A 141814-nucleotide genomic window follows, 5' to 3' on the forward strand; every position below is an offset into this window, starting at 1 on the left:
ACGTACCAGAGTGTACTCACTCAAAGTTTCACCTGTTTCCCAGTCTCCAACTGTGAGAGGTGACAGTGCTTTCAATTTACCTAAACCTTTAAGTGATCCTTAGCACTAATTAGTGATTTCAATTAAGAGTACAGATTCCAATACTGCCACAGTGAAACACATTTTAGTTGTTATTTAGAAGTGGAGACTTACTGTCTGCTTGTGCCTTCTCTGCACTCGAAATGTAGCTATCTTTTCTACCGTTTCAAAAGGTTTCCCTAAAAGAGGTTCTTTTAAAAAATGAACTAAGTTAGGTAGCTTAAAAAGCAGTATTATTAATCTAGAAAATTATATCTATAAACTAGACCGACTGTAAAACTATATACAACTTCCAGAAGAAATCCCGCATGTAAGACTAAATCCCAAATACTGGAATAATTGTGTTGAATGCAGCTATTCAGTTCCTTCCATCTTGGTGCTCAAGTTCCCAGCCTCATAGCTGTTATTCCTGACTACAACTAACCGAAAAGGGAAAAAAGGAAAAGTAAAATTCCTGACCAATAACGTTCATTAAATCTGAAGATACCCCTAAAGCTTGATAAATTATGGTCGTGGATAAATAGCTAAGCAGTCAGTAGCTTTTGCAAGAGCTGCAGGAGACGATGTGCAATCACGATCTCTAAAGCTAAAACACATTAAAAGGTTTTCCAGTTCATGGGCTTTTATTCTAATCTCACTTCACACCGTCATCATCGGGAGAAAAAAAAAAAAAAAGAACTACCAGCTCAACTATCCAGTGTTTAAATGATAGATAGAGAAAATAAAGTGGAGTCACAGATGTTTCTGTAACACACCTCTGCCTCACGACAGTAGCAAAGCTAGTCCCTAATTATTTCCCATTAAGCAGATTCTTTATACTTAGATATCCTAGTAATTGACTGATAATGACAGTAAAATCCTCAGTGTTCAGTGCAACTCAGACTTGTGCTGTGGACAGGTGTACAGCATAACCATTCGCTATAAGGAAACGGTACCAAAAGGAGCAGCTGAGGAAACAGTGTTCGCTGTGACAAACATCCAGAGTCATTTACCTTCTCCTCCTTTTAAAGTCGTCATTTGCTACAGCGTTTTTAATTTGGTGAGGGCAGAAAGGGTCAACCACACCCTTTCTCGAGGACAAAGTTTTATTGTTGAAAGCGTTCACTCAGCTCTCCGATAGGTTTCCACTTTCCCCGTATTGCAGTATTCCCCAAAGAACAGTCTTAGCGCAGATAATCAACAATTCCAGCTCTCTTGACTCCAGGGGAGGTGTGACAATTTACACCTAACTCAAGACATGCCTCCCTGTGTTTCCGTGTTGAGACTGAGATAAGATAGCTGCTCTGACACACAGCATCACTAACTGCTCAGAAGAGAGCACCAACAACACAGTAAAGCAGTTTCATCTGCTTTTAAGTGGGAGTTTAAACCTTTTGGACGGGTTAAATCTCACGTGTAGATGGCAAGAATGAAATTCGTGTTGGAGAATTAAGTAACACACGAAATGGATTTGAGATGTTCTTAGAATGCCAGAAGTATCGTAAAACGGCAGTTTCCCCATTTTCTGCACTCTTCCCTAAGCAGTGCCTAATGTGCACTTGGGGACCATTTGTTAGGTTCACCATTCTTCTTGCTTTCTTCAACTCCCCACAAATTAATACAAATCTTGCCTTTAAGGTAAGGACTGCACTGGACATGCCATCTCATGGAGTGACCAATCCTCCTTTGAGCAAACAGGTTTGAAGAAGACGGGAGCAGATGAAACATAAATCCAGTTTGTCTTCAGTGCAAAGCCACTGATTTTCACCACCTGTTTTAATTAAGGCTTCACCAAAAACAAATATATAGTACCATCTTTAATAGCTGAAAATTAGCACACTCCTTTCAGAACAAATGGTCCGGGAGTGACTTTTGGGTCTCTGCCGTCAATTGTCTTCCTGAACAAAGTAGTATCTCACTGGTGGCCCTGGCAAGTCTTCCTCTCCATCAGTCTCTGGAGGAAATGACACTGTCAAATCCACATACTTCTTATCAGCTGATGGTTTCACAAGCTTTTGCATCCTACAGGGAAATGAAGAACAATTGGTTAACGTACCGAAAAGATGACTGGCAGTGGGAATTCAGGGCCAGCCTAGGATGAATTTCACTGCCAGCAATGAAGCCCAACATACTAGAAACCAGATTAAAATGGAGAATAATTTTGACACACAAGCTGTTCCTCCACCTGAGGTACAGCAAATGGTATTCCAATTTCTTGATAAACTTAGCCTGTTAGGGAACTATTACATTGTTCACTAACAAGTGCTCAGTACAAAAGAAAAGACAAAATGGCCAGTTTCGGATGGGATTCCTCACCAATGTCATTTCTTTTTTGGTGTACTACTGAGGCACAAGGCAAAGTTAGCTTTCCGTGCAGGATTTTGGTCAATGAGGAGTAAGTTCTTGGTATAGCATAATGGCTGGTTTTAATACATTATTAGGCAGAACCACTCCAGTGCAGACACTAGATACAGAGTTCTGTTGGAAAGTAATTCTACTGAAGTTAAGGCTTGTTTAAGTCCTTGAATTTTGAAGGCAAATAGCAACGATGGGGGGAAAAAAACCAGCCAGGACCTGGGACTTCTTCCTTCACGACCACAATGTGCGTTTAAACTAGGTAAGTGTGTCATGTCTTGGTGCAACTTTCCCCTCTTTGCTCTCTACAGTCTTAAAAGCTCCAGCTATTGCTTGGAAGTTGCATAATAAAACACTGAAGTAGAAGGTCAATCCACCTCACTTTCATTACATATCTTTGTATGTCTCAAAATTATTTTCTTGCCAACTCGGAGCACTAGTTCCTGAGGCCAGCTCAAATGCTGGGAGGCTGGGGGAATACAGTCACTCATCTCTGTTCCTCACAGGTCACTTAGAGAAGGATTTCCCTTCAGGCTATAATTTAGCACACAGCTCAAAAAGGTGTTTTCCCCAAAGTACTTGTTCCCTTAGCAGAACCCAAAGCATTAGGTTCTTCTCAGCAGAGATACTGAGGTTATATCCGTTTGCATGAGGAAGGCCCAAGCTACAGAGCAAGGCTTCTAACTATGTCTCTAAAACTTGCTTTTAAGGAGTATGCTACCAGTCAGTGCTGTAATTCTGAAATGAAGACAGTCTTGTAATGCTTGTCATATTACAGCGAGAGAAAGATTTAAAATACCTTAAGGAAAAAAAAAAAAAAAAAAAACAAACACACAAGCAAGACCAGAGTTTGGTGTGCAAATATCTGATAAAGCTTTTGGGACTGTTTGTAACAGAACCCCAAGTTGCTGTAACTACATGAAATGCTTGAACTAAATCTCAGGGTAATAAGAAATCCCGATATTCACAAGAAGGCAGCTTCATGCCTTGCCTTTGACTTCGTTACACCCCCCACTCGTTCAGAATGATTTATACAGCTGTAGGAGAAGGAATATAAACAACTTATTTTGAGATAGGCTGGAAGTTCACATCTTGGTGTGCCTCTCTAAAGGCAGTACCAACTTAGAGGCTCTTCTCTCCCTGGAAGTTTGAAGTAGCTTGCCCATAACAAACTACTATGCCTGACGTTACCTACTAACAGACACCTTTGAAACAGTACTGATCAATCTGTGGTATATGCTAGAGCCTCTGCTTGCTCTAGCAAAGCCCGTGAGCGCTGACCAGCACATACTTCGCAGCAGCTGCGAGGAACAGATTTTGAGCTAAAGAAGTTCAATCAACATCTAAGGTAGAACTAAACCTGGGTGAGATCTGCCCGTTACTTTGCAAAAGCCTATCAGTCAAAACCCAATGCCCTGTGCTCCTCACGCCCTCCCAAACTTCCAGTCTGATATAACTCCATTTCCTCTCAGCTGAGCAGCACTGCAAGACCTTGTGAACGTCTTCATTTTTAAAAGCACTCAAGTGAGCTAGAATCTCAAGGAATTATTAGGAACTGAACAGATTTCCAGAAATCTCAATCTGCAACCAATACAGTAACTCCTTCCCAAATAAGCGTTCTCATTCTTTCAGAGATAAGTATCACCATAAGTTTTAAGCCAGTTTAAAAAGGTCCAATTAGCCTTATTCTCCTTGAACCAAGGTACATTCTTTCCCCAAAAATACTTACTGTCAGACTTCTTTGGGTTTCTCATTCTGGCATCCATCAGTTAGAGCAGCATTTTGCAAGTCTCCTGTCCTCACCAAAGAATTTAATTCACTTTGTCTTTTTTTTATTTATTTATTTTTTTCCAAAAGAAGAAATTACCTTTTTCTTTCCCAAATACTTATGACTAGCGACCACTTTGAGAGAAAACATTGCTGTCAGATACATGTCCTTATGATATAACACTGAACATAATTTGTACATGCACTCACATCCCTCAATACATTTTCCAGTTATACTTACGTCAGCTTTAATCTTTTAATATGACCTGGCATCACAGGAACATACAGCATTTTGACTCCCTGTACAACCATAGTTGGTTCAATTCCATATTTCTCCTGGAATTCACGAATTAAAATTTATTAAAGGACTAGGACAACTGCACAAACCAGCATACACTACTACTGTTAATACTAGAATTAATTATTCAAAACCGTAGGATCCCAACCAAAAAGCTTGCTAATTCATAGATGTTGACAGAAGTTCTATTAAGATACCTTTGAGTCAATCAAATTAGATTTGTCTGAAAGTAGACTTGGACGCATTTACTTAGCAGACATTGCTGTTGACGTTAATTCTTTCTAGAACTACTCTGGTTTGAACAATAACTTGATAAAAGAAGAAAAAACAAAACAAAACAACCCCCCAAACCAAGAAAAACCTTTCCTCTTGCTTGTATTAGCCCAGTACAGTACTTACTCTGACAGCATTTATGAAGTCCAACAGAGTAAAATCCTCTTTCCCATAAATTGTCCACCTGTCCCAGATTGTAAATGATATCCCATTTCTGTTTCAAAAAAAAAGAAAAAAAGAGAGAAGTTGTTTTTTATTTTAGCACGTGAACTCAGGCATTTCCTTTAAACATGTATTGAAGAACTGCTATGTCTTCTAGTGACTGCTATTTTACCTTGAGCAAAAATCTCTTCCCTCTCTGTTGTGAGGGTGTGCTCCCCCTTCCCAGGCACCAACCCGGCCTTTAACTCCCGTAACTCTGCCCAAGCGATAACCACCCGTGGTGGTCACAATGGGTGCATGTAGTTGTGATGGCTGCACCCGGCTCAACGTGGTTTCGGTGAGACATAGAACAACACAACAGCCAAGGGCTAACTTGAGCAATACTGGTACTGCGGTCAACACGCAGATATGACTATAGGTCAATCATCTTAGCCCCATAAATAGCGGGCAGCCCAAGAGCCCTTCGAGCTCTCCTGCACGGCAGTGGGCTGCATGCCAGCATCTCCCCTTGAGGACGGATGCCGCTCAAGGTTACGTATACTTCTTGAGATTGAGAGATTCCTTGCCACAACAGATCCTCGGTTAAGTGACTAATAGCATGCTTAACTTTGAAATCTTAGCTAAGTGATATAAGAATTGATTGCACATACAGAATCCTTTAGACATAAACCGTTGACCAAGTCTGGGACTAGGGATCCAGCTGCCCCTAGACTCCTCTCTGAGAAGGAGTTTAGAAAGCAAGGGGGTCCTTTCTGAACCTCATGACTCAACAGGAGGGTCTCCCTGACAGCTCGCTCTGACCATTTCCTCTGTGCAGTAAATAACCAAGTGTGCCTTGCCATCTCAAATCTTGTTAACTGTCGCATTTACCATCAAACTTTGTTAAATTTCTCATTTTATATCAATAAATGTATTGCTGCTTCTCTCTATGAATGAGGTGCATCGCTTCCATCCGTGACTTCTGCTGCCATTTCTCCAGCCCTTTGCCCTGGCTAAGCACAAGACACAGAAAGAACTCTGGGTAAACGTGGTACCTGGCAATGAACACACCGAGTTTTCAGACCTACTGGAAACCAGCTCTTGTACTGACTAAGATGCAGAGGTGTGTTCAGTCTGTGCAGACAGGATGTTTATTAATAACCATCCCACACATCTAACTCATCTAGATTTTTTTAAGCCTCACTAGCAACAGCTTCCACTGAAAATAAAACTAAGCCCTTAAAACCACTATTTTTAAAATTAGGACAGAAGAGTATGTGTTGCATTTTCCAAACAGGAAGTTCTTGAGCAATGCATTATGGGACACCTTTGGCGGTACCAAGAATATCACTTACACCTTTAGTAGTACGTGGTAAATGGATAACAGAGTTTGATAGCAAGCACTAAGTGATTCATGACCTTCCAAGTTTAAAGAACAACAAAAAAAAATGCTGAATAACTATAATATTTAATTGGAGTATGACCATGAAACTGTGGTTCCAACATTGTTCTGCTATATGAGCACTTAAGGCCTTAATCTGTTTATCTGGATTTAATAACTGTATAAACTTCACATTCCTTGTAACGGCTCACCAAGTTCTAAGCATCAATTACCAGGTTTCCAAACACCGCCCTTCCGCTGTCGTCCTTCCTACCTGATTTCCGTTCTTCTTACTTCAGCAGTTTCTGTAAAGACCATTATGGGAATGGCTAAGTTCAGAAAACAGTTCTTGTATGCATCAGCTGGGTAGCCACCCACAACTTTGATGAGTTCCAGTGCAACCTGCAGTAAATAAGAACCCCATACTTCCATGAAACCAAACAAAGGTCTTGGATACTGTGCTATCAACACTAGTTTAGTTAAGTAGCCAGCAATTAGAGAGTAAGTTGTTCATGAGATCAGCCTTTGTCCAATCGGCAGAGAAATCACATCTGGAAATGCAACCCCATACGCCACAGAAAAATTCTGTTGCTGCTAATGGAAATATTTAAAACATTCAAAAGCATTCCTAATGTAGGACTCTTCCAAAATTGTTTAATTCAAGTCACCTCCACAAAGCATGCAGTTCTGCTGAGATGCATGGATGTGAACCACTACAGAACAGATCCTTTCCACTCTTGGCAGTGGCACTCTGATAGAAGTTAGTACTAATGGCAGAAAAGAAACCAAAATGCTCATCTCCAGCTCCTCTTTCTGGTCAGCAAATCAAAAGTAAAAGCACCAAGAGCTTTCCACATCTAGAACCAAAAGCGACCTTTTATTTTGGTACATGAGAACAAAAAAAAAAAAAAGATTATTAAGTTTGAAATAAACTCATTTCTTTAACAAGGCTCTGTCAGGGTAGTGTTAATCAGCATCCAGCCAACAGTGCTTTTAGGCAATGAACAGCAAGAGAAAGAAATACGCATTTTAAATAGCATACTCACCAGCCCTGATACTGCAGCAGTAGCTGTTGCAATTGCAGGAATAATCTTTCCAGCAATGCGCTTTGTTTTGAACCGATCTGCTGGTTCGATGTTGTACATCTTGGCTCGCAAGTTTGATGCTGCTGTTATGAAGTCTATATGCCCATTACTGTCGTCATCTTTTTCAAAGGAGATGGGTTTCATTTGCAAGTCATCTGCTCATGAAAAAGGAAAAAAAAAAAATAAAAAAGAGCAAAAATTATTATTAGAAAACTGAAGATGTCCTAAACATCAGTTATATGGAACTAGAATCCTAACAAATTAGAAATTTCACATTGTGGAGCCTGGTGCCTTACATACAACTTGCTTTCCCATGCTAGAAGCAGAAATGACCCTATCAATACCAGAGTAACGAAAAAAATATCAATAGAGCTCCATAATTTTATTTTCCTTGCAACACCAGGAATAGATTTTGGACAGTCCTCTGGATGTTTCTTAAACACCCCACCTCGCTCTAGCTCCATCCTGTGAGAATTCCCTCTATTAGCTTTGTTCATCTGCAATCATTGCACTATGGACTCAGTAGCATGGGAGACAGAGCTTAGAGCTGACACTCCATGGGATGGGTTACAGCCAAGCTAATCTTTCTCCCCTGCATTCACAGGCTAAAAATGCATGCGTGTGGTAGTTGCCCAATGACCTCTTCATGCGGCCAGCCACAAAAATGAGATTTGAACATCCTAATTTTAACACAACTAGAAGATGCTGGAAAAGACTCTAACAGCCTTCACAATTTAGGATCATTTCAGATTGATTCCCCTAAGTAGTAATTCTCAACCTTCTCATACCAGAATCACTTTCAGTCCATCTGGGATCAAGCCAGCACCCTTTCCCTCCTTAAGAGTTCAATCCCCTGCTGTCTGCTTGCTGTCGTCAGGGTTGTACTTACATGCAAGTATAACAGAGAACCCTAAAACTTGCAAGAATCTCAGAAATACAGAAGCACAGAGTAATGTCAATAAGGACAGCTATCTGCATGGCACTTCAGAAAGCTTTAGATAGCTGGTATCAGCTTCTTGTAGAATTACAAAACTGCTTTATTCAAAGACCTGAATGTCATACTACTGGCAGTGGTCCCTTCCAACCAAGAAGATTCTGTGTTACTAAGCTATGAAGCTAGTTTGCACTACTCACTTTCCAGAGCTTCATTGGACAGTATAGACTTCTCCAGCTGGAAAATAGCATTTCTTTCATCCTCACTGCTGACTGGAATATGATCTGGTTTTCTTGCAGTTTCATCAGTCTGTACAACCTGTAAGTGTGTGCAGTGCTTGAGTAATAAAACACATGAACTTTGTACAGCACAAGTGTGAAGCGTACTAGATTTCCTGCCTTCCCTGCAGTCTTTCCTCCCCAGTTGAAGACAGACACAGGCTTAATGGAGCAAGTCCAGCCAAGGGCCACAAAGATCATCAAAGGACTGGAGCATCTCTCGTAAGAGGAGAAGCTGAGAGAGCTGGGACAGTTCAGCCTGGAGAAAAGAAGGCTCAGTGGAATCTTATCAATGTGTATAAATATCTGACGCGGGGAAAGTACAGAAAGCAGAGCCAGACTTTTTTCACTGGTGCCCAGTGACAGAACAAGGGGGTATGGGCACAAATCGAAGTGCATAAAACTCCGTAACAAACATAAGAAAATACTTTAAAGAAAAAACGAACAAAAAACCGCAACCGTAAATGTGAGGACGGTTGAACGCTGGCAGAGGTAGAAGACAGAGGCCGTGGAGTCTCCATCCTCAGAGATACTCAAAACCCCATAGGACACCGTCCTTGATGATCTGCTATAGCTGCCCTTGCTTGAGCAAGGGGATTGGACTAGGCGGTCTCCAGAGGTTCCTTCCAACCTCAACTGTTCTGTGATTCTGAGTCAGAATATCAGTTTTGTCTCAAGGCAAGCATTCATGAGGAAAGTGTTAACACTGGGCAAGAAAATACGAAAAGACCCTGGAACGTTTGCTAATTTTTAAATGATGCCAAATGCTAGCCACTGCACAATAACACTTAAGCTGTTTTGAAGTTAACACTTCAAAAATAAATGTAAAAGTAATGACACTTCCTTTGTATTACCTAGAAAGAAGTAACAAATTGACACTAGTCTTGGATTCCTTTAAAATTGCTTATCAGTAAAATTTTACTACTTTTAATAAAATAGCATAGACTCATATAAACTTTAAAAAAGCTTGCAGACGTACAATCACACTCACGCATGGAAAACGATGCTAACACAAATCATTTGCAAAAGGCAAAAACCCCCACATCTTGCATTTAGCATCTGGTACGTTGATACCTTAGCTATATCAAGTTAAAGCAGTCCTGTATACCACACTTTTGTTTCCCCAAAACATATTTTAACTTGCGTTTATTTTTCATCAGCATCAATGCAAGAAGCAGTTGGGGATGTGGGACAGCGTTTGTGGATTCTTTTTTTTTTTTTTCTTTAAATATTGCACTTACTTTGTTTGAAGGTCTGAACTCTGGTACCTTCACAGCTGAAATAATCTTCAAAATAGTTTCCTCTGACAAATCCTGTTATGGTTTTGAAGAAAACCATAATTTAAGTTCACATCAACTCAAAAACACCCCCACAAAAAGACTGGATATCCAGTAGCATTTCAAAGAATACCAAAACCAAAAAAAACCCCACAAATACTCAATGATGTTTCAGTGAAACGTCATCACTGTGTTTCACTGAAACACAGTGTTTCACATCACTGTGTTTCACTGAAACATCATCAAGTGATGTTTCAGTTGCTCCATTGAACCAGAGCGGTGCGAAGTGCCTTGCACTTGATAACTGAACAGAACTGAAGCGTAAACACAACTTACAGGAAGATCCAGTTACAAAAGGAAAAGGGTAACAAGAAAAACAAAGGATAAGCAACACAGAAGCTGTTGAGTAGTAAAAAACAGAACTCACAAACCATAGCTAAGACACTTAATTTAAAAAGTGCCTTAAAAAGATCTTTCAGTTCAGTTATTATATTGCACAGGAAATAGGTCCATCAAAATAAGAATTCCTGAGTTCAGAGCTTCCTGAAAATACCCAATACACTACCCGTTTCTTCTCTGGGTTAGGCATTTAACTAAAGAAGACTAAATGTAAGCAGTTGCTGAACAGTCAGTGCTGAAGGATAGAATACTTTAAGAATCACTTTAATCAATTCTTGGAAAGAACTGGTAACTGGACATCGGACCAAAACTGAACACGTACATCCAAGTTATGTGATGGGAGCACTGTTAGAGTATGGATTACCTTTTCTGTGAAAGGAACACAGTACACTGTTGCGAAGAGTTTTGCTGCGCTCACAATGAAACCATAGTGCCTGAAGAAGAGAGGAAGATAATTTTTTTTTGGTTGGTTGGTTTCTTACTTCAGTTACCCGAAGTTTTGCAATCATATTCAAAGAGGTCTAAAAAACACACACACAGAAACAATTTCCACCCTTCAGTGCACACAGTACAAAACAGATGACAGATCTCGAGAGACTCAGAAGTCCTCCCCAATACTAAGCAAACTTCGATAAGTGAAGAGTTATTTAATGAAAACCGTATTTCTTTTATCTTTGCAGTCAAGAAAATAGCTCTGAACGCTAACATGACATCAATATGCTAATAAAAATCTTCACCTCAGAAATACTTTGATATTTGCCATCATCTCAGTTTTCACCCAAACTAAAAACGGCGATCCAGACAGTTTCTCAAAGCATGTGTAGATATGCAGCAGATAAATCCTTTCAATCCTTCAGCCACATCAATTTTTTAAATTATCTGTAATACCCAAGCCATCTAGGTCAGACCCAAATCATGAAGAAGAAGAAAAGGGGTCCTTCCACTAGGTCATTTTAGGTAGTCAATTTAATTTGGCACATCCTGCATTTCATGATGTGGGCTGGTGAGGGCAGTGGGGTACGACAGCAACAACTCAGTAATTCGGTAGTCACACAATAAATGAAATGGCTTGTTCTAAACCATTTCACCTTAGATGTTGTCAGAACTTCCCACAGCACCCTCCAATCCCATGTCAGTGAAAGTTAAGTTACCTGCAGTGAAAGTATGAGACAGCTCACTGAATCTGGCACAACGTATGACTGTGCACTAGAATTTATCAAATACTGGTCCAACTTCTAGTGCTATGAAGCCATTGCCTTGCACTTATTGGATGCTATAAAACACATCAGTGGCAGTACCATACTTACAAAGGATCATTAAATTCAAACTTCACTGGGAAAGGTGGCCTCTTTGGTGACTGCCAAAACAAACCTGGTAAGAAGAGAGACTTAAGATGAAATCCTAAGGAATCAGGAACAGCAATGTGTGACGTAGGCCATGAACTCACAACAGGCACAAAGGGGCATTTGTACTTACTTCCATCTTTTAATCGTGTATCAAGAGGAAATGAATGAAGGAGTTGAAGAGCCTAGAGGAAAAGCCAGAGTAGCTTTAGTAATTTGTCATATACGTATTGGTATGACCACACTAAGTCAAGCTTGCTTTCTTTCTAGTAATGATGTGAAATCTTGATAGAGCTTTTATGACACACCAATACGTAGTTGAAGTAATTTAAAGAGTTAAGAAAATCTAAGACGCCTGTGTTGAAGTGGAGAGCTTAAAGACACAAGCACTACTAGAGAGAGTGACTTGCCCATTCATTCACAGGACAAAGTTGACAATTTCACCTCATCTGTCCAAAGTCTAAGCAAGACAATTAATCTAACAAGCAAAGCGTTTCCCCTACCCTGTTGTCACTTTAGAATGCTTTCGTGTTGATTCACAATTGGGAATGCAATGCTTTCTCAATGTGACAACAACCACCAGGGCTCCCATATGCACAGATATGATAAGTTTATTAATACACAACATCACGGTCACACCTTTCCTACAAAATTACACACCCAACCCCTTAAGCAACACTGTGGACCAGATTCTTAGAATGACCGGCTCTTATTTCAGCCAACCTTTCTGTGACATCTTTTAGAAAATCCGGGATATGAAGATGAGTTCAGTAACAAAAGTTTAGTGAGGGAAACAAAAAGCCACTGTCCTTTAGTAAAAGCCACCTGATAACCCTGCTGCACTCTGGAAAAACACAATACCTAGTCAGTTAGAAAAAGTAAACCTGCACAGAGACTACTGAACAGAGCCACCAGGATTCAGTTAATAAACCAGACTTAAAAGCACTACAGTAGAAAGAGGAAGGGATGCAGCATTTTTAAGTTTCAAGTACGGTTTGTAACTTACTAAGAGATGAAAGTGAGACTTAGTCACCTAGTTATTAGGGCTACCAAGTTTTCTAAAATCCTCATCAGTCTGCTGTCACCTCATTTCCAGGTCTTACCTACCTTATGGCTAAAGTACTTCTCAAATTTTACTCTTGCTAGCTCCACACACTGAGTCCAACTTCGGGGTCTTCTACTGAGTGTTTTAATAACGTGAAAACAGCCTTCTAAGCTTTCCCCTGATTTTATTCTCTAGACAGAGAAGAAAATATGAAAATGTTAAAACAGACAGGATTCCTCCCCATCCAGTCAAACAGTAAATATGTTTTTAGTAAGTTATAGGCAAAATGAAACTGAGGGTCATTTTGTGAAGTATTACCCTTTATATGATCTTCTCCACTGGGTTTCTCCCCAGGTGCTGTGGTCTACTTGATTTATTTCCACTCAGTCCTACGGACCATAGGCCATTAGACTCACAAGAACAGATATTAAGCGATTGGGTCTAATTTATTATATAGTTGAATTCACTTTAAACTAAGTCTTCCCTTCATTTTTGCCAGCTGGTTGCACATCAGTGTGACATCTTCTATATACTTGCTAGCAGTGCCTCAGTATTTCTGATATTCTACATTAGGTACAGAGTACACATGAGCTAGAGAAGCAGCCCACACGTGAGGCTTTGGATCTTAATTATGAGACACACCAGAAATACCGTACCCATGAAAGATCAACTAATGACTTGGCCAAATAAGTTTTTCAGATTCTGAATAAAGTCAGAAAATAACCTAAATCTCATCAAACTTAAACAGAAACAAAGTCCATAAAGCATTAGTTTAAACCCTGTATTTTAGCCTGGCAACATTCCCCTACCTGTAAAACTTCTTCTGCAGATGGATACGTTTGCCAGAATTTGTTAAACAATGAGGGCTTGTGAGAAAACGAACTTTCGAACTAGAAAATAGAAAGAACAAATATGGCATTTTGCAAGAAGTGCATCAGATCCCCCACCTTTCCAAATACACATTCAGTTATGCTGAACACCAGTAAGCTTTTTCCCTTACCTTATCTCTTGCCCACTGTATTGTATGCTCAATGGCAGCTGGGAAAGACTTTAAGGTGCAAAAAGGTATTTCTTCTTCTGGTGGATCCCGCTGTAATTAAGGAGAGTTGCATGCACATGCAGGCTCATTAAAGTTTATTGCTAATAATAATACCAAGAATTTACAGACTACGTAAGTTTTAAAATCTACTGTTATAAAATACAAGATGGCTTATTTACGCTTAGAACAAAATTTGTTTTATGAACACTAACATATAACTTCCTGTTTATGAAGAATAGTCTAAACTCAACACTGGAAAGCAAAACTGAATTCTAAAACACAGACAACAGAAGAAATTGCCAGCCAGCTTTCCCAAGACGTGCAGTTCACATTCACACACACTCTCAACATGAAACACGCCTTTTCATTCAAGGCCAGAATGACTTTTTTCTTTGTGGACTCCAGCAAGACTGTTAGGACGCCCAAAATCGTGCCTCTGTATCCACACGGGATCACTTCTTGGTGTTCTCAACCAGTGATTTTCTACCTTTTAAAGGCAGTTTCACAAGAACTTAAACAGAGGGATAGCGCAAGGGTCTGAAGGTTCATTTCCCTCTTCCCCATTCAAACAGTGCTGCTACACATGCTTGTAGAAACTGGTAATCTAATTCCTACTACAGAGGCTTGCATTTCTACCTGCCTGTGGAGATGATATCCACCAAGAACAGAATGAGCAGGCAGGAAGCAGTTCTAAGAAGGAAACCCACAAGTACAAAAGCAGTTTGCAACGCCACAGTGGGACTAGATTATTATTCAGAAGGGAATTTTCAAGGGGAGAAAAAAAAAAAAAAAAAAGTCAGTCCCGTGGAAATGCTTCAGAATTAGGACTTTTTCCAAAGCTTGTGTTTCATAATTCATACAGTAGTTGCTTTCAACTGTTGGCATAGGTGTAATCATCATCTAGATAGCAGACATGGTATCTCCAGTCTGCTCAAGTTTTATAGCCTGTGAACTATTCTTCGGAAGCCAAGGAAGCAATTATTTCCTAATAGTACTGTTCTTCAGCAACTCAAATAGGCCACTTGTCTTAGACAGACACATAACCAATTAAAGAATCAGAGGGCATTATGGGACTAGCTACAGAAGGTAAGTGATGGTCTTAAAACACTTACATGACTATTATAGGACTCCGTCAGATGTGGCACAATAACTTCCGTGTGTCCTTTTGTTCCCATAGTTCCAGAGTCTATAAGAGGACGCAGGTTTGCTACACAACGACTGACATGGAAAGACAGAGACTATCAGAATACAGCGTGATCACAACACTCTTGCCTTGCAGACATTACTGGAGTATAACCAGCATTGACTCCTCGCACTTTCAGAAGAGTGGAAAGCTTACAGAAAGCTCGGGAAAAGAAGAGATTAAAGAAGAAGAGCTATTTCAAGTTCGATCAGGACACAATAAACCAGAGCCCACCTGGATTAGGAGCATTAATAATTATTTTTAAATGGAAATCTCTCTACTTATAATTTAAATACTTATTATGCATAAATAATTCAGCCTTAAGACTGCCACAGTATTGTCCTCCTCATCAGACCTTGACAGCTATTAATTTCCAAGCACTCACTCCAAGGCTCTCTGCCATGTGAACAGTACCAGCCACACAACAGCAGAGCTGGTTTCCACCCCCTTCCTCCCCCGAGTCAGCATCCCTATAAAGGAGCAAGATAAATCTGAGCAGTTTGCTATCAGATCTTATAAACAGTTACAGATCAGGAAGATAAGAATAGAAAAGCAGAGTTTGCATAAGAACGTAAAAAGCAGCCCTCACTTCCTTTCCACAACCTACCTATCAATATATCTCCTTGCCTCAACATTGTCCAAAGCGGTCACGATCACATCTTGCTTGGTATAGAATTCATCGCTGTAAGTGTTCTCAGTGGCTGGACAAACTTTATTAATATAGGAGTCAATCTTTAAACAAGGATTGATGTTCAGAGTTGCTTCTGCTGCAGTATAGCTTTTAGGTTTCTGAAAGTATAAATACATATATATATGTCTCTCAACAATATTCAGATAAAGAACATCGAGTGGGACACAGAAGTATCAACTTCATTTGCTCATCAGACAACAATTCACTGACAGAAATGTTAGTATGCAAAATATACAATAAAGGGAATTCTTTAATAATATACCTCCCTCACTAGTAAATATCTTTCTTTAGTTTTATTTAGGGTGTCGGAGACCACAAGGTGGAAGTGCTTAAATGGTACAGCAGAAGCGTATTGAGTAGCTGAAACTGCTGCCACGTGCTGCCTCTCATGCTCTCAAAATGCCATAAGAAAGGAGCAGTTCATGGCTGTCAGAGGATAAACCCATTCGTTATTGTGACTATGTCTATGCAGCACAGACAGCAAACACCTGTGAATAATCACATTACTGCAAGGCATTCCACACGAGGCCAGTTTCAGAAGCTAAACTGAAATAGAGTTCTTAACCTCCCTGTACTTCTAGCCATACTACATTCTATTATCTAGCTCTAGCTTCTATTATCTAGCTCAAAACAGTGTGGCTTCCGAAAGTTTGCAGAGTTCACCTTCCATTTACCTAACCAGTCAAAATGTAATCCATTCCCAGATTTGCTAGACAAACAGGAAGCAGAAAATTCAGCTGCTGGGTTTTGGGCAAGGGAGTCCCCATCGCTGTCAAGATCTGAGCCACTTTTTTATTTTGTTCTGTGTTTGCAGTTACAGGGGTATTCTCTCTAAAGAATTCACGATTTCTGTATGACACATTTACTGAATGTACATGTGTTTTTTGCAAAGCTATTTACCAGCTTAACGAAGACTGAATTAAATCAGAAGACAGCAACTTTGGTCAAGTTCTATCAGCAGTAGCTCTTCTACTGAGAACACTTCTGCCAGTGTCGTCTATTTTTTGTTGTTTTGTTCTCCCCAAATTTTGATGATATAGTAAAGCATTTCTGGCATATTAACCCATGGCAGCTTCTCATGCAACAGAGCATTCCTCATCTGATTCACAGAATCATAGAATGGTTTGGGGTTGGAAGGGACCTTAAAGATCATTGAGTTCCAACCCCCCTGCCATGGGCAGGGACACCTCCACTAGAGCAGGTTGCTCAAAGCCCCATCCAGCCTGGTCTCAAACACCTCCAGGGATGGGGCATCCACAACTTCCCTGGGCAACCTGTTCCAGTGTCTCACCACCCTCACAGCAAAGAATTTCTTCCTAATACCTAATCTCAGTCTACCCTCTTTCAGTCTAAAACCATTACCCCTCGTCCTATCACTCCACTCCCTAATAGTCCTTCACCATCTCTCCTGTAGGCCCCCTTTAGGTACTGGAAGGCTGCTAAAAGGTCTCCCCAGAGCCTTCTCTCTTCCAGGCTGAACAGCCCCAACTCTCTCAGCCTGTCTCTGTAGCAGAGATGCTCCAGCCCTCGGATCATCTTTGTGGCCCTCCTCTGGACCTGTTCCAACAGGTCCATGTCCTTCCTGTGCTGAGGACTCCAAAGCTGGACACAGTACTCCAGGTGGGATCTCACAAGGGCAAAGCAGAGGGGCGGAATCACCTCCCTCACCCTGCCGTCCACACTTCTTTTGATGCAGCCCAGGATGCGGTTGGCTTTCTGAGCTGTGAGCGCACATTGCCGGCTCATGTTGAGCTTCTCATCCACCAACACTCCCAAGTCCTTCTCCTCAGGGCTGCTCTCCAGCCATTCTCTGCCCAACCTGTATTTGTGCTTGGGATTGCCATGACCCAGGTGCAGGACCTTGCATTTGGCCTGGTTGAACTTCATGAGGATTGCACAGGCCCATCTCTCAAGCCTGTCCAGGTCCCACTGGATGGCATCCCTTCCCTCCAGCGTGTTGACCGCGCCACAAAGCTTGGCGTCATTGGCAAACTTATTGAGGGTGCGCTCAATCCCACTGACCATGTCTCCAACAAAGATGTTAAACAGCACTGGTCCCAGTACTGGCCCCTGAGGAATGTCACTCGTCACTGGTTTCCACTTGGACATCAAGCTGTTGACCGCAACCCTTTGAGTGCAGCCATCTAGCCAGTTCCTTATCCACCAAGTGGTCCATCCATCAAGTCTGTGTCTCTCCAATTTAGAGACCAGGATGTCATGCAGGACAAGTGTCAAACGCTTTACCTAAGTCCAGGCAGATGATGTCTGTTGCTCTCCCCTTATCTACCAACCCTGAAGCACCATCATAGAAGGCCACCAGGTGTTTCAGGCATGACTTGCCCTTGGTGAAGCCATGTTGGCTGTCACAAATCACCTCCTTATTTTCCATGTGCCTTAGCAGAGATTGCAGGAGGATCTGCTCCATGATCTTGCTGGGCACAGAGCTGAGAATGACTGGCCTGTAGTTCCCCAGGTCCTCCTTTTTTCCTTTTTGAAAATGTGGGTTATGTTTTCCCTTTTCCAGTCAGCAGGAACTTCACCGGACTGCCACGATTTGATGACTTGACTGCCATGATTCTCAAGTTCGAGAGATTTTATTAGTCAAAGACACCAGTACAAATGAAGATCAGACTTTACAAACTATGATCAGCCAATTTTACTCAACTGACACTAGTGATAAGTGGGATGCCAACATAGTTCTAGGTATTGTTTTAAAAGATACTGGATTTCATTACAGCCTTTAAGTCTTTTCTGGACAGAAGTACATACACTCACAAGTTCAGCTCTTGGTGGGGATACAGGACAGGGAAACAGAACAATAGTCCAGAAAGTTTATTGAACAAGAAAGCCTACCTGTATGTGATGAGGTCGGAAAAGAAACTGCCTGTTCAGGTTGGATTTCTCTATCAGGTCTGGATCTGTAATTGTAACCTAAGTCAGAAGGGGCAAAAGCAACAGCTGAAGTTACAATTTAAGCATAGCACTGAGCAATAATCTTGATGAAATCTCTACAGAAACTTGTCAAAACAAAGCACTCCTGTTGCCATCCGCTGTGGCTAACAGCTCTGCCTACACTGACTGATAAATTTTGTTTTAAAATCAAAATACAGCAAGGCTGCTCCAAGTGTGTTCTAATTGCACACTATGTCCACTCTATGCTGAGGCCATTATATCCTCTGTGCAGAGATCAACCTGAAATAAGGCTTAGACTATTAACATTTTTAAGTAGTCTAATTATTGAATTATTCCTTGTCACATTACTTTTTAATAAGCAAAGTGAGATTAACAGGTCACTTACCAATCCTTTGTCTTGCCCAGTACCGACACCAAGAAGTGCAAAGTTTTTTAGCATTTCACAGCCTATAGCGCCACAGCCAACCTAAACAAATGACATTCTTAGAGTCAGAAACGTAAGTGAAAAATATGAAGACAAGTATAATAGACAAGTCCTGTTACAACTTTGGGCCATTTATTCTGCAGTGGCACACGTCAGAGCTGCTCTCATTATTTTGAAGACAGTGTATGTCAGTTGTATTGACAAAGCACGTGCGAAAAGCGGAACAGTGTCAGTCATACTCACCAAAAAAACATTCAAATCATGCAGCTTCTGGCACAGAGAATCTCCAATACAAGCCCTCAAGGCATCATACCTATCTCCCCTATGCAAGCACAGAAGACAAAAACCAGAAGACTAATAAGTTGTCATTTATCACAGTAGCATCATTGATGCCAAACTGCACTTTGACATGAACTAAGAAAACCAGACCGAGTCCCCTATAACTCCTAGTCCTCCCATGCTCAAATACGACACATTCTCAACCCCAAACCTGTCCCTCCAGCAAACGGTGCTGAACTAACTTTCAAAGACATCTTCTGTGCCTGCTTGAGACTCAGATGTGACCACTAGACTGTAGTCCACAGACTGTAGTTATATTTACCGTGGGAGAAATTCTTCAGAGCCCGTCTTTTCTAGAGGCATCACAATGTCTAACATATCTATATATAGCTGTAAAAAAAAAAAACAAACAAGAAAAAACCACATTAAAAATCTGTGAAAAACATTCATGTTGTTTTAGTTTAAAAAGCCAAGTAAATATTTTCTATATACAACGGAGTCTAGAAATTTAGAAGCACTACGTTTTTACTGTCAGTGGAAGACTACACAGCACTCGGTTCCCTATAGTTTACTTTGCAGTTTTAGTGGACAGGAAAAAGAACCTGGGCACTGAGGGTGAAAAAAAGGTCACTGAAACATGAGCCACAAGCTTTTGACTTCTGACAGGCACGCTACCCCTCCAAATTAGACTGTGAAGTTTTTAAATCTAACATTATTCTGACACTTACCCTGAGAGTCTGAAAGCACTGCTCTTATGTACAGTAGCTTAACCTGGCATCTGGACTACCTGACATCTTTGCAGCCATGCACTGACAGGCCAAAGCTCCCCTTGCTTGTGGGAAAAAAGAATGGGATGTCTGAACCCCAAACATGAAAATTTTAACTAAAAGTGGCTGCACTTTTATTGTGCACATAAAAAAAAAAATTACATTTTTTCCCTAAATTCAGTCTCAATCGTTTTTTTTTTTTTCCCCTTACAGAAGTTGTTCAGCCTATTTTGATCATTCAGCAGTTACACACAACCATACATGCATAACATCACTGCCAATATAAAGATCCAAACCCAAAGACAGCCTTACCCACTGCTGCAACGGTGAAAATTTTCCTGTTACTGCTTTCAAGACTTCCTGGCTAGCAACACCACCCACTGCTGCAGCCAGAGGAGCTAGAAATCCCTGAGCAGTCCTAGACAACCATTTCACTATATCTCCGTTCACCTGAGGCTGAAAAATAAGACATAACAACAGATTTATCCATTCAATCGAGCAAGTCAGTGCTTGACAGTATCATAGATTATTTTCTTCAGAAAAGACAGACAAATTATTTCACTCCGACTAGCAAAAAGCTTTCCAGCCAAGAGAGATCCCCTGTATACCCTGTACTTGTAATATGCATTTATCTAAAAACTGGATTCACACAGCCACAGGATTCAGCCTTCACGCCAGGTGAACGTTTGGTTGAACCCAGGCTGAAACACCATTCTGTTTCTTCGCTTCAGAAAGCCAACAGATCCATCTAAAGATGGACACAAAGACCAGAACAAGGACCAACAACTAAAGCATGGCCTTTAGGCAAATAAATAAGCGCATCAAAAATGACTCATAATGACGATGATTCCTTACTCACTTTGTTTTCCAGTGTTTCACTTATAGATATGGCTATTTTCAGCATTTCCTCAGCATCTTGAAGGCATCTAGACACCGGGGTAGAAACAGCAACGATCACTTAAACATTCCAGAGCCCTTCTAGAAATACATTTAACGGAGGAGAAAAAGGACTGGATACAGTAGGAAGAGTTTAGAAATTTATATTGGCTTTAACAGCGAAGATAAAAGATGCCCTTCTAAACGTTAGGGTTAGCTCAAAAACAGAAGTCTCAGTAGAGGAGCCCATGTGCAAGTCCAGTCTTAAGATTTATACTTTGTAAGTAGTTTTGTCTCATTTAACTCAAAATTATGCACATCAAGAACTACAGCTGAAACACAATATGGAAAATGAAAAACAAATCCTTCAGACTTTTTTTTTTTTTTTTTAAAAATCCATAAGCCACAGGATAATTCAGGAATCACCACTCAAATAACTTCTCCGTATTAAGCCCACAATGTGAAAAAACTGGAACAGAGAAAGACTTCCTCCAGAAGCATTTTCTGTCTACCTTGGCCCAGAAAACGTCATTGTTATTTGGGAAAGCCCTGTTACAAACCCAGACACGCATTAGGCAACATTTTTCAGCTAGATTTCAACTTTTCATTTCTATGTCATCTATTAAGTACCAGACAGACAAGGTACCCTGCTGCTCATCAAACCAGTAACTACAATAAAAGGAGAGATCTGTCCGATTCAAGGCTTAGTAAAAACAAGACTTCTGCCTTACCCAATGTTTGGTCCGCGACCAAAGTTCTCCTGGAAGTGGTTCAAGGCAAGCATGGCAACATGGATCTGCAAAGGTGCCTGTTAAAAAGACAACAATAGCTGTTGATCAGTTACAAACTTGAGAAAATGGAAGGAAACAAAAGTACCTATTTGAACTCCTATGATAACATTTCACTTCCTTGTCTCTTAACCATACCGCTCAAAAAAAAGTTTTTAAATAGCATTAAAAAGTGAATTTGAAATACCTTACGCTAATGTTTTTACAAACTGGGATTAGAAAGTATAACTCAGTGGTAATGCAATACCCTTCACACACATTCAGCACCCACTTAACTAAGTTCAACTAAAGAGTCCCCAGAAGATTTCAGTGCTGAAATTGGAAAATGCAGTAATCTTCTTTTAACTAGACATCAGACTGCACTGCATTTTGCCAAATATCAATACCAAAGCCCAGTATTAAGGGTCAAACAGGGAAGTCAGACCTTACATGATCAAACAAACAAAAAAAATCATCAGATCAACATTTTTAGTTTAAAATTTTAATAAGCCTGAGACCTACATGTCTTGCACGTCCATAACAGTTCACTAAAATTTTGTCACAGGCAAACACTGTTAACTTCCTCTCAGATTTTAGAAATACCTCTGAATCCTTTTTCAAAGAAAAAAAAAATTATTCTTACATTGTTAACTCCAGTTTCCCACCAATCTATGATCACCTTCTTCTGATTATCCCAAGCTTTGACGCCAGTGTGATTTTTATCAACCAAACATCAATAAATATAGAGGAAAAGCCATTGTGTCACTTGCAAAATTTACAATCCCATGAATTAAACACTTACGAAAAACGGGGATTTTAAACAGCGGGGGGGCTGAGCTATGCATTTACAATCTACTTGGGGCAAATCATGGATAACAAGCCTCTATGGTGATCTAAACCATAATGTGTTTTCTGCGTAACCGCACAAACTGATACCTCAACTCTTATTTCACACTTTAAACTTCACTCTTACAGAGTAGAGTTAGGAAATTACATTGTTCTACATGTAAAGCTGCAGATTCCATGTAGTTTTAACATTAAAGCGCTCACACCCAAATCCCAGCATGTTAATTACCTGAGGCTTGCTAAAATCCGCAACAAGGCATAATGGATTTGTTATCTGCTTCTCCAACCGTTCCTGGAAAAATAGAATTCATGGTAACAACAGACCCACTTGAGGATACGACAGTCACTGCTACCTGACAAGACAATACTCTTCCTGGAGAGACTAAGAACCAAATATCCTTTCTTACTAGTATTGCTATTACTCTCTCCATTATTAATGCCACAAAAGATGCATAAAATGATCATCTACTGTAAGTTTTGTCAATCAAAAATGGTCAGAGAGATGTTTCACATCCTAGTGGCAAGACCCATCTCTTAAACTGCTCTGAGGTCGGCTACCAGAGATTCTATAGGCAACTGGCTGTTTGCTTGTGGAACTTAGGAAACTACTACTCAGGAAACTACTGCTTCACAGACACAAGATATTGAGCTGTGCATTCTCATACCAGAAGGTGCTGGTCCTTTATCCCAGCTTTTTCGAAGAATGTTTGAGGGCAGTCAGTATTTACTTTCAGCAGGCACAGGAAGGCACACAGCACCACGTAGCTTGCACCTCTTATCCAACTGTCTCTTCTTCTCAGAAGGCCGCCAAGAAACCACAGATTTGTAGACCTTCACGGAGTTCCCAGCAGTACAGGGACAGGCTGCCCATATATTTTTTTTTTCCTCTACGCTGGCAGGTAACTTTGAAATATTTCCTATTCTCTACGGCTTAGTAAATCAATATTACTATTCTTACCCGATAGAATTAGTGTAAACCCAAACTCGCGGGTAACCAAATCATGCATCTGCTGAACTCCGCTTCCAGCGCTCAGACTGTTAACACTCAAGAACCCAGTAACATCAAGCACGCACTTACAAAGTAAAACGTCTTGGGTGTCTTCACCTGGACAGCAATGCCTCCATGTAAGTAAGGCTCCATATCTGATGTGTTTCCAATGCTGAAGGAATAAGGCGACACCACTGGAAAGTGAAAAGAATAAAAAGGGACTGATAATTAAAAGTATCATCGGATACTGTAATTCTGAATACAACACGGTGGGGTTTTGCCAATGCTTTCTACGCTGTAATTTCGTAGTGTGCAACCTTGCTTTGAAAGCATAAACACAGCTGATCCTCCTAACAGGATTGTCCCTCTCTGCCAGCTTCTGGGTTAAAGTATTAGTTTCACGTGATCTGTTATGAAATAAGCTTTTTAAAGTGGCAGCAGATTTAACAATAATTCTGATGACCGCAGCTCTGTAACAAAAATTAAATTGCTTTTTTATTTACACTGTGCACAGCAGCGTCCAGTATATTGCTCAGAGTAGGATTTTAGCCCCGTGACTAGAACAACGGGCAATTAGAAAGGGCAGCTGGAGCATTTAAGTCACATCTTTCCTCTCATACCACCTGGAGAATCGTTCAGATAAAGCAAGAAGACACAAAAATTGTTAATTCACGGAAAACTGAAACCAAAAGCTGGGCTGCGATTAAGAGGAAGGAACCGAACAGCACCAGCAGTAGCAAAACACAAGGGTACAGAGAGAACAGACTGACTCAACCACATGTTTCAAGGGTACTGGCTTTCCCACAGATCACAAAACAGTTTGAAACAACCAACCAACCCCCACCTACCCGCTCTCTCTTCTGCTCCAGACAAACAGGCATTCAGATCTGGGAATTGGACAATTCCCCAGCATCCAAAAGGAACCAAGTATGCCTTGAGACACTCATGATGCAGAAAAGCACGGTAAACTTTAAATCATGAGAATCGCTTCAAAAGCATGCTCAGAAAGAGAGCGATATCAATGCATCCTTGTACATTTAAATTGTCACCCAAAAAACTACACGGCAAACAAAGTGGTGTTAATTTAGTCCAAAACCATGACAGAAGCACAGGCATTACTGGGCCCTCCAAAAAACAAAACAGGTTTGTCACCAAACTAATTATGGTAACCTCAGAGCCTGCCAACTCGTTTCCACTAGCTGAAGAGTTTCCACTGCTCCTTACACAGCAAGATGAGTTTGGAAAGACTTTACTAAATGGAAATGGAGTCAAGACAACCCTAGGAAGACCTTTGCACCAGAAAGCAATTTTTTTGTGCAAGCTCACTGGAGGTTTGCATAACCAAGCAGTCCTCTGGCTACAGTAACTACCACTACAGTGAGCTACAACAGGCCAAAAAATAACTACCTTGCAAATTAGTCAGCAACAGTTTACCTGTTATTTGGTGTGTGGATCCATTTAAGCATGACATCCCATTAACTTCCCGAAAGGTTAAGAACTGTCCTGACTCAAGCCTGTGGGGATGATTTTCAAGGCATGTGACAATACCAGGATTTGACTGAAAGTGAAAACGGAAAAGTTAGCAAGGAGGAAAGCGTCTTGTCTAAAGGAGTCATGCTTCATCACAGACACATAGCTTTTTGCCTATTGAAACTGCAGCCTCTAATAGTCTTAGCACCTCAGTTCTGCCATAACAAGAGGGTTACCTACGATAACTTTTTCAGTTCTATTGTTTTCAGTTTAAGTGTTTTCATAACACAGACCTCCTTTTTACCTCTTACAGTTCTTAGCACGTTAGCAAACTGCATGTTAGTTCTTAGCAAATTCATTTTTCTGTTCTGAAGTAGTAGCAAACTTACCCCCTTTTTCCAAACCTAAAATAGACTATACGTACAAAGAAATTTTCACAGACATTAAGAAATAAGATCTTGTGAGTGGTCCTTACTACTCCATGCTTCCTTTCCATTTACTCTCCTTAAAAAGGACACCCCAAACTCATTCTTGAAACTTAGGAAGCTTACAAAGCTGGACATCCTTAAATACAGAAAAGCCCCAGCCTCAAGCGGATCACAAGCAAATGCAGGAATCTTCAATACCTCATCCTGTTACAGGATGCCATGCCAACCTCCCATGCACACAGAGACACCTCTGCAGTCGGAAGACACCTCATCAAAACCTTGTGGTGTGGCTCAGGCTGTAACATCGTGGATTTGCAAGCAAGCCTCGCCTATAAAGTCTCCTGCTACCCGTTCCTGAGCTCTCAATATTAGAAAGATTTCAGTTAAGTAGCATAAAACTTAATTACTACAGCAGACTACATTATTCTCTGTGACATGGAGAATAGCAAACAAGTTGACCAGAGAAAGTTGTGCCCTGATTTAGGGACAGAATGCCACCTCAACCCTGTCCACAGGAAAAGAACAGCCGCTTGATGGTGGTTTTGGTATTGAGTTGTAATTCTGGTCAGCTTTACACTTCAGAGACTGGCAGCAAGGTTCAACTGAACTCGAGTATCAGATTATGAATATAACATAGGATATATATACACATACACAAATATATGTTCATTCCTTGACTTGGCAGGCAATCAGCACAAGCTATGTAACATAACTGTGTATTCTTTACGTAATTAATGAGAACAATCAAGTCACCCAATTCCCTTTTAAAGATATCAAAGAACAGGATACACAAATCATATAATGAGATTTAATTCAGATCAAACCCAACTTGCTATACAACCCTTTCCAGTTCGGTTCTTATTACATCTAAATTGGAGATATGACAAAAGACTTGCAGTGAGTGAGGTTATAGTCTGCGCTTCCAGAGTTGAGAGAAGGGGCTAAAGTCATTTCCACTTATAAAACAATAATAAAAGATCAAATGGACATCTGGACATTTTGCACAGGAAGTATTAGCAGTAATATGCTCTTCTCGTCACCTCTGCTTTGGTAGGTTGAAAAAAAAACATTTAAATTTCTCTTTGAAACAGGCTGTCAATCCCCTTGATCATTCCAGCAGGCCTCCTCTGTACGTGATGCAGTTTCTCATAAAAAAGGGCTATTTTCATGCATATTCCAAGGCTTTCTGAGAAGACTAAACCTATTTTCACACCAAGGCTATGTCCCGTTCTCTCTACATCTCCTCATTTCTTTCTCTCTCTCTCAAAAAAAAGACTCAATATTGTGATGTTGCATTTTAAGTACTGATCAGGAGGCACGACTATGCTCTACCATGTTAGCGTGTTATCACTGACACAAGAACAAAATAACTTTGTTTGCCTCTGCTATACTGCCAATTTTCAACTGCTTAAGAGGCTGCTGAATTGAAACACTCTGCTTGGTCACATAGCCAATCATTATAAAAAAAAAAAAAAAGTTAAAGCAGTACAATGACTTCTATCCCTTACTTGCGTTATATTTGAAATGAAGATCTCCTTTGGCTCCTCTCCCGTTGTATCCAGCACTTCAAATTCATCACCAAAGTCACAAAACAAACGTGAACATATTCCATATACATCTGCACTGATGAACTACAAGAGAAAGCCGAAAATCAGGAGTATCCCTAAAACAGCACAAGCCAAAAGAACGACCTCTCACATTCAACCTTGTCCAAACCTTGCAGGTTTGACTTCTACAGTGGAAACCTTTCATGTGCACCCAGGCCACTGGCTATAGAGCACAGAATTAATGACAGACTTTGAACCTGCATGAGCACTTCAGAATCCCGACACAAAAAACAGGAAATCACACCAATACGTAGTGAAATAGCAAAATACTACCATTTCTACTATTGTTACATTCAGTCTCAGCGTGTTCTTTCAGAACAATTATGGGTTAACAGTGAAAACTATTTCTTTAACAGAACATCGGTTTTTTTTTTAGGGACAAAGCTATGGCTATCTAGGCTGATATCGAGATAAAGCAAACCCCCAAATACAGAGTAGCAGCGTTGTACTCCAAAAATGCATACTGACCCATCAACATGCTATCTGCATAGAACTATATACCTCACAACCAGCTTTCTCCATTTCCAGATGGAACATGCTGGAGGTTCAGAACGCTCATTATACAGATTATTCATATGTTTCATTTTTTATATTACCTTAATAGGTGGCTGCTGAGCGTGACAGAAGTCATTAATCTTCTTCTGCAATGACAGGCTTACTTCAGTCAATATGACACACTGTGAACAAGAACAGAAATAAATCTAAGACACCAAAAGCAATTAACATCTTCAGGCTATGGAAAAAGTAGTGCTAACAGCAAGTTACTCAGGTGTCCTGATTCCTTTCCCACACACAATAGAGAAAGTTGAGTCTCGACTCGGTTTTCTCATTACACATTAGCACAGACAGGTTACTGCTCCATAAGTTCTGGAAACAAGATGAGCAAGAGCAGGAACAGCAAATTCCCACCTTTTTTTTTTTTTTAACTGCAGCTGTGAAACTCCAAACCTAATTAGAATACTTACAAAAACAGTTATGGATAATCTCAGAGAAAATGTAGGCCTTGAATTTTAAGATTACAGTTAGCAAAACAAACACAAATGATACTCTTTAGTGCCCACCAAGAAGTCTGCACAAGCTTCACATACTGTTGCTCATCAAATTGCAGACATACAATTTCTACAAACATTCTTTTGAAGTTTAGGATACTATTGGGTTACAAAGCATATGCACTGCATCCCATTCAGCTATACAGAGCTTATTACAGCTGGGACTGGGACATTCAGAAACTTGGTGAGCTTGGGTATAACCAACAGCCACACCGTAAAAGTTCCGTACTCAGACTGAGCCATGCACACAGGGAGGAGACAGCTGACTGAAAATTGAAAACATCCTCATTCCGCCACAAGGAGCTTATGTTTCATTAGATACATACATAAATGATCTTTCTAATTATATAGCCTGAGTTTCTACTGCCTGGAATACAGCACACAAAATACATATAGAATATCTGTGCCATGCAGCTGCAAAAAAAGTCATAGTTTCACCTTTGAACAAAAAAAAATAATTGTATAGCAATCTCACTTAGCTATTTATTGTCATAGTAAAGTGTCATAAGAAAGTGCCAGGAACACAAAAGCACTGTTTCACCCTTGAAAAAAAACCAAGCACAACCATTTCATCCAAATGTCCACATACAAGGCCTACTTCTTTCTTTACATTATCTCAAAATGTACTTTAAAATTTGTTTTATTTACTTACATAAAAAAATCCAAATCGTTTGCTCTGAGCAAAATACCACATACACCTGCTTTAAGAGTGACATACCTGGTACTGCTTTAGAAAAGACAGATCTGTGGTTTCATCTAGTGGCACAGTTGAGGCTGCTACATGGACATATGGATTGAGTTCTGCAATACGATGAAGCGTGGCCTCAGCCCTGAAAGAACAGCAACTTTCAAGTTTTATATGCATCTACAAAACTGTATTTTCGATACAGAATTTCATACCACACACGCCCTACAAGAATCCCTCAGCAAGTCTCTTGGCAACAGTCACCAACTTATTTATTCACACTTAGATTCCTAGCAGGTCTGGGGAAAACGGCTCTATCTAATATACAACAGGACTCACTGACGGTCTGGTGTCACGGTTGTCTTCTAGTCTCGCATGAGTAGCTTAGAAAGCCCAAGGAAGAAATGCACCCTGGCCCCCACTATTACATTTACTTTACAAGCTCCCAACTGCAAGAAGTGAGATGTTTGACTCAGACAGAATGCCCTAGACTTCCCCCAATACCTACTTGGGCACTGTACTCAAAGTAACTCCAGAGACAGGGTTTAAGAAGTATTTGATTTGTATTAGCAGCTCTTGGACAATGAAGTGTTATTTTTGCCACTGATGAAACTGTTAATCCTAGTCAAGTTCAGTCCTCCCTCACTCCAAAGACTTCACCAACCTGTTCCTTTGACTGGTAATATCATCTTCATGGATGAAGAAGTTGATCCCCAAATCCCATTTTGTGCACTGCTTGGTGTCATGAACCGTAAGTGCCTGAGAAAGTTTGGCAAAAGGCAAAGAAGAAGTGAACACGGTTATAGCACCCCAAAGGATGGATTAAGCCCCACATAAAATGCTGTAGGACAAACAGTGCAGAAGATATAGTTGTCCCATGTATAAGAACAAGCTCCTCCAACCTCTTTTCCAAGAAAACTCTTACTGTTTGAGAGACAGAAACGCATCTGCAATATGCACTTCATTAAGCATTTTCCTCTAACCTTGCAGTGATGAGAGCTTTTAAATATCAAGGATTATTTTTGCCACACTGCAATTAATGGCCAACTGTGATCTGTAAATTAATGGACTCCCAAACTTATAAACAAGTTTGATTTTTTTAATTGGAAGAATAAGTTTATAAAGGCTTCTCTAATAAAATCAATCCCAGCAACACAAAAGTAGTTGTTGGATTAAAACACCCAACCATTCTAATATCTACACAAAAGGATTCTGATGGATGACACAATAGGATAACACATTTTGAATAGTTTGGCTTTTGAGTTTATACCACTCCTTTTAGGAGAGGACACTTTGTAAAAAAGGATTCAATGTCTGATCAGCAGCTGGCTAAAATATTACATGAGGTATTTCAGAGTTCAGTAGACCTTAATGTGAGACTCTGACCATACCTCTCAAACAACCAGATTATTAAAAGTTTTTACCACCAGGTCCTCAAACGTTTTGCAATCCTTCTACTGAAAGACAGTTTCAGAAACTTAAGATTAGCTAGCTGATAGTGTTGTCCCTTTTTCTTCTGCCCCCCCCAAGAATACCCAACAACAGAACTGTTTTACATACCTTTACCCCAGCCAGAATTATATTTTTGGCTGAAAAAAAACAAACAGAAAGAGAGAGGGACTATTGCAGATTTCTTCCAAATCTGTAATTGACTAGTTATGTAGGTGGACAATAACTGTCATTGATAAGAACTTCAGGGTTAGCTTAAGAGTTCGTTCTCTTTTACGTTTGGCTCAAGCATTCTACAGCACCGCTGAAAGCAGAATAACATGAGCAAGGTTAAAAAGGCTCTCTACATTTGTCATTTGTCAGCTGTTCATCCCACAAGCGTGGCCACAGAGACACTAACGACAAGCTGCAAAATCTCGTGACTCTGTTCTGGCATCTGGTGTAGAGTACCGTTAAGGCCAACTGAACGGGCAATACATCAGGTAAGAACCAGTCAGGACAAGTCTTGCTCATAAAGAGTAAGGAAACTTGTTAAAAAAAATCTCTTGCACCAAGGCAGTTATGCATTTTTCACCAAATTGCATCTGTTCTCCTACCTCCCACCCCCCCATTTCCTACATGGGGATAGTTCAGGCTATAGCTGTTCCTATATTACGTTCATTGATACTGATGCCTAAAGGAATAACTTGGATTATCCACCCTCAACCTTCAGCCAAGACACAAGATTTTGGGTAAAGCGATCTGGCCTGTGAAAGCACATTTTAAAGTAAAATTTGAAATGTTGTTCTATTAAAAAGCTTACTAGAGAAAAGTCCAGGATCACTCCTACATCTGCTATATAACTCATACGCATCAGGCGTATACAAATTCACTCAGATACTTTGGACATGCTCATTACATCTAAAATCAGCTTTCCAGGAATCCTGGGAAAGTATGTTAGCATACACTTGTGTCTGCTTAAATAAACGTTACCCAACTTACCAATCTCCACACCGAGGCCACCTATACCGCTCAGGAATACATGGGATTGAGCCATCTTCTGCATTGCCGTGTCTCCAAGAACATACCTCTGGCGACTACAGCAAAGACAAACGCAGATCAAAACAAGATACAAATAAAGAGTGTATGAAAGCAAGTCAAGAATTACCAGTCATTTCCCAAAAAGTTCAAATGTTTTCAGCTATTCCACCATCCCAATCAGTTTCTAATCTGCAATACCAAGTTCTACAGACGAGTCTGTGTCACTACTGACACGTGCACAGTTCCATTTAACAGCTCTACAAGCAACTGAGGACGTAACATTCATGAACTGTACAGTACTTTAGGAAATAAATGTGTACCAAATGTAGCATCTGCACTCACAATCCAAATAGTGAAATACACTTAGTGTGAAATACACTTTTCAGTGCCAGGTTTTAGAGAAGAGAATTAACTTTTAATTTTAAAATCCCTGTAAAACCTATTCAGGATTTTTTGAAATTAACTACTGAAGACACAAGCCTTGTCTTTCACATTACTGCATGTAAATGTTAAGCATTGATGAAAAGTTAAGAGTAACACTTAAAAATCGGATATTCTTACCTATACAAAGCATCATCAATTTCCATAGAGTCTGCTGCCATGATGCAATGTGATTTGTTTACACTAGAAGGGTTACAAAAAGAAATAATCTGATTACATTGGGTGCAATTTCACAGTTGGCCGCCCCACTCAATTCTTCAATAGAATAACCGAAAACCAGAAAAAACGGTTACACAGGAATCACTTTGAACATTAAGAAGCTGATGAAACACCACAGCATCTAGGTAATTAAAATGCACAGGAGCCAGAAGACAAGAAGACAAGAACCCCCAAACTTCAATAAATTATTTCAAAATACAGACAGACATATTAATTTCCCCACTGAGGAGACGCAAGACTTGCTTCTTGTATTTGCCACTAAAGCACAATTCCATTTTATATTAACAGCTCCAAACTATTTAACTTGTATCTTCCTGATTAGCGCTTATTTAAAAAAAAAAAAAAGATAGAAGATCCCAGAATGACCAGGAGTAATTATTTACGCTGCATTATTTCTACGTTAATTGAAAACCCTTAGGAAACAAGTTACTGTTTTAGCTAGCTGAAGAAATTAATACCCAAAGATCTGAATTAATACAATATTTAACTAAGATATCAAGTTAAACAGTTCCATAGGATTTTAAGAAAAAGCATAGTTTGTATTACTAAGGCCTTCAGTCATCAGCAAAGACTTTCCTCCTTGTTAAGTTACCCTAGTGATAACTAAGCACTAGGATTTTGGAGCAAACTGTCACTGGTTGACTTGTTTCTTAGTTATGCAGGCTGGGAATTGGTGCTTCCTAGACCTGGCAGGTGACTGCTGCCAAATACAGGACAAGGAAAACAAGTTTGATCCAGAAGATCCGTTTCCATCACTACTAGGAAGGTACACACCTTATTTCAACTCCCTACAAGCTCCCTTGGAAACTAAACGTGACTGACGATCCTTTCTCCTGTGAGATTGAAAAGGCCCAGACACACTCATCTCTGAGAGCACAGATATACCCTAAAACAGCTTCCAAGGCAATCCTGCCCAAAGGTTAAGTCCTATTTACTGTTCAAATGGTTTCGGCAAAAAATTTTAACATTTCTGATGTGCGGCTTCTGCAGCCTGTCACAACTTGAAGACTACAACATTCTGACCTTAAATTTGTCCCTTTGATTTTTCAGGCTGACTTACAAAGCGTGCAAAAAAGGTAGTGCAAAAAGGGACGGAATTACATTGAAAACAAGCCACAAATCTCACCAGTTAATGTCTTCCACAGTGTGGATACTAAGTGCTACGTGTAAGCTAGCACACAAGACAGTCAACATGAGTCAACCTCCATCACAATCTACACCACTAGTCCCTTCAGCGAAGCTCCCTTACACAAGGGCTAAAGACAAGCAACGCCAATGTTACCAGACCATCCTATGACCCAGATCTCAAGACAGAGCAACACATCTCATCTCAGAGTCACAGGCTTCAGTCCCTGATTAGGTAAAAGCCTTAATTTCAGCCACTGCCTGGGCCACAAGACTCAAAGTTCCCCTCAAAGCAAGCCAGCGCCATCTCAAAACAGCCCAAAGCAACCATCCCCAAGCCGCTCTGCTCCTCCACAGTCTCCCTCCACAAACAGCACAGGCCCTCTGGGACTGCCCAGCATAAACAGATTGTGGTACTAAGGATAAACCTACCCCTGGATAAAACACCCAACTTCCTCTGCTGTGGCTGTCGACAGCCATCTCAGTCAGCGTGCCTTCCCAAACAGCGTTTTGTAAACCTACAAAAACCTAAACCTACTCCACCTGTCTCACGTAGACCCGTTTGACACTAGCTCTTCCAATATATTTATCAATTCCCAGTTCTCCTCCCACATTCTCCGTTAAGAGTGCTGAGCTGCTGCCAGCGTACTCGTCAGGTACAGCAGAACACCTCCTTCCAAAAGAGGATTTAGTGATACTACTGTCAAGTGGCTCTCGTACAAAGCTTTGTTGATGTATTCGTGTATCCAAGTTATATCTCTCATTTTAGTTCAAATAGTATTGGACCTGTCTCAAAGAAAGGCACGTAATATGGGGAGAGCCATTCTAACATAATGTCCCAGTTCTTACCAGATGCTTGATGTTTATATGCTCACCTGTTTCCTTTTAAAAGGCAACGCTATCAATTTTAATGCCGGGCTTCTATTTAACTCTGTAAGTAAGGTCCTTCATTTCTTAAAGCCTCAGCTGCTTGCGGGACATAACCCAGGGACAAACTGAGCAGTTACGTGTTACCAAGAAGGACTAAGATGCTCTGAAGAGCAGCGAAGGCACAGGAGCTGTAGCCAGGGGGGCTGGTTTCACAGTGTTTCTTACCTCCAAGTCAGCACCGGCTGAAACAGTATTAATTACTTGCTGTTCAGCAGGCTGGGATGGCGGGGAGGCCTGGATTCATCCCACCTCCCCAGGGTTTCCAGAGGCGGGTCCCAGCCGACGCAGGCTCCCTGTTCAAGAGAGAGAGGACGGTCAGCCCCACTGCTGACCATTAGCCCCGCCGGGATAATGGGGGAAACGCGACCCCTCGGATCTACTGCGGGGAACCGAGACAGAAACAGACCCGACCCAGGTCCCGGCAGAGCCAGACCGGCTGCAACCCCCGACCTCGACCCACCAGCTCCCGGAGCACTCCTGAGGCGCTGGGAACCGCCACCCGGCGGGCTGGCCTACCCGGGACTCGCCGCCTCCCCGCCTCCCGCCTCAGGGTCCCCCCTCCTCGGCCCCGCCGCCGCCCGCCCTCACCACGGCGGCGGCCTGGCGTTGCGATGAAGGCCCGAACGCTGCCGGCGGCGACGGGGGAAGAGGCAGGAAGGGGGTGGAAAACGGCAGCGCCGGTGCCGGGGCGCTTCCCCGCCTGCGCCGACATGAGGGGCTGGGCTAAGGCAGCCCGCCCCGGCCCGCCTCCTCCCGCCCTGAGGCACAGGCGGGCCCGGTCGGGCGCTCGTAGGCCGGCGCGACATGGCGGCGGGTGCGTTTTCCTTTGCCAGTGCCCGACGGGGGACGTATAAGCCATTTAAAAAACCCAACCAAACCCCCGTTAGGTTCAAGCGCTGGCCAGTTCAGACGACCAAGAGCGCTTCTGAGCCCTGCTGCTGAGGTGACTGTCTCCACGTCTTGCAGGGGAGCGCCGGCAGGATGTTGCCTGCTTCAAAAACTGGCAAAATGTCATTAAAAGGGGCTAGGGAGCGAAGTTGCGAACTGCTAGAGAGGATCCAGGGCCATTGAGGAGCACGGATTTGGGAAAAAGTGGTGAAAACCATACCACATACCATCGCCCTATATAGGCCTGAGGAAACATATCGCTCACACCCCCCCTCCCCTTTTTTTTGGGGGGTGGCATTTAACCAGGAGAAAGCAAGCTGCAGCAATCATAGAATCGTCTAGGTTGGAAGGGACCTTTAAGATCATCTAGTCCAAAACCACACCCAAAAGAAAACCAAAATGAAAGACACACACACACACACCCAACTATATCTCTCCACCACCAACTCAACATCACCTCCTAGAAATATTTTCTCCCCTGTTTCCCAAGCTCTGATGAAGATGCCAGCGCTGCCCGCCTCCCCATCAGGCAATTTAATCTCCCTTCGACTTAAAACTCTGCCTTCCTTTTTGTTATTCCTAATGGTCGGGGTAGGTGAGACGAGTTTAAATCTTTCTCGATACCATTAGCACATCTTGGATAGCATGGGAGGGATTCGTGCTACTGCACAAGCAATGACTGAAAAATGTCATTGTATACGGTGTGTACAGTCACCTTATATTTTAAAATATTTGTAACTTCCAAAAAAAAAAAACCCACCCAAACTATCTGCATCCTACAGTACACACACACACAAAGCAAGCCTTTTCCCTATCTTGCTTGGGTTTTGGGGAACTTCTAGGAGCAAGAAGGCCCAAGTTTTGTCCTCTGTGAGCATCCAATACGTTATTTTAGCATCTCTCTCCCTGAGCAACCTTACGTGGCTTCCTCGAGATTTTACACCTCAGCCCAACAGCGCACGCAGCTTTTGTACTGAATTAGTAACGAAGACTAAGAGAAGCCGGGCAACACTGCGCTAGTTCAAACACAGGCTGTGCTTCGGCAGGATCAGGGTGAAAGTGCTTGATGGCTGCACAGCTTGTTTGTGACAGGCAGAAATAATCAAAAGACAGGCGGAGCAGATTTCAAAGAACCGCTAGAGGCCACTAGAAGTCTGAAATGCCGGACTGAAAAATGGGGAGAAAGGGAGAAAGCGGTTCAGTTCTTCTGGATGATGAATGCGATTCTTACCGGTAAAGGAATTGATATGTAAGGCTGGTGTTTGCTTTTTATCTTTTTCACATAATACATAAAAATCAGAAAACACAAGCATAAAATGACTTCCGTTATTTCAGTGAAGGAATTTCAGAGAGCAGTGCAGGTAACTGGTGACTAGAATTAACAGGAGTCCCAGGTATAAACGGTGGGAAAAAAGTGAAGTAAAGTTTAAAGACAGCAAAAAATATCCACTTCAGTTTTGCCACTTTGCTAACTTTCAGTTCTGGCAGTGATTTTTACCTTTAATTTTGTTGTTTCTTTCCTTAAAAAGGAACCTCTTTCAATTTTTTTTTCCCTTCGGTTAAACTAACAGTTCTCATTTTTAAGAACTTGCCAATCAAATGTGTTGTGAAAAATAAAATAATAAAAAAAAGTCTGCTACATACCATCTTTCTGTCCCAGTTACTGCCTTTTTTAAGATACCAGTCACTTCAATATGCAGTCATCTCACATGAAACATATTTTGCATAGTAACAGTGGATACTGAAAAGCCTTTTGCCTAAACAGAGAAACAGCAACAGCCAGTTAATTCTCACCTGACAGTTCAGCAGTAATTAAGCAAAGACTAACCATCAGCGGAACCGTGAAGGAGTGAAAGTGGAACTTAGAATGGGCATTCTAAGATAAATTGGCAAATAAAAATGGACAGATTCTCTTTACCCCAGAAGCCAAAGAAACTGTTTCCCAAATGCATCAATTAGTGGGTGAACTCAGGAGCCCTCTAGGTTTGATGGTACCAAATAAAAAAACATGGGTTTTTCTCTCCAAGACTGCAAAATTTGAAACATCTGGACTTTTCTTTTTCCCCATAGCATCCTCTTTTAAAAATACATACGAGCCTAAAATCTTAGTGAAGTTGGTTAAATAAACTAATTTAATTTAAAAGAAATCTGAACTCCGTATTTGTACCATGGTAAAGTCAGCTACAGCTTTTGAGCTTGGCAAAAGGTACAGAGCAAGGCTGTCAGTTTACTGACTTGCCTTGAGCGGTACATGGCTGTGGTCAGGAGAACACCACCACCACCACCACCTCTGGACTTCGAGGCTATTCATGCCCGAAATCCCTGTGACTTCAGTTTATGTGCACTGCTGTAGGGTCATCCTGCATGCAGGTATGGCAGACATTTTTAGAGCCAGTATTTTCAAAAGGAGCTGAAGCTGATACAGCTGCAAATCTCCTTTCCATCTGCTGGGAAAATCCCAGCTGCTTGCACTTTTTTTTCCCCCCAATCTGTTAATTTTCTGATTTCCAAGCATGATTTCATATTCTTAATGGGGACTCCAAAGTGAGGATTTAGGGGAGGGAATGCATTTGGTTCCCCAATTTATTTAGTTAATAAGCAAATTAGCAGACAAAACTCTATGCACTTTTCTCCCTAAAAATGTGTTATTTGAAAGTTCTAAGGCCAACACAATTCAGTTTAGCATTCAGGCTGGTGGAGAAATGACCGTACATCCACATCAGCATCCTTCAGTGGGTTTCCAAGCTTCCTGCCATCAGCTCTGGCTTGCCATCAGCTCTTGCAGAAGTGAGGTGCTGCCTGGCAAGGCTTTGTCTCCTCTCTTTGGCACAACGAGCGGTGTAGGAGTGCTTTGCTGGCATGCTTAAAAGGACTCCAGCTTCCCAATGGGGTGGGCCAAAGGATCTTGTCATTTAAGGCTGCTCTAGCAAGTGACACCTTCCTAGAAACCGTGTTAACAATGTTCTTAAAATCCTGATCCAGATAAACAAGGGCAGCAATTACCTAAACTGATTCCATGCTGACGTGTGCATGAATGCATTTCCAAAAGCAAGAGCCGGCTTTTCTGTGCGTGTGCATCTCTTAACGCAGGCTGCAAGTTGCCCAATAAATATTCATTGGGTTCAATAATAACTTTTGGCTCTCAGCTCTTCTAATTTGTTAACAGGAACAGCAGATACGGAATTGGAGTTTCTACAAGCTTTACTTACATAAGGAATCCCGGTGACGGATTGATGTCATTCACACAGACCTCCTCACACGATTAGGCCTTGTGCAATCAGCCTCTCATTTCTTTCCTACTTGTGCTCCAGGCTGAAAATTAGCATTGGGCAAGCCTCAAACAACCCAATTTGTATAACCAGAAGTTTGGAACATGTTTCTTGATGCTTTAAATCTGCCTGGGAAATCCCAGGAGAATTGGTACATCAGCTACTTAGGCCTCCCTACAGCCAATTTCCCAGAACGCCACACTAGAAGGATAAGTTTTTCCAAGGCCAGAAGCCAGGTGGTGGATTCTTGGATGAAGCTTCGGATTAATTCTCAAATTTGCATAGCGCTAGCTTAACCTAACTTCACCTCTGAGTATTTTGGAAGAGCAGATGTCCCGCCTTGTCTTTGCTGAAACATCTCTAAAGCTCCAGCCGCTCTTAAAAGACAAACAATCCCAGGATGGGGAATGAACAGGCAGAGCTGCAGTTTTAGAATAGTCTTACATGAAAACAAGGAGGCTTGTATGTGATTCAAAATAGACTAATTTTTAGCTTGGTTATTATTAAGCAAAAAAAGACAAAAAAAGGAGCAACTGTTTTAAAATGCATTTAATGTTATGAAACGTATTACCTTTATATCGTTTATAATCCTTGCTAAATCTTAACGTCAACAATAATAAAAGGTTTTTAAAAATCCTTTCTTTAACCATACAATATTCTCTTTGCTTTATCCTAGGGCAGAAAACAAACAGAGTCTTCATAAATAAAACACTGACATGGAGTATAGGACAAACCCAGGCCAGACAGTTTGCTAAAAAATTTGTGAAAAGTGCAGCTGGCTGGCTCAGGACTCCCTGAGTAAGGTAGACGTTCTCCCACACACCTCTTGGCTGTTTGGCCTCTCACGAGAAAATCTGAAATAAAGGCTGCCTTTCTCATTTTAAAGGTATTATATATACATATCACTTGCAGTGTGAGGTAGGAACCAGTTTATAGGGGTTGTATCAAATCTGGGCCTCACCCCCTTGTTGTTGTCGCCCCTCCGTTTTCTAGGCAAAAAGATAGATTTAAGTGCAAAACAAAGCCTTAGCTATCTATGAAATTGAAAATTTCAATTGCAATTCGTCAGTTGATTATAAGGAAGGACACTTGTTGTGATTTTCACCTTCAAAGCAATAAGAGGCACAAAAACCTAGATGTAATTTTTTCCAAAGGATGCCTTCGAAAAAAGGGGACCTGAACACTAGAAGAAAACAGTGTTTCCAGGTGATGTAATACAAAACCATGAAGTTTCCATTTTGTAACTGAACCTGACCCAGAGTAAAATCTTAGTTGAAAAATAGCAGCAACTCAAAAGTGCATAAATTACAAACTTCATCAATAAATTAAGGAAACGGATTTGCTGCATCTAACTATTCTCCTAACTGTCCCAAGATCCTTTCATTTTATAATGGACATGGAAAATCAGAATAAAGATCCTACTATTTCAAAACCAAAACTAATCTAACATCTTCAGTAGATTTCTTTCTGAGATAAGGCATCTTGTCTTTTACTGAAATTCCAAAGATATGTAGAAAGACTGGAAGGAGCATGATAATAAGACAACCTCCTCCTCCACCACTGAGGCTTAAACATAGGCTTTTCCATCCATATGTAGGCTCGTAATTCAGGGTGTGAGTTTTCAAGAAATGCCGAGCATCTCATTCCCAGGGATGCTGATTATTGGAGAGCTTGCACAGTAGGAAGGCTGAGGAGAGATCCAGTCCTGAGCAGAAGGGGAGGCAGGATGCTTCGGAGAGATTCTCGGCTGTAGTAGTTGTGGGGCTTGCAGCTTCTCTCATGTCTCATACAGACTCCAGTGAGTCCTGCATTCACAGCCTAAGCAGTCCGGTGGCCATTCAAAGACTGAAGGAGACAGTACTGGAGTGACATTTTGGATCCTCGTATTGAAGGCCTGGGCTCTAGGGGACAGTAATAGTCATGTCACTGGACCCTCTTCCACCAGCAGTCCATGAGATGTCATGCACAGAGGTAGGAAAAGTGCTTAACTGGTGTGTGAGGATTGCATTTACTCTGAAGTTCTTAGCAGGACTGTTCTTTAAAGTGAAATTACTCTTCAGCCTCATAAGACAGGATCATATTCATGCGTGGCAGAGATGAATCCATCAGTGAAGCAAGACAGTATCACCGATTGCTTTCTTTGCAGTGAGATGGTTTCCACTGGCTGGCATACCCTTGGAAAAGTACACTATTTCTTGAATGAAAAAGGTAGTTCCCAGATTACTTGTTGTGAATATTTATTTTTCCTTTAGCAAAAATTTAAATGCTGGATTTCCTCCCAAGGAAGTTGTTCATGGGGACGTACATATTACAGACAAATTTGGCAGAGCTTGTGGTTTTTTATCTTAAGCATGTTGTCAGTTGAACAGAGTAGATCTCTAGAAGGCAACTGGTACAGAGGTAGCAGCACAGCACTGTGATAAACTGCTTCCACAATAGCACCTTCAGGTAACTTGAACTTCACAGAATCCGCCAAAAATTTTCTGTTAAAAATGTGCTTCAAATGAAGAACGTCAAGCTTTTATCTTTTCCCTTCCAACTTACTGCAAGCACAGAAATCCTCCTTTTCCTTAGGCAGGACCTAAGGACTCTCAGTCCTGATTGATCCACTGAGCAGGGCGAGCGTCCAGGGTCTCGGCTGCAGTCTGTGCAGATGGTAGTCTCTAAGAAGAATAATAACCAAGGGTTCGCTTTGCTGGAAACACAGCTGTGACAACATTTGCTTCACTGGAGGAAGAAGGTTCAGCTTCAGACCTTGGCCATGGCTGAAGAAAATTTTTTGTTTTTTTGGTTTTTTTCCTGGAAAATGTTTGTATTTATAAAGCAGGTAAATTGGTAACTTTTAAATTTCAGTTTAATGATGTCAGTTTGTAATTTCTTATAAGTGAGAATGTTTTGAGGCTCAAAGATGAGGCAAGCAATCTCATACATTTAGTATAAATTCTCAAGGGCTTAGGATCTAAGACAGCAAAGATAGCGCTTGCTGCAGGCAAAGGTTGCTTCGGCCAAAACTACACAGAAATATATATACTAAAAAAAATAACCTTTCAGAATTACAGACAAATATGAAGAGTTGCACGTAGTCTATGTAGTTAAATCCATTTTTGATTTTGGAATTAGATGCCAGTTTTTGAGGTAATCCAGTCACGGAAATAAGTCACTCGTGTGTAAACTCCAGGTTTATTTGGTTTGGCACATTCGTCTCCCCAGCTCACTATTCCCACGAGGTACCACATCAGTCTAGAGTCTGGAGTAACCAGTGGTCCCCCAGAGTCCCCCTAGAGAAAGAGGAGGGGAAAAAAAAGATTTAATTGATCAGAAGGGAAAATATCATTCTCTCCGTAGACAGGAGGTTGCATCCAACACGAGAAGAAAGCAAGCAGTATTTCAAGAGCTGCCGTTTGTGCAGAATCCAGGCTGTTTCTGAAACTTGAGTTGGAAGTCTGTGGCTTTTTCCTGTTTGCCATGGAACCTCCTGACCTGTCTTTGTGGTCTTACAGTAAAAAAAAAAAAAGTTTCTCTTCTGTTTTGTGGAACACTGCTCCTCACCTGCCTTGTCTTTCTCGTCATACAAAGTAGGGAAACATAAATATATACAGCAATCTAAGCCAGGAGGAACTTTTTTTTTACAGTAACCACTATCCTTTCAACAGATTATTCTAGTCATTTGCAGCAGCAACATTTCAAAAGGATTTAATGGGGAACTTGGTCTTCTAATTAGACAATATCTCCTTAAGATGTTAGCCACTCTTAAAAGGCTGAATTCAGATACTGTTAATAGCACGACATGGTAATAATAGTTAAACTGGAAACCCTACAGGCTGGAAGGCAATCCTCACGCAAGAGACCAAGTTCCCCATCTTCCACCAAAATGCCTTACTGAAATAAACAGCAGTTGCATCCTTCTGTTCAGGTCTCTTCAATGCTGAGCCAGACAGGAACAGAGGAATTGAGCCTCCCAGACTTGTTTTGCGAGGCTTTGGGCGTAAATCTGTAGAACTGGGATTCTGGAAAGGGTCTGTTTTGAACAGCACTTAGAAGTACATTCATTGTAAATAACATAAATAGAAATTACCTTTTAAAAAGTTATCGTTACGGAAATATTATAGTTTGAACATAAGCATTTCCTTGCAACATTTGCAAGCCTGCACCATGCATGTATTGTTACCATTCCATTTACACCTATCTTCCTTATAGTTATTTGTTTCAGACAGTTTTCCTTCCACTGATCCAAGTCTGTTACCAAAGATCGTATCATAACAGATCTTTTATGAGATGATCCAGTCCAGAATTTAATTTCAATGAGTGATAGTGCATTTTTGCTGGCAGCTTCATTACTACATTCTTAAACATCTTCCTTCTCAACTGTACAGATGTCTGGTCTTGGCTGCTTGAGACATTTAACTTTTAGCTCATATTTAGTATTGCAGCGTTTAGTATCTCTGTCAACATCTTGTCATACCACTTTGCAAACAAATTGTTAGTTGGATTTCACACACAAGAAATTATGAGAAGCAAATGGGCTTCTAGTAGCTATTCTGAGTTACAGATAAGAATTTCATTTCATGCTATGAAAGGTTTAAATTCTTAATATTATACTAATTTAGCTCTCTTAGTATGGGTTTTATGTGCTAAATGATGTGTATTAAATGCTATTTCATTTTACAACTTAATTCCAGTTTGAATGGAGCCTATTTAATGGACTAATACACTGTCAGTTAAGATTTGGTCAACCAGACACTACGGTCAGCATTAAAATAGTTTTCCCTTCTAATTTTCAGCTACAGTTACCTGACAAGCATCTACTCCTCCTTCCAAGTACCCAGCACACAGCATCCTGGGTGTTATGTCGCCATCGTACACTTCTTTTCTGTTGCAAGTGTCGGAGTCAATAAGTTTCACTGTTGCTTCCTGAAGAGCATTCGGAGTTGGACCTGAGGGAGAACAGAGTTTGGGCATTTATCAACAGAATTACTTTGCAATAGTTAAGATACAGGAAGAGCTTTTAATGTTCTCTTATGGAGGACCAGCTTGACTTAGTTTCTTATGGATGTTTTGCTTGTTGATCTATCTAGGTTAGGCCCTTAAGGAAAACGTAGATACTCATAGTCTTACTTAAGAACTGTACCATTAAGATAGAAGTAATGATTGCATGGTACATAGTGCCTTAAGTGTAAACCCCTGTATTTCATACATGTTCCATATAACACCATGGAACACAAATTACCTAGCAATTTGCACAGATTATACAAAATGAAGACGTCTTGGTTCCATTGCTAAATCTACTCTTGTTGTGGCCTGGTAAGAGTGCGAGCTTGTGTAAATCACCACCTGCAGCTCACTGCACATTTTCCTGAAAGCCCCCAGAGTTATCTGTCGCTTCTGGCTAGGGCTGGGAGAATAATTTTTCAGGTGCTCTATAAGCACACGCGTGGCTGGACTTCCTGTCTTGAGAATTTACAATAGGAAATGGAAAGGTTGGAAAAAGAGAACAGTCTTCTTCCTGATTTCTGCTTCAGTGGATTGTAGCTCTGTCTTTTTCTGCTCTCGTTTTAGAACAAGAAACTGCTGCTGTTGATTAAACAAACCTATTGCTTACAGACAAAGAGTTAGGCTTGCTGCCATACGACATACGGCTGCAGAAGTGGCATCAATTCATCTACACAAACGTAGGTGTTTATGTAACATAGATGTATGTAACGTGTATGTAACATGTAACATGGTAGAGTCAGGACTCACCGTCATTGGTAAGTGCTCCCCAGCCTGTGATGACAGCGTAAATATTGTACGGAAAAGTCTCAGATGGCTCAGGCAGACAAACGCGGTGTATGCTACTCGTAAACTCAACTCGTTTAGAGAGCTGCACAAGCGCAATGTCATAATCGTGTTCTGGGTAGCGGTATTTTTCATGAATAATAATAGTCTTGACTGATCGTTTCAAGCTTGGTGGCTTCAAAACAGCTCCAAAAGTAGCAGTCCACTTCTGAGGATGACCCATGCTGAAAAAGGTAAGAGTGCTGTAAGTATTTAGCTGTAAACATAAGTGTTTGGGACTTTAAACTTGGTGAGCACTATTATTGTAAAGCTCCTTCAAGTCAGCTCCCTCCTAGATTCTCTTTCCATAATGCTGTGTCCCACCTAATTGTGGGCTGCTGCTAGAAGAGGGCAATCCTGCATTCCTTCCTCAACCATGCTGTCATACTCCTCCATTGCTCCTTCTCCCTGATCTAGCCGCAGGTTGTCATCAAATCAAAAAGCTCTTCTGCTAGAAAACTCTTCATTTCCTTTACTCTTTTTGCATGTTAATAATCTGTTCAATCAGCGGTTCCATTTCCCACGCCCTGCAGATTCACAATTGCCACACTTGAAACAGAAGAGCACTGGGAGCGGATGGCCGAGCGGAGGGGTGGGAATGTGGAAATATAACTTCTGGTAGGAGCCTGCAGCAGCAGCAACCTACTTGCAATATGAAGGAGCACCTTTAGAAATGTTTAGTGCAACAGGAAACAAACACTCTGCCGTTTCAGTCACATTACCTTTTCTGCACTTCTTAGCTCAACAGGCCAAATGCCTATTGATTGCCACTCGTACAATTGCCAGTTCTGCTCCAAAGAGTCAGCCTTTAATTTCTCATCGAAATATTCAAGTGATGGGTCTGCTTAACCCTGACTTTCCTCCTCCAAGGCAGAAAATAGTTCCTCTGCAAAGAGTCAGGGGTGCGGTGCAAATCTGGAAAGCCACTCGATACACACAGGACACATTCTGCTGCAGGTTCTCGTTCAAATGGGAACTTACTCTCTGAAGCAGTGAGCTGCGGATACAAGCCACGTATTGCTGATGAGCGTTGCGCCACAGCGATGGATATTATTGTACTGCAAACTAGCCTGCCACGGCCAGTCCCCGGTCTCTGCAGAAGACAGTCCGCCAACTATTCGCAGTGACGATGATTTTGCCATTGACTTGACTGATCTATTCTGCCGTAACCCACAGACTGTCAAAAAGGAGAAAGAGTGTATTAGCTGCTCTCCTGTTTAGTAAATGTGCTTTTCAATGGCTGTGGAAAACGCATGTAAAATTACACACCGCCTAGGTTCTCTAACAGTATTAACATCAACAAGAAAACATACCTTCCACCAGCCCCCAAGATCAGAGATCCTCATGCACAACCCATTCTGTTAGAAGCCTGAATTAACAACTGACTATTATGGAAAGCCATGATGGTCAACCATTCAGGCTTAGCTATGCGAGCAGTCCAAATCAAGAATTAAAACCCTTCACCACACACCCAGGACAATTCCCAAATAAGGGGATCGCCAACTTTAATGTCCCAGGTAATTTGTCATTAGGATAAAACATGAACAAGGCAAAATCTAAGGTGGGAATGATCCAAGCCATGGGTTTTTTCCACGCATGCACGCAGGTTACATCAGCGAGGTGTCACCTGGAAACAGGTAAATGCACATTGCACAAATGGCAGTCTGTAAGTGGACCTGGAGAGGCACTTCAGGCAAAGAGCATCACACTAATCCAAGCCAGAGATGACAAAGGCATGGATACCTTCAGCACAGTGTGTATCCATGACGAAAAGTATTATCCTCCAAACCCAGAGAGAAATGAAAATATCCATGGTTTCAGCCACTAAACTCAGGATATTCAGGAGCAGCTGAAGCTCCCCAGTAGCTTTAGAAACATCCTCAACGGACAGAGATGCTTCAGCTGTCTTCTCCCATCAGCATCAGCATCAAATCCGTCTTACCTGGACCAAGACCCACTAGTTTCCATCCAGGCCCCGTTTTCAGCTAGACCTTAGGAAAGTTGACAGACAGGACTATCCCAATCCATTGAAAAAGAGACAGAGCTAACAATTATTTGCATAGCGACAACACAAACCAAACCATTGCACTGCCAGTCTCCTGCAGACAGTGAGTCAGAGGGGAACAAAGCAGAAATGGGTAGCACGTCACCGAAGAGCTTCCAGCTCCAGGGCCCTTGAAGTCCTCAGAAGTGAAACACTGGAGCCACGCAGAGTGTAACCTCTGCCCCTTCCTGCTAGGATCTGCACAAGGTTATGTTAACAGTACCTCATCGTCAAAAGGAGCAGCAATAACACAGCAGATTGAAAGCTGTTCATAAATTTAAAAACAAAAACAAAACAAAACAAAAAACAAACAAACAAACAAAAAACCCAAACAAAAAGTCATCTAATATTGAGAAGCTCACATGCATGGTGTAGAGTCTGCCCTGGTCTGAGATTTAAAAACACAATGAAGGACATCAGCGAAATCTAAATCTACTTGTCCAAAACTTTCCATGGGAAAGGAAAACTGGAGAACATACCACAGCTGATAAGACCGTCTGCACGAGCATGTTTCTGGATTCTCCATGGTATTCTCCATACCTCTGGAAAGCTATTGGTAATCCTCAATTACTGTCCCTAAAACTGCACAATCCTGTCAACCATCTGAGCAGCCAATGTTCAAAACACAGGGAGAAACTCACAGTTCCATCAGTGCCCCGGAACACCAGCTCCTACAACTGACCCAAAAAGTGATGCTATTTAATCTTCAATTACATGACAGCCTGCTGCTAAGGTACTGATCAAACCTTTCCATGGTTAAAAGAAACCCAACTTTTAAGCAAATATGGCTTTTTATGACTATTACATCTCCAAACAAGCTGACTTCCTTCTCTTCAAGCTTGAAAACGTCTCTAGAACAAACTACTTCAACTTAACCCCTAAAGTAGTGGCTTGAGAAGACCAATCCTTTTATTGCCTTATTTATTGCCTTTTATTTCCATAACGAACAACTTTGTGCTGCTAGCCGTTCCAAAATCCAGAACACTTTCATTATAATCACAGGCTGATGTGACTTCTATACATTTCCTTGTGGTCCTTCCTTCCTTTGGATGCACACTGAAGAAAATGACAAATTCCCAATTTCTGAGAGCGCCCAGAAAGCCATTTTTTTTCCCCGAACTCTTCCACGTGTGCCCAGTCCTACTGGCTTTTGGGGCGGTTCTCACTCCCAGGCTGTGTTAGAGGTCCCTGCCATCCTTAAAGCACCGACTGAACGACGTGCCGGTACGCGTTCAGTGGTAAAACTCATCACTTCATGTGTGGAGAGGAAAATAACAGGTAGCAAGGTGGAGATGAATTGTTATGCTACCTAACAATCAACCTAACAAAACAAGCGTCCAAGACAATATATGACACGCAAGACGTATATGCACCCAAGACAAGCATATATGAAGCAGATTCTGCAATCGCTGCTCCAAGATGCAGTTCTAATACTTTACATCAGGGAGACAGGGGAGAGGTTGTCTGCCCCGTGCAGGCAGGATTAGACTTGATGAAGTAGTCTATTTAAGTACGTGTTTTATTCTATTTATAATATACTATAATCTGCTCAAATATCAAAGGCACTCAAATCCGTGATAAGGACTCTCCTGCCTTTAGCACCCTATAGTACTCCTGGCAGCTCGCTGCTGTGCCTGACACTAAAGCAGTCAACAAGCCCAAACAATTAAGTTCCTTTATTTAGTGGAAGTCTTCCTCACTCACTGAATTTCACTGCGTACACCTAGGTGTCGTCTGAAACGTCTCAGCTTTCATTGTAGAAACACGGCTTAGTCTCCGCCTGTCCAAGTACACTATTAAGCAGGCACAGTGTAAAAGCTCTCGCCGCTCCAAACAGCAACCGGATCAGGCTCGTAGATTAACAAGTGTCCTGAACTTTACAGTGCTCAGCCCTCCCTGGCTAAGTAAGTCCTCTGTTTCCTCGATGGTAGGGCTGGCATTTACGATGCACCCTCCAGCTTCCCCACCAGCATCGCTGGAGGCAGAAGCGTGCCATAGGCACTTAACGCCGCAGCGCGTCTCCTCTCTGCCCGACGCTGGAGATTTCTATAGAGCCCTCAGCACTTGCTCTTTTCTCATCGTTTGCTCTTTTCTCACAGAACGGCTGCTGTTTTTAAGAGAAGGAACATCTCACTGCAAAAATCTGAGCAAGAAACTCAGCAGTAGGTGTAGGCTAGAAGGGATTTTTAACCCCATCACCACTATTTTCAAGCCAGTCTTCCTAAATATCCCAGAAGACAGTAATGAAAAAGGCTTCCTTGGGACTGAGAAGGATTTCTAAACACGCAGGGTCACATTCGTTAGACAAGAGGATGAGAAAAGGCTTTTAAGGGCCAGGAAAAGTGCTCAGAGACTATTAATGTTAATTAAAACAATCCGAGATTTCCCAGGCTTTCCCTCACTTACTGTCATTGAAGAGGGCTTCTGCTCTTTTCGTCTCCATATCTGAAAGAGAGAAACAGGCACGGTAAGGGCAGGACAGCACAGACAAGGTTTCTCCTTGGCATGGCCATCCCACCCAACAGCTATTTGAGCACAGGGCACCACAGGAGGTACAGCTGACCCCCCCCCTAGGGGCTGCTAGAGAAACCAGTGTAGCTCGTATGTGGTCACGTTCCTGTGCCGGCCGTTCCACTCCTCTCCACGGTGCCTCTTGTTGTCCTCCAGGTAGCCAATATCCCCCGAGAACCAGGCACAGGGTCTCCCCCCATCCTGCAGGACCCTGATGTTTCTGGAGGGGAGTACAGACAAAGCAAGTCCTGCGTGACACAAGATGCAGAGATTTGTCGTGGAGAGATTTTTACAGTGGAAAGTTTCGAAGTTCACTTTTTTGTAAAAAAAAAAAAAAAACCAACTGGCTGCATTTTACAGCAGCGCAAGGGCCAGAGGAGATCTGGTGCTCACACTCTCTGAGATCAGAAGGCACTGACTTCACTGCAGCGCTGCCAGCTTACAACAGCAGTGGCTCGCTCTCTTTTCTCCTATCTTATTGAACAACAGGGTGTTTGGCACACTATTAACACTAAAAGAGATAGTTAATAGCAATTTATTGCATGGCGCAGCGGGTCCTAGCAATGGATTCCCTCCTTTAATATGCACGCTGTATATTTACGGACAATACAGTATGCTCACGCTGGCAACAACAAGCAGTGGCTCAAAGTATAAGTCCCTCATGCTATTTTTACAGAAGCTACTATTTCAGTTGCCAGCAGTCAAAACAAATGAAAAAAAAATAATAAAAAAAAAAAAATCACACTTTTAATACAATTTTTAAATTATATAGCGATTTTTATCCACATCCACAACTTCACGTTTTGCGGTTGGAGAGCCTTTCTCAGCAGATCCCTGCCTGAACCCACTTACTTCATTTCTCTTTCCTCTTTGCAGCTGCAGAGAATAATATCCTCATTTTGCTCTAGAACCACACCAAGCCAGGAGGAGCCTCTTTTGAATGCGAAGGGCTCTGGCTCATATTTGTCACCTATTGTGCTTGTGTTCACTCCTGTTTTGCTCGTGGGCTTGACGCTCCTCCTGGTAACGCAGGGTGAATTGCATGTTTGTGATCCACCATCACTAGACCTGTACTCATTCATAGAATCATAGAATCATCCAGGTTGGAAGAGACCCTTGGGATCATCGAGTCCAACCATCAACCCTACTCTACAAAGTTCTCCCCTACACCATATCCCCCAACACCACATCTAAACGTCTCTTAAACACATCCAGGGATGGTGACTCAACCACCTCCCTGGGCAGCCTGTTCCAATGCCCGACCACTCTTTCTGTGAAAAATTCTTTCCTAATGTTCAGTCTAAACCTACCCTGTTGGAGCTTGAAGCCATTCCCTCTCGTTCTGTCATTAATTACCTGTGCGAAGAGACCAGCACCAACCTCTCTACAGTGTCCTTTCAAGTAGTTGTAGAGAGTGATGAGGTCTCCCCTCAGCCTCCTCTTCCTCATACTAAACAGTCCCAGCTCCCTCAGTCGCTCTTCATAAGATTTATTCTCCAGGCCCTTCACCAGCTTCGTTGCCCTCCTCTGCACTCGCTCCAGCACCTCGATATCTCTCTTGGATTGAGGTGCCCAAAACTGGACACAATACTCCAGGTGTGGCCTCACCAGTGCTGAGTACAGGGGCACAATCACCTCCCTACTTCTGCTGGTCACGCTATTCCTAATACAAGCCAGGATGCCGTTGGCTTTCTTGGCCACCTGGGCACACTGCCGGCTCATATTCAGCCTCTTGTCAATTAGAACCCCCAGGTCTCTTTCTTCCAGGCAGCTTTCCAGCCACACTTCCCCAAGCCTGTAGCGCTGCTTGGGGTTGTTGTGGCCCAAGTGCAGAACCTGGCACTTGCCCTTGTTGAAACTCATACCATTGATGTTGGCCCAATGATCCAATCTATCTAGGTCTCTCTGTAGAGCTTCCCTATCCTCCTGGGATAGGATTCATTTCTTAACGTGACATTAGGCAGACTGCGGTGGAAAAGGGAAGCAAACAGAACTCCGGCGCGTGTACAATTAACTGTGGGGAATGTAGAGAGCAGAGCAAAAGCAGTGTGAGGGCTGCTGTGCGTGCGTGCAGCCACTGCTTTATTTTGTAAGAATGGGAGACGAGTTGTAATTGGACGTTTATATAGCAACAAGGTCTTATTCACCTCGACAGGCTGGAGAGCTGGGCAAGGAAGAACCTCATGAGGTTCAACAGGGAAAAGTGTAGGGTCCTGCACCTGGGGAAGAAGAATGTCAGGCACCAATACAGGTTAGGTGTGGACCTGCTGGAGTCAAGTTCTGAAGAGAAAGATCTGGGGGTCCTGGTAGACAGAAAAATGACAATGAGCAAGCAGTGTGCTCTTGTGGCCAGGAAGGCCAATGGAATCCTGGGCTGCATAGGGAAGAGTGTGGCCAGTAGGTCGAGGGAAGTCATTCTCCCCCTCCACTCTGCACTGGTGAGGCCACAACTGGAATACTGCATCCAGTTCTGGGCTCCCCAATTCAAGAGGGATAGGGAACTACTGGAAAGAGTCCAGCGAAGGGCAACGAGGATGATTCAAGGATTGGAGCATCTCCCTTATGAAGAAAGGCTGAGAGAGCTGGGACTCTTTAGTCTGGAGAAGAGAAGGCTGAGGGGAGACCTTATCAATGCTTATAAGTATCTCAAGGGTGGGTTGAAGGAGGAGGGAGCCAGACTCTTTTCAGTGGTTGCCAGTGAGAGGACGAGGGGCAACGGGCACAAGCTGGAACATAAGAGGTTCCACTCAAATATGAGAAGAAAATTCTTTCCGGTGAGGGTGCCAGAGCCCTGGAACAGGCTGCCCAGGGAGGGTGTGGAGTCCCCTTCTTTGGAGATTTTCAAGACCCGCCTGGATGCAGTCCTGAGTAACATGCTCTGACATGCTCTGGGCAATCCTGCTTCGGCAGGGGAGTTGGACTAGATGATCTCTATGGTCCCTTCCAACTCTAAAAATTCAGTGAAATTCAGTGAAACGGGAACCGTTCACATAATAAATTAGTTTTACTGGTGGGCAAGCAACAACTGGCGAGGTCCCCTTGCAGGTAAAATGCTTACTTGCACTTTCTCAGTTCCTATGAAAGGAGGAAAGCCCTGTACTGGGTTTGCGTGGCCAGGTTTTGTTAGCCAGGTGGAGGGGCTACAGGGGTAGCTTCTGTGACAAGCTGCCAGAAGCCTTCCCGATGTCCAATAGAGCCCATGCCAGCCAGCTCCGAGTCGGACCTGCCCCTGGCCAAGGCTGAGCCCATCAGGGATGGTGGTAGCGCTTCTGTGATAACATACTTAAGAAGGGGGAAAAACTGCAGCACAGCAATTGCAGCAGGAGAGAGAGGAGTGAGAATATGTGAGAGAGTCAACTCCGCAGACACCGCAGGGTCAGCGAAGAGGGAGAATCACACAGAATCACAGAATATTTTTGGTTGGATGGGACCTTTGAGATCATCGAGTCCAACCAACAAAAAAAACCCAAAAAAAACCCCCCAAAAAAACCCACACCCCAAAAAATCCCAGAACACCAACACCAAAACCAAACCAAACCAAACCAAACGCCCACAACCACATCCCATCCCACCCACAAACAGACACAACCCAACAATCTCGGGCACTAGAGCATGCCCTGAAGTGCCACGTCTACACGTTTCTTAAATACCTCCAGGGATGGTGACTCCACCACCTCCCTGGGCAGGCTGTTCCAGTGCCTGACCACCCTCTCAGGAAAGTCATTCTTCCTAATATCTAATCTAAACCTCCCCTGCCACAACTTCAGACCATTTCCTCTCGTCAAGAAGGACAAGGTGCTCCAGGCGCCAGAGTGCTCTGCTGCAGCCCGTGGAGGTTAATGGTGGAGCAGATATCCACCTGCAGCCCATGGAAGACCCCACACCAGGGCAGGTGGATGCCCAAAGGAGGTTGTGACCCAGTGGGAAACCCGCACTGGATCAGGCTCCTGGCAGGACCTGTGGCCCCATGGAGAGAGGAGCCCACGCTGGAGCAAGTTTGCTGGCAGGACTTGTGACCCCACGGGGGACCCACGCTGGAGCAGTACGTTCAGGAAGGACTGCACCCTGTCGAAAGGACACACGATGGAGCAGTTCGTGAAGAACTGCAGCCCATGGGAAAGATTCACAGTGGAGAAGTTCATGGAGGACTGTCTCCTGTGGAAGGCATCCCATGCTGGAGCAGGGGAAGAGTGAGGAGTCCTCTCCCTGAGCAGGAAGGAGCTTCAGAGACAATCTGTGATGAACTGACCACAACCCCATGCTTCTTGTGGGGAGGAGGTAGAGAAATGGGGGGTGAAGCTGAGCCTGGGAAGAAAGGAGGGGTGCAGGGGAAGGTGTTTTAAGATTTAGGTTTTATTTCTCATTATCCTCCTCTGATTTGATAGGTAATACGTTAAATTAATTTCCCTGAGTTGAGCCTGTTTTGCCCACGACGGTAATTGCTGAAGGATCTCTCCCTGTCCTTATCTCGACCCACAAGCCTTTCATTATATTTTCTCTCCCCTGTCCAGCTGAGGAGGGGAGTGAGAGAGCGGCTTTGGTGGGCACCTGGCGCCCAGGCAGGGTCAACCCACCACCGTCCTTTCTTGGCACCCAAGGTGGGATATGTGGGATTCGAGGTAAGGATAGTAATTGGGAGAGGTAACGGGCAAAACACGGACAACTGTAATTGTGGTGAAGGGACGAGGGGTGGATTGCATGTAAATTTTCCACTTGCTCCGTGTTGTGATGATGTTGGTTTGATTTTGTTGACGTGAAGGAAGCTTGTGAAGATTGTGTGATGAATGTGGATTTTAAGATAATTCTTAAATATGTGATTCACAGAGGTGAGGGGTGGGATGTCCAGGTACTTCTGCATTTCAGGAATGTCAGTTGAATGCTGTGATTTTCTATGGATAATATGACTGGTTGTTGCCACGATCCCTTACATCAAAATGTAGTAATACCAGACACTAAAAGTGAGGCCAGCAGAGGAATTCAGCAGTGGTGCAAACACTACTGTTTGGTAAGTCCCAAAATAAGGAAAAAAAAAAAAAAAAAAAAAGGGTGCCAAGCTGTGCTAAGGATTTGGGTACTTCACCTATATGTCTACATTGGCAAGAAGTGCTTTGAAAAATCTGGCCCTACCTGTTTATTTCAACTGTGATAAGCGTCCAGCGTTTCCCTAGAAATTCATAAAACCTTCAGAAGTAGTTCACAGTTTGGGTCACTTTAATATTTTATAGCTGGGAACTGGTAAGAAACCAACAAATGCAATCAACAATGAAAGGGCACCTTTTGCCTTCAAGTGCAATATTGATAATAATGTTTTTTTAGCTCCTCTCTGGGTGGAGAGACATTTACCTCATAATGCCTAATTATAAAGCCTGCAGTCAATTATTAACACTTACATTATGTTGCAAAGCTCATTGAGAAGACAAAAAGAGCAACCAGCTTGTTCAAGCGCGGTGCCGGAAGCAATTCAATTGGCATGTTCTCACTGCACCGAGTTGTGCGGTGAGTCACGGCTGATCTGCGAGGCACCTGCCTATATCTCTGTTTGCCTTTTTACGAGGCACCTAGAAAAAAGTACAAACCTCACGTGGGCAAGATTTTACCCATTGCTTCCAGCTCCAGATGACTTGTGTGTAATTGGAGAAACGAGTCTTCCACGCACGTGCTGCAAGTCTTAAAGAGCAAGTCTGTACAGCTTTGAATTTTAGCATATTTTGTAATATATCACAACCACGCAGCCGATGTACTCTCCCACCCACCCACTGCTGAAGGAGAAAGGCCAGGGACACTGCTTTGCTTCAGAGATCTGCCAGATCCAGTGCCCTCACCATGTATCCCACACTGGGAGCTGGAACGCGAATCCTGAAGAAATGGAGAAACGGAGAGAAAACCTCGACGGGGAGTTTTTAAGAGGTGAAAGCAGGTCTGTCTGGCAACGGACCCAGGAACCCATCGTGCAGATCCAGGACACGCGATACCCAGGACTCAAAACCAAGATCCCAAACCCAGAGCACGCATGTGTTTGGAAACCTGAACTAGCTGACACGAAGGCGAGCCCACAGCCGACCCCATCAAAAGCAGGGAGCGTTTGGGTTACACGATACTGCTGAAAATCAGGTTGCTTACTGTATTACCTCATTAGGGGCTTGCCTTCGTTTGTTACTGGCTTGACATTTTTGGCTTGGTCAACAGCATAGCTGCTTGCGTTGTGCCAGCCAACGTGTTGCAAGCCCTTGCCTTGAAGCAATCACTTCTAAGGCACGAGAGACAATTTCGCTGCCCTGCTCATTTACTAGTTGCCCTAGTTGTTTGCACTACCAAGAAAAAGCATCAATTAGTAACAATTAAAGTGTCATATCTTGTCCTGACCACATACAGCTGCAAAAATAGTTGTTTGTGCCGCATTTAGGAAAACAGTGTTCAGGCTTCCACTGTAAACAAGAACAAGTTCAACTTGAACGTGCATTGCCTACCTGTAAAATGGAACTTGCCATTTAATTAGAGCTTGCCTAATGTAAAAGAGAAAACTAATGTTTAAATTAAAATCACGGCAATCTATTGAAACGCAGCTTAAGGATTCCATCTTTCAGAAGAGGGCTCTGTTCTCCAACTGGACAAGCAATTTTGTTAATACAGTTATTTTGCATATTTACTAAACGTAATAACCTTAAAACAGTCTTGAAGTATTGGTCTTAATTTCCGGCTAATGAGAATTGTGACTTGCAATTACTATTTAAGATTAATAACCTCTTTTTACTCCTCAACGTATTTGCTTGAGCAAACATGGAAAGAAAAGGGGAGTAAGCAAGAGCAGGAAAGCATCTTCATTTTGGTAATAGTTTATATCCAATAGCCAGTTAAGGCCAGGATTTCTAAGGGATTTCGGTGCCCAAAGCTCACGGATCTATTTGGCAACCATCTAAACGTTTGCAGTTTCATAGTTAACTGCAGAGTGAATGACCTCTAAGGGATTCAGAGGTTCCTACAGAAAAACGTGTTCACTTTGCCACGTCTCTAAATAATATCAGTGTCACTGCATCAGAAGAATTAATCTCGTGGCCACTGCCTCACTTCAGTTTGGCCACAGAGATCAGTGTTTATATTAAAAGAAAAGTATCAGGTAGAACTCTCTCAGTGACATAACGGAACATAGATTATATTGAAGTAGTTCAGGCAAGGCAAGCAAATGCATTACATGGGGATATTGTGAATTCTCAGCGTGGAAAGGGCTAGAGACGGCTGCAAAATTGAAGATGAGAAATCTGTTTTAAAAATCGGATACAACTTTACCCAATTACATAATTTTTCACAGGTGTAGATTCCCACAAGAAACTTGATTTTCTTTCAAGGTTTCCAGCCGTGATTTTCTGTATGTCATAATATAACTCTTAGCTTCAAAGGCAAACTGCATGTTTCATCCTCTATACTATCAAGTTCCCACATCTTGCTTGTGTAAGTTGTTTTTTCACACAGAGAAGACAAGGGAGAGATTATCTTAAATGGGGTATGAAGGGAGGAGAGGATTGTAAACATCAAAAATATTAAGAAAAAATACATGCTTCAGTACTAATAACACATTCTTGGAGGTGCGTTTGAAGCACAGATTTGTGACATGTACCAGGGAGCAGAGGAAGCATTTTCCCCACTGTCCTTTGTCACATTTTAGTAATGGCTTCCTTGAAAAGAGAGAGAATTACAAAATTCTCAGCTGCATCTGAAACAGGGATGTCACCTAGTTCGGTGTTATTTAGGGTAACAACAGTGCAAGCAGGCAAAAAAAAAGGGTCTCTGGCACGTGTCAGTAGGTTACCAAACTAGGCAGCTGAGAGGAATGTCACAGAGTGCATCTGTCCTGCAGTGCAGACAGAGGTAGGGATAATAGCTCTAATACTCTTTAATTACGTTAAAGACCGTAAAGGCCCGAGGTCCTGGGGTGAGATGGGAATGAGAGCAGTGAGCAGCAGGTTCAGTCACGTTTCAAAAGCTGTACCTGAAAGGAAACGCAGGAGTTTCCTGAAAGATGGCAAAACATGAGCTTTGGGCTCAGCAGGGAGGTCACGCTCTTGTGTGGTTTCATACTGCACACAACCTACACCGTCTGCACACTAACCTGCCAATATTCTCACCGCTCTCTCAACAGGAACTATCTCCCTAGAGTTATGCATCCTTGTAGAAGCAGCAAAACGTGGCTTAGATACAGGTGATGCAATTCTCACTCTTTCAACAGGGGGGAGAGTAACCTGGTAGAGAAAAGACAAAGGCTTTGTACCTCTAACTGTCCCCGTCACCCAGTCTTTCCCTCCCTTCTGTCCACCGGACCTGTCCTCACATCCGTGACTTCCCCTCACCACCATCAACCACGTCTTAATTCTGTCCGTGAAGACAGACAGAGGTCTGCTCTTCACAGCATACGAACAACAACTCCATGTAGGCATCCTGCAGCCTGAGGAGGGATCTGCATGAACAACTACATACCAGTCCTGTAGTGAGTTTCCAAGCTGGTACAGGTTTTAGCATTATTTTTCTTCCTGGCCTAGGGTCACACCCCAGCTGCAATCAAGGTCTCACTACAGTAGGGGCAGCCCAAATCACTTGCAACCTCTGCAGGCAAGGCAGAGAAAGGGAAAAATAAGAATCGAGTGCAGAAATTAATTAAATCAACTTATCTGGGTCATCTAAGAAGTCAGGCCAGGATAATTTCCTGCTGAATTCCTTCATCGCAAGCATGTCCTTGCAAAGTATTCATTTTAAAATACGTCGGTCTCTCCCATTTCCGTCAGCCTCTCTAGACTCTTGCAAACACAGAAATGTACCACCTCGTGCCAAACTAACGGCATTGAAGTGGGGGAATGTCAGATCTCCACCATGTTTCCCAACGTACAGATGCATGTGCTGTTCCACTCCCCCAAGCTGCTGTTGTGGCTAGTAAAGGACAAAAAAAACCCAGACTCCTACATACATTATTTGAGATGAAACGCTCCTCGGTCACGCAGGTCTGACAGTCATCTGCATGTCTGCCAAAGAAGACTCGGTAAAGAAGTGAGAATCTGTCTCCTAGGTTCTGTACTTTGTATCTGTAAGGAGCTTTAGCAAGCCCCAGATGCCAGATAAATAGAAACAATAACAGTTGACTTGTTGATCAAAACCAATTCATGACTCATTGTTCATGGCCAAAACCCTTGGCTGTGCAACAGGTGGGAATACTTCCTACTCACTTTGAACAGTGCCAGTGATCTTGCAACCAGTTTCTTTCTGACGTCAGAAGTACATTCCCAAAAATACATTTTGGGAGACTTCCAACCTACCTGACCAAGGGAAATAGTCTGGCAAGCTACTTTACACTTTGCTTCATGTGGACGCAAGCTGTGAGGTGACTCTACTTGCAACTAAGAAACCCCGGGGAAAAAGAATTCAGCCTTGTAGGAGATCCCTTTGGTGCCAGAACTATAGAGAGGAGAAACTGCAACACCTTCTTTCAGTGCTAGTGGAAGAGCAAGTCCTAACGTGGGTATTTCCAAGTCACTGACTTTGGTATCTCATTTTTCTGGCCCTTGCACTGCCGCCCAGAGAAGACAGGGCTTAGTTTGCTTGATTCTCCACTGTAAAATATTTGGGCTTCCAGTGGGGTTCGTACACAAGTGCTGAGGTCTCTATCGCCTCCCATTTTTTATCAAAGCTACAGTGGATGTCTGGAGATACCGCTGTCCTTGACCAAGGGACTATGAAGTCTAGCTAAATGAGAAACAAGGGACTTCAGTAATAACACATCTGAAGATACTCCAATACCAACGCATTTTTTTTGCAGCTGTATGTAAAGAACATCTACTGTTTAGTGATGATACAAAACAGGGACAATATTATTTTGTTTTCCTTTAAGTTTTCCGTACTTGTTATTTTTTCACATCCCATACGATCAACCTTCTCTCCCTCTTTGAAAAAAGACTGAACTAATAAAACATTGCCAGGTTAGATTTTATCCCCTCTTTATTCCCAGTCCTCAGGAATGAAAAGGCAAAGCACGTTCTACCACCGGGCTGGCAGACTACTAAGTTTTGTACTGCTGCCCTGAACCGCAGCTGAAGATCCCGAGTGTTGCACCCAGTTTGCAGGAGTTTGTTGGAGCTCATCCCCAAAGCAAATACTTTTGAGGGAAGTGCAAGCTGAGACATGGTGTTGAACAACAAGATGATTAGATCCTGGGAGGAAGACTGAAGGAGGTTCTCCTTATCAGACCCTCCTCGCATGCAATGTAAGTGCTTGACCTGGATTTGTTCAACTGCTTAGCTGTGCTTAGCTAAACTAAGCTGTATGTTATGGCCCCCAAATTAGAACCTTTTGATAAAGTGATTACAATGAACAGGTCAATGATTTTTTTACAAGCTGTTATGAAAATGTTCTGCTATGAAATGCTTATGTTATGAAAATGTTCTGTTATGAAATGTTGATTCCCTCAACATAAACAAAGATCCTAGTTGACAAAACCATCAAGGCCACAATGAAGCAAAATTTAGAAAGGTGCTGCAGAGCGTGGAAAAAAAATCGAGGGCTTCTTAGCTTTCCTTGGTTTAAATACTAACGTTGGACAGGGTATTTCAGGAGCAGCGAGAGAAGTTGAAAATGCAAAACCTAGATCCCTCTCTGCACTTCCAGGATCTGTTGAAAATTGTCACTTCTTCTAGGTGCGAGGAAGAAAACAAGCTTTATAAGTTGAGAGCCACTTCTCCAAAAGCATAGGAGGAGAATCTTCATCTTGAGTCCACCTGGTTTTCTTAAACAGCAGCACCAACAGGAGCTTGCCTAAGCCTCATAGCACTGCTGAAATCCTGTTAGCGGAGAAAGATCCAAATGGAACCTTTTATTGTCGTCTCCTAGAAATGGCCGGGTATTGTTTATGTTCCTTTGTGTCACGTGTAACAGTTGCACAATGCGAGTAGTAGTAGACCTGTGTAGTCAGTGGTTTATGGTTGGGCTGGCAGAGCCAAGAAAAGCAACACAAAGTTTATCGTACAACTTTATCAAAGTAATACTGAGATGCCATCTTTTACTGAGACCAAATATTTAATGAAAACATTGTGATTCAATCATATCAGCTAATTTTTTTAACTAGCAACTAGTGCATTACTGTAACAGCCCTGGTGCAGCTCAAAGACAACTAAAACAGCATTTTGAGTCGCTTCCCACGTTTACCAGACTGAATAGAAGCAGCTACTACAGATAACTCGAGAAGATCACAGTCCTTTTCTAACAAGCGTTTTTGTACTCCTTCCAATTTCATCGTTTATGTAAAGCACCAAATTAAACTGACGCTTCAAAATTCACTAAATCATGACCTGACTGTCTTTAAAAAAAACCCCCAAAAAACAAAAACAGCAACAAAAAAACCCCCAAAAAACTCTTTGAATCTCTCTAGTTGATGCCCACACACTTTTTTTTCTATCTGGGAGAAATTACACATGCTCTTTGCTGAACAGGAACTACTGGCCTATAAACAACACTGCAGAGAAGTGGTGATTCTTTGCCCGAAGAATGTCACCTATCATCTTGAGCCCTTCCAATGGGGAAGACTGGTTGGCCTATCAAGAAAGGATGGGTGTGTGACAGCTGGTATTTGAGTTTCATTGCATTGCTGCAATGCAACGTGCCCAGTTCAAGCACCAAGAAGCAGAATAAGGGGTTGCTGGTGGTCTTTTCTGAGTGGGAGGAAGTCTGGATCCATCCAGTATGGAATCTGGCCCTCTTGTTCTTTCAACGCAGCTATCTGGCCTGCACAAAAATTCTCTAACAGATCGGAAATGTAGAAGAGGAGGGAAACCCACCTTTCAGTGTCTCTTTGGTAATTCACTAAATCAAAAAGATAGCTCTGTTAATTTTCATGTTCTGCAGATGCAGGTCTGCTGCGCAAAGAAGGGACTAGATCCCCAACTGAGAAGTCACATAGATGAGAACATTTTCCCTTCCTTTCTCTTTCCCCTGGGGAATTCGCAAGGATTTTGATCAGTGCATTGGCTGTTTCCCCACTGTATCCAAGCATAGTTTCTGCACTTTCAGGCTCCTTAGAGAAGCAAAGACCTGGGGAGCATGTTTGTGTTGCTGTGTACGGAAGCACTCTGGTGAGGCTCCTACTCTTTACGGTAAGGCTGGTCCTGCAGTTTGGAGGGAGGCTAAGGCTGTACCGTGAGGCCACAAAGCAACTGTTTATCCATATTTAAGACATATTTAAAAGACTTAGGGGGGATTTATACATTGCCACTGATTTTGTTCTAACTTAATGAGCAGGAAAGACTGTCATTCAGACTCAGTAACAGACATCATCAGAAGGGAAAAATCAAGTCTCATCAATCAGGAAAGAGCAAGAACTACCTGTAAGAGAGATGTAATATACTTACTTGAGATGGTAGAAGATTTGACATTTATTCGCAGGGGCCCTGTGTATTTTTTCAGGCCCCTCCGTAAGATCCTTTCAACTCTTTCTCGCAACGCTTCTCTAGAATCCGTGGAGGAGAACCAGAATGTGAGCAAAGCCTCTGCCATCACACCATCAGCATCTGGGCTACAAACCAATGAAACACAGTCCGGTTACCTTCAGCCCATTTCCGCATTTCTTAGTTTTTATCTTAGCTCCTCTACCAATGGCAATGTAACACAAGGGATTAGATACATTTTTGAACATTTTGTGTGTTTTTGAGAGACAGAATTGCCAAAAGAAATCCAAGCCAATGCAAAACGGTCAAACGCGTCTTCGGCTAGAAGGCAGCATGATGCTTTCTGTGAACAAACGGCCAGAGCAATGTTATAATGGAGTTTAAAAAGCAGTCACTGACTACGTGCTTGGGACACAAGAGCAGGAGGGAATGAACTGATTTGATTGCAATGAAAAGCTGGATACACAGCACTTCAGAAACATCAGGTAGATGGTTAATGGTAGCTAGACAAACTTTTCCAGGGCCCTATATATACACAGAAAAAAATTTCCAATCATCATCAAAAAGATACTTGGAGCAAAGGGGAGAGGCCACCCAACCCAATTTCACCACTGCAACCTCTTGGGAGAACGTGGCCAATAACCTCACGTTATGCAACAATGAATGAAACTCAGCAGCATATCCACAATCTATAGTCCCAGAGATGGACCACAAAAGGGGTCTTTAACATCTCACCGAAAAGTACCCACACTGGGACACAAAATTCCACAGTTTTGATGTAAGATCAGAGGAAAGAAAAGGAAGACAAATCTCCTAAGAGCCTAAATTCACTCAGTAGTAGTGTTTATCTTTCCTTAAAGCATCAGATACTGCAAGAGATTGAATCGTAGACTACAAACACCAACGTGTCTAATCTGGCCTAGTAAATCTTCATCTGTGCTTGCAGATGGCTTATCCTTGGTCATTACACAGAGAAGATAAGAGCATGAAGCGAGAACCTTCTCTCCTGTGCCTCCTCCTACCTGAGCCAAGAAGCAATGACACAATCCACAACAGGTGGAATCACAGTTACTTCACACAGGGGATGAGCTAAAAGCAGTTTGCTCTGTCTTAAGTATCATTCAGATAGGAAAAAAAAAAGAAATCTTCCGATCATATCTCACTATCTTGGAAATTTCTAATTATATAAAGGAAAAATAAGAAAATTAAAAATAGAAGGCAAGTAGCTTATACAGAAATCCTGCAATCCGACTATGATCTTTAAAAGGAACATGCACCAAAATGAAACAGACATTCCTGCTATCGCCAGTGAAGGGCCATGTGTTACGAGCACACCAAGGCATGCTGAGTATTTCATAGCTGAGAAGAAAGACACGTTCCTTGCTTAAAGGATCTCCTCCCACTGTAGGAGAAGATCAGGTTCGAGACCATCTAAGGAACCCGAAGGTACATAAGTCCATGGGACCTGATGAAATCTATCCATGGATCCTGAGGGAGCTGGTGGATGAAATTGCTAAGCCACTTTCCATTATATTTGAGAAGTCATGGCAGTCTGGTGAAGTTCCCACTGACTGGAAAAGGGGAAACATAACCCCCATTTTCAAAAAGGAAAAAAGGAAGACGCGGAGAACTACAAGCAGGTCAGTCTCACCTCTGGGCCTAGCAAGACCATGGAGCGGATCCTCCTGCAGTCTCTGCTGAGGCACGTGGAAAATAAGGAGGTGATTGGTGATAGCCAACATGGCTTCACCAAGGGCAAGTCATGCCTGACAAATTTGGTGGCCTTCTGTGATGGTGCTACAGTGTTGGTAGGCAAGGGGAGAGCAACAGATGCCATCTGCCTGGACTTATGCGAAGTGTTTGACACTGTCCCACATGACATCCTGGTCTCTAAATTGGAAAGGCTTGAATTTGATGGATGGACCATTTGGTGGATAAGTAACCAAGCCATTGGCTGCACTCAAAGAGTTGTAGTCATTGGCTCAATCCTTGGGGGCCAGTACTGGGACCAGTGCTGTTTAACATCTTTGTTGGAGACATGGTCAGTGGGATTGAGCGCACCCTCAATAAGTTTGCCAATGACACTAAACTGTGTGGCATGGTGGACACGCTGGAGGGAAGAGATGCCGTCCAGTGGGACCTTGATAGCCTTGAGAGGTGGGCCCATGTGAACCTCATGAAGTTCAACCAGGCCAAGTGCAAGGTCCTGCACCTGGGTCATGGCAATCCCAAGCACAAATACAGGTTGGACGGAGAATGGCTGGAGAGCAGCCCTGAGGAGAAGGACTTGGGAGTGTTGGTGGATGAGAAGCTCAACACGAGCCAGCAATGCGTGCTCACAGCTCAGAAAGCCAACCAAATCCAGGACTGCATCAAAAGAAGTGTGGCCAGCAGATCGAGGGAGGTGATTCTACACTTCTACTCCACTCTGGGGAGACTCTACCTGGAGTACCACATCCAGCTCTGGAGTCCTCAGCACAGGAAGGACATGGATGTGTTGGAACAGGTCCAGAGGAGGGCCGCAAAGATGATCCGAGGGCTGGAGCATCTCTGCTACAGAGACAGGCTGAGAGAGTTGGGGGTGTTCAGTCTGGAAAAGAGAAGGCTCCGGGGACACCTTATAGCAGCCTTCAGTACGTAAAGGGGGCCTTCAGAAGGGATGGGCAGGGACTCTTATCAGGGAGTGGAGCGATACGACAAGTGGTAACGGTTTTAAACTGAAAGAGGGGAGATTTAGCTTAGATATTAGGAAGAAATTCTTTCCTGTGAGGGTGGTGAGACACTGGAACAGGTTGCCCAGGGAAGTTGTGGATGCCCCATCCCTGGAGGGGTTCAAGGCCAGGCTGGATGGGGCTTTGAGCAACCTGGTCTGGTGGGAGGTGTCCCTGCCCATGGCAGGGGGGTTGGAACTCGATGATCTTTAAGATCCCTTCCAACCCAAACCATTCTATGATTCTATAAATTGAGACTGAGTAGCTGTACGTGAACTTTCCAGCAGGCTGGTTTTTCCCTGTACCAACTTCAGCATTGATTGCCACTCCGTTTATTTTCCAGATATTATCTGATCCAACTGTGGGTGTTGCTCTGCATTTCTGAGGTGTTCCCTCACCTCTCCCCCCACTCCTCTTCCTGTGCTGTGCCACACTGGAATTACTCTATCAACTCTTGCAAGCACACCACACCTCTCGAAACCCTCAGGTAAGTACAGCCCGCCTGGAATCACTCACTCTACAGCAAAGGTCCAGAGCCAAAGACACTGAGCCAAGATCTGGTTTGTCTTTCTCGGTGAGCAGTGGGCATTGTTATCAATGCGTTGTTTATACTGAGCCACAAATACGCACAGTACTTTCCAAGCAAATTCACAACAATGACCTTGCTTAAAAGAGCGTGCACTCTGAGTGCTGAAAGAGGCCTAAAGGTAACGTGTTTGAAAAAGCAAACAAGCTTTGGCGCACACAGGTCTTGCATCCAGCCCAGCAAACACCTCAGTTTATCCTTGGGAACAAGAAGTAATGAAAAATATTACTCCTTCCCACAGATTGGCCTCTCAGATCCTCAAGTAACCTTGTCTACACTTACAGCACTCTAGTCAGTATCGAAAAATATTCTGAAACCTACATTCAAATAAGGACTTGTGTGATTTGCCTAACTGGGGACTAAGCTAAGGTAGAGCAGGAGGCAGGATTTCACAAACCATAGAAAAACAAGGAGAAACACAGTCGGAAGAATTAAGATCTTGAGGCTGCTATCATTAGTCGTGCAGCTTTAGCACGCGATTGTTAAGACATTCAAGGTTTACTTGCAAAGCAACGGGCACTGTCACTCAGGAACAGGACCTCAGCATTACAATAGACAGTTCTGTGAAAAGATCACTTACAGCACTCAACAGCGGTCAAAAAAATCAAATCAAACATTAGGTATTATTGTCAAATAGACAGAGAATAAAAGAGAAAAAAAACCCAACCCATTGTTCCAATGATAATCTCAACCACAGGTCTGACCCCTTCATCTCAAAAAGCAGGGGAAGCAGACCTGAAAGAGCTATAGAATAGGGTGACCAGGTGACGAGGAACAGTTCCTGCAAAGAATGGCTGAGCAGGCTGGGACTTTCAACTGAAAAAAGAGCAGAGCTCATGGGGTACAGGAGAGAAAAGGGATGATGGGAGTGTCTGATACCACTAATTGCATGGTGAGAAGGGATAGAGATCAACTTTTCATCACCTCTTCCAGGACAAGAACTAGGGGCCACTAAGAGATCCAAAGAAGGTGGCTCTTCACAAGTAACTCCTTACTGAAGGACTGAGGTGCACGAATTTTAAAGAGTCCAGGGGAGGATGGACAAGTCCTTGGAAACTAACTCCACCAAGGGGCTGCTAAACAAAGCCCAACCACTTCAGGAAATCCCAAGGGGTAAATCGCTGGAGGGAGGGAGCATCCCAAGAAGCAGTTATCATACACGTCAGTTGCCCTGCTACTGTTGGTTCCCCAGGCACCCGCTTATGCCTGTTCTTGAAGACGCAACAGTGACAAGTGGCACCTTCTGAACCAGCACAGCCGTGCTTGGCTTCTACTTGACAAGCCCAGCACAGTAGCAATACCAGAAGTCAAATGCATTCTAGTGAAGGAGATAGTTTTGAAAACGCTTTTCATTTTTAGATAGCTCAAGTTAATCTGCTTTATTAGCTAAAGCTTGCTCAAGATTTGAACTCAAATGCATATGGAATTTGGACTGACTGCAGTCTTCTGCATCAAGATCCAAAGGAGGGAATAGTTCAGAATAAGATTATGCTCACTTGGGGATTATGCTCTCGTCTTACATAAAATACACTTTACTGAATTAGATCAAATGGCTGTCTAGGTGTTCTTGGTGTACATTTCATTTTCTCTCAGCTGCGTGCATTTATTATAGTCTCACATACCTCACTCTGATTAAGCGTGAACGGATGTATTTTTTCCTTAAAATGGAATTGTTAAATGTCTTGTCGATCTGTTGAAAAAAGAAAAATGTAAGATAACAAGAAAAAAAGGAGGGAAATGGACATATTGCTGGAAGGAGCATTCAGGAAATAGCATTCAGTTACAAACTCACAGACTACAGAGCCAAGAAACGTAATCCAGCCCAGCCTCTAGACAACATTTGCCGCAGACTTTTCTTAACTGTTTCCCATTTGGCCTAAGGCACATCATAAAAAGTTAACTCGTTTTTCTAAATATCCTATGACCACATCAGTGGGCCACTATAGTGCTGCCCCGTCCCGTCCACTCCCAGGCATAAGGAGGGGTATTTATAAACACCCTTGAAACATGCTGCTGCGATCTCTCAAAGCATCACCTCCTAAAGATGGTCTACAGACAGGAGACAGCGTGCTGTGCTCTGCCCTGCACTGAGCCTCTCTCGTAAGGGTCCTTTCTGATAACAGCACTTACCCTTGGTCCTAGAGAAATTTATAGCAAAACTACCAGTGATCTGAAATTATACCCCCAAACCCTAGGGGAATCACCAAGCAATTCTCATCAGAAATTGGCAATCTGGGACTTGTAAGGAGTCAGTCCTCAAATGACACATCTTTGCCGGTGCCTGCTTAACCACATCCTGCTTTAGGCTGAATGTTGTCTCAAGATTGCGTGATCGGTACGAGACGGCTCAGTGTGATATAACGTGGCATGAAATTCTGCCAGGAATGGCTCAGGATTACCGGAGTGTTGAGAAACAGTAAAGTGACTAGTGAGTTATGCAGTTCCTTCTATGAGCAAGACCAATAAATGGAACGTATCCTGTAAACATCAAGTGCATTACAGGAAAAACTACATAGAAGCGCTTCACAAAATCACAGAAGTTGTCTTTTTTGTAGTTTTTAGCCCATAAAGGCTGTCTGTTTTAGCCAGGTCTCCATATTTTCTGTCTTCCAAAGGAAAGAAAAAAGTAATGATTCTCAAACTTCTAGTATGTCAAAATCTTCCAGATACAGAAACAAGCATGTAACGTGAAATCTGGGATGATTCCTCCCAAAGAATACAAAGCCCCTCTTTCCAGCCTCATGCCATTACACAGTGGCAGTGAAGCAGAATAATTTCAAGATGAAAACTGCACATTTTATTATTTTAAAGTGATTTTAAGCATACATTAGTAAGAAAAAAAAGAGAAGTTCTTAATGCTCATGCATTGAGCCGATCTTTTTTCTTGCTGTTACCAGCAGTTATCTGGAATTACTTAGGTATTTGGAACAGACAAAATTCTATGGAAAAAATAGATCAACTGTGACAACATGCACTTTATCATGTTACTTTGCAGATCGCCAGCTGCTACTGCTGCGTTTTATGAGGCGCACAGAAATCAAAAATATTTTGTTTCCTGTAACTTTGCAGCCTGTCCCACCACCATCCCCCTTGGTTATTGTAAGTATTTGCCCTCAGACAAAAAGCTTTTAGGGTTTGGGTTTTTTTTAATGATAACGTTTGCTTATTGTTTCTGTCACAGTGATATTGTGCAAGCAGAAGCATGTAGTGAAGCAGCACTGCCAGCTTTGTGGCACACGGTGCCAGGTGCTATCTTGGCCTGCATTGCCTCTGAGAACTTTTGAGATCTTTGGGACAGGGACTTCTTTGCAGAGTGCTTTGTGAAAATAAAAGAGAGCCTTGAGCTGGGCTGAGGTACGCCTCAAGCTTCTACATTGTTAAAAAGTAAAGCAAAAGCAGGCTGACTTTAAGCTTGGGACTGAAGGGAGCAAGAATTCTCAATCCCTTGCAAGGCAGGATGAAGTCAATATGACATTCCAGAATCCTTTATCTCCTCCTGCAATTGTGTTTTCAAGCTATCTGTAATGTCTCACCTCAGAGATTACCAGAGGTTTTGCTACCATCTCCACCTGCGTTTCTGCAGCAGATACAGTGATTTTTACTTCTGACACCCATTTTCTTGTGTATCTTTGCTACAGCCTGAGCAGCTCATGTGATTGTGTGTTTTTGTACTCTCGACCTGTTCAGCTTTCTCTTTTTCCTCCTCACCCTGGACCACTTCCCAGATGTTCTATACAGTCTGATCAGGAACATCGCGTGCTGCCGCAAAGACAAAGATTCCAGTGGTGTCTGACAAAACACAATTACACACAGTACTTTTTACAAAAAGAATCTAAGCAGTCCAAACGCAACTGAACTGTCAGCAACAGACATTGTTTTCAGACAATTCAATCCAAAAGAGATGGAGAGAACGGTAAGCACGTGCTTTAAAACTATACCAGAATGACTGGATTTGTTTTCTCTCTCTTTCACAATTTCATATCTGAATGAGAAAGTAGCCACTTCTCCTGTTACAGGAGACTAACTAACTTTCCTCTCCTTAAGAATGGCCTGAGTATTACATTGCCAACCGATTAAAAAAAAAAAAAAACAACTGGAAAGTGGTTTTGTTTCCAGTGATCCTTGCAGGGCCCTTAACACCTCCAAACTTGACCTGGTATTTTTTACATTTCTAATCTGCTGTATCTTATCAGGAAAGATGTGCTAGCCAAACCTCTTCACCGTGGCCCCTGTCTCTCACCTGTTGATGAATTCGTTTGACAAATACGAATATGTCCCAAATCTCCTCTTTCCTTCAACGATGATTTTGGTAGCCTGAATTATTAGCAGTAATCTTTGTATTCATACAGAGTTTATGTAAGAGGAAAAGACGTGGCAAGATGCCTTCAGATAATAACTTCCAAAGATTAATGTTCTGTCTCATGTTTTTACCGTTCATCTTCTGGTAAAGCCTTTCACACCCATATCTAACAGCAAATATTTCTCTCCAGCCTGCTTATAGCTTTCTTTTCAGCTTGAGTCACATGCCTAGAAGCAGAAGCAACTGGAACTTTGTCCAGTAACTAGGTGACGCTGCCTGGGAGAAGCATCTACACTCATTTTAAGCATTTTGCTTTGGTTACAGCACGTCAAAAGTGATGCTGTCATGACCAGATCCCTTAAATTCACCACTGATTAAGTGCATCTCACTTGTTTTCCTGGCCCTTGTCTAGCAACTGCAGTGGTGACAGTTGCTGCTGCAGGCAAGGTTCATAAGCATTCCTAACCAAGGGCCAAGTCCTGCTCCTTTCAAGTGAGCGCCATTTTCCTGACAGCCTTTATTTAAGCATTCGTTCCAAACAAGATTTTCTTTAAGTCAATATTAGCTGGCTAGTTTAGCTTAATGCCATCTGGTATTTCCTCAATTTAATTTCATATCCTCTCTCTTTTTTACAAAACTTCTCTCCATGCAGTATAATTTTCTAACACAAACTGGACTTCACTCCTGAACACTGGTCCATCTATGCCAATATAGTAACTAATAGTGGCTAGTACCAAAGATGCAGTAGGAGGGCAAAATATTCCCACCTGTACAAACCCAGCCACAAAAGAAGTTCTCCCTTGTTCCTTGCAGCAGGAAGTTGCTTTACACCATGATGAACAAGACTTGTTTTCCAATTCCATCTTGAATAACTCCGGATCTCATCTCTATCCTCTTTTATTCTCATGTCGCACTGTGGACAACCCTCTGAGGCCCATGAGCAACCTACTAAAATCTTCACGATTTCAGAATCACCCGGTATGCCCTGCCTCCCTGGGACCCAAAAAAACCCGCAAGCTCTGGGAGCAGGTCACACGCGACAGGGATCCCGTCGCTCCAGTGTAGGATGGAGCTGACGTGAGCTGGGCTTGCCCAGATGTGTTGCTGTGCCAGCCCTTTCTTTCCCCCACCACACACTACTCTGCCACTGCACACAGGGTAAGAGGATTTATCAAAAAAGGTTATCTTAAATCTAGTTCGACAGAACTTTCCTCTGGAGTATTTGCTGAGCCCGCTGAATTACTTGTGTGGGATGTTCAAAAGCATTCAGTAGGTTTGGGAGCATCAATCCTCTCGTTGCTCAATGCTATTGCTCTTTTGCCTGCTGCCAGGTTAGTCCTTCAACAGCTACCCTCACACGACATTCTTCCTCTTGCCTTACTAGCTCTTTAGGATGTAAAGCCTGTTATTAGTGATTTTTTTTAGAGCTTTTTGACCATAAATACTAATTGGAACATACCACCTGGTTCAGGGACTCTGTCCGTTTTTGTGGCAATCATACGATATGAATTACTACTAATCAGTTGTGTTAATTCTGTACCTAGCATCCAATTTCCTGGCCAGTTGCATCCAATTTACAACTCAACCTGCTGAGACCTCCAGGAGCTGAACCATAACGCAAATGCAGCGGCAGCTCGCTTGAGAACCTGACGTATCTCCTGCTCAGGTTTCAGCTGAGGGGTTAGTTGGGAACCCTACCAGAGATCAGAGGGAGAGAGAGCGAGCAGGAGGAGAAAGACAGACAGGAACAGCAAAAACTGAACCTGGCACGCTCCCAAACCAGGACGTGGCCATCACACTCCCCTTAGAAACAGAGATACCAATTACTCGCATCAGTGGCCTTACAGCCACAGTGTTTGCCCAAGGGGAAGAAAATGGACCTGAAGGAGATTGGCTGTAATGATCCATGGGCCTCCAGCAAACCAGAAGATCAGAAACCACTCATACACAAATACAGCACGTGTCAACGGCAGGCAAAAGCAATGTGACCCCATATGTCTGCAAAGAGATACTCTACACAGAGTTTAAACTAACTGGACTGCTAAAGCTGGGATGTGAGTAAGCACCATCTGACTTTGGACTAACGTAAGGAGCTCATCTGGATGGTTCTTGGAGGCGTCAGCTGTGAAAGAGAAATAACTGACCTTGTACAGTAGTTCCTAAAAAGATTGGTCTTTCGGATAAAAGAAATTAAGAGGACTAATACATGGGATAACGTCAGGATTTAAAGTACCATGCTTATGCCTAGTGCAACCAATTTCAAAAGCATGTAATGGCATGAGAGTTTCATTATAGCCATGTAATAGCGACAGCTGGAATTAAGGTCACCTAAGTATTCCCGTTCCTACTCCCTGCTTTCAATTGTCCATAATTAGCTGCCTGAAACTTTCACACTGCCATTGAAATTTTGTCCGCTTAGGAAGGAGATTTTCCAACTTTTGGAGAGAAAATCAAGTTTGGAGAGGAAACCATCTGGGCCAATATCCAGAGAAGGGGTTTTGTGTGTTTGGGTGGGTATTTTTTGCCAAAAAGCATGCTTTTCCCAGGAAAATGACTCCACACCCTCTGTTTTTTTACACAATACTTAGAGGTAAAGAGCTGAAATACAGGAGCAATTAGCTTTTAGGAAAACAATAGTTTTATGAAATCTCAGGGAGATCAATAGTGATGTGTTCAGGTTACAAGTGTCCAAATACCATCGAACATGCAAGTTCGGTACTGAATTTGGATTCTCCCTTTTGATAACACCGTGTTCTAAACAATCACTCTCTTGACTGGCCAGGTTTTGATCTTGGTGACACCAGTTCACATCATGAATCACTTCATTGGTTTAATAACCTATAAACAATGCGGCAATTCTGGATCGTGGGTCTATAATTAAGATAAGATTCTACCCTTAATCACACACACTATTGATAACTGCCCTTTATTTCATTTTGAATTCCTTTTTTCAAGTTCAAGTTCACATCCATTTTCCTTGTGCATATTTTATAGCTTTTCTTGCCACACACTGAATCTGAATCAGGCTTACTTATTTTTGGGGGGGGGGGGGGGGGGGGGGGTGTCGTCTTATGATTTTTCTGGCTTTGTACATGCTTATTAGACCTTCTGCCTTGACGAACCAAGAAAGCAATGAAAAAGAAAAATTGGCTTTTGTGCCTATTACTTGAGAAAATTACATGGCATTAATAAGTCAAAGAATCAATGAAGTTGAAGGATCGCTGAATTGAAGTTTGAGAAAAAGTGGGATATTAGGCATATTGTTGATAACTAACCATTTCGTCTTGGAAATTCATGCTATTTAGGTAGAGCACACTGGTGGTTTGAAATCTTACAGGTGAGGAAAAACACTAAGCTACAGCTTCATACACTACACTGCATCAACTCACGTTGCATTTAAAAGTATACTGTATTTTCCTCAATATTTTTGTAGTTCCTTGTGCTATTGTGACCTGTGGAAAAAGGAAAAACTGGAAACAAAAATTAAAGCAAGACAGCATCTCAGTTTTTAAATCAATGCAGTAAATGCCTATGCCAGTGGGGTTTTTTTCTTCTTTTGATTTCAGTAAGAATTTCTGCAAAAAGCATCACAAGTGAGATGCAAGTGCTTTTCTGTGATTTATTTCCTCTCTGTGTACAGCATTTCGCCCATACCTTTCAGGCCACACCTGTACATATACATACTGATAGTCGAGTGTGCTGTCAACCTCTAATTCCAGAGCTAAATAAACAAGTCGCCACACTGTCATCTTGCCCGCTGTTACATTGCCATGTTTCCCAGTTGGCTGAATTCCTGCGGAAGGATGCTTTCTGCTTTGTTTCTAGGCCCAGTCACCCATAGAGGGCACCCTTATTGTACCGTGCCAGTCCACGGACAATGCCAGAACCATTCCCTTAAAATAAAGCTTTTAAAGCAGTTGTCGTCAAATTTATTTTTTTTTATATTTATTTTACAATATTTTACATTTATTTTACAATTTTATTTTTTTTCTCAAAATGAGATCAAAAAAGATCTTTTTTTCATAGATAAAAGTTGTGGCTTTTTTAAATTTTAAAACCATTATTTTGCGTAAGAATAAAGGTAGAGTATTATTAGTAGTACGTCTTCAAGAAGCTTAATTTTAAAAGCTGCTTTTTTTTTCTGGCTTTTGTACTATAGATGCACTTCTAAATAAAATTGCCTTCAGTGAAGAACAGGAAAAACTTTCAATAAAAGTTCTGTTGTTTCCACCTCATATTGGTACTAAGCAAGTACTTTAGGGAGCACTTACAGAGCCTAGGAATGCTTGGGTTTAAATAAGGGCTTAGGCTTTAAATTTTGGGATCCATATGTGAAAACACTGCCAAATCACTTTTGAGACTTATTACAAGCAGGAACATTCTTACTCAGTTTGGTCTGGGTGCTGCAAGACACTGAAAAGTTCTTGAAAAAGTTGTCTGCTGCAGCTACCATTTCTCTTTCTGTGATCTGCCCAATTTATCTTCAATTCTCTTTTATTGCAGGAGGGGAAAATAAGTGTTTTATGGGGGGCAGGGGGGAACAGCACACATACAGCAGATGAAACTACATGAGACTTGTAGATACTTTTCAACTTGCTGTAAATAAAGAGAGTCATGTTAGACTCCCTTGAACTTCAGCACAATCCCTTTTCTTGGGACACGGGCAGTTTTCACCTCTAAATTAGTCCCTCACAGCCTGGCCTCCCAGAGCAAATAGCCTTTAGGAGTGTTTCAAAAGCCTGATGCCTTTGGGGATCTGCTCCTACTGAATTAACCTCCCGACCCAAGAACCATAAGGCACTGATCAAGCAAGCCACACGCTTCCGAGCTTCACCTTAATACCTGCGTGGAAGGTGAAGGACAAACACCCCTCGTGTACAGTTTTCAGCCAGCTTCGCAGCTGGCTCTCGGCTCTGAAGTGATTTGTACCTCCCTCTCTCTTCCAAATACACACATACACACTTCTGCTCCTCGGAAAGACTTTGGTCACATCTGACCCTACAAAGGCCACGTGTCATAAAACAGCGGTCTCATCTACCTACTTGCTGCTGCCAGTCTTTTCAGCTAGGCTTCCTTTGAGTTCAGCTCAGATGGAAACCTAACCCAGTGCTTCAGGCTTTGGCCCTGCAGATGTGACAGCAAGCAGCAAGCTATTCCCAACTGAAATGATAAAAAAAGTACTTCCTGATACCAGGATGACTGCCAGCTCATCACTGGGTATAGAAACCAGAGAGTCTTTCACTGAATTTCACTGAATTTTTTTAGAGTTGGAAGGGACCATAACGATCATCTAGTCCAACTCCCCTGCCGAAGCAGGATTGCCCAGAGCATGTCAGAGCATGTTACTCAGGACTGCATCCAGGCGGGTCTTGAAAATCTCCAAAGAAGGGGACTCCACAACCTCCCTGGGCAGCCTCTTCCAGGGCTCTGGCACCCTCACCGTGAAGAAGTTTCAGTGACAAGCATCCTATTGAAGGCTAACCCATCCACCAAACAAGGTTATCAGGTGTTAAAAGCTCTGCTTTCTGTGGAAGCATAAAAGTCTACATGGGAGTTAAGAGAGAACAAACACACAGAAACTCAAGTATTGTGATGAGGGTCAATAAAACCTGAGTGTGCCAAAGGAACTAGGAGGGTCCTTTCCTGATTGCCCATAGGCACTTGAAAATTTTTTTCCTATCTCTGGAGATCTTTTCTCAGGTGCTGAAGTGGCTTTATGGATTTGGCCTTTCAGCTCTCTCCAACTCAGTTCCCTGTATGCACAGAGGAGACATCAGTGCCCAGGGGCTGGGAAACTGAAGGGTGCTTTGGTTGGAATTGAGCTGGGCTGAAGCAGCTGAGAATGGGCACCACCAAGGATGAAAAGGATGAAGTGAACTCCCATTACACCCCACTCGTGTCCTTTGCAGTGGTGGCCCAGAGGGCAGCTAAGCAGAGGCACTGGATTCCACTAACAAGCCCTCTTTGTGAGCCACGAAGAGGCAGAGACAGTGCAGACCTGCAGAGAACTTCTGTGTACCAAACGCTGCACTTGACAGTCCTTGACAGGGATCCTCGCACACCTGAGCAGCACGAAGAACAGGAGGGGTGTACGTGTGGAGGGAGTTGCATAGCATCTGCCTGCCCCTCTGCTTCTCTCCCTTTGTAGTGAGAGAATCCTAGAATCATCTAGGTTGGAAAAGACCCTTGGGATCATCGAGTCCAACCATCAACCCTACACTACAAAGTTCTCCCCTACACCATATCCCCCGCTGGCACACACTGGCACCTTTGCTTCCAAAACTGCTTTGTGCAATAAAATTGGTAAAAAGCATCCCATCCTTTCTATACTACCTATATATATATATATACACATTATCCAAGCTGCTCGGTCCATTTTAGCCTGCAAAGCAGGCCTGGACCAAAAAAAAAAAAGAGATTTCAGAGGCCCAGCCTGTGCTTCCCGCTTTAGTCAGAATACATCTAAAAGCAAAAGGCAAGCACTGCTTTAAGCAGTATTTGCTGACGTGGTGGAATGACAGGGAAGGGCAAGAACATATGACCAGAGCGGGAACATAGGTAGGAAGCCTCACCAGATACTTCTCTCTGCCATGCTCTTAATTACACAGGTGCTAATCCAAATTAACTCCAGGAAAGCCAGCAGTAAGAACGTCAGTATTATAGTTAGACAAAAAACTGCCTGAACAAGGTTACTTGCAGAAAATTCTACCTTTGGCTATGAACTCAAAGACATCTGAAGATCCTTAAAGCCATAGAATCATAGAATCGTCTAGGTTGGAAGAGACCCTTGGGATCATCGAGTCCAACCATCTACCCTACTCTACAAAGTTCTCCCCTACACCATATCCCCCAACACCCCACATCTAAACGGCTCTTCAACACATCCAGGGATGGTGACTCAACCACCTCCCTGGGCAGCCTGTTCCGGTGTCTGATCACTCCTTCTGTGAAGAATTTCTTCCTAAGAAGAGAAGTGTGTTAACAACCTCTAAAATCATCATCTCCCAAGGGAGAAAACTGCCTCTTCCCTTACAGGGGGGGCTCATCGGTGAGCCCTTAAACTGACTGAGAACAGGCAGAGTCACCAGAACTATGCTGCAGCATTGCCCTGGGGTGTCACAAGTACCTCTGCAATATCCTGTAGAGACACTATTTATTTCTAAATTAAACTCACACCAGTTTAATCAGACAGGACAAACTTCAAGAGCTGTATTCATTAAGAACTTTCCCCAACATCTGTACTTAAGGACACAGAAGATTCTTTTATCACTGGAAGTCACTGAAGCAAGATGTCTGTTTCTAAAAGAGATGTCCTGACACACAATACTGAGTCCCGAGGCAGGAATTACTTGATGAAATTCCATTACTTCAATAGAAATACTGGGATAGGCAGTAGTTTCCCAGGGGAAATACCCAGGTATCCTCTTAATACAATCCCCAGCCGCTCTGCCCCAGATCCAGCCAGTTAGTTCTGTGTTGGTTTCAGATGGTGGAAAGACCGGGGAGAGCCCTGGTGCCTTGCGGATGATGAGATGACAGGGGGGAATCCATGCCAGTCCATTCCATGGCTCGAGGCACTCATGGCGAGAAAACAAACACCTCGCCTCTCCCCCCGCCACCTAATTAGCCAAGGAGGGAGCCACGCTATGCTCATACCTGAGGAACATCCATCCACCCAACCCATGGCCTGGCTTACCATCATATGGGAGCAGGAGAGAGTAGGGGATAATGGACAGGGCATAGCCCCAGAAGCAGGAGAGGGTACAGTGTCTAACGCAAGAGTCCACAAAGACACAGGGACTAGGACAGGGAGAAGCAGCCCAACAGCAGGGCTGGGAACAGCTCTGGCCAGGGGAGAAGGAGACAGGGAGAGATACCAGATGCCTGGGAAAGGAGAAGGGTGGCAGAGGCTGTACTTGAAGAAGGGAAAGCCCACAACATCTAGGAGAAAGTATCAGAAAGTTATTGTAGTGGTGAAAAGAGCAGACAGGTACATTTGTAAGTCACTGGTGGGCAGGTTAAAGGTTGGTGTCCATTTCTATTGAGCAACCAGCCATGCACTGAAGGGGTCACATGCTGTGGCTCCTTGGTATTTAATACTCTGTCACAGCTAGACACTCGCCAGCCTTCAGCTGAGACAATTCTCATTAAGATGGGCTTGATGAAGTACTCATTTCAAGCTCTCCTGAATACACACCTCTTTCCCTTGGGGTCAAAGATGACTTTCCACACTGGACACAAAGCCCCACCACCCTCCTCCCTGCACACAGGGCAGTTAGTCCTGCTGCCCGGAGTAGGTAAATGGGATCATCCCAGTCATCCAGGTCTATCTAAAGCCGGCTGTCTCAGCTCCCTCCACACTTCAGGGTGCCAGAAGGGCTGAAGAAGCAAAGCTTAGAGCGGGGCTTTGGAAATCTCCCTGGGGGATGCTGTAAGAGGGTAGGTTAGGGCCTCCAAGGCATTATTGGGAAATCTGAAAGAATGAATACATTTTGTGGGAGAAGAAAAAAAAATCCAAATCTGGTGCAGGAGCTGGAGAAAACCAGTGGGTAAAAGTTATGCAGATCAGCCAAGCATCAAGTGAGCCCACTATAAAATAGAGGCTCCTTGGGGGAGGAGCCATAAGGCTGCGACTGTGTCCTTTTTATCCAGTGCAAGAGGGGACAGTCTGGCACAGTGTATTTTAGCTTGGCAAGGGAAGGACGACAGGTCAAGCTAGAAAAACGAGGAGGCTCTGGTGAGCTGGAACATCTCTTTCCATGGTGGCATTCAGTCAGGTCTGCTTTTTCAAGAGAGCACAAAGGGAACCCTGATAGCCACTTGCAGAAAGCCAGGCGAGGAGCAAAGACCTTTCATCATCTCTTCCTCAGTCCCCCCAGCTCCACCCCACAAGACATTTTCCAGACTTTCCAGTCAGCCCTGAGCTGTTGACTGGTGCACCAGCTTCATCAGCTCTCTGGCATGATCTCCGATGCATTCCCTCCCACCTTCAATGAGATAAGAGAGTCGGGAATGTCATTCACACAATGGGTGTTACTACTCAACTCTAGAAACCAAAGCAAACATCAGGACATACTTCTGCCAGTCCCAAGGAAAGCACGGGATGACTTCCCTACGGGAGCAAAAAGATTTTTCCTGGTGAAACATCAGCTCTGAAAAGAGTTCCTTTCAGGGGTGTTCTGGGGACAAACAGAAGGAAGCTTCATCAGGGAGGGATCAGAGAAGGGTGCACTTGGCAGGGAGTTGCACTAACTCAGGTAATTTGAATGCTTCTGATTATCAGAGATGATTCACTTCTGTTCACTTTGCACCAAGTATTGTGAAAGATATCTCATTTATCTGCATTGACTCACTGTTTCACAACATGAGTTTAAGGTATCGTTACTACTATGACGACGGTAATGCTTGGACATCCAAACCCCTGACACCAGCCAGGGAAAGACTGCAAAGGATTTTGGTAAATCCAGACAAATCAGGAAATGTGATAAAAAACTCAACTCTCTCCTCCTCTATTAAAGAGATGGTGTGAAAACCCTGAAAATAAAAATGCAGATGTTCTCGGACAGCTGTCTGTCAAGAAGTGACAGAGGATTTCCAAGAGGATATTTCTGTCTCTGGAAAGCTTGCTTTGATTTTTATCACCACAAGCTGAGTTTTGCTTGTAGATAATCAGACTTACAAGGAACATACTGTTATTCATCAGTCTATGGAGTCACTTTAAATAAGCTCATGGACAATTCTCGATCTCATACATCCTTGTAAGATGGAACACCTTGAGCTAAAACCACAAAAAGTTAAAGTTTTTGGCAGGGACCATTTATATCAGCTGACCTAAAATTACAGCAAAGAATTCACCACATTGGAGAGAGGGAGGTAGAAGTTAGTGGCTGAATTAAAGACGGCTCTTAAGAAAAGTCACAGGAATGAAGGAAAGGCAACACAGTTCTCTGTATGATTGTTATGGTGTTACTTATCAGGTGCAATTAATATGCTCTGAAATAATAGTTCTCACTGCTCAACCAGCACTGGTATTTACTGTCACTACTGTCAGAAGTGCTCAACACCCATAGAGGAGACAGGGAGACAATGGAAGCATTGGCTTTCATTCAAGCATCTAAATTAGTAGTCACGTTCAGAGGAAATCTGACTGCATTGGACACTATCTGAAATAACTTCTTAGCTAAAGTAAGTGGTTCTTTCCTAAAGGAGCCACATGTCTGAAAAATGAAGAGGGAATGGAGTGGTAGAAAGGGATATAACTTTACTCAATGAAGCGTTTTTCCTCAGACTTCTCCCCAGCTCTTGCTTTCCTCCTGCCTCAGCAATACACGATGTCTTCTTCTTGGTCAGGGAGAACGTTCCCTTTCCAAGGTCCTATATCACAAGGTTAAAAGCCTGAAATTATTAGGTAATAGTTGTAAAGTGGTAGCACCTAAGTAAATGCAGCTTGTGTAAGGCTGTACACATACAGATAAGCACCAGGAGCAGATCTTGGGAAATACGATACAGTCCCTGGTAAGCAAAGAGGGCAGAAAGGAAACAAGCACAGAAAACAGGACAATCTTAGAATCATAGAATCATAGAATCGTCCAGGTTGGAAGAGACCCTTGGGATCATCGAGTCCAACCATCTACCCTACACTACAAAGTTCTCCCATCTCCGAGGTGCTCAGCAGTGGAGCTGGGAAGAGATGCCAAATCCCTGTATAGCACCTTACTTCTCCAGAACAACGTTCACCGCAGCTCACATTTTGTTGTGGACAAGTGGCACGGCCCTAAACTAAATGCAAGCGGGGAGCAGAGCATTGATTGTCCTATTAACTGAGTATCTGTGCAAGGTTGCTAAACAGGAGGTAAGAGATACGCATCGAAGTCTGATGAATGAAACACAAAAAGATACAAGCACAGTCACATGCTTCTTGCTGTAAAGAGCTGAACTCTGTAATTATCATCTATGGGGAAGTGTCTCAAAGAGAAAACAAGAAAGGAAATTGCAATGTGTCTATTTATTTCCATAGCTACTGTATGACTGAGAGCCACTCAGCAGCCTCTGCTATTTGTAAGAGGGTTTCCTAACAGAACATACCAAAGGCGCAGGAAAAGGGCTTGTGTATTGTTTTCTCAACACACAGCAACAGCCTGACAGGTAGAGTTCCCCACCCCGTAAAGAAGAGGGTGTAAAAGCATGCTTTTCTTAGAGACAGCGGGGCATAAATCACAAAACCAGGCTCAGGGCAGGGAAAGAGAAGACACACACAATGAATGATATAGGAGGAAGCTGAGATTATTGTCAATATCTTCTTCACCACTGCAGGGACAAAGAGACCTGCTATAACAAGCAGACTGGCAAGCGCCCGGTCTGCCATGTATGATCACGGCTCTCCTGCATCCATTTCCCAGGTCTGCTAACCATGGGGACTCAGGGGGACACCAGACACCCGTGGTCTGGAAGCGTGCTCTTCACATTAATGACTCTTGTATTATCACACAGTCCTTAATAACGGAAAGGCACAACGGCCCAAACTTACCAGTCTCTCAACCCTCTCGCTTAAGTCTCTAAACCTTCCTGAGGACTGTCTGGACAACTCATTATTGTACCGGATGTTGGTGATTTTTACGTTGGCACTGTAATAGAACAGCTTCTGATCTGTAACGGAACAAGAGGAACAGGCAATACTCAAAGCAGCAAGACGAATGAACTTTAGAGAAACACCTGTGGCTGTCTGACATCCAGATGTCTAGGGAGTGGATGAGCCTTCACCTGTATCCAACCCATTCAAACGCAACTTCCAAAAGCTAGAGGCCCACGAGCAAGAACTCAGTTGAGCTAGGTGAAGCAGTGACAAAAAGCCCAGTTTCCCCAATAGTTACATTTGTGGGCAACCAACAGCACTTTGGGCTCACACGGGATCACAGGCTGCATCTTGCTGGTCGGCTACCTTCCCTCCTGGCCCGCATGCCCACTCCACGCCAAGCCCTGGCAGGTGGCTGCTGGTGATGAGGGCAAGGGAACAGAGAAGCACCTCAGGCAGAGACAAGTGGAAGGCTCTGTTACTCACGTAAGGGAGACCAGAAGACCTGTGTGTCGACCTCATTGCAGAAGTTGATCAGGAGGAAGACGCGAAAGGAGTGAAAGTAAGTGAAAGCCAACAGAAACCACAGCCCTAAACCATCCTGTACGGCAGGAAATGTTCCTAAGAGAGCTGCAAAGATGTTGAATGAGGAAGGAAAGAGAGCTCTAGAGAAGCCGGTGGTTTTCCCCAAATGAGCTTTAGACAGACTGATGAAAAGCAAACTCCCAGCATTGTGTGGTGCAACAAGCACAAAGGCAATGCACTAAACACAGGAATAGGGTGTTGTGTGAAACTTACCATATGCCAGAAAATAAACTAGGAGACCAATGGTGATAGCTGCTGCCACTGCTGTTCCAATAACAATTAAAGCAATTTTCCAGGGCTCAAGCTGTCTTATTTTGATGGCTGGCTGATGAATTCTGGGGGAAAATAAGAAGAACAAAGGGAGAAGATTAATAAGAGATCCTTTTCTATGTAAACCCCTCCAAAAATGAAGTTAAAGTTTTCTCCCTCAACATCAGCTGATTCTTCCCAGCAGCAATTAATTGACTTCCCACCCAACAGCCTTGAAAATGAAACCATAACTCAAGACTATTTTGAAATAGATGTTGGGGTATGCTAGAAGTCATGGAACACACACAGGGTTTGAAGGCTCCGTTGTTTTTTTTTTATTATTATTAGGGCAAAATTAAATAAGAGTCCCACTAAGCACTTTCTTATGTGACTCCTGATTGGAAATTTGCAAGAATAAAACTTATTTTTCGGCTAGGCGAACTTTCATACAATAACGTAGGCAGCTTTCAACTGGTTAAACAAATCAGTTATCACAGACACACTGGCACCTTTGCTTCCAAAACTGCTTTGTGCAATAAAATTGGTAAAAAGCATCCCATCCTTTCTATACTACCTATATATATATATACACATTATCCAGGCTGCTCGGTCCATTTTAGCCTGCAAAGCAGGCCTGGACCAAAAAAAAAAGAGATTTCAGAGGCCCAGCCTGTGCTTCCCGCTTTAGTCAGAATACATCTAAAAGCAAAAGGCAAGCACTGCTTTAAGCAGTATTTGCTGACGTGATGGAATGACAGGGAAGGGCAAGAACATATGACCAGAGCGGGAACATAGGTAGGAAGCCTCACCAGATACTTCTCTCTGCCATGCTCTTAATTACACAGGTGCTAATCCAAATTAACTCCAGGAAAGCCAGCAGTAAGAACGTCAGTATTATAGTTAGACAAAAAACTGCCTGAACAAGGTTACTTGCAGAAAATTCTGCCTTTGGCTATGAACTCAAAGACATCTGAAGATCCTTAAAGCCATAGAATCATAGAATCGTCTAGGTTGGAAGAGACCCTTGGGATCATCGAGTCCAACCATCTACCCTACTCTACAAAGTTCTCCCCTACACCATATCCCCCAACACCCCACATCTAAACGGCTCTTAAACACATCCAGGGATGGTGACTCAACCACCTCCCTGGGCAGCCTATTCCAATGCCCGACCATTTTTCTATGTTATCAGCCATTATGAAATACAGAACAGGAAGCCCCAACTTTTGGCAAAAAGTCCTTCATTCTAGAGCCAGCTACCTCGCTCATGCAAACACGCACACCTTCAGGAAAGCAGGCTGCAGGGATCCTCTCCTCAGGGCGTGAGGCATCTCAGTGAGTTCCCACATTAATAACAAAGTACCTATAGCTCACTTCCAGAACACATACCTCAGGAAACATAAGTTTAAACACATTAAAATAAGCTGAAAATAAATTGCAAGCAACCACAGCAGCTGCGTGCAGGAATAGGACAGCAAGCATGTTGTGCACTTGTTGTGGTCCAACCCCAGCCGGCAACTAGGACCACACAGCCGTTCGCCCACTCCTCCCTCCCTCCACAGTGGGATAGGGAGAAGAGGGAGAAAAAGGGGGGAAAAAAACCTTGTGGGTTGAGATAAAGACAGTTTAGTAGAATAGTAATGGAAAATAAAATAAGAAGAAGAATGGTAAAAGAATATACAAAATTGTGGTGCAATACAATTTCTCACCCCGCCATGATCGATTGCCCAGCCCATCCTGAGCAGCAATCGTGGATTTCTGCCCCCCAGGCCAACCCCCATTTATGTACTGGCCATGACATCTATGGTATGGAATATTCCTTTGGCCAGCTTGTCCTGCCTATGCTGCCTCTCAGCTTCCACAGGAAGCTGAAAAAGTCCTTGACTTAATATAAGCATTACTTAGCAACAACTACAACAGTATGTGTTAACAACATTATTCTCACACTAAATCCAAAACACAGCATCTGCTAGGAAGAAAATTAACTCTACCCCAGCTGAAACCAGGACAGCACTGTACATAAATATCAGAGCAGGTGCTGATATTTCATTCTAATTTCATTGCAAAGCCATACAGTTACAACCTTATTACTTTGGCTTGGAAAACAACTGACTCAGGCTAAATACCATGACACCTGATTGAGTGAAAACAGGAACACTGATTTGTCACTCACATTCGTTCTGGCTTGTCCTGGATGTCCTAGCTAGTGTTTCCTTCCCTCCTGCTATCCTCTAAAACAGCTATTAATTAATGTCTCATCTCATCTGGTTTGCTTCAAAAAGCATCTGTTAATCCATAGCAGGAAAAAAAAAAAAAGAAGAAGAAGAAGAAAAAAAAAAGACGGAAATTAAACAGTCCTGTTAAAGAGTCTGGAGATGAGCAGCTCCAAAGTTATTTCTGAGACTACTGCATCGAAATTGCCTTAAAACTTAAACTGGAGAAAGGAAAAAAAATATGCAGGTATAAATAGTCAGGGCTTTACCTCATTAAGAAGAGTATTTCTAAATAGCAGCTCTTAGGTGAAACCATAAAGTCAGTGGAAAGTTCAGCTTTAATTTGTCATGTGGGTTTGTTGGGATTTTTTTTCCGCCACTCCAGCTAGTAGTCCTTTGCATAGCTCGTATGTTTTGCAAAGGTTTCTACTGTGTTTGAAGTGAGACTAAGTTACAAGAAAAGCCAACAAAATAAACAAAACTCCCCACATTTAACTTGACACAACCTGCTCATATTCGTCCTCGTAGATACTCTCATTTAAAAAGCAGTCGCCTTGATTAAGCTGCACGGAAGGAAAAACACTCGAAAGGTCTTTCAGCTCTAATGATCCTGGCATGGCCCCAAACCAAAATGGTTTGAGAAGCTGATTTGAAAGGCTGAATGCCACCTCTACACCGCAGCAGGTAAGCGTGAGGAAATCACTGCCTATCGTATCAGTGAAAGAGTGGTTTCAGACCAGAAGCAACACGGCTGGGACACCGTTAAATATTGAGTACTGTGTGATTTGAAACCTTTTCAGCATACTTTTGTACATATTGTAACATTTTTAAAATAAATTTTATTCTTTATTTCTTCCCTTTCAAGTTCCACATTACCGTTTAGCAAACAGAAACCCCAGTCCACAACAGTTACTCACATGTCTAATTTTACTCACACGTGTGACTTTCACTTAATTCACGAAACCTGTCTGAGAGCATCATTTCAAAGAGGTGCAGAGGGGACTCAGCATCAGCTTCCGAATTTCCTCAGACAGGAGGCTGTTTGATAAATACATCTTAGAAAGTCCCTTAACAGAGGGGGTGGCTGTTTTGGGACTTGAGATGTCTTTTTTTCTCTTCCTTTTTTTCCTCAATAATTTTTCCCCAATAATTTTTCCCCCTTCTTTTTAAATAACAACATGAAACATCTGTTAAGGTTTACTCTCCCATCTTAATTTTTTTTAAAAGCAAAAATTGGTTTTAAAAACGAAAGATATTTTTGAGTAAAACATCCTTGGTTTGGCTGTACCATCTGGATGCTTCCCCATTTGAAAATAAGCGCAGGCTGAGCACACACCAGAAGGATTTGAGATCCAGGTTTTCAAAGAGATCTGTGAGACAAAACCACAAAGACTGCTGGGCCGACACCTTCCCGTTCCCATTAACTTTGAGTTTTATTGCTGCTTTGCTCTGTCTCCTGAGGTTCATTCGTCCAAGATCAATTATTTCATCTGACAACGTGTCCCGTTGTGTAAAGTTGGACAGTACTTACAGGGATTCAATACACGCAGGAGAAGTAACTATCCCAGAACTAAAACAGCTTTGATCCACATAATGATCCATCAGAGCTTGGATACTCTGCAGAGAGCTGGTAAAAGTTCAACAGTGGGAATTTACTTTCTCAGATCACGAGTCAAGCAGTCCCTGCTGGCTCCTTGGGAACTATCTGCTCAACAGAGAGGGAATAGGGAGTGTAACCCACAATTGCACAGCAGGATTAAACCCACTCCAGCTGAGGAGGTCACTGAAATCCTCCAGAGAAGAAATGGAGATTTTAAATCTGAAGCAACTACCAGCTGAAAGCCCCACGCTGACCTCAGTGGGTTTTCTGTCGGGGTCCCTTCTACCTGCAGCCTGCATGGTCCTCTCCTCTACCCCAGAGACTCTGCTCTTTCCCAGACAACCGTGCCTGTGCAGTAATCTTAAATACACTGCAATCAGGGGCTTGATTTAAACTCTCGGCAGAAGACTGCCGGATCTCAGGTTGAGATTTGTCCGATTAGGAAGAGGAGCAAAATATTTCCTGCCAGAAATAAACAAAACCTAATATAAAATTGCCCACACTGACATAACAATTTTACTTGGTTGTCCTCTCTTTGTTTCCTAATAATTCCCAATGCTGTCTTGGCTTTTTCAGCTGGCATTTTCCTAGAAATACCCACTGAGACCTCTCCTGAGTGGTGGTAGGCAGTCTGGAGCCCTGCATTCTGTACTTGGGTTCCCCCCTACATCACGAGCACAAAGAAGTCCCCCAGGAACCCTTTCTTCAACAAGGAGCTGACACCAATAAACGCGGAGCCAGAGGGATCCCTCCCGCTACGCATTTTAGAAGGCAGACATAAGAAGGACACATGTCTCTTGACTTTTAGTGACAGGAGTATTGGGAATAAAAAACGTTAGTCTCAAAGAAAAATAAAAATCTTACCTAATATCCTAACTTGTTTTTTTTAAGAGTGCCATTCAATAAACGTACCATAAACATCACATTAAATAAACCATGCATGCACTTGCCTCACTGCAGCCTGAAACTGTTAGTTTACAAAAGAAAAAAAAGAGTTTCTTTTACCTACTGGAATTTAGATTCCCTTCTTGCAAAGAAGCAGAATTAAAACTGCCTTCTACAAGCCAAACTGCCTGCTTCGGTGGGAAAGCCTCAAAGAGTCTTCCTCACCAGGGCAGAAAAAACACTCTGGCACCTGTGGGAAGCCCTCCGTTGCCTTGCCATGAGCTTCGCATCAGACAGTGGCTAGCTAAGTCAGCATGCACCCTGAAAGAGAACACGGGCTCTGCTTCGGCATGCAGGCTCCGACAGTGTCTGCTCAATAAAGGTGCTGACAGGACAGCCTAGCAGCCAAACCCAACACAGTCACCTAGAGACGATCTCCTGTGGGCTATTAAATGCCCTTTGCTTTCAGTCCTATAAGAGTCACGCTTAGACAGACACATTATCTCAACAATTTTAGGATATGTGCGATACTTCTCTCTTATTAAGGCGCTTTGAGTAAAAAAAATGATAAAAACCACCGTGTCAGCCTTAGCAATAATTGTAATATGTAAACACACGCATAATAGGACAGTGATGGTCTTTTAATCTGTTTACTGGTGTATGAAATGCCACTGTTAAACCACTGTATTTACATCACTCCCGAGGAGATCTCTGAGTCTGATACAACAGAGCAGTCCTTCTGCCTTCATGATCGTTTGGGTGCATCTACGACAGCTTATATCCACTGAGAATCTGACCCAAAGTATCTAGCTTTTCCTGTAGTTTGCAAGCTTATTAGTTTGCAAGCTTATTTTTCTGGCTGAATAATAAGTTTTTTTCTGTATTTTACACTTTATATAAAATAAATAATTGCTAGGCTGGGTAGAGAAAAAGTGAGATGCTGTAATCTAGCAATGTATTTTCACTCTACAGAGATGGACAAGTTTCTTCATGGGAGAAATGCTCCTGAAATTAGAATCATAGAATCATAGAGTCATCTAGGTTGGAAGGGACCTTTAAGATCATCTAGTCCAACCATCAACCTAACTCTGATAAAAAACCAAAAGAAAACCATACAAAAGAATCCCCCACATCACTAAACTGTCTCTAAGCACCATGTCAACCCATCTTTTGAAAACCTCCAGGGATGGTGCCTCAACCACTTCCCTGGGCAGCCCATTCCAAGGCTTAATAACCCTTTCCATGGAAACATTTTTTCCTAATATCCAATCTGAACCTCCCCTGGTGCAGCTTGAGGCCATTTCCTCTTGTCCCATCACCTGTTACTTGGGAGAAGAGACCGACCCCCCCAGCTACACCCTCCTTTCAGGGAGTTGTAGAGAGCGAGAAGGTCTCCCCTCAGCCTCCTTTTCTCCAGGCTGAACAACCCCAGCTCCTTCAGTCTTTCCTCTTAAGACTTACTCTCCAGACCCCTCACCAGCTTTGTTGCCCTTATTATTATTAGAGAATATAAATTAGAGAAGGCTCCTTAGACAAGAGGTTCAGCCGAGACTCTGTAACCCCAGGCAATTCTCCACTGACAGAGAAACCGGGTAATTTTCATGTTCAGTTCTATATGAAACCTGTCCCCCTGCTATCACCAAATCTGACCACAGACTACATGAACTTTAGAAATTGTCTTGTACCAGAAGCATGTCAAATTAAGCCATTCCATGCTTTGTGTTAGATCAACTTCATTCAGAATGAAGATCTCTGTGAAACCAGAAATACAGACATGGGAGGGGTATACGATGGAAGCAAAATGACTTGATATTAAAAACTGATGTGGACCCAAAATCCCCAATCATAAAACCGTGAAAAAAAATTAATAAACTGAGGCACTTCTGCAACACTCTCTAACAGGAAGAGCAGAGGCCAGGAAAGCTGCTGGGTTTACACTGGGGCTTGCTCAGGTAACGAAGATGACTAGGTTTTAAGGCTCAGGAGGAAGTCCTTTCTCATTCTAGTTTTCCTCTCTAAAATGGTCAGAGTGAATGTGGCAAGGAAACACAAATGGCACCAATTCCATATGAGTCAAATCCGGTGTGGTGTGTACCGGAATCAAAACTCTTTCACAAGGGTTTCCTGAAATTGGGATCTATGCTGGGAGAAACTGAGCCGGATGGGTTTCTCTTTGGTACCGTGCAGGAACCACATCTGCCTCCTGCAATAATCAAGGTTAACTCCCACTAATGCCAATGGGGCATGAGTGTCCTTGCACCAGGGCTGGTATCCATTTCCTGCTACACCTCAACAGTCTGTAATTTACACTCATTTTGCCCATCTGCTGCATGACAAATTGGTGCAAGTGGCACTGCATATCCACCTACATATTCACTTTTAGACTACCTTATACAACACCCGGTACTCTGCACCTCACCCTGCCAGGGCACAAGATCTTCACAAGGAAGTTGCAGATGGGACACTGCATTTGGTCCCCAGACTGCTGGACACAGCACAACAGAGGAGTGATAAGACCAGTAAGGCTGTCTGCTCCACCCAGTTTTCCATAGCAGCTTTGCTTCCTGAAGGATTTTATGGAGCGCACGTTCCAGCTGAGCTTGAAATGTTGTGAAAAGAGGCATCTTGGAACTGGATAAAGCTAATACTGAAGCACCGCTCCTGTAAGAGACTAAGGCAGAGCATGAAACAGCAAGGCTTACAGCCCCACGCTCAGATCTACATCCCTGCTCAGCAAAGAACTCTGGACATTTAACAGACTACACGGGGTTTTTAAGACCAAGCACTCTCCATCCCTTCCCAAACGTGTAAATCTTTAGTTATCCAATACAGATTTCTCCTAATGTATTTTAGATTTTACAATAAGCTAAACAACTATTTAAACAACTAAATCCTTTCCTAACTAGGAGGCAAACTGGACTCAGATGTTGTCTAACTACCCTCTAGCACACTGTTACTAAAATTATTTACACCGCTGTTGATATCAACCAGACATGGCAACTAGATTTACATCTAACTAGAAAAAGGAATGACTTTTCAGTTCTGGTAGGTCGAGAACTCTTGCTTAGTTTTCCCTCTTTTCACACACAAACTGGTATTCACAACTGGTGGGGATTTCTTCCTCACCTAAGGGCTAGAGCAGCATAGCTTTTAAGCTATGGATATTAAACAGGGCAGAGGATTTTTTGGTATTGAGCAGGGTACCACTGAGGAGCACAGAACCGAGAGCTGAACTAGTCTTCTCCTGGCAAAGCCAACACGGTACTGACTAAAACGATACTGTTCTCACAAAATGAGAAAAAACACTTAAGTGGGCATAAAGAATAAGTTTTGTCAATCCAGAAACAATGTTTCTATTTCGGCATGTCCAGAAATTATTAAAGCAGCCCAATTTTTAAAACCACTGAGGACGGAAAAAATAAGTAGTATCTTGCAACCATCCACAGCCATTTACCCAAAGCAATGCCAGAGAGGAGACTAATACCTTAGTCTTTAGCAGTCACAAAAATTCAACTATCCAGCCGAATTGTTAGGGTGTTAAAAAAAATAAAATTTCAGATTCTTTTGGATTTTGTTTGTAAGGTCATACTTTTAAACTTTATCAATCACCGAGGCAACAAAAAATACAAATTCAAGGGAGACTGAGCATCTCCTATTCCCAAAAGAATCCAGGAGCCAGAGCGTTAAAAAGAAACAATAAATTGCTGGAGGCTCGCCGTACATTTATGACCAGATCCCTGCTCTGACCCAATTAGTAGAGTGTCACAGCTGGGATACTTATGTTTCTAAAAATACTCTGAACTTTCCAGCACCATCTTAAATACTGTTGCAGTAAAACAAAACTAAGGATATCCAACATCTCTGACTGCACAAAATACTTTCAGACACAAAACACCTTGTCATTACTCCCTAGAAATCATGGCTTCTTCCTTAAAAGTACTGGGGTTAAACCCAGAATGATGAACACCTATAGTGTTCTCTTCATGTAGTTGTGCTGCCGTCACTGATTTAACTGGGACCTTTTGCAGGGTTTGTGGGAAATAATAATGCAACTAGATCTGACCAACCCCATAGTTTCCCAAAACTGTATTATTAGCATTTGATTTTGACACAAAAGAGCTTCCTGGATTCTGCACTGCTGCAATAAAAGCCTGCTGGGGCAGGATAAGACAATCACAGGGGGGAAAGGTAAGTGTCAACCTAAGCCATCACATCATCTTCCTAAAGAGAAAGCAAATCTTTGTGCTCCTGGCCGTGCCAGGGAAGGATTTCTCTCTGCGTTTCTCACTCCAGCGATATGTTATTCTTTTCATCCAGAACCGCAACCTCCAAAACCTCCCTTTCAGCCTGTGACTTCCAGTGTAGCTTTCCCTCTGCCTACTGTCCCTTTTTAGGCTGCGTATTTCAGATGGATCCACAATGCACCCTAGATCTAAAAGTAAGAAAGGGGCAGAGATTGAGCAATGAGGTCCAAGAATAGTCAAGAGAACAAACAGATTTCTTTTCTGAACCTATATATGTCCTTGAAGTCCTAAAGCTATCCCATAGACAGTATCCTTTACCACCATTACACCTCCAAAGCAGACTTGCTGAGTTAAAACATGCCACCTACTTTTGAAGATCCCATGGTAGATCCCGGTAGGTCTGGTAGCCTTTCTGACCACCAACCAAAGCTCGATTAAAGTCTGGACTGCGTAGCGAATGCTGCTGGAAAACGCAGGAGTCGCATTGACTGGTGTGACGGGAAGGGAAAGGTGTTGAATGAAGATCCTTCATTGAGGCACGGCTGGCGTAACACCCAGCACCCTGTGGGTTATTGCAAAATGAGGGAGCGAACTTCAGAATAAAAACAAACAGAGGTAAGCATGGAGTTGATAAGGAGACTGTAACCTTCGGATCAGCTCCGCATCAAAGAGCTCCCCAGGCAGAGATGGACAGAGCAGATAAACCGGCCCAGGCAAGAAGACTTGTTCTTCACCACAGCAGAACAGGAAATGCGTGAGATTTCCCTTTTCCAGCGCTCCCTTTCTGTCCAACTTGTATCCCTACAGCAGGCCTTCTCCTGAGCGGCAGCACCTTCTACTGTACACTCAATGCAAGACCCACACAGGAGAGGCACCGCACTGTCCGCAACACTAAGCCACTTGCCTCCTGAGATAGCCAACACAAAGGCCGATCACAAAAACAAATACAGACATATAATGGCTTGGTCAGCCAAGCTTGATCTCCCTTCGATGCTCGCTCCTCCACAGCTGTCCTGGACTCCCTTGGCATCAGGGACATGACAACTATAAGTATCCAGCCTCCTAATTACATGTTAGTCATTTAATGGTTGGCATAACCCCGCCTGTGGAAAATGCTTACTCTGTGAAAGGGGCCACCAATCTCTTTGGAATTCCCTTCTCCCAGCACAAACGTGATTCTTCAGAGCCAGCTGGAAAGGGGAAAAACGGATATTCTCTAGTGAGAAATTCTGCAGTTGTATCTAAAATCACAAACCAAAAAGGAAAATTACCAAAACCCAAATTTCTGGTTTCTAGTCTTTGATGCCCTTGGATTTGTGCTAAAAAGTTTGAAGCACTTGGTCTTCCAATGAAGTCACAGAATTTCACAGTCATTTCTATGGGAACACTTATTATCCTCCAGAAAGAACCTCAGCAGCAGAGGGTAAAAAAAACCCCAACAAAACAGCAAGAGCAAAATTTTCACCTAATCCTACCGAGTTCTTTTCCACCTTTCCCCAAAGATGCCCATTCACGAGCACACTTCAACGCAATTACAGAAGCAAGTGTCTGGACAGCCCGTTTTTAGGACAGCGGGAAAAGCTGAGCACTACTGCACTGCGTCTCCCATTTCTCTAACACTGATTTCTTTGCTTTGATCAAATCAGTTGCTTTTTGGGGCTTCTCCTAGCTCCCCGTAGATAGGACATTGTTGCAGTTACCTACTTTGTGGAGGGCTTTACTGACTGAATACAGTTACCTGTCAAGTACTAATATCCTCCCTGGACATTCTCTTCCCCTTTCCCCCCACCGCCCCAGCCCTGTTATTTTCTTTTTCGAGATTAGTAAAACTCCAAAAAGTTTGTGCACAAAGGAAATCCCTGCACCACCCAGAAACACCCGCACGCCCACAGGAACCCCGGCACTCGCTGGGGTGCTGGAGATCGATTACAAACCAATTCAATACAGGAACCAAGAAAATACCTTTGAACTCCTTGGTTTATTCATTTTATTATTTTTTTTTTTTAAAGATTGTGATTACGAAACCTTTCATCCTTACAAAACACACTCCTAGAATAGAAAAACCTTAATTAAGTTTGGGATGTAACACAAAGAAGCAGATAGCGATTTCTGGCCAGAATGGTCAGGCTGAGGCTGTGCATAGTGGTCTGTTCTCAGAGATAAAAGCTGGCAGCGTTGTTAGTGGGTTACTAACATTAATTTCTTCATTAGTATTTACCGATTACTAGTCAGGTGCCCTGAGTATCTAGGCCAAGCACATGGAGAAAGGTGGCTCTTGAAGTGTTTAGCCTGTAAGATGCACAGAATTTCCCCAGAGGTTCGAAGGCCAGCTCTACCCACCTCGCCCAGGTAAAAAAAAAAACCATATCCCAGTAGAATGAGGTTTTAGTGAACAGATAAGAGTTTGAGACAAAAGTTACCTGAGATAACGTTGCACTCTGCAACAAGATTTTGTGGAGACAAAGAACATTCATTAGAAGAATACCAGGTTGCAAAGGGTCTCAGGAGGTACTGGTAGAGGAAGGGTCTTGACCAACAGATGAATGAAGTTACCGTAACTTTCAGAGCACACTAGGACAGACCTTCCTCTTGGTACTCCAGAGCACGAGCAACAGAGATATCCCATCTTGATTTCCCTAAAAGCAAGATTTTTTTTTGCGATCTGCCGAATAAAAATTGAAGTAGGTCACTTTTACTTTCCAATTAATTAATCATTAAAATGAACTGTCCTGGAAAACAGTGAAAAATAAGGAAATACACTTGTCGGTGTCAGATTATGCAAAATCAATTTAGACATACTTGTCCCCCAGGAACAATGGTACAGACAGGCCAAGAAAAGACAATCATTAAGGAACAATTTTCCTCACAATAAATTAGCAAATTACAAAGTGCTTAGTTATTCTGTGCTTAGTTATTGTACTGTGTGCAGGTCTGGAGCCCTCAATATAGAAAGGACATGGACCTGATGGAGCGGGTCCAGAGGAGGGCTACCAAAATGATCAGGGGGTTGGAGCACCTCTCCTATGAGGACAGGCTGAGGGAGCTGGGATTGTTCAGCCTGGAGAAAAGGAGGCTCCGGGGAGACCTCATAGCGGCCTCCCAGTACCTGAGGGGGGCCTACAGGAAGGCTGGGGAGGGTCTGTTTACAAAGGCCTGCAGTGACAGGACGAGGGGCAATGGTTTTAAGTTGGAGAAGGGGAGATTCAGATTGGATATTAGGAACAAGTTCTTTCCTCTGAGGGTGGTGGAACACTGGAACAGGCTGCCCAGGGAGGTGGTTGAGGCCCCTTCCCTTGAGATATTCAAGGTGAAGCTCGACGAGGCCCTGGGCAACCTGGTCTAGTTGGGGGTGTCCCTGCTGACTGCGGGGAGGTCGGACTAGATGACCTTTGGAGGTCCCTTTCGGCCTAGACCAATCTATGAATCTATGAATCTATGAATCTATTCAGCAAGCTAAGGCAGCTACTAAGCTTTTTGGTTACTACTAGGGAAGTGGACCTGAAACTCGCTATCAAAGCGTGGGGTGGGAATCCAAGAATGTGGGTGCACAGGATTTTGTGAATGAAAGTGTAAAAAGATGGTAATGACCATTCTCTCTGTTTAACCCTGCAAAGTCAGCCCAGCCGGTCAGACAGACCGCTTGCCTAAGAATGGTAATAATAGGCTACCTTGGTTTATGTTTGCATACTTACACAGGCTCCCCGGCTGTAGAGATGAAGAACGCCTTTAGAGAAGGCCATTGGTCAGCCCCATAGCAATATCTTCGGAATTTACAAGCAAAGATGTTTTACATAATTGTCTACCGGTTACTCAACCCGGGCCATGAATTTGAGACCAAAGACAGTGGTCAGTCCTTACTTTTGAACTGAGAAGTGAACGTTCTGGCCAGTAATATTTAACAGAACTGACGGAAGTGCTGTTAAAACAGCGGGGCCTTAAAAAAACCTGAACTAATTAGACCTGCTTTGAGCAGGGGGTTTGATGAGATGACCTCCATACATCCCTCCCAACTTAAATCCTGCCGTGATTCTGTGAGCATCTGATAAGACCAAGCCGGTACACTGCGATTAAATCCTTCCCTAGGACAAGTCCACTCATTTTCCTTGCACACCTTGACAGCTCAGTTATGGCTCCAGGCCTCCCTCTCCTGAAAAATGCAAAGGCATCTTGCATTTGGCCTTCAAAATTCAGGGGAATTCTCTAAACAAGCTGTATTTCTTTACACTTTTTAACTTCAGCTGTAGGCACACTACACAACTTTACTGTTTTGACAAATAAAGGTCACCGTCACCATTTTATTATCCCACGCTTTCCTTTGCCACATGAAATTCCCAGCCATAGCTTTTAATAACTGCTAAGGAGAAAAACAAAACCAGAAAATCCACTATAAGGATAGAATCATTCTCCAGAGCCAATGTCAGGGCTGGGAGAGAAGCCAGGTCCTTTATCTTGTGCCTTGATAAAGTCACTCGGGGCCAGATTTCATTACATGCCCATGCAGCTCTGAGCTACTGAACGCGCGGAGGCTCTCTTGATGCTACAGCAATGGCCTCAAGCTCAGAAGAATGCTAGATCCTTGGCCCTGGTTGGTTTCCAAACAGTCCCTCTTTCCAAGCCCTTATAACAGAAACTGCTACACCCGTCTGAGCTGCAGCCAGATGGGCCAGCCCAGCATGCCGCCAACGCCCTTAGACAACAGAAGTCCCCCCACTGCCGGAGTCATTAAAAAAGAATTCATAGCCCGTCACCCCGTTCGAGGCGAGAAGGTAGCACACGCGTACCTGTCCTCTGCAGCTGCTGCTTGGGACAGAGAAACAGGCCAGCCTGCGTTTTCTTCCCGGAGTTGCCAGGCAATCAGGCTAACAAGCTGCTCTCCGCATCCGCCGGCACAAATCCTCCGCTCCCAGTCAGGATACACAGCGTCTCCAAAGACACAGGAGATCCTTATATGAACTGGACAAAGAAACAAGGCACATGAAGATAAAAGCAAATCCTTCACGGGCACAGCTGAAACTAAACAAAAGAACAGCAGCATTGGTTCACAAAGATGATGAGGGACCCGGAGCATCTCCCTTACAAGGAGAGGCTGAGGGACTTGGGTCTTTTTAGTCTGGAGAAGGGAAGGCTGAGGGGGGATCTGATCAATGCTTATCAATACTTAAAAGGAGGGTGTCAAGAGGATGGGGCCGGTCTTTTTTCAGTGGTGCCCAGGGATAGGACAAGAGGAAATGGGCACAAACTTGAATATAAGAAGTTCCATCTAAAGGTGAGGAGGAACTTCTTTCCTGTGAGAGTGGCAGAGCCCTGGAACAGGCTGCCCAGGGAGGTGGTGGAGTCTCCTTCTCTGGAGACATTCAAAACCTGCCTGGACACGTTCCTATGCAACATGCTCTGGGTGGACCTGCTCTGGCAGGGGGGTTGGACTAGGTGATCTCCAGAGGTCCCTTCCAACCTCGTGTGATTCTGTGATCAGACTTAGTGGGAGCACTAACACAGAGCTCTGCCGAAGATGAAACACCCAAAACCAGGACTCGGTACATCTCTCTGTCCCCAGGATAGTTAGCTTGGATTTGATTTCATATTATTTGTTAGCAGCTAACTTGTCTGGTGGAAGCCAAAAGGAGTCTGGCTCTTTGAGATGCTTTCTGCCACAACTCTTACCCGTTCCAGTTTGCTCCGCAGCAGCAGGCAGGATCATAAATGTGGTTCTTGTGAGCAACGGTTTATCACACACTGCATTAGCTTTGGAGGCTTCACCACACTAAATTAGACATAATGAAAATCAAGCCTAAGACCTCCATCCTGTGGCTGTTTCAACTCTGGCTGTCCTTTCAGACGCAGCTGAGTCACTCTGATGGAAAAATGCAGCACGCTTCAGGCAGGACTGCTCAGTACCAAATGAGGGTCACATTGGTTTGCTGCCTCCCCGTGAGACCTTCTGGCTGAGCTCACTCTTGGGTAACCTGCTTTCTACCCAGGTGGCACAGAATGGATTGTTTTCCCTTCTGTGCCCTGCTATTTTCATTGATTACTCAATCAATGGTAACAACAGGGCCAGAGGAGTTGGGGACAACAGCGCTGGGTACTGCATCTAAGGGTCAGGCATGAAGATGACCTGGTGTCAGTCTTCTTTAGGCTGTCTACCAGAGCATTCCCCTGCCACAGAAACAGTTGAGGCCTTTCCCTGAAGCTGCTAGGCTCTTTGGGAGAACAGAATCACAGGGTAGCTGAGGTGATGTCCTGGTTTCAGCTGGGATAGAGTTAATTTTCTTCCTAGTAGGTGGCATAGTGCGGTGGTTTGGATTTAGGATGAGAATAATGTTGATAACACACTGATGTTCCTACACGAAGTCGAAGACTTTTCAGCTCTTCACACTGCCCTGCCTGTGAGAAGGCTGGGGATGCACAAGAAGCTGGGAAGAGCACAGCCAGGACAGCTGACCCCAACTGGCCAAAGGGATATTCCATACCGTACAATGTCATGCTCAGCATATAAACTGGGGGGAGTTGACCCGGGGGAACCGGCCATCACTTCCCTGGAAGCAGCTGGGTATCGGTCAGCAGGTGGTGAACAGTTGCACTGTGCATCGCTTGTTTTCTATGTTCTTTTATCACCATTATTATTTTCTCTTCTTTTTCTGTCCTATTAAACTGTCTTTATTTCAACCCACAAGTTTGGGTTTTGTTTTGTTTTGTTTTTTTTTAATTCTCTTTCCCATCCCACCAGGTGGTGGGAGGAGTGAGCTAACAGCTGGGTGGTGCATAGCTGCCTGCCGGGCTAAGCCAGGACAGGTCTGAAGGGAACTCTGGAGATGGTCTAGCCCAAGATCCCTGCTCAAAACAAGGGCAGCTGGACCAGGGTTCTCAGAATCATGTCCAACTGAGTTTTGCATATCTGCAAGGATGGAGACTCCATAACCTCTCCCGTCAACCTATTTCAATGTTCAACCACTCTCACTGTAAAAAACTTTTTTCTTATTATTTTCTCACCACCCTCTAGCACAGGAGACGCTATTTCCTAGTACAGTCCCTCCATCTGGTCTGTCCACTGGGGAAGGAATGATCCCAGTAACAGCTTCGCTTGGTATGCAGGTCATCTCCGCTGGCCTGGAGATGAGTGCCAGACTGTCTGGGTCACGACTCCAAAAGCTGCAGACTGCAGGTGATCCCAAGAGTCTGGGGAAGGTCAGAGATGTATCACAACTGCAGGCAGCTGAGCGCTTGTACTGACTGACAAAGAATGATCTGTGGTTAAAACAGGCTCTGGATGATGTTAAAACAGGCTGATGGCAAGTCCTTCCTCAAGGAAGGGACTGCCCAGTGGCACAACTGGCAGATGGAAAGCGCAGGAGCTGAGGGGACAAACATCACATAGCAAGCATGACCTTTCAGGTTTACTGGAAGGAGGAAGGAATTCAGTAGCTAGTCAAGTGACTCAGAGACATACCATGTATTTCTTGTACCTACTCAAGCTTACATAAAATAAAATAATTGCATTTTTAGATAAGTTCCCAAAAGCCTTTTCCCTGTCTTTAGGGGAACACTTTATTTGCACCTGAGAAAAAGCCACCAGCAATAAACAGCAAATAAATATTTTTCCAAGGAAGTGTCATTTAAGAATGGATTCAATTAAAAATGAAACTTTAGCTTAAATAAAGCAGATTAACTGCTATTTGTTATATCTGTTTCTGAACTATTCTAACCAGATGAGTTTTGAAAAGCCTTCTTTGCAGCAATCCAAGACTCCAAGCAAGCTGAAATATTGACAGCTATGTTTTATAGAAGGATCCTGGTTCAACCACACATACAGGAGAACACGAGAGTTATTCTTCCATTCAGTTCTTCACTTCAAAGCCTTTAACAGAAACTCCACCCTCATAGTTCCCCCAGCCAGATACAACCACACCAGCTAAATATACCCTTGGGTCACGGCATGGTTGCCAGCTACTGAAGGCTCATAAATGCTTTAAGTGTCACATATGCAGCATGTGCCACCAGAAATTGAGCAGAAAGCAGTTTTCTCTAAGCCATAAGAAAAAAATAAAAATAAAAATAAAAATCAGATTTGTTAAAATGATGTCTTTCAAGAAGCCTGTCTCCACAACTCCCTTTATTGCACTTGATTCAGTAAAATGTGACAAAAGGAATACTGTTCTTCCAAACAAACAGCCACTTTCCCAGCCATAGCCAACCTACCATGTCCTGTAATACTGTGATAAAGCTTTTGCAACTCCTTTTTACCCTCTTAGATAATCTCAAATGCAAGACCATCCCTTCGGCTGTTTGGTATTATAGACCAGGATCAATGAACTGCAGCATGCTTCATTCATCAAGAGCTTGCTCTTCTAGCTCAGAATATGGTGCAATTTGCACCAAGTTTCCCATCCTGCCAGGAAAGGGACAAGAAGAAACCTGGTGTCTTTGACCTACAAGAATCATCAGTTGTCATCAAAATGGGAGGTCAAAGCAAACAGCAGCTGTATGCCACTGCAAACCTCCCATGCTATCAGATTCTCAAAATTACTGCTGCTCTTTGCTATCTCGCTTGCAAGAAGGCTGATGAGCTCAGAAAATAGACCCACGATGCCAACAATACCTGACAATGCACCTTTCCAGTCTACCTTTCCATGGGGCAAAGGTCTGGCTATGGTGTGACAGAGGAGGAGGCAAAACTTGCTCAACCCCTGGCTCACAGCCGTAGCACAGTCTACTTAACATACTTCAAGGGGGGGCATCTGATGCCAGCTTTCTGATGGTGGGAAAGACTGAAACTCACCCAGTCTCCTCAAACTTTGCAAGACAATTGTGTAGCATTTCTGCATCTTCGAGGCAACCCCAACACCGTGCCTTGTCCTCCACATCCTTTCTACTGAGCTAAAACAGAGCACCACCAGCAGCCTAGAGCTTACGGCTCATCTACAATACCATTCACCCTCTAGTGGCTGACACAAGACCTGTTTGCCTGCACACAAGTTTGGGTAACATCTGGCCAGGTGGGTAAATTCCATCCAGGTCTGGATGGCGTTTTGCTCTTCTAACAGCTATGCTTTTCTTCCAGTTATGGTCTTTTAACAAGTCAATAAAACCAAATGGTTAAGACTCCATAAAAGCCTTTACATAAATACATGGTATAGGATCAGTGTTACACATTCTAAAACAGAGGAGTCTCCATTTTACAGTTGCTTACCATGACAAAGGAAATTAACAAGTACACGAAACAGCAGGCAAATTTTTAACAGGTTTTATTAAATTTACATATAAATTACATTCCCGTATGTCTTGCACGATTGTATAGTTAGATACATCCCGTTCTGCCTTAACTGAAGATGTTATTTCCTATGAAAATATGGCTGAGAGAAGGTGAAACTTCTGGCTTCATAAATAGGTGAGACTGCAGCTTAACAGATATACAAATCTGCTACGCCACCTAAACCAATAAAACATTTTGGCTGCCTACATTGCTTCAGGTTTCCAAAATTTCCCTCAGGAGGAGCTGGACAACGCTGTTATTGGTGTCATTTTGCCATGAGTAAGGGATTCAGACCCATCACGTCCATCCACACCAACATTCCCAGTGGACAAAGGGTGTTCTTTCAAGGGCTCTTCTTGACGGTCCCCGTTTATACAGCTTTCCATCACCAAGAGGCCTCAGCGCATGTAAACTACATTGCTTCCAGAAGAAACCAGATCAAAAGACTTGTTCCAGATGCTATGAGGAAAACTCCACAAGGCAGACCAGAATAAAAGCTCCCAAAGCATACACCATGTAGATGTCAGGTCCTTTTCAGCCTCACTCTTCCTGGCTGCACTGTGCTGGCACTGAGCATTAAGATGGATCAGGTACTGTACCTCTCCGAGTAGATGCTCAAAACTGATAGCTCCTTAAGCAAATGACAAGTTTACTTTTTCAGCCTTGAGAATGATATTTACTTTGGAGAATAAGATTTACTGCGGCCCTTGACACAGAGCAAAATGCTTAAGGCTTTCTGTTATTTTTTTATCCAAAATAAGCACAACTGGAAAGTTCACAGATGCAAAATAAAGTTTTTTTGACATCCGCTTACCTGTTTTGGGGAACCAGTGAGATAGCTGGGATTTGAAAGCCTAAAAATATTAAGTTTCCAAGTTACAATGAAATCCAGGAGGATAGGGAAACCATTATGCCTTTTGAAAACTCAAGCCTAAAGTGCTTTGGGAGCAAGAAATCCATGGCATCTTGTAATGATACTTTTCTTCATGAAGATCAAATTTTTGTTCACTGTCCTGGTAAGACAATTGCTACCAGCAAGAAAAAAAAATAATCATATATACTTGTCATACATAATTTTTAAGTTTCTTCTACAAGCAATACAATTCAAACCCATGTTCTGCTTAAGGGACTAAAATGAGATTTGTTGGGCTCAAAAGATGTATGAACTAGTCTGACACTTTTTACTCCCTACGTAGAAATTAAGCCATGCAGTTTTGTTTCTGAAGCTCACAACATTCCAAAAGAAAAGTTCCCTGATAACATTTTTTTTTTAAGTGTGGGGTTTCCCGATATGCACAAGCATAGAACACTCAACAACTGCAGACCCTTGTCTTTCATGCAGACCTTCTCTGGGCATCCACATATTCCAGTACCTCCAGTGAGGCTCTAGAACCAGCAAGCAGCCAGATCACAGGATGCATCACCAAAATAGTTCTGTTAACTCAATGGATGGCTGCTCTGTTTGGCAGCATCTGCAGTAAGTTGCATAGTCCAGAGGGGATCCCCTGAACTGCCATTGACTATGTCAACTGACTTGTACTCAATTTGGACAACATTTTGATCCTAAGACTGCAATCACTGAGGGCCTGTTTCTCCAAGATCTTCTAACTATGAGCGTGTCAAAAATCTGCTGTTTGCCTTTTCTAGCCTAGCATAAGATTCTTGCTTGCTTACCAGGCTGGACCAGCTCTGATTCTTGGTAGTGTGGCTGGTATCTCTTTTGCTGAGTTCTTTATCTTCTGACCATAGAGGGAAAAGACAGTGATTGAGCAGTTCATTATCTAGCAACTATGATCACAGCTCTTGCTGTTATCTGGATCAACATCCACACAAACTGTTGGAAAGAGTCTGCAGACACACCAAGGAAATTATTTTCACCTGGAATAGGCATGTTCTGCTGCTGTGGTGTAGAAAATGTTTGAGATCTACATGGCAGATGGAAATATGAACTCCTGAAAACATGAAGTCAGAGAGAATATGAAGTCTGTGTGGTTGAGACCAATGAGTTAGCCACGGTCTAGCAATGAGACATAAGAAATTCTTACTTTCTGGCAGAAGAGAGATCTTTACATACAATTACTGGGTCAGTCAGAAGTTCTGCCCTGCTCTGAAGAAGACAGGTATTTCCAACATAATACAAAAGCTTTTCTTTTTTTTAGGATGCAGGTGAAGATGCACATAATAAATTATAAAGACCTGAGAACAACGTTCACAAAAATAAGCAGTTTGAGAGGGAGTTTTTTGGCAATGGTCATCCTGAGATTGTTACAATCCTCCATCCTGCACAAAAAGCCAAGGACTTTTATTCAGAACAATACAATCCAGAAAGTTAAAAATGGAAATTAATTCAGCCAAATACTCTGATACGACAACAGACTAATATGAACATAAAGTGGTTTTTGGGTTTTTGGTCTTAAGTCCAGCAATCACTCACACAGCAAACGCTGTGGTAGGGGCTGTTCACATGAAGGGATGAGTGGGTGCACACCCACTTGCTCAAAGAAGGTGGACAGAAGCTGGTGTTTTCCACTGATTTCTTTTTCAGCACAACACAGCAAGGAAAAATCCTCTATTCACTTAAGTAACAGTCCGATGTGATATTAGGAGCCAGGACTTCTCTAAGCCATCTTTTATTCTTCGCTAGAGCACGCTCCCTGGAATGATGCAGGAAGAAGCTCAAGAAGAATTCAGAAGCGTAGCAGCCTTGGAGTTGGGGGCTGGATTGTAGCTGGTCTATAGATAGATGGGGCCTTGGGAGCACGCAACAAATGGGTGGGCTTCATTTTAGTTACAACACATATTGGGTGCTGATAAATTATTGTTTCGGCTCAAACACTTTGCCTGGGTATGAAAGTAGGGGCCAAGACATTTGGCCATGGAGAAAAAAAAGAGTCAGTATTTTGCATAGAGACTCCCTTTAACAGAGTACTTCCTGAACAAACAGCTGTCACATGGATGAAGTCTGTTCCTGTCTGGCTGTAGGCCAAACCAATTTCAAGTCCTAGACTACTCTGAGCTTGCTGGCACTTGATACATGACCACAAGCTAGGCCAGCAGCTGTTTAGACGGTAACCACAGAGCAGAATGTGTCAGAGAAATAGCCATACACAGCCCACAAAACTTAACCCTCTGCAGGTTTCAGAGGCCCGTTTTGGAGTTGATCCAGTTTCGATAGTAAGTCACTCGCACGTACACTCCTGGTTTGTTTGCCTTGCCACATTCATCTCCCCAGCTCACTATTCCCACAAGATACCAGATTCCTCTGGAGTTCGCCTGCACCAGTGGCCCACCAGAGTCACCCTAAGGAGAAAAACATCAACATTCAGGAACAAAGCAAACAGTGTTCACCTCACTAATGCAGCAAGCCTCAAATTGTTCTGTTACGACTGACAGATATTTGTCTCTAGACCATAGCTATAATTCAGCCTCCACACTGGTTACTCACAAGACAGAGGCTGACAGCCTATGTCTAATTCAGTCTCTCCCACTCCACATCCTCACATCTGTATTCTCTCACATGTGTATTATATATAAACCCTAAGCACTTAAGTGCAGACTTCGGCCCATGAGCCACGAAGATCTTCATTTACATCTGTCAAGATATTGAACCCCATAAACTTAATCAAGATTCCCCAAAGTATGTTTTATTTCTAGGAAACATCACCTCCCACCCCACCTATTTCCTTTTTACTATTACCTATGAAGAGGCTTACCTGGCAGGCATCCACCTGCCCCTCCAGATATCCAGCACACAACATTCCAGGTGATATCGCTCCACCATATACTTGTCTTCTATTACAAGTCGCAGTGCTTATAATTTTCACTTCCGCTTGTCGAAGCTCATTAACACTGCGGCCTAGAAGAAGTGGCATTAGAATTTGCAAACAGGGGTATGCAACCTAAAACACTCAAGGATTAGGAGCAGCCAGATTTCCCTATAGCTTGTCTGCCATTACAGGCAGTGAAGGGAGCTACCCAGACAATGTCTCAGGAGGAAAAAGGTTTTCCCCCCCACCCTCTCTGCAGTCCTTCACTTGTGCCCAAACATAACCCTTCTCCATCTTTCATCCTTACCAGATGCTCTTTAGCATGATGGGCTAAGGAATTTTTATACATGTTTCAGTGTTGAATTCAACTGTATGCTACAAGACATGTCGTTGGTATCATTGGAAAGACCCATTTAGTTAACTGCAATGTAGCTTTGGACAATCACTATATACCCCAAAAGTCTATCATGAAACACAACCTATATAGTTCAATGGCTCTCATAAACAGATTTATAGTCACGTCATCTCTAACCTCACTGACATGGACTAATTTGAATGAAGCTCATTCAAGTCACTGGATGAAGCGAAGCCTGATTTATGACTGAAGAGAGAATAACTGATGAAAACTGTCATGATACATCTCTGAGAAAGCTGAATGGCAAAAGAACTCACGTCAGACCTAAACCCAGAGGGACTGGGCCAGTGGGAATAGAGAACAGAATGTATTCAAGCAGCACAATGCATGCAGCAACCAAAAAAAGAGCTGCTCTTACTCCCGTAAAGCTAACCTGTAGGGTCTTTCCCCCATATTCCAATCCACTGACCAAGCCAGAAAAAAAAGCAGCAAACTAAGACCACAAGGGTATAAGCACAAGGGTGTAAGCACATCCTATCAAACACCAAGTCCAAGGAACCCAAAATTAACAAAAAACCCCATAAAACTAACAGCAGTTTTCTCAGATACGTGTGACAAGCCACGGGAAGGCAAGAGACACTCACCATCATTCTTCAAAGCTCCCCAACCTGTGACAAAACAGGAAGTGTTCTCTGGGAACACATGAGATGCTTCAGGAAGACAGACACTGTGCACATCACTTGTGAACTCAATAGCAGAGGCAAGTTCCACAAGAGCTATGTCATATTCATGATCAAGGACGAAGTCGCTGTATCTTTCATGAACGATAATTCTTTGGACGAGTTTTTTCTGTTTTGGAGGTCTCAGCAGAACTCCAAAGCTGGCAGTCCACCTCCGAGGATTTCTCAGTCTGCAAGATATTTGAGGTTATGTCACAGCCACACAAAACAAGATCCCCAAAAGGAGCTTAGTTCTCCATTTAAGCATCAAAACGCAATGTGGCCAGGTTTGCCTAACAGGACAGAGAAGAGCCAAACTTCATTATCTTTCAGCAGATACAGAAGTTAGTGGGCCATGAAAGGTCAGAGCACCCTAGAGTCCTAAGGCCTGTAGGACTGGAAAGGTGCTGATGACTTACCCTCTAAAGCAGTGGGCTGCAGTCACAAGCCACATATTACTGATCACTGATGCACCACACCGATGGATCCCATCAAGCTGAATACTAGCCTGCCACGGCCATTCCCCATCCCGTGCACGCTGCCCGCCAATTATTCTCTCCACTCCTGCGAAGGAGAATGTCTGTCTTCGTATTCCACAGCCTGTCAAAGAAAAGGCAGTTCAGCTTTTGCTGACTGAGGGAAATTGGGGTGTTACTTTGGGAAAGGCCCACATGGCTGCAGACACAGACAAAACAGGGCAGGGATGTCAAGAGACAGCCTTTACCTAAAGCAGTGCCTCAAATAGCCGGGAAACCAAGTGTCAAGATAGATGTGGGGTAAACAAGAAGTTTGGTAGAAGAGTCACTACTTTTTCATTAAGCCAGTTATCAGACACACAAGCTTATATGTACACCCATGGGAGCTGAAGGCTGTATATCTGAGACACTGTTTATCTTCCCTAGTTGTAACTGTTTACCTAGTTTAAAAAAAAAAATTGCCTCTACAAACCCACACATAAACAATGACCACACCAGGGCAGCTCGAAGCTTTAATACACACATCACCACCAAAATAAGCACAAGACCGACACTGCACATCACTTGTGAACTCAGTGGAGGTAATCTTCTCATTATTTGTAACATCCCACCTGTATAGCAAAGGCAAGACCAACATCATCAGTACAGCTTTAAGTGTCACAGAATTGCTGAAGATCAGCTTGCAAAAAAACACCTAACCAAACAAAAAACCCACCCACAAACTAAGCAAACAATGAAAGGATTTTGTCAGGTCACCTCCAGGTCAGCCTTGACAACAGCAAGAAAAAAAATAGCGTCTCCTTCCTCCAACAGTTTACTTACAGCCGCTGTGCCAACAGCACAGTCATAAATATGAAAAATAAGTTAGATGCAAACCAGTTAATTCTCAAAGTCCATTTAAAGATGGAAAGCTAATGTGCAAAGGCTCTAAGACCATGCAGGGGACTGATGTAGTCCCCTGGGAGGGAACTTACGTGTCTCCCTACTACCAGAGGAGCTTTAAGACCTCATGGTGGGGAGCACACAACAGGAGAGGGACTGAGAACCTGCCCCTCTCCAGGGCTGTGCCACTGCCTTGCTCTCACTGTGGATGGCTCTTCTCCCTCTCCCACCCTCTGGCCTTTCCCTGTATACTGCAAGGTTTAGCTCAAATCTGACAGACAGCTATTTGCCAAACCTTTCTGCAGGGAGTAAGGTTTCTGCTCTGAAAGACAGTGCTCTGAGGGTCGTGATTAGTGGCACAGAACCTAGTTGGAGGTCCGTAACAAGTGGTGTTCCCCAGGGGTCAGTACTTGGTCCAGTCCTGTTCAACATATTCATCAATGACCTGGATGAAGGGATGGAATGTACCCTCAGCAAGTTTGCTGACGATACAAAACTGGGAGAGGTGGCTGACACACCAGAAGGCTGTGCCACCATCCAGTGTGACCTGGACAGGCTGGAGAGGAGCTGAGAGAAACTTAATGAAATTCAATAAGGGCAAGTGTAGGGTGCTGCACCTGGGAAGAAATAACCCCCTGCACCAGTACAGGTTGGGGGCTGACCTGCTGGAGAGCAGCTCTGTGGAAAAAGAACCTGGGAGTCCTGGTGGACAACAGGATGACCATGAGCCAACAATGTGCCCTTGTGGCCAAGAAGGCTAATGGCATCCTGGGGTGCATCAGAAAGAGTGTGACCAGCAGGTTGAGGGAAGTTATCCTCCCCTTCTACTCTGCCCTGGTGAGGCCCCATCTGGAGCACTGTGTCCAGTTCTGGGTTCCCCAGTTCAAGAAGGACAGGCAACTGCTGGAAAGGGTGCAGTAAAGAGCTACAAAGATGATGAGGGGACTAGAACATTTCTCTTATCAGGAAAGGTTGAGGGACTTGGGTCTTTTTAGTCTGGAGAAGGGAAGGCTGAGGGGGGATCTGATCAATGCTTATCAATACTTAAAGGATGGGTGTCAGGAAGATGGGGCCAGTCTTTTTTCAGTGGTGCCCAGTGACAGGACAAGAGGGAATGGGCACAAACTTGAACATAGGAAGTTCCATCTAAACGTGAGGAGGAACTTCTTCACTTTGAGGGTGGCAGAGCCCTGGAACAGGCTGCCCAGGGAGGTGGTGGACTCTCCATCTCTGCAGACATTCAAAACCTGCCTGGACATGTTCCTGTGCAACCTGCTCTCAGGTGAACCTGCTCTGGCAGGGGGGTTTGGACTAGATGATCTCCAGAGGTCCCTTCCAACCCCTATCATTCTGTGATTCTATGATTCTGAGAAGGGGGCAGGAAGGAAAGTGGTTTTGGAAGAATTCAAGCAAGAATCATGGCCCACAGCAACTGCAGTCCTTGTGCAAAGCTCACTAACAGCAGTTCATCTACAAGCCCCTACCTCCCATACTTGTTAAAGCAAGTGCTTCCCACCACCAAGACAGAATGTCTGATTCTGCAAAGCCTGCAGCGCCAGCCTGAGTGCAAGAAAATGAGCTGAAGTCTTCCCTGGCTTGTGCACTGTCTACTGCTCTAGTATCTTTAACAAGTTATTTTTTCAGCTTGCATCTCAAACGCATAAGAATCTTGTAAAAGCAGAACTTATAGCACCATTTCCCTGGACCTTCTCTATAAAGCATTTGTACTTACAGTTGTTTAAAAGGTTATCTCCCTTTTCCTTATTCAACTCTGAAATGAAAAGCAAACGCCACAGTGAGTATATCTCATACTGCTATGTGATCTAACACAGCCTCCCTCCCTGTACTCAGCAAACACAAATTAAATGGCTTGCATTGCTGCATGGAGGGACAGTATGGTAAAAGGAGTAATTTGCTCTGCTGGAGAAGTTCAGTTAAGCCTCTGTTCCTCACTTAAAGCGTAAGGCCAAAGGATATATCTTTTTTGCCTTCACTCAAAGCTAACAAAAGCAGCAGATGATTGCATAAAGGTCCAAGTAACATCTGCATGTGCTGCCAGCTGTGCACAATATGAACACTTACATACATTTGTTCAGGTTCAGTATGGCAAAGTGGTCAAAAGAGTCTTCACAAATCCTCGGAGCTGGGATTGACTGGAGCTAAACTGTAACATTACTGATTTCTTTCCTACAGAAACCCCTCTGCCAGATTCTGATGGGAACCAGCAAAGATTCATGGCAGAGGATTACTGCCCAGGGAATCTCAGGGTTTTATTATGAACACTTGCTACAGCAATCTGTCAAATAAGCAAAGGAAATGGTAGTTCCATTCTCCACCCTCTATCTCAGCCTCACATTTTTTTTTTATAGCTTAAGGACTCTGCATTTCAGTACCTCGTGATACAGGTTCTTGTCCAATTTACTGTGTGCCTTAACAAATTAATCTGTGAACCCAAGGTCACAAAGTCGGGACTTTTTTTGATGATTTGCAGAGGGTGCAGTGGACTATCTCATTCAACAGTGCAAAGTCACACAGAGAAAGCCTCTGATGCATATAGGAGAGCTCACACTCCTAAGTCAGTGCCAGTAATGCTTTAGTTCTTTTCATGCTACTTTTTCCAAGTTCCCAGGCTGTCAGCCGTAACACACAATTTTGAGAAGGCAAAAGAAGAAAACAAGGATAGTCCACATTTGCATAGTAAAGTAAAACTCATTACACTAAGAACAGTAAAGTATGAGCAACAAATTCCAAGCTAAAAACACAAACCTAAGGCACTTGCCTGTAAGACTAATGGTAGACTGGTCAACATTCAAGAACGTGGAGCTTGTTTGCAGCCTTCTGTGTAACACACGGTTGATGTGACCCCAGCTTGTTTCCTCACTGTCAGTCGAGGCAAATTTAAATACCAGAACAACATTTGCCAGCACTCCACCAGGTTCTGGGCTGCAAACCAACAAAACCAGAATGGTATCATTCTCTCTTTGCCCACTAATCCTCTTTGTTCTGCTTTGTACCATCTGCCTTCCTTATACTAGAACAGGTCTGGTCTGCACAGATGTATAGAACAAATAGCATAGCTGTGCACAAGTAAAGGAAGATTATGACATGTCAGCAGGCAGCAAAAGGCTTGGTTCTTGCTACAACAATGATCAGAGGGAATTTTCTGGGAACTGTTATAAGCAGTACAGCTAAGAAGGAGAGAAGGGATCACTCTCTTTGGCCGACAGACAGCTCGTAGTTAGTAGGACACAGATGGCAGTAGGAACAAAACAACAAATTAAAACCCTTCAACAGATACTCAAAATGCCAATTCTAACAACTATTCAAAAGATCCAGTTTAGAGCCATAGAAGTAAAAAAGGGTTTTTGGCATTTATTTCCATTTAAGTCACTTGTCCATTTATTGGCCAGTTAGCTCCATTGTATCTAGAGACAAAAATCTCAGTAGTTTGAGTTATTAGAGCAAGGCGTGATTACTTACTGTCAGTATCAAATATTGTGCCTAAAGGGGTCTAAAGGAAAACTAACTGAAGCCTAGATGGAAAGATGGCAGAGATGTGGCTAAGCTGGTCCAGCGCCCAGTTACACAGCAAGGTATCTGTAGTGAAAACAAGCTTGGAAGAGATACATTGGTGTAAAGAGGTTGCTTGAAATCTAGCTCCCACATTCTGTAATTTCAGTTGATAAACAGTATGGGAGGCTTATGGAAGAAACCAGCAGCAGAAAACAATGTAGAACAGTTTGAGGAAATGACTCATTCCATCTAGAGATAGGTAAAGGCAAGAAAGCCCACAAGTGCTGTGAAGACGGACATTTGTGGGAAGTCTGGCAGTCTTTGTTGTCTACAGAAAAATATTCCACAGCAGAATTGAGCTTTATAGAAATAGAACTCTAAACCAAGTAATGTGAAGGAGAGGGAAGTGATGGCTCTTATCACTGATAGCGATACATAATTACTGCAGAGAGAGGAAAGACTTAAAAGCTCTCACACAGGACCTTTATACCTGCACGTCTCACTTGCCTCCTTCCCTTAACTCTGTGTCCAGGTGTCTCACAGTGGAATCATTTATTCCTTCAGACCTCTTCAGAGAGGGAGAATTGTCACCTCCTGCTGTACACCACGCAAAGGGGTAAACACCAGCCTGAGCCTCCACAGGAAGCCTTAAGTGGAACGAAGAGCTGACTCTGCATCTCTCAAGCCCTTAACTAGTAGTGAAGGCTGGGACCACCTATTAATTCAGTTACTGCACTACAGCCACAGACAAGTGGTGTTCAGGTAATCAATCTGCCAAATTTCTCTTCCTTGCTGACCACTGGAGGTTACCGAGCCCTCAGTGTTGTTAGCACTGAAGGAGAGCGACAACCAGCCAAGATTTAGTCATCCTGCTGGCGGAATCCAAGCATAAACAACCAGGCATGCTCCATATGGTCAAGGGGTAGGAAGAAAGGATATTTATCACATCCGTGCTTATTCCTGACCTACTTACCTTAGGCTGACAACATGGGACCTGATGTACCTTTTACTTAGAAAGGACCCCTTGAATACTGCAGATAGCTGTTAAAGGAAAACAGTGTGTTAAAATAGACCTGTAATATGTACACGCTCTCAAGATACAAGTCTTGCGAGCCTCCAAAACACAAGAAAATAAATGCCTTCAGATCTCCTTGCCTATATCAAAGCTACTGCTAAATTTCCATCAGAGGATGCAGAACCAAAATAAACAGCAGAGTTGGCCAATTTTGCTGTCTCTTCTGCTCTGTGGGTGCCTATTTCACCACAGGACTGCTGGAACAGACAGCACCCATGCTTACCATCTGCTAGTGCACACTAAGCAATGTATCTTTAACCCACTATAGCAAGGTTTGAAAGGTAAGGCCAGCCACGTAGAGATCAATCATAGGCACAATCACCTCTGACTCTATTTCCAATCATACAATTACAGGATCTTCACCATAGGTCAGGCAGAAACAGAGAAACTTCTTAGCTTACCATGGTTTCAATCTCTTGGCTCAGGTGCCTGAACTCTTCTGTGGTTTGCCTTTCATACTGAGGATCATAGTTGACACTGGTGATTAGGAAAGATGCATTGTAATATCGATCCTGGTCTACAGAGGAGAAAAAGAAACACGGCTGATCTCCTTCAGTATAATTCAGATATGCAGAGCACCCCACAGAGCAGAGCACAAGTAAGGCTCCCAGGCTCTGGCTGTGACCCTCTCAGCTATGGAATTACAGCTTTAGCAGTACTTCAGGAAACGGGGGCTGTGGATCATCTTGTTGGTCCATGGACCAGCTAGGGGCTCATTTCTGCTTTGAGGATCATCCCAACCAGCTCTAAATTACAACCACTACAATATTTCTCTGGGGAGCATCTTCTCATCAGCCTGAGGTGAGCAAAGCACAAGACACACCAACCCACATATCTCTTCTGATATATGTGTGTCTCAGCAGACGCATTCACTCCTCTCTAGCTGCAATCTTGCATGTCCCTGCCCGTCTGAGAGGCAGGTGGCCCAAAGCTCTTTGCATCCATTCAGCAGTCAAGTTAAGTTTAAAATCTGGCTCTCAGGTGAACAGTAGAGAGGGGCCCCATAACGCAGAGTTAGCAAAAAGCAAAGCTAAGCTGTAGCTCTGCCACTAGTCTGTCTAATGTCCTAATGCAAGCCATGGCCTCATCAACTCTCACTGAATTGTGACAGCAACACGATTAGTTCCATCCCAGCAGGAAGGCATTTCAAAACCCCTCACAGTGGTATCTCAGAGACTGGGAATGGAATGGCTTGGCTTCATTCATTTGCTATCTAAGCAGGGCCATTGGCAACCAGGACTGACTCCTGGCCTCCAAAAAGCCTAAACCTCTGCCCATTCTCCTGCTGGAATATCCTCAGCTAGAGGTGCCAGGTTCAGTTTCTGCAAAAAACACTGTTCAAGACCAAGCTTACTATGCATAGCCTGAGTACTAGGCACAGAAGACTGGCCTACACAGAAGACTGCTAGTCTTTGGTTAACCATAGATACCAGTGGGGGCACTGTGCAAGACAAGAAACAAAGAGAGGGATAAAACTTAGATCTCTGCTTCAAGTAAATGATATTTTAAGTATTCTTGCAGGTTTTCTTATCAATTCAGATCTTGAATAGGGTCTAGTAAGTTCTGATGCTGATTCTATACCGGGGCGAATTGTATACCTAAATCATCAGGCAAGACCACAGTAGCGAGCAAAACGCAAGAGATTCCTGAAGACTTGTGACAACAAAAAGAGTGGTGCACTTACCATGGCACAAAAAATATGTAATCAAGCCAATGATGAGGGCTAAGGCTACTATCACCGACACAACTATGACTGCTATCTTCCATGGCTCCATACGTTTCGTTGCTCTGTCCATCTGGATCACTATCTGCATTGAAGAAAACAACATGGAGAAATTTAACTCTATTACAAAGACAATAGCACATCCCAAGCCAATTCATATCTCGCTCAGCTGACAAACCTCACAGAATGAGTTGGGTTGGGAAGGTTCTCTGGACCCTGTGGGTCTGACCTTCTGCTCAAACCAGGTCCTATTACAGCAGGTTGCCCCAGGCTTAGTCCAGTCAAGTTTTTAGTATCTCCAAGATACTAAAGACGGAGATTCCCCAGTCTCTCAAGAGTCCTGGTTCAGTCTCTTACCACCCTCATGGCAAAAGCTTTTTCCTTATATTTAGCCTGAATTTCCTGTGTTCTAACTTGCCTCTGTTGGCTCATACGCACCCCTGAGAAAAGCCTAGAGTTGTGCAGATATTGCTAGTAGAGACAATTTCCCATCAAGAAATATTACACAGATTTCAAGTGCAGCTGACTGACCACACAGGTGCTTAAACTGAACATAAATGTAATAATTCATGACTGATGAAATAACTTCTACACCAAGGATACTCTAGGCTACCAGAGATGCCATATGACATACAGATTTGAGTTATTTTTAGTTGGTATGAGTAGTAACAATTATTGATCCCCTCCAGGGTTTGGGTTTTATTGCACCAAACCCACACATACATCCTGTCTCCTGCCAGGCAGTCTGTCAGAGGGAAGAGAAATAGCTACTTATGTGTAAATGTGATATGGCAACAAGACCCAGACTCAGTGACTCGCTGAAAGCCAACAGCAGACCTGTAAAAGCATTGGGAATTTGACTCACACCTGGATAAAGGCGCAGAAGCCTTTCTCCTCCACTTATGCCCTCCTGTGCAGGATTAAGCAAGACAGCATTAGGAAAACTGCATTTTTGTGCATGTCCTCAGTATCTTTGTTGTAGAATGATGTAAAGCCTTAAGCACAATTATTTCAGATCCCAGTAATTCCATAGCACACTATGTAGTAATTGTTGTCATGCACCGAGTCTCTACATCATATTTGGCATCAGTACAGGGTATCAGAAAAACAAGTGGGATAATCTCTCAAAGGTGCCTAGAGTGACAAACGGCAGCAGCCAGCTCTGGGGAGGAGGGACTCAGCTGGCTAGTCACCATGCTGTTTTACACCCACTGATCCACGTTTGTATTGCTGTGGACCAAACATACTAAATGCTGTTTTCCCCTTTTCAGGCCTATGACAGCCATTTCTGAGCAACGTCTGAGAAAACAGGGGCAGGAAGGAGCAGAAAGGCAGGCAGAGAGAGTAAGTCTTTTGCAGATTTCCTGACTAAAAGGTGGCAAAGAAAAAAACTGCAGTGAAAGCAGAGCAGGATACCTGCAGAGGCTCCATTTTAGGAAATAAACTGATGGGGCAGGTGAGCAGTGAAGGTGAGGGTATGATGCATAAATCCAAGACAGAAAAAGACAGTGAAGTGGTAGGAGAGCAGAACGGGGCTACACACTCTGCCCTGAGGGCAAGAAAGCTAAGTAAAGCTACAGGGAAGAGACAGTAAGCAAGGTAAACCAGGGAGAGAAAGAAAAAAAGGATAAAGCCACAGAAGGAAGCAGCTTAGAGGTCTGCACACAGTGAGGGTGTGTTCAGCAAGTGACAGGGAAGTTGGAAGCAACTCAGAGTTTAATCTCACATAAAAGCTTGTTTTTGGCCAGTGAGAGTGCTGGCAGGAATCCCAGTTCATTGCTTAAGAAGAGAAGTAGGCAAGTTTTTACCCACTCAAACAGGTGGCATACTGGAAAGAAAAAGTTAAACAGGATAGCTTCAGCCAGCACCACAACTGCGGGTGGTCACAAGCAGCAACTTATCCTATGTATTTTGATAGCACTAAGTGGCCAGGATCAAGTCTTCTGCTTCAGAGTCACATCCTATGGAGAAGCCTAGTACCTCTCCTTCTGTTGTGCTGGCTTTATTGGCGCAAAGTTATGTTTTGGCAATGCACAGTCCAAGTTTTCCCCAAATCTAGCTGCCTCCCCAGTAGACTGCCTCAGGTCCCTAGTGGCAAGGCTCTCTAAAAGGGACTGTAGGGCAGTTGATAGGAGTCTGAAAGCCCAGGCTTGCCAAGATTACTTTCTTTGGAAACTGCAAGTTGCAGTAAGCACATAATATACACACGCTAGAGGTCAACCGGTTCCATGGAAGCCTTGGTAAGAACACCATCTAGACTTTCACTGTATATGCTCTTCATAAACCCTGAGGTTCATAAACCCTGAGGGTTTAACAGATGCAGAGATTCAGATAAAAAGCTAAGAGCAGTGGAACTGTCCTGCCTCAGTTTCTTTAACATGTTGCAGCCTCCCATGGAGCATTCCCATCCTCATCTCAAAGCTCACAGTCTTTTACAGTCCCAGGTCATGGAATTGCAGCATACCTCATGGGCGGCCTATTACTGTCCTTGAGGGCAAGTTCCTTGGCTAACCAGAACATCCCACTATGGCAAGATGCCTCTGCCCCTCCTTAGCTAGCCACCTCTCATGTTTTAAAGATTCTGCTTTAGCATCTGATGGCTTTTGCTCTCCAGCCTGAGCCCCTGCCATCAGTCTCAATCTGACTGGTTCCCTGTCCTTCAGTTGTCCCCACCCCAGTGTGCTTCCACCTGAACGGCAATCAGAGCAACATCCCTCCATTGCTCTTAACACAGAGAACAAGCGGCACAGCCCTGACAGCGTATGGCTGACTCTGCAGATACTGAGGCAACAGTATTCTTGTTTCATAACCACCGGCTTTCTTGAACTGTACATAGACAGATTTCCTCAAGACGTGGCCTTATGCCTAAGCTATAAAAGCTTAAGACTTGCACTTGAGAAACTAGTGTCTCGCTGCCTGTGGGACTCATGCTCTGACAGGCAACACTGTCCTCCATTCCAGTCTGTCTCTATTTCCTTTTTGTGCAAATACCAGCTATTTAGACACACACTGGCGACACAGACACCCTTCTCCATCATTTTAGAACTGCTTACTCTCCACAGGTCACACAGACTTGCAAGGGAAACAGACATCTTAGGAACTGCTGTAGTACTGGGGGAAAATGGAGACATAGGAGATGGGGAATGAAAACCTCCTCCACTTCCCATCCCGATTTCACTTTAACAGTTTTTAAGAAAACAGTATAGCACTATCATATATTTCTACATATAGGTAATAATTTGTAAATAGGATATACAAATTAGAGTGGAAATACCTCTTCAAACCCAAAACAGTTCCTCCCTTTAGCAGGATGCTCTCTACTGCCATCTTTGTAAGACAAGTACCAGAACAGGAAAAAAAAAAAAAAAAAAATCTCTTGTGCAGTGGAAGCACCAAGACTCATCACCTTGCACAGTGTACAATTGCCAGCACGTATCCCTCAACTGTGATGCCTGTGTACAGTACCCAGCTCAGCCTGCCCCCCCTTTTTTTGGGTCTATTTTATCAGCAGACATGCTAGTCACCATTTTGGCAGAAGGGCTGGGAAAGAAACACTCTGTTTTTAGCTATTAATTAGCATATTAGCATATGCTGTTTGTATTACAGCAGCATATATTTTGTATTTCCAATAGTGCCCAGTTCCTTTGACACTGTCATAATAGAGTCCATATTCACAAAACACACTCACAACTAGGTCTGGTTTTGAGTCTGCCTCTGCTGAGACCTACTAGGATGTTTAGTGAAAGACAGTTCTTGCTCAGGTTACGTCCACTCAAGGCGTACAGTCATTAGTGACACACATTACACTTCCAACTAGGCTCCTTCACCCCGCTAGCCTTCTTGCTATTATGCCATGGAGGGCAGGATTGTTAATGCTCTACCAGAATAACCACCTGACAGGGATTCCTGTGCCTGGGAAATCCATCTCCATGGTTAAATAGTTCAGTGGCAGGTGGATCGCCCTGTTTAGGAATCAGACTTCTGCGTGGTCTTCTCTGCACTCTAGTAACCAAGAAAACTGCTCCAGCCAGCAACACTCACTGGCCAGAGAAAAACTGATCCTATGCAGTGCCAATGAATGCAGACACAGAGATGATCTCAGCGTCTTCAGCCATAGATGTATCCTTTCTTTCTGTCTTCTTGTGGCAAAGACGCACTGCTTAATAGATAGGCATTCTCCTCAGAAGACCCGCAATACCACAGCTGTCTGTGTAGGTGCCTTCCAGAGTCGAGTGTTATGTACAGCCTCACATTTCTTGCTTCCTTATACCACATGCTTTGACTATTTTACTGCCCAAACTCCAGGAAGCTGTGAATTAACTCTTAGGGTGACAGACAGGGGAATTCAGGTAGCAGCAACGCATTCATGCTCCAGCATGGATGAGGATAACTTTCATTCCTCAAGAGCAAACCTTAACAAGAGATCAGAAGGCAGACTCCATCGGGAGACCTCGAAGGCTGAGTCCTCTCTGCTCTGAAAACCACCTTGTCACGGTCTGTCTCTGGCACGTTTCAGTCTGCAGTGAATTAGTGAGAAGTTTCAAAGCCAAGATCTTTTAGTTCAGTACAAAACTGCTTATCTTGGCAATATCATGGATGAACTTTATACCTCCTCTAGCAATCCCTGTTTTCATTTAAAACACGCTTCATTCCCTAGGAACTTAAGACAATTCCTAGAGACAGCAGCATCTGACAATTTCATATGACAGTTCATTTGGTGCATTTCATTGGAAATGCAAAGTCTACTACTAATTACGTCTCCTACTTTACACATCTTGGCTCTCAGCCAAATAATGTGCTTTGATCACTAAAATGTTATTCCATACTGAAAAAAATTCATCTGAATGAACTATTTTGGAACCAGCTATGTTTGTACAGAATTAAGTTATTTTACATACAGTAAAGTTCTGTTTAGAGAGAGACATATTAAATCAAGACTCCATACAGGATATTTTAGTAAGTGAGATACAGCAAGAAATAAAGCTACATTAATAGTTACTGGCACATTAGGAAGAAGAGTTGTATTGAAATTTTCCAGAGCTAAAATTGTCTTGTCTTCCTTGCAAAGCCAAGGAGAAAACAGTAGGATTTCAGGCTGGATTTCAGATCAACCCCAAATGAATTCTTTACCTTCCGATTTGGAACATTTACTCAAAAGCAAAAGACAAGCAAAATAATACAGAGGTGACAAGCTGTTTTTTCTCTCATCCTGTACCAAACTCCCTAAAAGGTTACTATGTTCATTCACAATTTAGGTGATCAAAGTTCAGCTGCCACCTCTGCCTGACAGGATTTGATTCACTCTATTGAGCTTATCGATCTCTTCCAGTTGAGCTACTGTGTGTTATCAAAAGCCTCAGAAAGACTAATACCAGAAAACGGATTAGAAAACATCTGTCCAGACAATAAAATGAAGTGTAACTTTATCATCTGTGTCCTAAGAAAAGGCATTCGTCACTGAGCTACTGGATAAGCAGGGAATAGCTACCCTGTTCTGTTCTACAGATCTGCCCTTGACATTTTTTGACTTCTTAAGCTAAGCCTTCATAGCACCCTGACCTAGTTTGCTTTTAGATGAATCAAAGCCATGTTTTCTGGCATCACCTGTTTACTGAAGGTGTTTTGCCATGCTCTGCGTAGAAGAAAACTTATAACTTCTTCTATCTGATCTGCTGCTGTCTTCCTATAATAAATTTATTATATTTTTTTATTATTATATCCCTGCTCACCGATATTCCAGTACTCTCAGAAGAGTCAGTGGCAGAGCTTAGGTGGCACATCAGTTGATGAGGGTCTCTCCACATTTATAGCCATGACCAGCTTTTCCATTCACAGATGGATTCAGGCACGTCCCTACAATCATTCTTCCTAGAAATGGGAGCTTTCACAAGACAACTGAACAGACTAACCTGCTGGCCTGGTGAGTGCAATTTGAAAATCCAGGCTAGGTCCCTGAAGCTATCTACCTTGGCAGGGTGATTGGGAATGGCAGCCACTGAAATACATCTGCCTTAGTTCAGGAGTCCTGTAGCAAAAGCATGGGGCCACGAAGCAAGACATGCTAATTCCACTCCCACCTTTGCCACAAGCACTCTCACCAACCTAACGCTTCTCTTCTCTTGTTGCATACTCATGTCACACACTTGTAAGAGAATGGGACAGCCTCTACTACTTTGGGCATTGAAATAGCAGCAGCTAGTGCCTGCTGAAGTACTGCAAGACCCTTATTTGGATGAGGTCAGTTACCTACCAGCCTCACTCACTACACGTTTGGTGTCTCCCAAAGCAATTCTGATACAATGGAAGACTTCCAAACACTGAAGGGATCTGCTGAGGGAAACAAAATGTGTGTGTTCTTCTATGCGTCATGCTGAATCAGCTTGATCTCCCCACACCCTCAAACATCCCACAAAAACAGTAGGTGCTGCATGCCACCCCTCTGCAGTCAGATAGAGCATCACTAATGTATTTGCCACTTAGTAATTGAGCTCCTCCCCTTAACCATCCAATTCTACCAAGATCTTGCTGCTTCCCAGAGGCACACTTCAACTGGGCAAAGACAACAGCTCCAAATACTGTACTTGTAATTTGCATCTAGATTAAAGGGCAGCATTCAGTCCTCAAGATGTGTTAACTCAGAGCTTACCAGTAACTATATCTGTGATGCCAAAATGCTGCTCATACAGGCTTCCCTGATCACCTTTGCAATCAGCACAAAAGATCTGTTGTTCCTTACTCTCTCATCCATTTTGCATTTTTGGAGGTTATGAGTTCTTTAATTGTTGGCATACAGCTGGCCTCCCATACTACTACAACAGTCTGTGGGACATAACTGTAATGCCGACAACTGAAATACCCTTGATCAATAACACCTATTTCTAGAGCTGACTGCCACAGCCAACATCTTGAGAAAGACCCCCATGTTCTGAAATAAGCTTTAGTACAATTAGGAGGGCTACTCAACTACGTAAGGACCTTACAATCTGCAAGAACATGTGAGAGGCCATCCCAGAGTCAAGGAAATATTAAGTACATGGCCACTAATTGCAACCAGCTTAGGATAGGGTTCTGCAACTTCTACATCATCTTTACTTCTCAGATTTCCCCTTCCAGCTGCATTGATCATAGACAAATATCTTATTCTGTTATTCAGCAGTCCCAGAATATAGCAGTAGATCTCTGCTTTTCAGCCTTTGAAACAGCTCTTCCTGTCTCCCTTCATCCCTCTTCGACCGGTTGAAATCTACTCCAGAAGTGACACACCAAACAAGGAGTTACAGTCTTTGCGGGTTTTCAGTTTGATTTTCATTCCAAGGCAGGGTGGGTGAAATGGTCTGGTGCCAGATTTGGTACGTTTCCAAGCTGATTCTGCACAGACTAACACTTCGCTGGCTGCATACAAAGCCCATGAAAGTAAACAAGAGCACAAGAAGCTACTTTTACCTACTTTACTCTGCTCACCCTCTTGTACCATGATACTAGCTCAGTGGTTGTGACAGCAACACATTTTAACTGCACTAACACAAATGGCAGATCAGAGTCAGGGCACAGTGAGATGACTCTCACCTGCTCCCTCACTGCAACCTTTGGTAGCCAGAGGCCACCTTGATTTGTCACCACACCATGCTGTAGAGGAGCTGGGGAATTCTCGGAAAACAAACATTTTGGGTGAGAAGAAAGGGTGAAATATCAGAAGGAAGCAAGCTGAGAGCTAGTGCCATTCTTCCCACGCCCTTGTTCAAAGCTCAAAATGCCCTATAAATCTACACATAATATAGCCATGCTGCCCAGAACTACCGAGGAGCAAGTCAGAAGGCTGTGGCACTCACCTCTGGGTACCACTGAGAGGTCAGCAAGAAGCTCCTCTGTCTGGGAGATGCACTGTCCCGGATGCCACAACGCACTGTGCAGCATCTCAGCATAGACTTGAGGCTTTATCTCCGGAATTAGGAAAGAAAGGAGTCATAGGCAAGTCAGAACAAACAAGTCCAGCAAGTCTCAGTGACAGAGGCTTACCCAGTAGCATGATTCCTCCCCTAAAACAATAACAATATATTTCTTTCATCACACCTTTCATCCAGGAATCCCGAAGCCTTTTCAGAGCATTAACTACACCCTGCAACACCCCAAATCAGAAGAACCATGAAAATTTTGCAAGGACACAGAGTTTATTTCCTTCTTTGGTATAATTAAGAACAAATCAGAAGTTATGGGCTGGACCAACGCAGAAAAACTGTATCTTCTAAAGAGGCAATGTTCAGTCCCAGGCCAGATAAGGAGCTGACATAAATTGATGTAGATTCAGTGGTCTGTGTCTCAACCCCCTTGAACTTCCCTGAAATTGGTCGTTTGACCCCATAAGAACTTGCCCCCATAACAGCTACATTCAAGTTTGTCTTTCTTCTTTAACTCTTTAGATGTTAATTTTAATTGTGACCACCTAGCTACACACACATCTGTCCTGGAAAAATTCTTCTAGGTCATAAACATTTTGGATATAAATATTTGCAGGTTGCCTACATAAGCATTTCTACCTGTGCTAGTTACAGCAAGCTAGCTGGCAAGTCAATTAACACAAGCACAAACTCTAACCTGTAGTAGCATTTCTCAATCTTTTCTCGGGAATCCTTTTCAGTTTTAAGTTCTCTCAGTTCCACCAAATTTACTAGAAGATACATATGCCCACAAAGCTGTACACACATTTGTTTCAGAAGGCAAATAAAGAAGGCAGAACATTGCAACAAGATACATTTGTGGCATATATTTTATTTGCTTTGCTGTAGTAAAGTTTCTAATATCTGTGGACTTTCTTCCTCCACCTTAATGACCTCCGTTTGACCCCTCTACAGCTCAGGAATCACCAGCTTAGTAACACGCTGATTTGAATACTTCTTACACGGCTGGCGCTCTTCCTTCCACGTTTTATCAAGTCCATAGGCAAGTACAGGAAGGCTGTCTTTCTGGGAAAGCCAGTTTCTTTTGAATGAAACATAGGCTAAAGCTAAGCCTCAGCTTCTCGTTATTTGGATTCAGTCAATGTCTCAGCATAATTTGTTACGCAACACAATGAATACAGTTGCTAATGATGCACACGATGTAATTGCTTCTCAATACTTTAACTGGAAGCTCCACTGCCACTCCATATAGGAACACTTCTATTGAGTCAGTCCAGATGTGCAAGGGAAATGCAGTCAGAAGCCTAGCTAGAGGGTGACAATTTCCAAGGGTAAAGTATCAAGTGTCATATGATTACCTGACCCTTGTGTAGGTGGTATGAAGAGGTAATCATTCCACGCAGCCCACGATGCTCAGAGATAGAGCCGTTTCTTGTGACTCCATTGTGGCATAAGTGGAAGAATGCATGACACAGAGGCTTCATGGCAATCTCTGAACAGTCTCACCTGAAGGCAAAAAACCTATTGATGCTTAAGGAAAGATGTTAAGCTGAGGAGGCATTTTAGGGCACTGAAAAACTCTTCCAGCCCTAGTTTCATGGCAGGAAGGCACCAAACTGATTAAGGATCCTGGTCAATGGTCCCCCCTCTGCACAAGGTGCCTGTGTATCTTCTTGTATTGACAATACTTCCCTGGGGCAGAAATCCCAGCTGAGAAAAAGCGACAGGCAATGGCCGTCACGGGTTCAGTTACCAGGTACCTAGCAAGTTTGGCTCCTGATTCCAGAGGCAGTGTACTGGTGTGCCTGCTGGTGCTACCCTGAAAAACTTCAAAAAAAGCCTGGACAAGTTGGGAAACGCTGGGAAAGAGGCAAGGGTTGTGGTCCACTTGGGTACCACATAAAAGACAGACGAGAGATTCTGGAGGCGGAACGTAGGATGCCAAAGACCAGGACCCCCACCATAACACAGCTGGTAAGGAGGCACGACTAAATGCACGACTAAAGCAACTGCATAAGGAAGAGAGGCTCAGGTTCATCAGGGACTGGGGAAGCTTCTAGCGGAGATTAAGTCTTGCAAAGGATGACCAAATTTCCCCGTGAACTGAGAGGGACGTGGGATTTGCACTTCACATCAGAAAGATCATAAAGAAATTTCGAAGTGACAAGTAGGAGAAAGCAGACCGGTGCACACAGGATGCACTGTTCTGAATCCTATGGTAGACACTGCAACCTCAAGTAAAGAATAGGACAGAAGTTGATAAAACTCAGATAGTAAACAAAAGTAGTAAAAAAAAAGTCTGATATGAACAGGATACAGTGACAGAAAGCCAAAACAATGCTTTCTGTGTTTCACAGAACTCTCTAAGAAGATAATGATGGCACAGACCCAGAATAGTTACCTTAAACAAGGCCATGGACAAAGCCGGTATGAAGGAAACATGGTGACAGGAAGGCAATGGAATGTGGAAATCCCGGGGAACTGTTCTTTCCCATTATTTTAATTACTCTGAAGTAAAATGTGAAATCTTTACGTTGACTACTCAGATAATACTAGATTTCTAGATACTGTGAATAACTGCTTTGGGAACAGGCAGCTAGGAAGCCTACAAAATGGGAAGCAGCTCTTGATTCAGTCCTGGCCAGTAAACACAATTGGTTCATTATATTTCTGCCATGTACCCAAACCATATCAGCATCAGAATCAGCATTTCTACAGACCCCCAAAGCCAGAAGATCAAACTACTGCCATGCTCAATTTCAAAGGCAGGAACCACACAAAAGCAGAAAAAAAAAAATAAAAAATAAAAAAATCAATGAACCTAAAAGGGAACCTTAAAGAACTGCATGTTTTCTGAAGACAGAAAAACTATTTTAAAACATCATGTTAGTCTCAGAGTAAATGCATCCTGCCTGTCGAAGAAAAAAAAAGCTTTGAGGAAGCCTGAAGCTAAACATAACAATATTTAAAAACAAACAAACAAACCCATAACTATTGGGAGCAAGAAAGCATACTTCAGAAAAGCTGAAAAAAATGAAAGGGTTGTAAACTCAGGCATAAACTGCAAAAAGAAAAAAAAAAAAGCAAGCCCCAAAGTTAGGTAAAAGCATACCAGAACCATCTAGCTGATATTTCTCAGGAGCAAAGTATCAGTATAAGAAACTGGGGGAAAAGCCAACAACAAAGTGACCAAGATCCAGTAACATTCAACCAGGGTGAAGGATGGAAAAACTGCATTATCGATGATGGTATGCAGCCTTTTACCCAACACTACTTTATTGCCAGAAGACCGGGGGGAAATCCTTCCAAAAAAGCATTCTGAAGCAAGCATGAGGAACCTTTGACAGTGTAGTATGATATACAAAATGGCCACATTAGCACAAGCAACCTCCATTGACTACTCCAGAAGTTCATTTAGCTGCCAGGTATTCCTTCATAATAATAATAAAGTATTATTAATCCTGTGATAGAACAACTGCCAGCTTTGGATCAATGTTTTCCACATCTGTCTCCTGAGAAAAATCTGGTCTGACCTGCCTAGCTAGATCAGTAGCCACAGGAAGGATGTATTGGTGTCTTTGATCTTAGACAGTTAAGGAACCATGGCAGCCCTCATCAGAATAGTTCAGTTGGAAGGGTCCTACATTGATCATCTCGTCCAACTGCCAAGAAACTACAGGCACCATGTTTCTCAGCACTCAATAGTGCATTCAGCTCAGGTTACAGAGAAAGCTTGTGCTTTGCAGCAGCATGCATTCCCGGCTACCAATCACCTTATCTGCATGATATCTGTATTTGATGACACATCGGACTCCAGAAGGGGACTGTGACTCTCCAGGTAAGCAGAACCGTGTTCTTCTGATCTGATAGCACCTAAAGGGATGTCACAAAAGCAAGAGCACCTCATGTCTTGCATGTGACCAAAATTTGCCACTGTCTTTTTAGAAATTAATTTCAGACATGCACTGTCATTTTCCTAGATTCCCCCGAAGCCTGGCAAGTGAGGTGTTCTATACAACTGGCACTTACCTGAAGTCAAGGCAGAAAATTAATTTTTCTTTCACATGTAGACACTGGGATGACATCAGTTCAGTGACTGATGAGCCAAGCACGTTCTTCATCTCTTCTCCTCCAAAGGTGTCCGGTCACCAAGGCACCTGCTAAAGAAACAAAACCCACTTTATTTAAAACAATCCTAAATTAATACTAGGATAGAAAACTACTCTGAGAAGATATTTGCATTTACAAAGGTTCTTGCCAGACTAATTGCTTAGCTCTTTTGTTTGGACAATAGCTCTTCCTTCAAGAAAAAGTCAATACTGATCCGGTGTTGCCACTCCAAATATAGCTCTTGAGGCAGGCATCTACAAGACAGCCTTCCTGAACAGAAAAGCTGAAGGAAACCTAGGCTACACCTTTGTAGCCACGAGTTTAAGAAAGTCCAATTCCTCATGCAGGACACTGACTCTTCCACAGTTGTGATCTGTAGACACATTTGGGAAAGAAAGGAAGGCTCCCTACGGCTGTGTAAGTTGGAATAGGAAAGCCTAGGCCTGTATAATTAAAGTCACAACAAGAGTTTGCAACGCAGCTCTGTTGTTACCCATTACAAATGCAAGTCCAAATTTCATAGTTTCATAGCTTATGCTTTTCCTCATAACTACACACAAGCAATATTTTAAATATTCAGCATGAATATATTTTAAAATAGTCCTTTAAAAGCCATATTCAAACTTTTGTATGAGGAAAAAGCACAGTATATACCCAACACACCTTACAACTTGGCTTGTCATAAGTTTTGGTGTCCTATCGCACAAGATGCATGCGGCTCAAGTGTATCTGCTACTGGATTTCAGTCACATTCATTTGCCTTACAAACATCAGAATGCACAACCTGGCATACAAAGCTTATCTTGGCTCATCTCTGTACCAGTGGGTTTCCAAAGAGAAAATCTGCATATTCATATAATCCCAAAATTTCCTAACAAAAGACTCAAAACCAGGGTTCCAGACTATGATTCTTTAAACCAGATATTTAGGAGCAGGAAAATTTTAAAGATACGGAATTTCTCCGGATAAACTCTATTTAGACAAACTTCACTAAACACAAAATGGCAGTGGAGAAGGCAGTGTGCCTGCAGCCTCACACAGTCACCAGCACTCAGGTTCCTCTGCCCGGGCTAGCAGTTCGGCCATGTGAGCACAGTGCCTTTCCATAGCAGATGCTGAACTATCCTAGTACAGACCTGCCCATGCTTCTCTGAAGACCTAGCTCCAAACCCTCATCTAGGTGCTAAAATAAAGCTCCTGAAACATAAAATCAAGTCACTTTTCCAGAAGCCATCCTTTATCAGGCTCACACAAACAACTGCTACTAAACCTTTGGTTTCCTTTCTGATTTTATGAAAATTCAGGAAACAAGAGAAACTTTCAATACACAAGGACCTTCATCCACTTTTGTGCTTTTTTTCTTGGTAGCACCACGGCAGCTGAGACTGTCATAGGGCTGTGTTTGATTACAGTTGCCAGAGAATTTGCTGCCAAGTTTATTTTATTAATAGTCTGTTCAATTCAAGTCAAAATATGCTTGGAACTTGAAGCCTTCAGTCTAACTTTGGAGCCTGCTCTAGCCTGACACTTGGTCTACCTGGTATATTCACAGTGGATCATCTTGCTGATGTGAGGTGCCCCTGAATCTCAGCATCAAAGTAATACTCAGGCACAGTAACTGCAGGAACTGAAGCTGGAAGAAACTTGACATAACACTAGACCTTTATTTTTCTTTTTTTTTTTTAATTTTAATGGTGTTTGAACTAAGACACCCGATGCCAACAAGGCATGTATATCACTTAATTAACCCTGGTTCTGTTATTAAAGAGAAAGAAAAAAAATCCATGAAGGGGTAAATGTGTAGCTGACTTCCAGAGCAGGTTCACAGATTCACCTTAAGTACCAAAGTTTCCTACATGGTGTGCATAGAGAGCAGAGTTTCCTCACAAAGATCTCACCATCCCATCAGGTCCACAAACGCTCTGGTACCTTTAGTGTCACCCAAATAATCCCAACATCCTAACACTTCACTGAATTTCACTGAATTTTTAGAGTTGGAAGGGACCATAGAGATCATCTAGTCCAACTCCCCTGCCGAAGCAGGATTGTCCAGAGCATGTCAGAGCATGTTACTCAGGACTGCATCCAGGCGGGTCTTGAAAATCTCCAAAGAAGGGGGACTCCACACCCTCCCTGGGCAGCCTGTTCCAGGGCTCTGGCACCCTCACCGTAAAGAAGTTTCTCCTCATATTTGAGTGGAACCTCCTATGTTCCAGCTTGTGCCTGTTGCCCCTCATCCTCTCACTGAAAGAGTCTGGCTCCCTCCTCCTTCAACCCACCCTTCAGATACTTATAAGCATTGATAAGGTCTCCCCTCAGCCTTCTCTTCTCCAGGCTAAAGAGTCCCAGCTCTCTCAGCCTTTCTTCATAAGGGAGATGCTCCAATCCTTGAATCATCCTCGTTGCCCTTCGCTGGACTCTTTCCAGTAGTTCCCTATCCCTCTTGAATTGGGGAGCCCAGAACTGGATGCAGTATTCCAGTTGTTCCAGTTGCTCATTGTCATTTCGCTGTCTACCAGGACCCCCAGATCTTTCTCTTCAGAACTTGACTCCAGCAGGTCCCCACCTAACCTGTATTGGTGTCTCGTTCCTTGCATAAAGGATATAGTAAGAAAGCCATAAGCAAACAAAGGTAAGCCTTGTCTCAGCCTTTGGAAAATGCATTTGCTAACTATCTCCTTTTAGCACATGGTTTTGATTTGTCAGTAACAAAACACTAACAGGATTAGGTTGCTCTGCTAGAACTGTATCGGCACAAGATACAAGATATCCAGGATTCTGTTTACCAGCAGCCAGTCTAAATAGCTTGTGTACAAGCTGGAAATTACTTCAAGTAGAGCTTACTGCACAAGCAAACTTAAGTCTTCAGTTGCCCTTTTTATTGCTGTACTACCAACTTCATTGAACTCATGCATACTGCAAGCAGATGGGGAGAGATCCAAAGCCAGTGGATACAGAAGTAATTTTTTATGGCTGTGATCCTTCCCATTCATTTTTTTTTTCATCTTGTTTTTCTTCCTGTGCCCTTAAGAGAAAACTGTATAGTTTCACCTAGGGCTCTGAGTCAAGCAGCATTTACTCACTCTCTCACTTAGGATAATCCTAAAAAACCTCCTCCTTAGTAAACTACTGTGAAGTAATTTTCAGGTTGGAGCCTCCCGCTGCCTTCTCAATCTCTTCCTTAATTGAGAAACGTACATTATCCAGAATTGCCCTGACTTGCAGAATGCTGAAGAATTGTCTTAAAGACTAAGCCATTAACAAGATCTTGCTATACTATTGTGTCACTGGAATTGCTTCAACAACCCTTGTGACTCCTCCCCATCATGTTTGCCATGACAGCTCTCATTTGCTTCCTTAAATGATATTGAGACATATACATCCCTACAGTACATGCTATCGCCATAGTATTTAACCTCTCCTTGGGCAGTTCTTCTTGAAACACAGAGAAGCAAAAACAATCATCTGCTGTTGTAATGAATTGCCCATGTAGAAGTTAGTGCAAAAATAGAAACTGGTATGCAGGCATAGGTCTACAGCTGACTCAAATGGTCTTCACTGGATTACCTGATACTGAGTTGTGTTAATACCCACTTCTTCCCATTACTTCAGGGACGGCTATTCGGGTAGAGGCAATGATGCACGTGCTTGGAGATTAAGCTATAAGTCTTGTTAAGGGCAAAGTAAAAAAAAAAAAGGAGAAGGATCACAGAGATTTAGAAAAAATATCTCTCCTTATAATTTGTTTTTAGATTTATGTTCACCTCTAGGAGATGAAAGACAACTCCAAAGAGTAAAGCGATTTTATATTTGTGTTTTCTGTTTAACACAATTGTTCTACAAAGCTAGTATTAAGATGTTGAAAAATTTAATTACCTTATTCCTATCATGAAGGATGAAATTAACATGTCCAAGACAGGACAAAATATTTCCAGGTTTTCATTGGTCTGTATGAAGAGAGAGACTCAAGGAAATGGAAGCGGATGTGATCTTAAACACAGCTCTTGTGTCTAAATCAGGAAAGGGAAGGTGGTGGTGAGGAACAGTAAAATGAGAATCAGAAATACTGCAAATTAGACCTTGGAACATTTGCGCATGAAGGCTGAGGCTGCCGTGAATGACAAGGATCTACACTCACCTAAGCAGAGGGAAAAAAAACATTACAAAATTTGTCATTCTCATGCCTACTTTTAGCCTCCAGAGTCAGGAAAATTTGAGACCACAGCAACAAATAAAAGAATATCAATGTTTAAACCGCTGGACAGCAAAAAGGAACAGCTCTTCAATACTAGCTCAGTGGGCCCTGCAGTCTCATGGATTCAGAAATCTTCCTGCCACGCTGAGAGGTGTGTCACAGTCGCACTACAGAGATACCAGGCTTGGAGAATACAGAGCAAAAAGACCATGCAAGTAGCTACCAGCATGTGAGGGACACCACCCATGATCTGTTGCATTTCATCGCTCCTGCCCATACTGTGCAGAGGTGCACATCACTAGCAAGAATACAGCATTGCCCCTGCCTGTACACAACTGTCTGCGCCTCCCAGCTCCAGTACTCAGAGAGGGCTTATTCTTGCAGACTGATCCAAATTCCCTCCTGCACCCAGTGTTCCAGCAGCAAAGACTAGCAGCAATCACAGATGACTTCTTGAGTAAGCCTGGAGCTTCATTCCTGACAGGAAACAGAGCGAGGTACAGACCATGCTTAGAGTACCCGGTAACATTCAATATTATAGACAGATAGTGCACACAGGGGTGGGAGACAATCCTTCTATAACCAGCAACCTTCCACTGCAAACATTGAGTCACGGTGCTTTAAGATTTTTACTAGCTGGAATACAGCATGTTACAGATTAGGTTTTTTCCTTCTTTTAAATATAAGAGGATCACCCCCACCCTGGTGCCAGTACTTTCACATATTTACGCTCAACTAGAAGGACATACATATGGAATGCTTAGCTATAGCAGGGCTGCAATAACAACAGAGCAGCATCTTTGTGCTGAGCATATGGGTGATCTCCCTGCAGACAGGCAGTGTTCTCGGAATGTTCCACCCTCCCTGCTTGCTGAGACTGGGTGGGCCAGACCCTGGTCTGGGTTGCTAAAAAAAGAGAAGGCTGGTGCAGGGATCCAGGCTGACAAAGCTTTTGGGTGGGGAGTGCTGGTGACAGCTGAGTTTCTCAGGCTGTGTCTGCATACTACAAACAGTCTGGGTACCTCCCTTACTGTGGAGAGATGAGGCTCTTGAACTTAAGCAGAAGAGCCTCTGTCTCTCTCCCAGATCATCTCTGCTATGCACAGATGCTGCCAGGCAGTATGTGCTCGGGGAGCCAGGCCAGCGCGCTCCAGTGCACAGCAAGTACAAGGGGACAAGTTTTGGCAGTGACAAGGCAGCTCCTGTGTTGTACCTGTGCAGGGACGAGTCAGCAATATCATTTCCAAGACCATCTAGGTAAGGTTGGAGACCTTGGTGAAATAGTACTCTGACATTTGCAAGGGGTTCAGGGACAACAGGTCTTGAGCCAAGTGGGCACAAATCATTCCTCACTTCTCTGCTCCAGGTGGACAGAGGAGCAGCACTGGACTGAGTGGATAGTCAAGGGCCTGTTGAAGGGCCTGTTTCTGGTGCAGTCATTAACCCAAGTCCTCCACTGACAGTGAGCAAAGATGCTATACACAACGTGAGAGACACTGAAGCCACCCTCCCTTCTGCAGACAGAGCCTTCAGCCATCTGCTTGTAAGCTAGCATCCTAAAGATCTTAAATGGGTGATAGACCTAACTGTATGTCCTCCTCAAAATAGTTACTACAAGTAAGGACAGAGGAGAAAAAAAAAAAGTCAGATCTGAAAGCTGTCAGACTAATGTCAGAGCACACCAAGACTGAAGTGGGTCCTCGGTATTTGGAAACAAATCAGGATTTAATTTGGAAGTAAATCAAGCAACTAATACAATAGTATACAATGGGATGAAGCACAAGATCAAACACTTGTAGACTAAACAACTCTTAAATTCTGGAAGATCATCCACTGAAAAAGGAGAAATACTTGACCATGCTGTAGGCAATACTGAAATGGCTTAGAACCAAAACCGTGATTCAGCCACCAAAAAGGAGAACACAAAACTAGCCAGTACTGCAGATGAGCTACTCTGAGACAGAAGTAGTATACCTACTTCTACAACACAGACTGCCTCTGGAGCATCATGTACAATTCTACAGCTACAGATGAACTATACACCTAGAACACACACAAAGAGGGTTGTCAAGATAATGAAAGCAATGGAAAGCTATTCTTACAAGAGGAGAGTAAAAGCTACACAAGACTGAGCTCACAGCCTGTTTTAAAAGGACATGGAGGACAAAAGCTGGACAATTAAAATCGGCTTGGGCTGTTACTCTACTATGAGACCTGGCTGGAATTAATAAAAGCTGCAGTACTGTGAACACCAAGACACTCAGTGGAATAAATCACGAACTACACGGCAAGCCATGCATTTTTCCTGGAAACAGCCACACTTTGACATCCACCTGGTGCAATCATTTTGTTTATGACACTTTTAAGTGCTCTTTTCCCTGGGATTACTCACATTCTGAAAGACAAGTCTTCAACGGCAGGAGGAAAACACTCCTTGACTGGTTTCAGGAGATTGCAGGGAGGACAATATCTTACTGGTCCTCCTGGATGGTAGCTCATCCTTCAGTAGTCAGCTTCCTCCCCACTAGTCCTTTTCCCCCAAATTCTTTGGACTCGAGTGGAGGGAGCAGAGGAAGCAGAGAAAAAGAACTACATTTGGAAGGCAACAGAAACGGATACATGATGTTTAAAGAAAACTGACCACATGGTTTCTAATTACATAAATTATCTGTCAACACACAGCTCATAGCTTGAAGCCACAGGGCAGGAAGAAATCACTCCACATAAACCCAACTCTGCTCATCCAGCAGTTTTCATTCCTGGGCCATGACAGAAGTGCTCTGAGCTTTGCCAGACTAACTACTGTGCTTTTCAGGAGAGGAAAACACGCACAAAAGGTGACTTTTTACCCTTCATCTGCAGGCTGCCCCTCCAAAAGGCTAGCTTCCCTGTAGGATGAGAAAAAGAACAAGTCAATTTCTCTGCAAGGTGAGCTCAGGCCATCACATGGCTTCACAGTCTGCTGATCGACAGGAACATTTGTGAAGCTCTCTTAATAGCTTTTTACACACTAAGATAGTCTCGAGGTGAACATAAGGAATTTGTCAGGGTCAAGTGCATAACATTAATTAAAAACTGGTCTTGCACCCATTCTAGAAGAAATGCTTTGTAAGAACAAGTGTTGCAAGACATGTTCTAGCCAAGAGCATTCATGACTGTATGACTTTGTTGCTAGTATGAATAGGAAATCCCTTTCCCTCCACACTGAATGATGCTTAGTAAAGATAGCCGATATTGTTACAACTTGAAGGCATGCAAATGCCCTCTGTGCTTGAACCAAAGCTTATCTACACAGGTGTTAGCACTAGCAGAATGCAAAAGTCTACAAGTTTGCATGATTTTTAATTCAGGAAGTCAGTAAGATTCACTCACACTGACATAGTCCACAAAACGAACGCTTTGCAATGACGGTGACTCTACAGGGCTTTGGCAGTTTCCTTTGCACAGAGTAGTGGTCATCCATTGCAAACACTGTTTTAGTTCAAATACTCAAGAACTCTCCCAGCCCAAATCCTTGGGAAGTTCTTGGCAACCCTAAATCTTATGCTGGAGATGAGGAACTTGTATTCAAGATGTTCAGCCATACATGACATTTCCACAGGAGTCAGCAAGACATGTGTTTTGGAGAAAGAAGAGTCTTCAATAAAAAAAAAATACAACTTTTCAAAAATATCTTAACTCAAGTTGTGTCTGCCACTGTTAGGTCCCAGCAAGACCAGAATGAGTGTTAATCTGTTGGAAAACTGAAATTTCCAACATCTCTGGCAGCAGAGGAAGTGGGAAACTCTCTATTAGCCATACTTCAAATATTGACGCGCTCATGGTAAAACTACTACTAATTGACACTCACAAGGATCAACTCCCCTCTTCGACCCCTTAGCCTAGCAGTCAGGTGCTGCTGGACTGGCCTTTCTGCCTCTTTCTTCAAGACAAAGGAGCCAACAGCAGGCAGCTCTATGCCTGTGCTGACGTCTCTATCATGAACAGGCTCCAACTGCCACTCGGAAAGGGCGAGGGTCTGCCCAAGTCCCATGTACCAGACCCAAGGGAACATCTCAGATGGATAGCCCAAAGCATCTCAGACAGTGTTAGAAGCCAATATGATAACAACTAAGTCAAATCCAAGGGGACACTATTCTTTACAGTACAGGGACAGGAATCTCCCTTACACTGGTGGTGTAACGTGCTTCAAGTATTCTCCCTGAAAGCTCAGCACTCCTGGAGAAAAATTAATTCCCAGACATGATCAGGTAGGAAAGCACTGTTTATACCTTAATTAATCCAGGATCCTTACACTGAGAGTGACCTGTGGCTAAAGTTGTTCAGGCTTAAATTTCAACCAAACCTAAAGCTCTCACCTGGTAGGCATTTAAATACACATCTGTATTTATCTACACAAACAGCTTCAGGGACTTTTGAAAGAAACAGATAGTTCTATGCCTAGCACCTTTGAGAGTCCCATGTTTGAACACAGAAGCTTGCCTTTCAAAGCTACCCATCTTTAACCCCATGTGTTTGCAGTTAGGATTGCAAGGGACCAATGTTGCAAGGTGGTCCTCCTGTAAGGAGCTGAGGCAAAGGAGAGATGACTGCTAACAGTCAAGTCGCCACACGTTAGCTAGCTACCAATTCTCTGCCAAACTGTATTAACTAGTCAGCTGCCAAATGCAGGGTAACCTGAACTTACTTCCAGTTGATTTATAGCAACGTGTTAAGCTAAGATAATCTTGCTTTGTGCTATGATGGGATAGAAACAAGCATGCAGTCAACATGACTCAGCTGAGCTGTACCGTGTTGAACAAAAGCAATCCAAAGGTCACCCCTTTTTCCTCGCGTCCCTAACCATCCTTCCTGTAACATTGGGGTGCGGCACCTTTGTGGCATTACCACTGGTTAACTATTAACCCCTTCCCTATCCTGAAGGAAAATACATTAAAAAAAAAATTAGAAGAGAACCTAAGAAACCTGTTAACCATGAATCTTTTCTTCCCCTCCTTCTCCCCTCCACTTCCTGTATCTTTGTGGTCATCCTCCAAAATAGCCCCAGGACTAGTTTACTTAAATCGTGTGTAACCTCTCCTAATTAATGTTGGAAAGAGGCGGAGCTGCTGTTGTAACAGCAAGAGGCAGTCTGTCACTAGCCACAAGATTTAAGATAAAAACCTAACAGGCAGAATTCTCCCACACACTCTACCAAGGCCTGACAAAAATCTAAATATAATCAGTTTGAGGAAATGTAAGGTCATGTTGTTCTACTCCACGTGTAATGTTTGCCAATAACATGGAAAACTTAATTGTGTGAGGAGTGAAGACTCATTTATATAATTTAAAATACTAGGTCTTCATTAGACTTTCCTAACCGTTAAGTAAAGCAGCCTGCTTTGTTCTAACTATAACCCATGACTGGAATAGACTATGTTATACTGTTTTATATTCCAGATAAAGGTCTCCACCTTTCTGTCTTGAAAACCAGTCTTCCTTGACCTTGCCCCTACCTCCACTTCTGGTGACAACCACACTTCTTTTCTCTGTAGATGGCAGGTTTTAAAATGACAGCTTGATACGTACAGTTGCATCTCCATTATGGAGAGGACTAACTGCCTGAACATATGTCTAAGACAGGGGTCAAAAAAAGCCCACTGAAAGCAAAATGGAAGATCAAAATAGGCTTTGGTTGAAAGGTCTTCACTAGGACCTAGATTTTGACTGCCTAAAACTTTAATCAACCTCTACATGGAAAGAAAAACCAGAATCAGTTCGCTGCTTGCAATGGCACGTTACTAAGGCGTGATATATATTATAGCTATACATATTTAACAACAAAGGGTATTTTCTATCGTTTCAGTTCTTCATTCTCTTTCCGGAAAGCCAAGCCAAACAATGCAAATGTGTCATGAACAAGAAGCCACTTGGCTCCAGCTGGGAAAACACCAAGTCTTACTGTTGCTAGAGAATATAAACTCAACACCTAAGTGGTCTCTGACTGGAAGTGGCTCTGACTGCAAGTCTCTTCCTAGGACCCCTGTATACTGGTACTGAACGCTTGGTAGAGGAAGATGATCTGTTTGGAGTTCACAGATTTATATTGGAAACAACTATGCAGTTCATATTCAGCTGTTACATCCTATCAATAAACTATGTTTTCTAAAGCTGTTCTTTTTCCCTTTCATTTGCATGCTCTACTTCCTGGGATAAACCTACTTGGTGCTCCACTACTGTGCTCCAGGACCGCTGTCCACAATACCCACAATTTAACAGGGACAGTTTCAACTCTGAGCCCCTTCTTGTGATAGCTTACAAACATTACCCAGGTCTGTCACTGCTAAGCATGTGCCAAGCATTAGCCACCTACTTCCCAGCTCTGTAGGAGGGGAGAAAGGACAGGGAACCCCAGCATGAGCAAGCGCAATACCTGCACCTCCTTTTTACCCTGCAGTCCTGCTTCCACCACATACATGTTTAATGACCTACTTCTCCCCAGTGCACAAAGAAATGGTGAGGCCTAGCATGGGAACACGGGCAAGCTTTGCTTATTCTTTATGGCTTCCACCTGTGCTTATCTGTCTTCAGCCACTCTAGCTGGGTATTTAAACCCTGAACAGCCACAATAGCTCTGCACAGGATTAAGAAAGGCCACATTGGCTACTGACACAGCTCACACTTACTGTTGCACAGCCACAGCTTATAGTATGAAGAACTGTTCATCCTCCTTGGTCTGAGCATCTTATGCATAAGGTAGAGAAGATTTCATGTTAGGTCCCAGTCTGATTTTTGGTCCGGGAGCGGGTTCGTAATTATTCCGAGGGTGCGATTAAGACACAAACGAGGTCAGATGCTGCTTACTATAGCTTTACTATTGTTACCTAGAAATGACGCTACTTGCCGATAGAGAAAAGGCAGAGGTATAGGAGAGGAGGAAAAGAGAAGCAGCAGCAGTGTTACGGAGCACAGCAAGGGTATATCACCACCACGGTCGGTCCACACGACGGCTCAAAGATCCTCTGGAATTCAACAGCATCCCCTTGACCCACGATTCTCAGGCCTTTACAATAGTGAGGGTCGATGATGGTGAGGGGTCCCCATTGCAGTGGGGTACAACAGTAATTTATGGCTCCTGTTGACTCGTAGTTCGACCAATCAATGTGACAGATACCTGCACTCATCCAGTCATTGTCCAACACGGTTGCTGCACGAGCCCCCCTTGCCTCTGCCTCATGAGCAGCACTGGGCCTTGCAAGGCAGGCAAGTTTTTGGGGTAAACAGGGTACAGTTGTTTGGAGAACCAAGGACATAAATCCTTTGTTATCGTGTACACTGGCAACAGAAGTCTTACGGCAAGCAAGCCTTGAGACATCTTGTCTTTCTGTCAGTTTCTCACAGAGCAAAAAACCATTTTGGACATATTGCCAGTCTCATCTGCACCTAAATGAATATATTAACTTTTTCCTTTGCAACATAATAGATATAAGGCAGTTTCCTTGCTCAAATTCTCTAGTGCCACACCAGCCACGCTCTTCCTGTTTCCTCCAGGAGTCATCCCTTCCTCCTGCACATGGACTACCACCAGTAATTCCTTCCACACCCTTATGAAGCAACCAGGGCTGTCCATGGCCATCTTTTGCAGTAGTTTTCAACAGCAGGCATGCTGCAAAACTGGCTGAAAGGTTAAATCAACCTTTGATTCTTCCTGACAAGGAAAGAAACAACAAAAAGATAGTGCTGGAGACAAACCCCTCCATTCCCATGAAGACTTTTCCAAACATGAGACAGTGACTGTACAGATCATGTACCCATGTGCGTGCAGAACTTTCTCTAGGCAGCTACTGGTAACTAAACCAAACCATCTCAAAAACACACTACAGGGGTGCAACTGAAAAAAGAAGAGAAGCAGGTACGTAGCACCATTGCAGGTTAACTGCTCAATTTAGTCCCTCACCCTCTTAGGCAGCTCTGGCAGCTTCTACTGAGCTTAGCTGGTCAGACATCTTCCAGAATGCAGTTTAACGAACTTAATGCTACCTGCAGGATGTCTGCCACACATCCGGTCCTGTGTCAGCAGCGTGGGCGTGTTGGACCTATTCTTAGTCTCTCCCATCAGGGCTCGACAACTAAATGGGTTAAATATTTGTAAGAAATATGAAGGTTGTTTAAGGTCACCATGCCAGAAGTCTGGACCAAGTTTATTCTCTTGTGATAAAAAAGGCTTTAGAAACAACGAAAGAAAAAGACAACACACAGCAGAAGAAGATGCAGATGCAGAACACAGATGACAAAAAACCTCTGGTTCATAAAATGCCAACACAACATAACAAAGGCTCAGGTAAAGATTCAAGGAACAGTGTCATTGAGACATAATCTGATTAATAAATCCTTTTCCAGCATGTCAGAGCAGAAAATGCACACGATCAATAGACTATCAGACTATTAAAGGAGTATTGACAGAAGATGCATTCAAAACAAAAAGTTAAGGAAGTTCTTCACACCAGCCTGGGAAAGTTCATACTCTGGTACCTCTCTTGAAAAATAGATTATCTCCTATGTTCTCCCCAAAGTAAGTGTCAGCAGAACAGAATTTCATTTTATTCGTTCTTCCATTACCACTTGCTAAGGTCAGGTAATATTCACCCAAACATTCAAAGAGAACTCCTTCAATGCGGAGCAGGAGGAAGAGGAGAACAGAAGCTTCCCTTCCTGAAGACGAGATTGTGAGGGCAGATAGGAGACAGAGTTACTGTATTAAAACTTGAGCTGGTTCTAAAGATGCTACTTCCACGCATATAGCTGGCAAATAAAACAGAGACCACCAGCACATGGCAATAAACACAAGAACACAAGTGGGACAGGCATCAAAATTTGTCAGCTTCTTAGCTAAACCTCAAAAGGGAACGAGATGAAAAACAAGAGGCTTGAAAACCTCAGCAGTCCGTCTAGCAAGGTGGCAAGCAACCAAACGTGCCTCCAAAACAGCAAAGGACAATGTAGTGTGACAGTTTAAATCAGTCTGTATTTTCTGCTACCTCTGCCAACACTACTAAGCACCTGTAGTCAGAACAAGCCTCACGCTTTCTCAAGAAAAAAAAGCAAGTACCTCCTCTCAGATTTTTTCTCCTAACAGCTCAAGAGACAGGCAGAGATATCACACTGGAGATGAGCTGGGGGAAATCCACACTAACTTCACTAGGTCAGAAACTGCACCAATTTCAACAAGACTACAGCATCTGGCCTTTCCCCAGACCACTGAAGAGGCTGCTTCAACCTACTGCAGTATGTGCAGCCACAGACTTGCCTTGTCCAGGATAGGGCTGGGATTCCCACCTAGATGTCGGAGTCTTAGAACAAAGTCAGCATGGAAACGCTGTCAACTACGTACACAGCCTAACAATCCTAGTCCTAGCATCATTCAGAAGAGCTAGTAATGACCAATGCATTATTACGATAATTCTCATTTTTAGGTTTCATGCTGCCAAATGAACAGAGCCAATATGAATTCTCACTGTAACAGTAGTTGTGCGGAAAAGGGGAAAGTGGCTTCCCTGCTCTTTTATGTCCTTTAGTCTTTCTAGAGGGTGATTACAGAGCTGCAGCGCAACAGAATCACTCTCTCTGGCTTTAAGTGGCTGAACTGTTTAGACTGAGTTTACCTCAAACATATTACTGGTATTAAGATCAGACATGGAAATAAATCACATGCAAAACTGGAAAACAAGTGACTGAATATAGGCTTTACAACATGAAATTGTACAGTGCCCTTATCTAAAACACTAAACACTCTGCTTGTCTTCACATACTAGTGAGAGACATGACTTACCTATCTACAGACCAGGTTTGAGTTCTAGCACTCGGAAAATTATCAGACAATGCAAATAGTACATGCATTTAGCGAAATTAAAAGTAATGAGTTTACAGTGGGTTTTTACACATTATACAATTACAACCTTGCTGCAGGATATGAATGTGACAAACAGCTTTGTAATATTTATGAAAAGTATAACGCAGTTGACTATCTAGCTTTAAATAACAGGCCAGATCCAGGCTGACATCACTCTTACTTGTAACTGGAGGGAATTTGCCTCCAACTGCGGTAATACTGCAGAAACCCTCACTTAGCATGTTGCAAAGCAATCAGCAAATGGGTCATAAAAACAAGGATCTCCCAAGGACATAACCTCCTGCACAGCTGGCATTGCCCATAAGAGACAAGCTACCACATTAGTTAAATCTGGATCACTGTAAGGTACAACTGTTCTGGCCTACCCAACTTGCACTTAAATAAACGCATTACAAAGCCGTAGAGGAAAAGAGAAAGAACAAGTAACGAGCATACCCTTACGGCACCTCCCACAGCATTACTCCCAAAACGACCTGATCATTGGACTGTATCCACTTCTAGTATTTCCATTTTTCTTTTGAACCACAAATGAAGTAGCAGATCTGGTTTTGAATCTGTACCAGACTAGTATCGTACCCATCCTATTTGGTATGGGAAGTAAAATATACCACAGCCTGGTTTCTTACAGGAAAAATTCTTCTGCAATCACACTTCCTCTGTATTCACCCTCAATAGTCCGATGCCACAACACGTTAATGAAAGGGAGACGATATTTACACCTCTACTGAGAGACAGGCTGGACTTTGAACACATATCTTCTGGACACCAGGGAACCCTCATGAGCAAGGTGATCAATGACACAGCCAACATCACTGACCAAAAGCCAGTCAGATAAAGATCCATACAAGCCCAGCTTCCTCAGTCTCAATGCCTACAGATGGTGTTTTGAGAAGGCAGCACAAATGCTGACCTTGGCTCTGTGAGCAGTGCTAGCCATCTGGGCTGACAGAGAACAGAAGCTAGGACACATATGGAGGTATTGTTTACCAGCTACAGTCTCCAATCCAAGAATTAAGCAAAAGTCTCTAGTTTGTTCATCCACTAATACTGCCTAGCTTCTAATTTGGAAGAAAGCCAAATTCTACTCTCCCGTACAATAGCAGAAGGGAAAGCCATCACAATCCCCCATTCCTTGTCAGCAGGTTCTCAAGAAGCCAGCGCCTATGCACCCCAAGCTAGCTGGGGCTGCCAAGCAGCTGGCCTGCACGCTGTCTGCTGCCATCTGTAACAGGTCTTACCTGGCGAAATGGCCTCCCTAGCTGCATCTGTCTAGACATCTCTTGAGTAGCAAGTTCTGCAGAATTTTAAGAGACTTTTCAACTCAAAAAGACAAGTTTTACTAGAACCTAAATTAACTTTTTAAGCAGGAAAAGTGAAGTACCTATGCAAAACACAGCAGAAATAAAACAGATTTATAGACAGGTCTCTCCTAAGACACTTCCCCCCTTTTGCAGGATTGATTCTGGTCACTCTGTACGCATAATTAATATTTCTACTTCAATACCCTGAGGAAGAACTAGCATGTTGTTACATGAGGCAAATTTAAAAAGAACTTCAAAAGTAGCAGTTGGTAGGCAATAAAATAAAATAGGAGGCAATTAAAACAGTTTAACTCTTTGCATAGACTATTGTCACAGAAGAGTATACTTGGTCTGGTTGAGATAGAATCAATTTTCTTCACAGTAGCTCATGCGGTGCTGTGTTTTGCATTTGTGACCAAAATAGTGTTGGTAACACACCAATATTTTAGCTATTGCTGAACAGTACTTGCACAGCAACAAGGCCGCCTCTGTTTCTCATTCACTCTGCTCTTCCCTTGCCTGCCACCAAGCATGCTAAAGGTAGGCAAAAGATCAGGAGGGGTCACAGACAGGACAGCTGACCCAAATTGATCAAAGGGATATTCCACACCACATAACATCATGCTTGGCAAATAATTGGGGGGTAGTATTTTCCAAAGCAGTCGTTGCTCAGAGACTGGCTGAGCATCCTACTGCTTGTGGGAAGCAGTGAGTTATCGCCTTTGCATCGCTTGTTGTCCTCCCCCCCACACCCTGTCCTTGTTTCAACTGCTTTGATCTTGACTCAAGAGTTTTTCTTGCTTTTGCTCTTCTGATTCTCTCCCTCATCCCACTGGGCCCTAGCCATCAGCTGGTGGGTGATTAGTTGCTGGCCACCGTCAGCTCCCCTCAGAGTCACACAAAACAGAGTTACCCCTGACAAACCAAGGAACTGGGAGTCATGCAGGTCAGATTAAAAAAAGCTTAGGATGACTTAGGGCAACGGAAATAAAAACTACAGGTGAAATGAAATTTTATTGTAATAGCTAGGGATTTCAAGGTCAGAGAACAAAAAGAGCATGTAGTTCTTCCATTACATCAGACGCCAGCTAGCTGTATGGTTTCTAAACTACCAGGACAAGGATAAAGCAGATAAAGTCAGTGCAGTGACACTAAATATTTCTGCATCTGCTTTCACTTTAGGAGATGCGGAACAGAAGATCCTCAGGCTTGTGTTACCTGGCATTTTCCTGAAAACAGTTAATTCTGAAAAAATAGAGCCAAACCTCAAAGTACCAAAACCCACAAATATGCTCATTTTGGTCCCACAGTCCATGCCTGAAGAGTCCAAGACCTGCAAAACTGTCCTAAAAATGAAACATTAAACCCTACGTCAGAAACAGGCAGACAAGTGGAGCTTGTCACCCAACGGTTCTGACAAACAAAGAAACCCTGCAGATTAAATTGAACCTACATACTATGACTCATCTGAATAATTGCCCAGCAAGCTGTGCCTGAAAAAAAAAAAAACACCTCAGCATGCAAGAATTTCTATACCCGGGTCAGAGAAGGTGAGCTGTGCTTAGTTGCCTTGCTTCGCAGCAGAACTTGTCAGTGTCTTGCAGAGAAAGCCAGATGGCAGAGGAAGAGCAGAAAGAAGACAGAACAAATGACAGGTCACAGTACAGCTGTAATAAGCTGCAGAAGCAGATTACTCCAACAACCAACGGACAGAGAACCAAGGTTGAGAAGAAAAGGATAAGCAATATTTCATATGCATCAACATAGAGCTGTATGAAGAAGTTGGATGAGTAGATGCTTCCAGAGAACATCTGAGAGGCCAAGTTAAATTCTTGAGCTTTTCTGGAGTGAACCACCATTGCTTGCATCTCAAATCTCTTCTGTTCCATTTCATTACTACTCCCACAGTAACTCCTTTCTGGGACAAACCCTATGAAGGTACAGGAGTCACCTAAGGCCCCTCTTGCTACCTCTGACACATGTGCTGTCTCCCTGAAAACCACTGCTTTTCAGAAAAGCAAGGCTTATCAAGCCCCACAAGAAGCCCTGCCAGACAACTGGTACCACGGCTTCCAGCAGCAGGACTCAGTCATTAAGAGTTAGCTCACACACATTATCCAGCCAAAGCACAGTGCCACAAACATACACTGTACAAGAAGAGGGGGTCACCCACACTGTATTCTGATTTACAATGGTCGTTTTTTGGTGGGAGGGGGTGAGGGGGAAGCATATGCGTAATTGGAGAAAACTTAAAGGCTCCAAATGTGCAGAAGCCCTTCAGGACATAATTTATAATATTATTAGTTTGTATGATTCTAGAGGGACATACACACAGGCTGAGAAGTGCCGTCTCAAATAAGAGACATTTCTTGAATCCAATCAATGGACAATTTCCTGAGAAGGATGAACAAATTCTTTGAGCTTCAACTTTCTCAGTGCTATACTGAAACCTACTATATGTCATCAAGGCTTCAAACACACGCAATCCTGTCAATACTGATTCTGATCAATGTTTTCCTTCCACCATTCCACCTCTTCCCACTTGTCTACTGTAGACAAGATACTTCCTGGTAATTTAGTTTCATTCCATTAACATTTATGGTGACGCAAAGCACTAAAGTATGAATCCTACTTCTAAAACTCAAAGGCAATAGAATACCCACCCTTATGGTATCTGAGCACTTAATAATTGTCCAACCTGTTCTTCCAAGCTTCAGTTACAGATATTCTAAACCTTCTGTAAGTAAACAATCAGGAGCACTTAAACTGGAGTTGATCATGCCTGTGGTGGAGGAGGAATCAAAAGACCCACCAATATCCTTTCAGCCTCAGCTTCTATTACAGCTCTACTGTTTATGTATGAAACCTCATACTTTTTCTATCTGACTCATGATTCTAAGCATCCGATGAGGGCAACACAGATAAACAGAACTGATAAACAAACAAGC

General features: G+C 43.1%; 3 protein-coding genes across 3 annotated transcripts; all 3 read right to left on the minus strand.

Moving 5' to 3' along the window:
* Positions 1–686: 686 nt before the first annotated feature.
* UBA6 (ubiquitin like modifier activating enzyme 6) lies at positions 687–34569 on the minus strand. Its single transcript, XM_074147164.1, has 34 exons — positions 34418–34569; positions 33995–34122; positions 31676–31738; positions 31076–31170; positions 30206–30234; positions 29310–29404; positions 28679–28790; positions 27508–27588; positions 26813–26935; positions 24841–24964; positions 23497–23600; positions 22648–22710; positions 21537–21613; positions 20789–20855; positions 20242–20385; positions 19485–19552; positions 19127–19205; positions 18845–18925; positions 18400–18477; positions 15463–15644; positions 14785–14890; positions 13634–13723; positions 13443–13523; positions 12696–12824; positions 11722–11773; positions 11553–11616; positions 10610–10679; positions 9811–9882; positions 8492–8609; positions 7319–7512; positions 6547–6674; positions 4877–4964; positions 4421–4515; positions 687–2079 (listed from the first exon to the last, which is right to left on the minus strand). Exons 3-34 carry the CDS (start codon positions 31714–31716, stop codon positions 1944–1946), a joined length of 3066 nt encoding a protein of 1021 aa, XP_074003265.1. The 5' UTR covers positions 31717–31738; positions 33995–34122; positions 34418–34569; the 3' UTR covers positions 687–1943.
* Positions 34570–41102: 6533 nt separating this feature from the next.
* Positions 41103–90248, minus strand: LOC141464717 (transmembrane protease serine 11E-like). Its single transcript, XM_074147791.1, has 10 exons — positions 90085–90248; positions 80739–80860; positions 79896–80014; positions 65691–65758; positions 60736–60899; positions 48251–48289; positions 44782–44977; positions 43726–43985; positions 42778–42920; positions 41103–41264 (listed from the first exon to the last, which is right to left on the minus strand). The coding sequence occupies exons 1-10, from the start codon at positions 90246–90248 to the stop codon at positions 41103–41105; spliced, it is 1437 nt and encodes a 478-aa protein (XP_074003892.1).
* Positions 90249–102104: 11856 nt separating this feature from the next.
* Positions 102105–119398, minus strand: LOC141464603 (transmembrane protease serine 11E-like). Its single transcript, XM_074147616.1, has 10 exons — positions 119306–119398; positions 111438–111561; positions 110155–110270; positions 109652–109719; positions 107945–108108; positions 106898–106936; positions 104227–104407; positions 103733–103998; positions 102680–102822; positions 102105–102266 (listed from the first exon to the last, which is right to left on the minus strand). The coding sequence occupies exons 1-10, from the start codon at positions 119396–119398 to the stop codon at positions 102105–102107; spliced, it is 1356 nt and encodes a 451-aa protein (XP_074003717.1).
* Positions 119399–141814: the final 22416 nt, after the last annotated feature.

Source organism: Numenius arquata, chromosome 5 (genome assembly GCF_964106895.1).
Source record: "Numenius arquata chromosome 5, bNumArq3.hap1.1, whole genome shotgun sequence".
Classification (NCBI taxonomy): domain Eukaryota; kingdom Metazoa; phylum Chordata; class Aves; order Charadriiformes; family Scolopacidae; genus Numenius; species Numenius arquata.

Excerpts from the sequence above, each read along its gene's own strand:
- LOC141464717 (XM_074147791.1), bottom strand. The coding sequence starts at position 90,248 with ATGAAGGATCTTCATTCAACACCTTTCCCTTCCCGTCACACCAGTCAA. Across the intron at positions 60,900-65,690 it reads TCACGCTTAATCAGAGTGAG|CCCAGATGCTGATGGTGTGA; the intron begins GTATGTGAGACT and ends ATTGGTTTGTAG. Across the intron at positions 41,265-42,777 it reads GAGGAGTAGATGCTTGTCAG|GGGGACTCTGGGGGACCACT; the intron begins GTAACTGTAGCT and ends CTCTTTCTCTAG.
- UBA6 (XM_074147164.1), bottom strand. The coding sequence starts at position 31,716 with ATGGCAGCAGACTCTATGGAAATTGATGATGCTTTGTATAG. Across the intron at positions 15,645-18,399 it reads TCCGACCTCATCACATACAG|AAACCTAAAAGCTATACTGC; the intron begins GTAGGCTTTCTT and ends TTATACTTTCAG. Across the intron at positions 4,516-4,876 it reads ACTTCATAAATGCTGTCAGA|GAGAAATATGGAATTGAACC; the intron begins GTAAGTACTGTA and ends CGTGAATTCCAG.
- LOC141464603 (XM_074147616.1), bottom strand. The coding sequence starts at position 119,398 with ATGCTGAGATGCTGCACAGTGCGTTGTGGCATCCGGGACAGTGCATCT. Across the intron at positions 106,937-107,944 it reads GTCTACCATTAGTCTTACAG|AGTTGAATAAGGAAAAGGGA; the intron begins GCAAGTGCCTTA and ends TTTTCATTTCAG. Across the intron at positions 103,999-104,226 it reads GCAGCCCACTGCTTTAGAGG|ACTGAGAAATCCTCGGAGGT; the intron begins GTAAGTCATCAG and ends AATATCTTGCAG.